Here is a 143,544-nt window from a genome sequence, read left to right on the forward strand (position 1 = left end):
TTATAGCTAATGTGAACTTTAAAAAAAAAAACAAAAAGAAGAAGAAGGTTTTGTTCTTCCAAAACTGACCTAGAATGGAAACTTAAGAAGATATCCCACATTACAAAACCGTAACCAGGTCTCACGTTAGACTTGAAAGGCTCAGGATATTCAATCTTGTTTACATTAAACAATGGAATTAAAAAAAAATCCAACAAAGCCCCGAGCGTTTTCAAAGATTGTTTTTGGAAATAAGAAAAGCTTAATTTAGGCAGTAAAGATAATTACTTAAAGAGTACGTAGTAGTGAGAATCACCAAGGGCCATTTTACTGTGAGTCACAATGCTGTGCGGTCAGAGGTATACTTTTTAAAAAAAAAGATATCCTTTGGTGGTTTTCTTCTGCCTCCCGACTTTTCACAAATTGCCATTACTTTCTGGGGCTGGGGCTTTCGTCTCTAGAAGATTCTCCACACCAGAGATATAACCCCTGTGGTCTACATGCTACACGGGGTTGATGGTACATGTATGTCAGTCCCCTGTCATGTGACCTTCTCAGTTCCTTTCCCCACTCCATCCTGTCTCTTGTGTAGACACATAAGATGTTCAGTACACAAACAGGATGGCCTGGTGTGAAAAGCAAGAAGACGAGGCAAACTGAACTTCTGTGAGGGAAGGTTGCCATATCCGGGCATGCTCCCTTTGACTAAAAAGTCAATACCGACTTCCCCACCACACAGCAAACGATGGCCCTTTGAGGATGGTCTGAAGACTCTTGCTCATTGCATTTGAGAGACAGCAGTGAATTAAAGTAGTGCTGTGACTAGGAAATGTTGAGTGGTCAGAACGTGTGCTTATAATACTTGACACTGCACGCAAGGTGCATTCACGGTTTGTCTCACTCGCACCTCGCAGAGCCCTTGTTAAGGGTCAGGCATTATTAGGTGGGCAAAGAAAGGGCAGAGTGACGAGATGACGGTGTTTTCCTTCAGTATCTCAGGGACGAAGCAGCAGCCTGTGGGAGCGTCTGTCAACTGGAGAGCATATCATTAGCTGTGGTCACTGTGGTGAGCAACAAACCAGTCCCAAGATTAGACTTACGCCAGCTTAGGGTTGGAATAATTAATGTAACAAGCCGCCTCTGTGTACATGTGGACAGAGTGGCGGGGACTGGATGTGATCAAAGCTTATAAATGAATATTATGTAAACAGTAAACATTTAACGAGGACCGACTTCTCTCCAGGCACTTTACTCGGCCCCTTCTCAGACGGTTTTCTGTTTTACAAATGAGGAAATAGAAGTTCCTAGTTACCGAGTGGCTTTTCTCAGGCCCCCATGGCAACACAGGAATTGCTCAAAAACTAGGATGAAAAAAAAAATCTTATCTCAAAGAGCTTGAAATGAGGAAAAGCCCAGAGCTCACCCAGCCATTCAGACGTTTGAACAGTATATGCAGTACAGTAAAGTTCTTATGGGAGTGGAGATCTTCAGATGACCTTTCCCAGGTAAGTAGCACAAGGGTGAACATGACATCATCGTAGAATTCTATGAGCCAGGGAAGAGTCTCACAGCCACTGAGGTCGGCCGTTTGCTGTAGTTAAGGGCATGAAGCTACGTCCTTCAGAAAAGCTGGAGAGACATCAACAGGAGGCCCAGGGGGTTAGAGGTACCCATAGAGGACTGTACTGGCTGATATAGGTTTCATGGAGACACCAAATCTCACACTCACTTGAATGGAATCTTAGAACTTAGGTAGGCAGAGAGGAAGAAAGATCAACCAGGTAAACCTCTATGACTCGATGGCATGGTTTAGCAGTCGACAGCGTCAACGTGATGCTTACAGACCAGCCAGGCTAAAATGTTTGAGTGTTTTAGAAAAACTGCTAAGAATTAGAATTTGGGGGAAATGGGCCAGGGATGTGGCTCGGTGGGAAAGGTATCTGACACCAAGTGTTAACACTGGATTCAATCCCCAGGAGTCGTGTAATGGAAAGAGAGACTTCTGTGAATGCTTGGGAAGTGATGGTTCAGTAATAATGATGCAGATCAGACGTTACAAAGTCAGCCACACGCCATTGACAAGGCCAAGGGAAGGAGAGAAGCATCAGCTAGGACTGGAAGAGGGAGGGTGTTGGAGAAACCAAGCTTTAAAAAGTATACGTTTGGCACAGGAAACAAAACAGGTCAGTGGAGAGATCTAGGACCTACAGGATATAGATGAAGGAGAATGACAAGGGAGGTGGCAAGACCTTAATGATGAAATTATGGGAGGGTATTATTGTTTTCCTGTCTACAAAAGAAGTCCACTGGTTTAGCCAGGGGACCTAAGAGAAAGTCATTGAGCACAGGGAGAGGAAGGGAGTGCATTCAACTGACCTGCCTAATGCCTATCTTCCATTTCCCATAAATTTTGTTTGTTTGATGTCTTGAGATTTCTAAAACTGGAGTGCAGCTTATTATCCTCAAGCCATTGGCAGTGACATAACAATCACGCTGCACTTGTCACTGCTAGCGTAAACATTAACTGGAATGGAATACGTTTACGTTGTGGCTGAGTCAATATCATTTACATACGTTTTTGATGGTGACGTGTGAAATATGAGATGACGTTTTAAAAATGTATGCTATGATTTAGCATTGAGATAAGTGAAAGTGTGCACGAAGAAGAAGAATATAACAACAGCAAAGAAAACACCCAATCTTGATTATATTTCTTTCCTTGGCTTGTGTAACAGATGTATACAAACTTGGTGGTTTAAGCCAGCACACGTTTATCACCATATATTTGTATAGATCAGAAGTCTGAGAGGCTTCACCAGGCTAACATTTAGGATGTTGGTATGTTGCATTCAGCTTCCCAAAGCCCTGACGTAGAACCTGTTTCTTCGACATTTGCAGCTTCTAGGCTTTGTCCATATTCCTTGGTTCACTGTCTCTTCCTCCACCTTTAAAACCCACAGTAGCAGACAGGCTATGGAAGTCACGTCTTTATAATCCTTCTGCTGTCTGCCATTCAAGCATCTTCCTCTGATTCTGACCTTAGCCTGAGAGGGTTCTCTGCTTTTAAGAACTCGCGTGATTGGGTTAAAAAAATCACCTAATAAAAAAAACAAAGGACAAAAGAAAGCCAACACCAAACAATAACTGACCGATGGACCGACAGACTAACCAACAAACAGCAACGAACCAATCAACAACCAACCAAAGAGTCAACCAGTGCCAACAGCCAACAGCCAACCAGCTAAACACACAAAGCCAACCAGCTAACCAACCCACAACCAAACAAACACCGACCAACCAACCAAACAAATGACAAAACAAAAACAAACACAGAAAGAAAAAAACAAAACAAAACAAAACAAAACCAGGACACTCTTCACATCTCAAAGGCAAAGTTCCCTTCCTCATGTCTTCTAACACTCAGAACTCAGGAACTGGACACCTGGAGAAGCTGTTTTCTGTTCAACATGTTGCAAAGCAATGTTCTTCTGAAGATGAACCGCGTCATGTTTTCTTTCAAAGCAATGACCAGCATCTTATGCAACCACAAATATGGATCATCACAAAGAACACACACACACACACACACACACACACACACACACACACACACACACACTTTACATTTTATTAGATTTTACTGAAAACCAAACAGTACACCAAGGTAAGGCAGGAATGCCGTCATCCTTGAGAAAGATATGGACAGTTACAAATCTGGAGGCTCTTGTCTTGGGGCACAGCCTATCACAGCATTGACAACTACCTGAGCACTGTCTCTTGTCAGCTGCAGTCTGAATTAGTTCATTGGCGGCCACTTCGTTATTGCTACATTTATATTTCACTTTCATGAAACTCTTCTTTTTGGCTCTTGACCTCTTTCTATTATAAGACTCAAATAACAAGTCCGGGTACGTGTTATTCCTGGGCCAGAGTACGTTAGTGACAATTTCCAGTGTGGGTGGATCTGAGGTTCTGAAGGTTGAATGAATATTTCCAGTTTGCTTTTTCTATCAACATCAAAGGCTCTCTTGTCACCAGTACCCCCACTTGCTTCTGCTTCATGGCTATTATGTAAGAGGTTCTCAACCTTAAGATCTTTCACAGAGTTCTTCTTTCATATACTTATGTCTTCAGTTAATTAAAGAAAGGCTTTCCCCCCACTAACTACCCATGTCAGACCTGCACAGGAGGCTTCAATGTGTGTTGACACATTGCATTTAATCCCCAGAGTACATCCTGGGGCCGCAAATGCCAGCCCTGCAAGCTGAGCTTCTTTTCTCTCAGTCATACCCTCCAGGGTATCACTCTCCACCCTGCAGATGAGGCTTAGCTGTGTTTAATATTGGTCATAATTAGCTATATCAAACCCTCTTCAATCGCCAAAGATCTGTCAATATGAAGATGCCTGCGCTTAGGTAGATGTAAGCAATATTGTAATGTTTTCAGAGCCCCCAAGACCACCACTGTAAGTCAATGACAGTCATTTACACAACTGGGCCTTCTTATTTTTACTTAAGACAGAAAAGGCTTTTAAAAGTAATATTGTGTAGAAATTGCAGCTAAAGATAACCATTCTTTATATCTTATTCTCTAGCCCCTTTTGATTTTCTCAATAAATCCAAGTGTTCCCTAAAGGATAGTACAAGCACATGTCTAAAAAGAAAATTGCTGGAATGCCAGGTTTTCTCTTTTTTTTTTTTCATTTTTTATTGAATATTTTATGTATTTACATTTCAAATGTTATCCCCTTTCCTGGTTACCCCTCTCCCATTCCCCCTGCCCCTGCTTCTGTGGGGATGCTCTCCTTTCCACCCACCCACCCACGCCCACCTCAACACCATGGCATTCCCCAACACTGGGGAAACGAGCCTTCGCAGGACCAAGGGCTTCTCCTCCTATTGATACCAGACAATGCCATCCTCTGCTACATATGCAGCTGGAGCCATGGGTCTGTCCATGTGTAGTCTTTGGGTAGTGGTTTAGTCCCCAGGAGCTCTGGGGTGTCTGGTTGGTTGGTATTGTTGTTCTTCCTATGGGGTTGCAAACCCCTTCTGCTCCTTCAGTCTTTCTCTAACTCCTCCATTGGGGTCCCTGTGCTCAGTCTGATAGTTAGTTGTAAGCATCCTCATCTGTATCAGGAATACCAATTTTTTTTTTGGTTCTTTTTTTCGGAGTTGGGGACCGAACCCAGGGCCTTGCGCTTCCTAGGCAAGCGCTGTACCACTGAGCTAAATCCCCAACCCAGGAATACCAATTTTTATAGAGACCTTAAAGTACTACTATGGTTTTAAAACAACCAAAGAACTGAACCTCTAGTGGAATATCAGGAACAGAGACTAGGGCAGAGACTTCCTGCTGGGTTGGGGGGTGGCTAGGTTGCGACTCAGGTAGGACACTTAACTGGCATGTGTGATATCCTGGGTTCCCTAAAGAGCACAAGCAAACAGAAAAGGAAAACAAATTCCTAGAATAAATCCTTTAAGAACAATTTATCAAGCCAACTTTTAGGTAATTATAGGCCTAGACAACAGGAGCAAACTATATTTTAAAATTTACTTTTATGTGCATGGGTCTCTCTCTCTCTCTCTCTCTCTCTCTCTCTCTCTCTCTCTCTCTCTCTCTCTGTGTGTGTGTGTGTGTGTGTGTGTGTGTGTGTGTAAAGCTACAGTATGCTAGTGCCTGCCAGTCCAGGCTATGAGAGCTGGTGGGAGCATTTCCTTCTAGTTCAGATTCAGGATACGGTGCTCATAGCGTGAGTTGGATTTGGTGAAAGTGTTTACTCCGTGGAATTTGAAAGACAACATAAATCAGAACTATCTCCCTAATTTATACCTCCCAGAGGGATAAATGCACACTCTATACTCAATTAACGTCTAGTTGTTATCTCAGCAGACTCTAAGCTGGATCCGCTCAGACACAACTCCAGAACCCATAAGACGGCACACAAAATGGGGTTCTGAATAATACCTTAGTGTGTTTCAGGAACTGTAAAGTCAGGGGAGATGCAGGGAGGCACAGCCCTTCAACTCCTGGCAGCTACAGCTCAGTAGGGAAGCCAGAGAGCCACCGAAGAACCCAGGTGAGGGAAACTCTAGCTGGTTAGGAGACATGGCTAGGAGAGCGTGGAGTAGGTAAAAGGAGGAATGGACTTGGGGAAGGACAGAAACGCTTTTCTAAGAAAGTGATCACAGGCAGAGGTGTTAGAGGCTCAGTGGTTAAGAGCACCTGCATGGCACACAGTAGGTGCTCAGGGGAAAAAGGTGGGGAGGTAAATCGTATCTGCTTCCGTACTGGAATCCTCAAAGAGCTTTGACAGCCGTGATCTGGAGAACGCAGGGTTCTTAGATTTCAAAACTGTTTTCTGCCGGAGATGTCTTTTTGACCCCTCTACGTTCTCTCTTAAAAGCTGGTTTCCAGGGACCGTTAGCACCTGCTGGCTGGAAGAGCTCCAGCTCTCTGTGAGATCACACACCGGAGAGCGGAGGCCTGTAGCTACACAGCAACCACGCAAGTCCCTGTGGTTTGCCCAGTTAAGGGGGGAGGGGGGCAGGGACGGTTCTACTTTAAAAGCCCAGAAACTGGCAGGCCACGGGGCTGTGACGCTGTCGACTTTCACGTCTGGATATTGTGTTCGTGCGTACTTGCGACTCGTGTTGCATCTTGTCCCTTTGCTCTGCAGTTGTCAACGGAAAAAATTTCTCAGTGAAAAAAAAGAACGCAGGCACAGGAGCAGGCTTAAAGTAGTAGGCACTGAGGATGGCTCAGTGGCTAAGAGGACTGGGGGCTCTTCCAGGGGACTTAGGTTCCGTTCCCAGCACTCACAGGCTCACGGACATCTTTAGCTTCCGTTTCAGGAGTTTTGATGCCCTCTTCCGGTTTCCTTGAGCGTTAGACATGCAAGGGACATATATGTAGGTCTTTGAATGCAATGTCAGCATATTTTGCTCTGAGCAATAAAACCTTACTCTAATACTAGTTAAAGGTGCTTCGGAGAGGTGCTGATAGGGAAGAGGCAAGGCAAAAACTGCGGGACACAAACGTACCTTTGTGAAATCTGCTATGGAAACACCTTCAGGGACCTGTTGTTGGAAATCCTAGTGGCCTCAAGCAAAAAGGCTCAAGGCACACACTAGGGGGCGCACTGGAGTAAATCTCTCGGTTGGAAAAGGATAAGAGGAAGGTTGTCACTCCTCTTCCGGCTGTGCTATCTAATCATCTCAACCTCCCCTCAACCTCCCTCGCTCTTCCCTTTTCACTGACTTTCACGACGGGAAAAGAATTTCACAGGTTAGTAGGGAGGAGGGTTGTGTGCTACACAACGAGACATTGTTGTAACCACAAACAAACAAGCGAAAAGAATTTCCCATTCCAAATTTGCATGATTATGCCATCCTTACGGAAAACAAAGCCCTGTGCATAATCTTGAATAGCCATCAAGGGGTCTGTATGTTACCGGTTTGACTCGAGCCTGTGGATCCACTGGGTGGATTTAGTAGAAGGAAAGTTGTCTCTGAAGCTACTAAGCAAAGGCGCTCTTAGGATCCGGGTGTTTTTGTAGTTGGAGGTTGTTTGTTTGTTTTGTTTGTTTGTTTGTTTGTTTGCTTTTTTGTTTTGTTTTTTGTTTTTTTCTTTGTTCCTGGAAGTCAGAGCCATGGAAAAGATCTGTCACAAGCCCAATTGTCACATGGCCAGGCAACCACGGAGGACTGGAACCACTTAATTAGTGAACTAAAATAAACTTTTTCTCGTTTGGAGTTTTTTTCTTTTAGGGATTTTTGTCCACAGACTAGAAAGTTGTTTAGCATGCCATCATAAATTCCTTGGTATGACCATGATCAAAAAGACCAACCACATAACAATCCCCCTTATACTGTTAGGTGCTCTTATATTGACCACATATCATTTATAAGTCTGCTAATTTGCCTATCATGATTGAATCCTCTCAGAATGCCCTAAGGGAGGTGCCTATTTTTGGTTTTGTGGGGTTTTTTTCCTTCTTTTTCTCGTCTTCGTCTAGCATTGTGAATAGGAAGTAACGGATGGCTACTTCATAGTACTTTTCTAAATCTCAGACTAATTTCCCATTTTCAACAAATTAATAAGCTTCCTTGTCTTCTTCCAAATGTGGCTAAAAATAAGTAAAGAGAAGTACTATTTTTTTTAAAAAAAAAGATTAGCTTATTTATTTCATGTATGTGAGTACACTGTCTCTGTCTTCAGACACACCAGAACAGGGCACTGGATCCCATTACAGATGGTTGTGAGCCACCATATGGTTACTGGGAATTGAACTCAGGACCTCTGGAACAGCAGTCAGGGCTCTTAACCTCTGAGCCATCTCTCCAGCCACAGTGCTATTCTTTAAAACGCATGGTTTACACTGGGCGTGGTTGCCCATGTATCTAATTGTCGCACTGTGTTTGGAAGGCAAGTGGATCTCAGTGAGTTCAAAGCCAGGCTGGTCAACATAGTGAGTCCCAGATCGTCAAGGCTTCATGGTGAGACACTGTCTCAAAATAAATGAAAAGCATTGCTTACATATAAAGCCGGCTTTATTTTATTTTATTTTTTAAAAGAAACTGGTATTTGTTTTCTACTAGTCTTATCTTCATTTTGCCAAATAGCTTAACACTGGAAGCTACCGACAATCTCTGGTAGCAAGTTGGACACCAAGCCATTAGGGAGATACTGAACAGGCAAAGATAGTTCCTATCTGCTTTCGGACCAGGCTGTGAGCTCAGGGACAAGGGCGCTCAGCATAGAGGAGTCCAGTCGCCCTGACATTCCTCTTTGGTACAGCCTGCTCTTCTTTTCTAAACTGTTCAAGATCTTTACAGATCAGGTATGACCTCCCCGCGTGCTCACAGGACATGGAGCCACGAATGTGCAGAAAACTTCCCAGACCAGCATCCACCGGCTGGAACCTGAGGAGGGCGCTCCCTTGCTGTTACTGGGGATGCCGATGGACATGGAGTGTGGAGGAGGCTGTTGCACAGAACGCTGGTTAAGTTGTTTGTCATAAGACACCACATGAAAGATCATCGGTCACCACCAGAAGTTATAGTTCCAGGAACATTACCCAGGATGCCTCAGCGAAGATTCCAGGAGTGAGCGCAGGCAGTAGGAGTGGCTCCGACGACAGCAGTCAAGTTCGGTACAGGTTGCTGGCCAGGATTCCCGTATGCTGATGCACGGACAGCGAAGGCTTCCTGGGTCCTCTTCAGGCTTATGATGTAGATTTTACTTCCTGCTCTCTTATAGATGTACAGTTGCAACAGAAAATCAAAGACGTTCCACACAAGTGGATTTCTGATACAAGAATGGTCTTCGTTTATGGGACACTAAGGACTTATTATTATGGAAGTTTCAAGTCAGAGGAATCCAGAACTCCAGCGTGGACCCCTCTCTAGGTTGCCTGGTGAAGTGGAAGTTATCCTTGCTGAGTTCTTGCTCGTGGGATATTTAAGCAGAATCTCCCACAACTACGGTAACCTGCGGGACCTTATAATTCAGACTGTATAAGCACAATAGCAGAAACTGTCCTATGGTCTGTAACACACACACACACACACACACACACACACACACACACACCACCTTTATACTTACAATAAGCCTTTAGCAGCAAAAGAACTGGGCAGATGTCTACTTTCCTATCGATAACACCGAGTTATTACTTACTGTGTTTCATCTGAGCCACTCTTAACTCCAGCTGACCAGCCCTCAGGGCCACATTCTTATGACTCACCTAACCCAAGGCGTCTCCTTCCTCCGTTCACCTTCTTCTCTCCCTTGTGGTTCTCTCATGATACCTGTCCCCTCTCCCCGCCAGGCCTGGGAACCCCAAAACCTGCCTATGTCTCTTCTACCCAGCTATTGGCTGATGGTCTCATACCATCACTTGGGTCTAACTTGCGGACTCTGTCGTCTCTGGGACAACCAGGTCTGGGGGCTAGCCTGGGCTACATAGTGAATTCCAGGCCAGTTAAGGCTACAAAGTGAGTTCCAGGATAGCCAGGTCTATATGGTGAGACCCCATTTTGGGGAAAAAAAATCCAAAACATTTGTATATAATTAGGGCCAAGAGATGTACGTCCCTGACAGTGTGTGCAGGTGATCTTAACCTTGGAGTAATCTCTCCAGCTCCATGAGCTACACTTTTTTTTTTTTTTTTTTTTTGGTTCTTTTTTTCGGAGCTGGGGACCGAACCCAGGGCCTTGCGCTTCCTAGGTAAGCGCTCTACCACTGAGCTAAATCCCCAGCCCCGAGCTACACTTTTTAATGATTTTCCTAAGGGTTATAAAAAATATCATCTACTTCTATTATTTATTTAAAACATTTCTTTAAAAATGCAAATTTAAAACAACCTAGTGACTTAATTTAAATAGTATGCAAATAGTTTGCTCCAATGAGACTCTGTTCCTTCTCTGTATTTGTCACTTTGTTTAGTTGTGAGCAAATGCCTGAGAGAAAGAACTTAAGGGGTAAGGATTTACTTTACTGTGGTATTTACTTATGGCTCATGTGTTCAGAAATTTCAGTCTTCAGTCCTTGGCTCTGTTGATTTGGAGTCCACGTTGAGGGAGAACACCCTGGAGGCTGAAACCTGTGGAGGAAGCCATTCCCTCCCAGCAGACACCAGGCAGAGAGAGAAATAAACAGGCTCTTAGATAGCCTGTAAGAAGACACCACCTGTGTCCCGTTTCCTCCAGCCAGCACCCAACTCCTAACACGTCCAGGACCTTCCAAAGCAGCACCATCAGTAGGGGACAAAGTGAACACAATGAGTTTGTTAGGGAACAGTTCCTATTTCACCCACCTGTAACACTCTTCCGTTGTGACATTTTTGTTATACATTCTTAGTGGCCATAAGCCTTGTCAGAAGTCCATCAGCACCATGTTTATTGTTATCATTGATGCCCTATAAGTTGGTCAGGACCTCCCTTCTTCCTCCCCTCCTCCCTCCTTCCCTTCCTCCCTCCCTTCCCCCTCCCTCCCTTCCTTCCTTTCATCTTTCATCCTCCCTCCCACCATCTCTATCCTTGTTCCCCTTTCATCTGCGACAGGAAGTATGTGAATGTGTGAAACAGGTTTCACTATGTAGCTCTGGTTGTCCAGGAACTCACTATGTAGGCCAGGCTGTCCTTGAACTTACAGTGGTCTACATGCCCCTGCCTCTTGGTCGGTGGCCCTTTATAACATTTCTGTTCCTCAGCTGCATATTCCCAAGTTAGTAAGTTCTCTCTTCTGCCTCTTTAAATTTGCTGTCCGTGCATACAGTGAAAATCTCATTGTTGTCCTTTTTGTCTTTAGAGGATAGGGCTTCTACATAGGGTTCTGTGGTTCTTGCTTGTTTATCTGCTTGCTTGTTTTTATTTGGAGACACGTGATACCCAATCTGGCCCTAAACGTATGGACTCAGGAAGTCTTTCTATCTCATCCCTTGAGCAACTGGTATAGGTATGAACCGCTGTGCCGTATATTTAGATCACCCCGAACCCACTTTAATCTCTATGTGGTGGTACATACCTCTAGTCCTAGAACTTTGGAGGCTAGGGTAGGAGGGAAATCATGATTTTGAGGCTAGCCTGGGTTAGCTAGAAATCGATGGCATACTATTCTTGTATTTCCCCCCTTCGTGTTATGCTATGCTGTGCTGTGCTATGCGATACAACGCTATGCTATACCATTCTATGTATTTATTTATTTTTAAAGAAATCACTCATCTCTCTGTTGCCCCGGGTGAGCTTTAACTCAGGGATCAAGCACTCTTCCTGACTCAGGAAGCTAGAACTGCAGGCACCCACCCTTATACCTTGCTTACCCTTTAGCCAGGATGTTTCTCAGCTTGTTGTGTACTGGCACTATAGCTGATTTGAAGGTTCTTTTTTTAAATAGTTTTATTTCTATGGATATTTCACCTGCATGTGTGTCAATGTTACTGCAGGTGCACCTGGTGCCTTTGGAGGCCAGAAGAGGACGTCAGAATTTCTGAAACTGGAGTTACAGATGGTCCTGGGCTACCACGTGGATGCAGGGAATTAAACTAAGGTCTCCTAGAAGAGCAGCTGGTGCTCTTAACTGCTGAGGCATCTCTCCGGCCTTGAGTTTTGATTTGTTCTTAAAGGACGTTTAAATTCTGTTTTTCCTCAGGGGCAACGTCTACTGGCTGTCGTTGTCCTGTAACAGTGGCCAAGCATCGTTTCTTTGTGTCCCTGGTACTTTTGGCTTTGCTGTTTGAAATCAGTTGTTGAAAATATTATAATGTAAGAGCTCCGGAAATCACATTATCCCCTTGCTCAGGGTGTCTTGCTGTGGCTGAAGTTGGCTTGCTTAATAAGTTTCCCATGTCATTCTGTAAAGTCTGAAAATTCTTGTTATACCTGTCTTAGTTGCTTAGCCCACTGGTCAGCTAATTACTGAGCAAGGCTTCCCTAAGTTCCTTGTACAGTTCTACCATTGCTGAATGACTCTCTCTCTCTCTCTCTCTCTCTCTCTCTCTCTCTCTCTCTCTCTCTCTCTGTGTGTGTGTGTGTGTGTGTGTGTGTCTGTGTCTATGTATCTGTATGACTCTGCCTGTCTGTCTGTTCTTCTGTCTCTCTCTCTGTCTCTGTCTCTCTCTGACTCTTTTCTCTGTCTCTGTGTGTGTGTCCATGTCCCTGCACCACACTTTCAACTCCCAGAGTATTTTTTCATGTAAAACTCAGTATTTCTTCTTTCTAGTTTTTGCAAACATTGTTTTCCAATTTAAAAATAACAGCTTAAATAAATATATATAGCCAGGGAGTGGCGGCTTTAATCCTACCACTCAGGAGGCCGAGGCAGGACAGGCTGATCTGAGTTTGAGGACAGCCTGGTCTACAGAGTTCAGGGACAGCCAGGGCTACACGGAGGAATCCTATCTCAAGAAACGCACCAAACAAACAAAGCCACCAGCCTCCCTTACCATGTCGCAAAGCTTACAAACTCTTCTCCACAGAAAACACTGCTGTTCATAGCAGACGTGCCATGCTTACATTGTACTTACTGTGTAAATAATTAAACAGACAGAAACATTGAACAGATGGGGCACTTAAGATATACATGATATATTGATATAAAACATGGCTACTGTGAATCAGAGTTGCAAGGATGTACTACCGTACTGCAGGGTGCCTGCAGCATATGCAGTGGTGGTTTTCAAGGCCTTTAAAAACACTCCTCTGCATTCGACATCATTTGTGTGCATCATGATTAGACAACTAGTATTCCTTAGTATCAATAAAACTGCTAAAGACTCTAACCATGAGGAGTATCCATAAAGTGATATTTAATCTAATTTAAGGTAAAAGGTTTCAAGTGAAATTTGTGGATAGAATCTGGTGACCCAATTTCTCTTCTTTTTTTAGACACCTCTTTTTTTTTTTTTTAAGTAACGAAACACAAGTTGAATTGCTGACTTTTAGTTCTATACTCAAGAGGTCAAGTGGGAGAATGATCTTAAAGGGATTCTGTGAATATAAACATCACCATCACATTAAATTACTTTCAATATTTGTGACTTGTGTTTTCCACATGTCACACAGCCAGCAATGCCTAGTTGAATCGGCACACAGTTTAAACAAACCAATTCTTCTTTTCAATCAGGGGTTATGTACCATTGTGCTATCCATGAGTACATACACATGTTTCAGGATCACACGCGAGGGTTTGTATTTTAATCAGAAAATATCAATAGCTAGTTAATGAGTAACCTCATGAAATCAAAATGTAACCTCTAGGTTAGGGCTAGAGAAATGGAGTAGTATTAAAGTGCCTGCTTTACACACACAAGAACAAGGCCCTAGTACAACAACAACAACAACAACAACAACAACATACACACACACACACACACACACACACACACACACACACACACGAACAATGAGGGAAGGATCTAATATTTGTGTAAAAACATGTTTTCTAAGCTATGCCTTTAACCCTGACACACTGGCTTTATCTCACTGGGTGGGAACTTTCACCACAGTGTGGTGACAATTTCTGTATCTCTGTGATAGCAAGGGTAATCTATTGTACAATTTATGATCCACCTGGACTTATGAGATCTAAGAGACGCCCCCAACACTCTGAACTCTATAACAATCCATATGGAAACGGTGTCTTAGCACTATTTAGAGTTTCTTTTCTTAGGCTAACAATTAAATATCAGGGGTTGTTTTTTTTTTCCTTTTCATTCTTTCTGGGTTGGTACTTGGTGGCTCATATCCTCTGTTTTGAGCATGTGGGGTTTGGGGAGGGAAATAGAGAGACAGAGACCAAGGCAGAGAAGGAGAGGGGAAAGGAGAGGGAAGGGGACTGGAGAGAAGAGGAAGGAAGGGGTTGGGGAGGAAAGTAAAGAGAGAAGGAGGAAAGGAGAGAGGAAGGACTCTGGCAGACCAGGAAGTGAATCATTACAACAATGACTGTATCCACGGATGAACGTGGATTTTCTTTGTCCTCTCACAAGCTCGGTAAACATGTTGTTTGTTTGTTTGTTTTTAGCTGTTTGAGTCCCAGCAGTAAACACAGTCAAAGAAGCTGAGCTCAGCATGCGCGTGCCCACCAGGGAGGCAGCGCTTCTTATGTCTGAGCTCCAGTCCCATGCTTTCCAGTGCCCTTGAGCTCCAGGGACCTGTACCAGCTAGGCAGGGCCTCTCCTCTGAGACTGAGCCCCAACCGTGCTAGGCTTCAAGGATTTGACCAGTCCAGCTTTTGGGTGTTGGTTTCCGGTTGCAGACTATTTGATCACCTTGTGAACCGTGCATTGGGAACTGGAAAAGTGTGTTTCTTGCTGTGGTGTGGCATAGCCCTAACATACCCATTTAAGCCCAAGAGCTTTCTGTAAACAAGACCTAAATGAAGTCAACTCTAGGTTAAGAGGCAGAGCAAGCAACCAGTTGACAGGGAGTGGATACAAGAAAACCCAGGAAAGAGAAAGGAGGGTCTTTGAGTCGAAGGGTATTTAAGTCAGCATGGAGAAGAAGCTTTTTCCTTCTGGGATGTAGGTGGAGGCAGAAAGTCAACTGGGTTTCTTTCTCTGCCTCTCTGAGCTAGCACACTTTCACCCCAGTCTGTAGTATTTGATAAGTTTCTTATCTACTATACTAATAGTTTTCAAAGATGGGCACCCTTGTTTTCCTCAGTGAGCTCTCATAGTGCCAATGTGGAGCCACCATGAAACTGGTTCCAGGAGGATTTGGAAAGGTAGGAAAAAAAATTCCTCTCTTCTAGGCTGAGGATTTGGTGGACATAGAAAAATAAGCAAGAGCTTGGTGGGGTCTTTCATTGTTTGCCTTCAAACTCAGTGCCCAGGAGGCAAAGACAGACGGAATTCTGTGAGTTTACATAGTGAGTTCCAGGCCAACCAGGGGTATGTAGTGTGACCCTGTCAAGGAAGGAAGGAAGGAAGGAAAAAGAAAGCATTATTTTTTTCAACCCTAGTCTTCTTATATCCTTCTAGCATCTTCTATTAATTGAGCTTTATCAGGAATCAGATAGTAAAGGAGCAAAGTGCTTCACAATCTCCATCCCAGCATCACAAAGGGCGACTTGGGACATGCGTCCTGAAAATGCCTATGGACGTCACACAGAGCACAGCCAAGTTCCATCACCACATCAGGTGTTCTCATGTTCCTATCTTCGTTTCAATGTATTCAACTAGAAAGTGCTTACGGGCACCTCCTAGGGCCTTGGCTTTATGTGGAAGGCATTAGAAATACGGCAGCAAATAAAAATCAAGACATTTCCTGCTCTCAAATCCCCCCAGGATGGGCATCGAGCAAAGTGTACAGAAACAGCACTGGGCGTTGTTATATGGAAACATTTTCAGATCATAGCGAAAGTATTATTCTAAGTGTCTGCAGCTAGAAAAAGTACTCCTGGGTCAACTTGCCATCACACATGACCAATCCCAGTAGAGATGACTGAAGTCTCCAAACGGCTGCAGTCACCTCCTGATCCGGGCAGCACAATGACATTCCATTGGAAGCCCTCCTACCACTGAGTGCTCAGTTCTTAGTTTTCCTAACAAACCTACCCTTGCTCTGCCTTCTCCTTTTGCCTATCCCCTTGTTTGTGGCGAGACAATGAATTTGAAAGCCACTGACTTGGTGTCTTTGGTGACCCAGCTCCTCAAGTTAAGCCCAGTAAGAGCTGAAAAAGACCCTGTTCATGCTCCAAGAACACACGTCACTAGAAACCAAAATAAAGTCAACTTTAATCTTTAAACTAAGTTGCTATGATATTTGTCTCCTAGTATACTAAAGAAAAAAGAAAAAATAATTCTACTTCTATATCTTACTCAAATGCAAGTTTGAAAGAAAAAATATAAATTGATGGACGATTGCATGTTACGAGTAAAGTTGCTAATTTATTCTATGTAACTCAGGACAAATTCAGGTTTCAGGAACAATAAAAGTCACTAAGCAATCTGTCAGATAACGGGATAGTCCTTTGTTTGGCCCTGTGTGCTTTCTAATGTAGGGGGATGTTACTGGTGTGTAGGCCGGTCTGAGGTAGGTTTTTCCAGGTTCTTGGCCTCTGGTCCAAAGAGTTGAAAACAAGGGTTCACAAGGCTTTGCAAAAGAAACAAAGTACTCACAGCAAAGGAATGGATTGCTGATAGATACACTGTGAAGGCTGAAAGTGTGCAACAAGAGGACCAGTATTTAAAAGCCCCAAGTATTGTTCAGGTCTTCTATTTATAAGGTTCAAAAGGAGGGATGGTTACTAAGGGAATAAAATAGTCTGGCTCAACCTCTGTTATGGTTAATGGACTAATTGTTTATTCATTTTTTTTCTACTGTACATTTCCCTCCCCACAATGCATCTGATTTTAATGATATGCACAACCAACTCTATGAATAAGCATAAGATGCTAAGTAGGGGTTCTCCCTAAAGTTTTACTAGAGGATGCAGTTTCACTTCGCTGCATGTGCACCCCAAACCAGTTCAGACTGGATTAGCCCTTCTGGTCTTCCTAAAGCATACAATGGAAATATGCTTAACTAGAAACTTTTCAATTTTGTTTCTTATTAGGGTAGGGGAAACTTATACTGTTCTTCAGAAATGGAAACATATGAAACCCACTGCGGGTGTGGGTGTTAAGAGTCTAAGGTTGGTGGGTGCATTGTTTGGGGAACCTGTGCAGACTGCCAAGTGTAAGGTGTGTGTGTGTGTGTGTGTGTGTGTGTGTGTGTGCATAAACAAAACAAAATAGCCAAGCTGAACTATCTCTTATGCTTGCATGCTTTAGAGGGAGGAAATACATACATACATACATATATATATATATATATATATATTTGAATAAGAATGGCCACCACAGGCTCCTCTATTTAAATGTTTGGGATGTTTGAATTATAAGGATTAGGAGGTGTGGACTTGCTGGAGTAAGTCACTGGTGGGTTTTGAGATTTCAAACGCCCATGCCAGCCAGACCCAGTCTCTCTCTTTTTCCCTTCTCTGTCTCTGTGTCTCTGTGTCTCTGTCTATCTCTGTCTGTCTGTCTGTCTGTCTGTCTGTCTATGACTTTGTCTCTATCTCTGTCTCCCCCGCCCCTCCTTCCCTCCCTCCGTCCATCCCTCCCTGTGTCTATAGATCAGGCTACAACTCTTAGCTACTGCTCCAGTGCCTGCCGCCATGTTCCCTTCTATGAAGATGGACTAAACAACTAAACAACTAACCCTCTGAAACTCTAAACGCCCCCGATTACAAGCTTTTGTCAGTTAAATAAGAGTTGTCGTGGCCATGGTGTCTCCTCACAGCAATAGAACAGTGACTAGGACAGGAGTTGGTGCGAAGGGTACCAAGTTGGGTATCAATACGAGAGTTTAGATGTTGCCAGGCTATGCGGCATGTTGACAGAATGTGGACTTTGGGACTTCGGATTAGGAAAGCAATTTAACACCTTTGTAGGCCTTAATGGGACATTAAGGAGTGTGGAAGACATTGATGTAAGTTATGACAGCCCAAGAAGTTTCAGAAGGGAAGAATATCAGTAAGTGACCTAGAGACTGTTCTTGTGGTATTTTGGGAAAGAACATGGCTGCCTTTTGCCCTTGTCCTAAAAATCCCAAGGCTAAATGGAGGAGTTGTCGGATTAACGGCATTGGCATTTCCACTTAGCATTGGAGATTTCAAGACAGCCTGGTACCTACTGCTGTGGTTATTAGAAAGCAGAGGGGATCAAACTCTAGTCCCATCAAGTGGCAGAACTTGGAAGATTTGGCCTTGTGGTTCTGTATTTAGAGTCAAGGATACGATACAGGGGTTGTGGAATCTTCCTCTGTGGCTAAGGAAAACCTCCAAGATCAGGCATGTGTCAGTGGTGTCCTTGCATGGAGGCCCAGAGAGGCCATTGCATACATACTATGAAGATGAAGCCTGAGTTGCCTTGGAGACCCCAACATGTTAGAGATGCCAGAGCCCATGGGATTCCTGCCAAGGAGAGCTTCTAACAGTGTGGAACCAGTTCAGGAAAGAGAAGAGTGTTGCAGTGAGCAAAACTGAAAGGAGTTGATGTGATGAGAAGTCCTTTGACATCAGACATGGAGATGTAGAATTTAGAGTTTGCTCTGCTGGTGTTAGGTCTCGATTTGGTCCAGTATTTCCTTTCTATGAGCCTTCCTTCCCCTTTGAAATGGTAATGGATGTGTTTTGCCATTGAACATTGAGTTTTAGTTTCAAGGGATTAAAACCAAGAGATTGTCTCAAATCTCAAAAGAGACCTCGGACTTTTAGACAGTGTTGAGATTGTGATAGACTATGGAACTTTTGAAGTTGAACCGAATGCATTGTTTTTCATTATGTTTTGGCTATAAGACTATGAGGGCCAGGGATGGAGTGTGGTTGTTTGAATGAGAATGGCCCCTATAGGCTCATGCATTTGAATGATTGGTTACCAAGGAGTGGGACTGTTTGAAAGGATTGGAAGGATTATGAGGTGTGGCCTTGTTGGAGGTGTGTCTTGGGGGTGGGCTTTGAGGCTCTCTCTCTCTCTCTCTCTCTCTCTCTCTCTCTCTCTCTCTCTCTCTCTCTGTCTGTCTGTCTTTCTCCAGATCAGAATATAGCTCTCAGCTACTGCAGCAGTGCCTTCCTCAATGCTCCCACGCTCTCCTTCATGATAATGAACTAAACTTCTGAAACTGTCATCAAGCACCCTGTTAAATGCTTGTCTTGGTATCTCTTCACAGCAGTAGAACAGTGACTAAGACAGAGGTGTCGGTTACGTTTTTTAAAATGAAATTTAATTTTTAAGACAGGATGGCCTAAAACTCACCGTATAGACCACCCAGCCAAGATATTTAGCCCTTCTGCTTCAACTTCCTGAATGCTAGGATTACATGTGTACTCTCAGTCAACAACTAGATAGTGTAATAAAATCTGGTTTCTTAAGGGCAGGACTTAATGAAATGTTCCAAATGTTCCTTCCTCAGTATTATTTAATTAGATTCAAAGGAAGTTTCTCCTATTGAAATGCACACAACCAAAGCATGTTAACAAATTACAAAAGAACGTGTAAATAGTGGCCATTGGCTTCAGTTTTAGTCTAGATAACCTGGATAATAGTTTATATAAGTAAAACCATATCACTCATAAGCTGTACTCACAAACAATGAAAGTAGCTGGGGCAAGAAAATAAGAAGAATCCAGGGAAAATGAGGAGGTGGACTATAATTTCTGAAGGTGCATTTAAGAATTGGCCCTCCCTTCCTACTGTTATATAAACTAAATATAGTACTTGAAACATGGGGAAGGTATAATTCCAATTTTAAAAATTTGTCTGTCCGCTGAAATTTAAGAATGTGGCAGGACAAAATGTGTAGCCTCAGTTTAAAACAATCACGATCACAGCCAGAGCAAAGGAAAGATTTAATAACACTCACTAATTTTTCAGGCAAGCTGACAGCTTGTCTTCTCGAGTTCATGCCATAGAGTCTTAAAAACACGGTTGTGTGGACTTTTAGGAAAGTTTTCATTTTTGCCAATGTCTTCCTATGATCAAGACTGAGCATGCTCTTAACAGCCACCTGCCCCCATCACGTTATTTATTTTCTTCGTCGACGTCTGAGTGACAAGCACATCGATGGAACTGAAACCTCTCTGCGGCCATGGCTTTCTTACCAGGTTGGTTCTCAAGTAGATTTGGGCATTTTAAAAGAGCATCCGTTGGACAAGATTAGTCTTTGTACGATATGACATCCATCCTCGCAATGGATGATGGGATTTTACATTCTCCACACATGAAGCTAGCTAGCTAGTGAGCGGACATGCCGCTAAGCAGTTCTTTTCTTCCTGGTTATCAGGTTAAGCCAGAATGAAGCTGAAAGAATATTACTGTGAGAGTTTACTGGACCAGGGCCAGAGTCCCACCTTCCCAGGATGCCAGGATTTCTGACAACGAAGCCAAGTTAGGTCTTGTCTTGATCGAGGGAGAAGTCAGAAAGCGCCTGGATTCTGAGAAGTAAAGACGCAGGTCGAGGCCGATATTCGTTCCTCCTCCGCGTTCCCTCCCTCCCCCACCTCCTTCCCTTTTTTCTTTCCTCTTTTGATTTTCTTCTTTCTTTGTATGTACATATGTATTTATTTATCTAATCCTTGCTGGTGACGGATTTCAAACACAGGGCTTCAGATACCAGAGCAGCAGTTCTCAACCTTCCTAATGGTGTGGCCTCTTAACACAGTTCCTTATGTTGTGGTGAACCCCCCCACACCATAAAATTATTTCTTAACTACTTCATAACTGTAATTTTATTACTGTTGTGAATTGTAATATAAATATTTGATGTGCAGGATGTCGGATATGTGACTCTTGTGAGAAAGTAGTCAGACTCCCGAAGGGGTTATGGCCCACCGGTTGAGGAACAGTGTGCAGACACACACTCCACTACCAACGATGTGTACATCCCAGCCGAGATGAGGTTCCATTGTATTACCCAGGCTGGCCTTGAACTCAGCTTCCAAGCATTGGGATGAGCCACTGTGATCCATAATGCTACTATTGTGAACCTAAATATTACTCCACAGAGAACCATACAAAACACCAGAAAATTTGGAAGGATATTTTTTACTAATCTATCTTTTTTCTCCATCTTTATTAAATTGGGTATTTCTTATTTACATTTCGTTGTTATTACCTTTCCCGGTTTCTGGGCCAACATCCCCCTAACCCTTTCCCCTCCCCTTCTAGATAGCTGTTCCCCTCCCCATCCTCCCCCCATTACCACCCTTCCCCCAACAATCCCATTCACTGGGGGTTCAGTCTTGGCAGGACCAAGGGCTTCCCCTTCCACTGGTGCCCTTACTACGCTATTCATTGCTACCTATGCAGTTGGAGTCCAGGGTCAGTCCATGTATAGTCTTTAGGTAGTGGCTTAGTTCCTGGAAGCTCTGGTTGCTTGGCATTGTTGTTCATATGGGGTCTTAAGCCCTTTCAAGCTCTTTCAGTCCTTTCTCTGATTCCTTCAACGGGGGTCCCATTCTCAGTTCAGTGGTTTGCTGCCGGCATTCGCCTATGTATTTGCTGTATTCTGGCTGTGTCTCTCAGGAGAGATCTACATTCGGTTCGTGTCAGTCTGTACTTCTTTGCTGTATATATATGGGCCACATGTGGGGCAGGCTCTGAATGGGTGTTCCTTCTGCCTCTGTTCTAACCTTTGTCCCCCTATTCCCTCCCAAGGGTATTCTTGTTCCCCTTTTAAAGAAGGAGTGAAGCATTCGCATTTTGGTCATCCTTCTTGAGTTTCATGTGTTCTGTGCATCAGAAACCATATTGCTATGTAAAATTAATTATATCTCCTAGTCATGATAATATATATATATGTATATATATATATACATATATATATATGTATATATATATATATATATATATATAGAGAGAGAGAGAGAGAGACTTTGTTATAGAGATGTAAGGAGTTCTGTATCTATTTTTAAGAATATCTAAGAATCATATTATCCTATGCACAGTAATTACATATACGACTCTAGACTTGTTTTATTAGGTTTTAAGGAAGTGAAGTCTGACTTGCTGTGGTCACACACAGAGAATTCGGGAAGTGGGATGTAACTGATTTGGAATTTAGCTGGGATGTGAGGATAGTATCAGCACACCATCTTCTTGAAATAGTCCGCAAACATTAATGTCTGCACGTGAGCGCCTGTTTTCGTTACTTGTCAGAGAGGGCCTCCCTTCGACCGACGTCTAGGAACACTGTGTGAATGAATACCTTACATGTAAACTACATGGAGTAGTTAGCTCCCCATCCGACTGATAGCCCCACACATCTCGTCTGCTTGTGTCTCCAGCTTCTCAGCTTCCTCCTTCTCTACCACACCTCCCACGGGCATAAATCCCAAAATTAACAAAAGAAAATGCCCAGTGATTTAGTCCATATCCAAGTCTTCTTTCATCTAAACTCCTATGGTGTCAGTCACTGACTGCTCGGTGCTGAGGTGGAGAACAGTGCGGTCCCCTGTGAGGATGGAGCACGGTGGATGTTGTTGTATAAATATAAAAATAAAAAAGTATAGTTGTCTTTTACCCCGCTAGGTGAGGCACCACAGTGCCCCAAGATATCTGCTAGATATCTTGGCGGAAACACATCCCAACTCCTCAGTGGCTCAGTGTCTCCAGCCGCCGCTCACTTTCCTACACTCAAACCATCACATAAAAGAACACACAATACAATAATCTTAGATCCAATTGATAAGATATAATTGCCTACTTAAACATACAAAACCCGGTACCATTCATCCCTGAGGAACATTGATAACAACCTTTGTAAATACACAGAGCAGAATCTTAACATCACCTGCCATGGCTTCTCACCCTCTCTCCCTCCGGTCTCTTCCTTTCTCTTTCCTAGTCTCCTCCTCCTCCTTCAAACTTCTCTCCTGCCCATCCCTCCTTCTCCTCCAATGATAGGCCTCCTTCTATCCTGTACCTGCCCCTCTCCTGTACTTTACAATTCAATGGGGAGGTGGTTCTGGTGAAGTCACCAAAGTTCTGATACTTGGCTAGGCAGCTGTCCTTGGGGCAGTGGAATTAGCATCAAAATATACAGATACCTTCAGGGCAAACCACAACAAGTGGAGTCTCATGTGCGGATGGAGCACGGTGGGGTCCGCTGTGAGGAGACTATCTGGCCAACTATCCTTACTGATCTTACCTTGCTCTATTACGTGTTTTCTGTTTACTCTTCTGAATACTCATTAACTCCTTCCACTCTCTCTGTTTTATACTTGAAGTGTCTTCCTGTCCTAGGTTATCATTTATGAAGGTTTGTTTTGTTTATCGTTATTTGTGCGTGTGCATAGGCATGTGTGTGCGTGTCTACCTGTCCCTGGAGACCAGAAAAAAGCTGTGGATTCCCTGGACCTGAAGTTACAGGTGGTTGTGAACCACCTAGTGTGAGTGCTAAATACCAAATTAGGGTCCTCCTGGAGAACAGGAAGCAATGGCTGCTGACGTCTCTCCAGCCCCTAGCTTGCTGTCTAAAGGTAAAACTCAAGACTGGCTAGAAGAGTTTCTCTTAAAAGGACTAGTTCAATCCTGACCCCAAATCCAAAATGCTTACTTTTTGTTTTATTTTTTTTTTAAACAGTTTTTCGCAATGGAAAATTCACTGTTTCCTAATTCCTTTATTTCGTTGCTGGGAAACCTTTTTACGCTATCCCCGTGTTTAAGAGAGACCATCCCCTAACAAAGGCCACTCTTCTGTAATAACACAAAATAAGCGATCTTTCAACCACGGAGCAGTTCTTACAGTACCTGCCCACTGCGTTCCTACCTGCACTGTCTTTCTCTTCTCTGGGCGAGCTAGCTTATGCTTGGTTCCTCACTCTCCGTGACGGTGCGTGATCACACAGGACCCAAGTCTTCATGCTTCGGTTCATTTGGGCTATTCTAACAGGAAGCAATGACTCAGGGTCAGGTGGGACCTATCTCTTAGTCTGTAGATGCCCCTCCTTTCCTGAGTCCTCATATCGAGAGTAGAGGGTGCCAGGCCTCGGTTCTATCGTTCTCAGTTAATTATCTTTCAAGGTCTCTACCTCTGAGATTAGACTCTCAGCATACCAATCTGAATGACACATAAGCATCCAATATGACGTTTTTCTTTCTTCACCTTCCTTATCTGGTTGTTTAGCTTTTAGATGTTTCAAAGTGTCCAAACCTGGACACACTGCTTGTAACAATTTGGTTACAGAAATTCCATTGCCCCTTAGGTCTCCTTCTTGAGTATACATTCCCGCATATGTGCATGTGTGCTGGCTACTTTTGTGTCTGCTTGACACAAGCTAGAGTCATCCAAGGGAAAGGAGATACCATCGTAAGGTTGGCTGCAGCCAAATGTGTAGGGCATTTCCTTAGTGATGAGTGGGGAGGGCCCAACCCTTTGTGAATGGTGCCATTCCTGAGCTGGTAGTCCTGTGTTCTACAAGAAAAAAAAGCCAGGAGGAGCAAACCAGTAAGCAGCACCCCTCCATGGTCTCTGCACCAGTTCCTGCCTTCAGGTTCCTGCCCAATTTGAGTTCCTGTTCTGGCTTCCTTCAATGATGTGGAAGGGTTAAGTTAAATCAACCTCTTTGTCCCTACTTGCTTTGTGGTCATGGGGTCTCATCGCAGCAGTAGAAGCCCTGACAGAGTGTCCATGTGTGTACGTGCATGTGTAGGCCAGGGCTCAACCTCATGAAATTTCTTAGGCACTGTCTACCTTGTCTTTTGAGACAATCTTACCGATCTGTCTGGATTGACAAGCCACTGAGCCTGAGGCTCAGTCTGCGTCCTTTCTTCCACCCCCACCCCTACCTCTACCCTGACCCCAGCACTGGAGGACTTACTGCTGGCCCAGCTTTTTCTGTGAATGCTGGCAGTCAAACCCAGGTCCGCATTGCTACTTAGAGAGCGCTTTTCCAAGTGAGCCGTTTTCCCAGGCTCCAGGCCTTACATCTCACAAACGTAACACATCAAAAGATGGAGAAGATTTGGGAAGCAGTTTCTTCTAAAATAATTATCAAGGTAGATGTCGAGACGGGGAATTTAAGGCAACTTTCTATGTGGAAAATTAGCATCTCTAATTGCCTATGTTTTGTTTGTTGTAACCTCTAAGGCTTTTTGGACAGACTGCGTGGTTAGTTTAAGCAGTGAAAGACTAGGAATGTATTTATATTTTCAGAGCTAGCGGAAAACTCTGTGTGTGCGTGTGCTGCTTCAGTTCTAGGAATGTGACGTGCAGGAAGGACCAACCTAAAGGGGAGGGGCTTATGTTGGGGCCTAGCTCTGACATCAGCCACCTCGGGAACTGAGATAAGACAAATGTGGTAGAGAAAGATATGATGGTGCTGGGGTGCTCACCTCTCGGTGGGGGTGGGGAGGGGCAGGGGATGTGACACACACTCCATGGTCACCCACAAGTGATCTCTTTCCTTTAAGTAGGTCACACATCCTAATTGTTTATTCGGCTATGACTGTACGAGTGGATTATTCACCAGTCGGTGAACTCAAGCCCCTCATGGTTCCGTCTCTGAATTGTCCTGACTTTCTCATCCTTATTAAGAAATCTCCAGCCACTGTTTACGGTTTACGCTGTCTACACTAGTAAGCGATGTGTAGTTTTATTTTAGGGTGCCTGGGACATACGTTGGACATTTGTCATGACTTGAGGGACACCGCAGTCTCACAGAAATGGATTCTTTCTAAATCTCTTGGTTTATTTTTTACCCACGGCTCTATATTGATTCCCACATCTGAAGAACGTTCCCAGGCTTCTTCTTCCTCTGAGACACTTCCTTTCTAAGCATTAGCACACCCTATCAACATTTGCCAAAGCAGGATGAGCTGGTGAGAATATTCAATCTCTTTATAAACCATTCCGACTTCATCAAGCTGACACTCCTAAATCCAGGGTGGAGAAGAGAGAGCGCAGGGATGATGGCGGTCTATGGCTGGCTCTTTCTGCCTTCTTGTCAATCGCAGTGCCTGGGGTCATAATGTCTAATATCATTTTCCTGATAAGCACACTACTGGTCTTGCTCAAACAGCAATAAGCTTTATAGCAGATAAGAGAGTTTGTTTCTATACATTGAAGCGCATCAACATGTACTAGTGTGTTTTGAGCATGGGAACAAGTTCGTCCTCTGTCTTTGCTTGTCCTAAAATACCTGGGAGGGAATAATTAATTCTTTGGAATTTTTCGGAACATTTGAAAACTCTCATGGAGAATGGCTGTGTTTATTAAATTTGATCAGGACGGCCCTGGTGACATGATGAGTCACCTGTTGTTTAATTTCCTGTTCTTTCTCAATTACTAATCAAAAGGTAGCCTAAGGAACAGGCAGTCCTTAAGGTAGATTGGAATCAATTATCAGCACAATCAGAATGAAGAAACCCCATAGTAATTAAAAAAAAAATAATAACCAGCGCTCACGTTCTATCCTGGGAAGGGAAAAGTTTATCAAAAGTTTCATTGTTGAGCTGTGGCTTTTTAAAAAAGAATAAAACTGTTTCTTGAACCTTTCAGGCAGTTGATGTGTTGGGTAATGTGAAAGGGCAGAGACTACAGAATTTCATAATGTGAGTTTCTGGTCAGAAAACCAAGTCTTTACTACACACTCACCTTCCTGGATCATTTTAGTCTTACATTTCCATAGGATAGAATAAAAAGCTCTTTTGTGAGTTCCCACGGTGTACCCAGGAGGCAGTTTTCAGACCTGTGGTCTGTGACTGAAGCAAATGTCATGGGAAACCCACTTCCTACTCTTTGATTCTTGCCCCACAAATGATCACAGCCAGCTGTATTCTTTTTAACCATTTACTCAATTGACATCTTTATAAATCATGAGTCTATAAGCAGAAACTTTTTATTAACACATGTAGATATTCATCACCTATGAATTTTTTGTATTAATAATTCGAGTTATATATTATCACACACCAAATCACTGTAGAAGCCGATTCTGTAGTCACAATTATACTGTTCCTAAGGCTTCACTGTGATGGGATTGATGAGGCTTGACTGCCTCTCTTCCGCTGAACAGCGGCTGAAAGACCGGTGACCATCTGAAGCCTTGTCAATGGGCACATCTGGTCATAGATGCTGAGTGTTACTTGGTCCTTAACTGAGGCGCTGCCAAAACACTGTAGAGAATCTTGCTATAGAGTGGCTGGTTTTTCCAGAGTGAGCTTTCCCAGGTGGAAGATGGACCATTTTTGTAGCTTAACCTTAGCAGGTAAGGTGCATGGCGTTGCTGCCACTGTAGTCATGGGATGTCCCAGGGTTGGCAGGAGGAGGCGTCTCTAGGTAAGTGAGTGTTCCCATCTTTCAGTGCAGGAGTACGAGCATCACGGGGTGGAAACATTCTGGATAGGATACGCTGAATGGTCAACATAGAAAGAGATTCTCCGCCACAGTGCCGATTGGAAATCGTAAGACTCATTGCTGCCAGAGTTCTGCGGCAGAAGGACTGGGGGCTCACTAGGTCTGTCTGTCTGTCTGTCTGACTGTCTATCATCTGTCTGTCTATCTATCTATCATCTATTATCTATCTTTCTATCTGTCATCTATATCTATCTATCAATCATCTATTTTTCTATCTTTCTATCTATCTATCATCTATCATCTATTTATCTATCTTCCTATCTATCTATCAATCAATCATCTATTTAACTATCTATCATCTGTCATCTATATTTATCTATTTCCACCTATAATCTCTCTTTCTTTTCATTACATTTTATTTTGTTATTTTTATTGTATCATATGTATTTATCTATATTTCTATTTCTATCTACTTATTTATATTTCGATGTGGATATAAACCTTTCATTTACCCCAGTGTAGTAATATATCTCTTAACTAGGTTCAGAAACAATTCTTCCCTGGCTAACTCTAAAATCAAAAGTTGTGAAATAAGGAGAGGTTTTTTTGTTGTTGTTGTTTTATTTTTATGAAAAAGGATAGAAAAGTCTAACTAGATTGGCTGCTTCCTCGAGAGAAATGGAAATGAAAAGCAAAGTCTTCGAAATGATTCCTCTCACACGCGTAACATCAGTACCGAGTGACCTCATTCTCCTGTGACTGTTTGGGGAGAGTTTGCCAAATCTCCGGTCAGTTCTGAGATCACACTGCCGTGCGAATGACCTATGACCTGATTTCAAGATGAGCACTACTGTCATCCCAGCACACATTTCACACCGCACTCCTCTTAGGACAATCGAGTCAGGGACCTGTGCAGAGGCGGAGAGGTTTCTCACGGACACGATCTTCCTCTTGCCTTTTCAGAGTTCCTCCAGGTTTCACGACACATTGACAGTACACGCCATCTGACTTTCAAAAGACGCAGAGCAAGACTGGGCAAGGAGGGGAAATTCCTCCAACAGCTCCCTGTTTTAAATGACTTCTCACAAGAGCGGAGGCCCTTTTACGCCTTTTAAACCCTACCTTTTATGTGTTAAATTTTTTGTTCACAAATTTTCTTTACTTTGTATTTTTTTTTCATGGGGTTTAAAAATGCCTTTTCCTTTGATTTTTTTCCCCCACTAATATTCTGTTGGTGACTTGAAATATTCTGCCCTGTGGATATAATTCTTTCTCATCGCTAAAGGACCTTGTGGGACCCTAAGTGATGTGTACACAGAAGGTGTTCACAATGACACCCACAAGTAGGCGGATTAGACACCTAGAATTTGGGTATACACTAACAAGGGGATATGCACCCGGTATGGATTCTGACCAGGACAGAACACAAATTTACATTCCAGCTTTCACTGAAGTACTCTTTTTAGAAAGAATATCACATTTGTGTAGAGAAGATCTCTTTACCCCGAGTAGCAGCAGCTGAGCTTTCCAGATGGAGAAGGCTAGTGTGGCAAACTTGTAGTTCAGGAGCATGTGTCAAGAGATGACTTGCGCCTAGAAGTGTGAGACCAGTAAAGGTCACACAGCAAGATGGAGAGAGAGAGAGAGAGAGAGAGAGAGAGAGAGAGAGAGAGAGAGAGAGAGAGTTGATAGAATCGAGATGGATTAGATACATCCTGGAGCTCTTGGAAGTGGTTTTGTCTTGCCTTAACCTCCTTTGTCCAAGGTTCCTTACCAAATCCCTCACTTGCTATGGCACGGAAGTGATGTTGAGCGCTAGGCAGGAGGCGGTGTGGTCCCTGGCTGTGGACTGATTATCGGTGATGGAGGAAGGTTCTCTGAGTGTCACACACTGCCTCAGAGAGCTGAGAAAGCAACGAGAACCATCATTATACCTACAGAAACAGCATATAGCTCAAGGGCCTTGGAGGGGACTTCAGCACCAAGCACCAGCCCAGAACTGACAAGGTTTATCTTACCACCATGGAAATCAGGGAGGCAGGGAACAGGGAACATGTACATTGCTGGGACACTCTTATGAGTGTCATTAGCGATGACGTCATTAGCCAAGGAAGGCATCCTAGCTCCCACCCTTTCATCCTGAGGGATGATAACAAAGACAAGTGATGGAGACTGGCACACAGCCCTATGGTTGGCAAAGGGAAGCATGGGCTGTGTGACTTAGATGGCCCATAACCACTTCAGTCAATGGTCACTGTGCAGGGCAGGTCCCCTCTGCTCCAAGTTACAGAAACTACTCATTTCACTTATGCCCGTAGCAGACACTGTACCTTCAAATGGACTGAGTAATCATTACGCTTTCTTGAAAAGGACTTTAAATTTTTTTTTTAAAAAAAAAAGTGTTAATAACTAACCAACACACCCAAGTTACTCAGTTAAGTATGCAGTTTTAAAAGTAATTTTTGTTATATGTATAGGGCTGTGTAACCTCTACTGCGACACTTTTAGAATGTTTCCATCAGCCCTGGAACAGCCTCTACTGCTTTAGCTGTCTCTCTCTATCCCTGCCCACCCTTGAATGCCACCCTTGCCCGGTCTCTCCAGCCCTGAATTGGGCTGGTGTACTTTGTATCATGTAAGAAACAAAGTCTCGATGGAACCAAGCAATGTGTGGTCTTTGTTAACCCACTTCCTTCTCTTAGTGTATTGGTTTTGAGGTTCATCCACATTACAACGTATCCTCATAACTTTACTCCTTTTCCCTACCCAATGCTAGAGTCTACTGTATGAATAGCCACCATTTTATGTATTTAGTGGTCAGATAATGGAGGTTTTAAACCTGCTTTTTGACTCCTGTGAATAAAGCTTCTATGGATATTGGTGTGAAACTTCTATGTGGACATACATTTTCATTTCTTGAGGATGTACATGTAAAACTCTTTTCCCCACTAAGTCCAGCCCACTTGATTTGAAAATTTTCACATGCCACAGATTTATGTGAAAGCATCCCTCAGGGTGGATCTTGTTAGTGCCAACCTGGAATTCCAGCACATTACCGTGAGACACTAACAGTGGAATAGCCTCTATTCACTTTCTTATTCTTTTCAAATAGTTTCTTTTCCCAGAGTCCTGTTTATATTAATGTTTCTAGGTTCTAATTTTAATATTTTACAAAGCATACTTATTTACATGTCATACACACTTTCAAGAGTCACTACTCAGAGCGTTTTAGTTAATTTAGTCCAGTTTTGTATCAGTCATTGTGATAGCTGCTAGAGGGACAATGATCTGATGACTGTCCCTGTCTCTGAGGAACTCTTGTCCAGCGAGGAGGTTGACTGGGGCAAAGGCAGAGTTAGAGTATCTCTCATATGCACTCTAACGCAATCGGAGAGTATTTGGAGGGCATAGAAGGGATGTTCTTATTCTCAAGGCACATGTTACACTATGCATGACCCTGGTGACATTACCCCGAGTAATAAAAGAGGACATGATAAGTCTAGCCTGAAGGAACAATATGTCCTACTGCCCTGGGGCAGAGGACATAACCAGACTTGAAACCTTAAAAGTAGGATCTGCGACCTGCAGTGCCACTGACTGGGTAACAGAGCAGGTGAGGTGAGAAGCCAGGCAGGGTTGAAATCATCGTGGAAATCCTGTCTTTGTAGGGGTTTGGGCTTGAAATGCTTCCACTGAAAGATTTTAATCGGGAGGATTAAAATTCTTACTAGAGCATTTAGAACGACACGAACTTTTGAAAAGTGAGTCTTGTAAAGAACTTGTGAAGTAGCTTTACTATTATGTTTCCTGATAACATGATTGACAGCTAGACAGCATGGGCGGGGTCTTGAAAGAGGGACCGTAGAAGGCTGCGCGCAGGTGCTAACTGCTGTGCTGGCATTCCCCTGCAAACGCCCGTCTGCGTGTCTCCGTATGGAACTCGGAGTTCTGTTTTGTCCTTGCGGGGATCATACCGCTTGATAAGTCCATGACTCACACTGTCCCCCTTCCACCCTCTTACTACATTCTGTATTTGCTCCACAATACCACAAAGAAATGAGAAAAAACCCCCGGAGTCTTCTTTGAAGAGATCCACACATCGCTGTGTTTGTTTAGGTGTGCGGTCAGCGCTTCTGTCAAACGCAGATCCCCTGCGTGGTCTTTTGGGGGTGAGAACTGCACCTTTTGAAGATCTATTCACAGACTCTTGCAACATTCTGCCTTTTAAAAATATAAAAGGAAAAGAGAAAACGTTGTTAGAAAACCAGTAGCATAAGGAACAGGAGGAGAAATTCCACGGAGGATAAAAATATCATTAGCTTTACAGGCGTTTGTCAACCATAGCAAAGATGAATGGATTTTAGTTACTGTGTAATTACAAGTCCTAAAATAATCTGCAATGGACAATAAAAGACTTGAAGGATGTAGGCCAGTGTCTCTGTCTCTGTCTCAGTCTCTCTCTCTCTCGGTGTGTGTGTGTGTGTGTGTGTGTGTGTGTGTGTGTGTGTGTGTGATATGTGCATATGTGTGTCTGGGTGTCTGAATTCAGGTGTATACATGTGAGTATCTGTTCACACTGGGGAGTCAGAGGCTGGATTTGGGTGTCTTTTTCAATTGCTCTCCACCCTATTTCTGAGACAGGAGCTCTCAAGGAATCTGGAACTTACCAATTTAGTTAGACTAACTGGCCAGGCTGCTCCAGGGGTCCTCTCTCCACCTGCCCAATGCTGGGATCATAGATACCTGTCTCACCAGACTTTTAATGTGGGTGCAGGGCGCCTGAACTCAGGTCCTCCTGGTTGCACAGCAAGTCCTTTACAGACTTAGGCTAACTCCCTAGGCCCAAGACTCAGGGCATTTGATAGTTTGTAGTGCAGGCTAAACATCCCTACACGTTTGATTATAAATCTCTAGAACTCTTGAGATCTATCATGTTCAATGTCACAGTTATTAATTACCGTCCCTCCACTTCCTTTCCAATAATCAAAATCAATCCCATCTCACTGTAATAATTACAGATAACAGAAATCACTGTAATTCATGAAAAAGCATAAGGGTATTTAAGTGCCTGGCAAGCGTAGGATTATTTCAGCCATAACAAAGCCATTTTAATTTAAATAATGGATAATGGCTGCTCACCTCAGAGCAGAAAAAAGCAGCACACTGTAATATGATGTAGGCTGTTACTTGACTTAAGGTTTATTTGCATATCCAAAATTGTATGCTAGGAGTCACAAGCAAAGTATTTAAAATAAATGCATACTTGAAATAGGTAAAAAACACATGTATGCATAATTCATCAGACGGGAAAATTTTACTTAGGTTTTTTTTTTTTTTTTACATTTTCTTTAGTTTTTGCACTCTACACTTATGAACTTACCTTGGGTATAACTTATGTGACACAGGGTTCATAAGCCTTAGATGTCTAGCATAATACAATTTACAGACCTGTAAGACCATTTAACTCACTCATAGTCGTGTACAGAGCACGTCAGACTCCAATATAACTAACTATACATTTATGTATTTATTGTTGAGACTGCTTCCAAGTTGTAATCCCCCTGCTTGAGCTTCCTGAGTGCTGGGGTTGCAAGAGTGTGTGACCACACACGACTCCACAGAGCTCTGTTTAGTTCTTTCTCCCCAGCTTTATTCACATTGATCTGAAATATTCCAATAATCTGTTTCCTGCCTCAGTAAAAGAGTTTGGCTTGTTCTGCAAGGCTCTACAGGGATCCAATGCCTGGGTCCTTGTTCATAACGTCTCTGAGACTTGTTCAGTGTCGCCCTGTTTGTATATGTACAGACTCTGTGTAGACAATGTAACTCATCCAGCGCCATTCTTTGTTGTAGGTTGATGTCCATTTGCAGGTGAGGGCTGGCACAGGTTAGGCCAAGGTCGTGATTGGACAGTAAAAAAAATGAGGCAGGGATGAAATTTTTGTAAGGCAGGAGAGAAGGGAAAGGAAGGAGAATCAAGATGGAGACAGAGAAGGACGATCCAGATCTGGGTGGTCTTGAATTGCCAAGGTAGTTGGGTTGGATCTCTGTAGGCAAAATTATCTTATCCTCATCAATTGGTTGTGAGTTCATTGTGAGGATGTACTGTGGATTGAGAACTTAACATATAAATCTGATTGATTAATTACAGTTTATTGAGTCATGATTTCACTCGATTGTTGGGAATGTGTATGTGTGTGCATACAGGCCAAAGCTGAGATCTATGTCGTGTGTATTCTTTAGTTGCTTTTTGTCTTAGTTTTTGTGACAGGGACTCTCACTGAAGCTGGAGCTTGCCTGCTGAGCTGGCTGGGCTCCAAGGATTGCCCCCCTCTCCCCAATCTCTGTCTTCAGTCCTGAGAGTACAGATGCACATTGCAGCTGCTGTCTGGGTTTTTATGTGTGTTCTGGGGCTCCAAATACTTTGTTTTGGGTCATCTTCCCGGCCCCAGAAATTACATTTAAATCACAAAACTTAAGTTACAGGAATCTGATTGTTAACCTTCCCAGGTGGAAGCTGAATGGTAGAGTGTACTTACCCAAAATGCTCAAGACCCTGAGTTCAATCCCCGTCACAGAACCGAACAAACATATTCAGAATACGATTCGTAATTTCCATCACAATTGTTGGCATTTTGTCTGCCCCACAGTTACCTGGCAACAGCCAGGTATACCTGACTCACTGTAAAAGGGGCTGCTGGCCTCCTTCCCACTCTCTTGCTTTGTCTTCTCACTCCTTCCCCTTCTCTACCCATTCCCCTCCCCCCTCTCCACATGTTCATGGCCAGCCTCTACTCCACCCCCCCTCGTCTCTCCTACCCTCTTAACTCCCCTCCCCTAAATAAACTCTATTCTATACTATACCATCACGTTGTTAGTTCCTCAGGAGGAAGAGATGCCTCATCATGGGCTCTCGGAGGCACCCTGTCCCCCAAACATATTCCTTCTCCCCTTATCTTTTTCTAAAACACAACATTTGGTGCTGTAAACAGCCATGTTTCAAGAAATGGACTGTGCTCTAAATCTTCACTATACACAAAGTGAAAGACCCCTGGAGCCGGGAGACTCTCACTCAAGTCTTGGGATGATGCGACCCCCCAAGAACTCACGAGAAACCGTCTTTGCTGTAATCATATGAGGTTTATTGATAGGAACCAGTGCACTGGGGTTGAGACTCGTATCCCACGCAGGAGTAGAGGAGTTCGACCCCGAGTAGCTGGGAGAAGGGGTATTTAAAGGAAGAAACCACAACCCAAGCGGGTAGGGATGGCGTCATTGGAAAATGTCGAGAATACCAGTGAAAGATCACACGGAGAAGCATTTTGTTTCTCAAGATTGTTTTCAAGATTGTAATCTAACTTTATGGTCAGCTAGTTCCTGGGAGAAGCTTTCTATTATCTTACTAGGTCGGGATCACGTACTTAAGGGCCGATCTTGCCTTTACACCTAGTTCCTTATAGAGAGCAGGCTCAAGAAATGTGACTTTTTACCTATTGACTGACAGAGAGCAGGGTCTGGAATTTGAGATATTTAGGGCTTCCTAGGGGTGAGATAGCATTTTAGCATTTCTAAACTTCTGACTTCTTGGCTGCATTTTTTCATTCTTTCAAAAGCTCAACTGAAAATGCATCAGGAGCCTAAATTTAACACCTGACATGGTAAACCGTAAAAGCTGGAAGAAAACGTGTGTGACTTTTGTTCTGGTAAAGATTTCTTAGATGGGAAATCATTAGCATCATTCATGAAAGCCCAAAAATGAATAAACGGGATTTCGACAAAACAAAAAAAATGTTAAAAAAGACACTATTAAAAGAATAAAAATGGTTGAAGATGCTCAGTGGTACAGTGCTTGTCTAGAACCCTCAAGACCCCACGTTTCATCTCCTACCCTACAAGAAGAACTGCAGCCATCAGTCACACACTGGGAGAAATGTTGCCAAATTATACATCGCAATTATACAAAGGAATTGTATTATGAATATCAAAAATATTGAGGTAAGAAGGCAAACGCCTCATTAGGAAGCACTGAACAAGTCAGACACTTTCTGAGAGCTCATCAGAAAATCAAGTGTCTTCAGACAGTGAGACGTTTTGGAAGGCTGATGCAGGACCACCACTCAGGGATGTGTAGAACTGTTCAACCGCTTTGCCAACTGCCGGGCACTTCCTGTCTTTTTCCTTTTATGGTGCTGGGCACAGTCACAGTGCTTTTGTGCACATGAGGCAAGGGTTCTACCATTGAACTATATCCTCAGCACTGCTAAAAGGTAAATGACAATCACCCTGTCTAATCATTTCGTGGTCTAGTATTTATTCAGGGAATAGAGAGGTTATTTTCACAGAAGAATTTGTAATGAGTACTCATAGCAGTAATTTGTAGTAGTCAACACTGGAAATAACCAATGTGGGTTTCAATAGATTAATGGAAGTAATCCAAATCATGGTGTCTCCATGCTTTTTTTCCTGGGGCATCCCTCGACAAGACAGCTAAAGGGCGTGGAGATAAACCACTTTGGGGACAGTTTCAGGGAACACATCTGCTTTGAGCATGAGCAGAAGCCTGTGGCCTGTGACTGGCTGGCACATTACCTTGGACTGAATAGTGAGCGCTCACACCCCCAGGGTCTCTATGCAGAAGACACACACAAAGGAGACATGGAGAGTTCAGGCTCTTCAAGGACAGCTACCAGCTTCTTCATGCTACTTGAGAGCCCCATGTTCTGACTTCGGGAGTGTGGTGCGTCATGCTTCTTATTTAGAATTGCAGTCCGCCAAGTAGGCTGGCCGTCAGGTCATGCTGGCATTTCCTCCAACGTTCCTACATGGAATTCTTTCTGAGAGAAAAAGGAATGAGCTGTTGATTCAAGGACCAATGTGGCTGAACCTCAAAATAGTTGAGTAAATGAAGATATAAGAAAGAACACACACTGTCATGTTTTGTCTACGTGAAGGTTTAAAAAAATACAAATGGAGTTTTAGTGACAGAAAGCTGATCTGCTGTTGCGGAAGGCCGTGTTAGGGAGCCACAGAGAGCAGGAGGATGCCAGGACCTTTTCACATTCTTATATTCTGCATATAAATGCTTGAGAGTCTGCATATGTTGCCTTCGTTGGGTTGGAGGCGTTGCTGGTGTTTACATATGTGCAAACATCCCAGATTGTAGACTTAGAGCATGTCCCGTTGTGGTTTTCAAAGTCACTCCAGTATCACTATCAATAGGTACTTTTCGAGTTTCATCTTTTGCTGTGTGTCTTAGTTAGGGTTTTATAGCTGCAGCAAAAAACCAGGACCAAAAAGCAAGTTGGGGAAAAAGGGTGATTCAGCTTACACTCCCACGTTGCTGATCATCACCAAAAGAGAGTCAGGAGCTGATGCAGAGGCCATGGAGGGTGCCTCTTTCTGACTTGTTTTCCCTGACTTGCTCAGCTTGCCCAGGGATAGCACCACCCACAATGGGCTGGACTCTCACCATAGTTGAGAAAATGTCTTATAGCTGGATCTCATGGAGACATTTCCTCAACTGAGGATCCTTTCTCTTTGATGACTCTGATATGAAACCAGCCAGTACAGTGACTGATAAAAAGCAACTGGTAGGAGGAAAGGGTTTATTGGGCTTACACTTCCAAGTTATAATCCATCACTGAGGGACGTCAGGGCAGAAAGCAAAGCAGAAATGGAAGCCGAGACCGTAGAAGAAACGGCTTACAGGCCCACTCTTCTGCTCATGCTCGGCTAGCTTTCCCTTGCAGGCCCACTCTTCCGCTCATGCTCGGCTAGCTTTCCCTTACAGGCCCACTCTTCTGCTCATGCTCGGCTAGCTTTCCCTTGCAGGCCCACTCTTCCGCTCATGCTCTTACGTCCCAGGCCTGCCTACTAAGGAGGCTATAGAGTAGCCTGGAACCTCTTGTGTCAATTGTCAATCAAGACAGTGCCTCATAGGACAATCTGATAAGGCGACTTCCAGGTGACTCTGTTATGTCAACTTGCCACTGAAACTAGCACGTGTAAATAATAGACTATTTTCATGAGTCAATACAAAATGAACTGGTGCACAGACCCAAATTATGCATCATGTCTGAGGCAGGATTGTTTTCTTGTTCACCAAACTCGTTAAGTGGTCGATTTATAACTCATTTACTGCAAGAGCAGCGTCAGTGACTTTTAATTAGCAGCGTTCACGATTACAGTGGGATAGAAGCTGCCCTTTGTTTTTAAGTTTTATGTATATGAAGCTGAGACAGGGGCTCAAATAGTGCTGGTTGGCTGTCTGGTCCCTGTGTAGCCAAGGGTGACCTTGAACTCCTGATCCACCTGCCTCTATCTACCAGGATTAAAGGAGTGAGCCACCAGGTGGAGCACATTTGATATGTTTTAGCACTTAATGTTCAGTGCTAAGTCCTCTTACATGGGCAAATATTATTTATGAGTTTGATAATGTGTAAGATAATATCTTCACTTACAAACAGATAGGCTGCAATGTGGAAATTACTTAAAAGTGTAAAACAAAACACTTAAAAATCATATAAAATTAGCATCTACTTTTTTTTGTCCATAAAATTTTGCCTTGGAGTCATAGGAAACAAAGATAGTTAAGAACAACCATTGGGTAATCAGAACTCAAATCTGAGCCATTTACAAATATGAATTTAATGTGTTATTTTTCATTGTTGTGGATAAGAAAAGCTGAGTAAGGCAGAATTTGACACTTACCTTTGATACAAGGTCTTGGCATTGAAAACACAAGCTACAACAAAGTGGTTTGCTCAGTATGATAATAAGGTTGATGTTTTCTTTTACACAGCATTATTAGCCTTATGTTGTACAAAACGAGGATGTTTAATAACAGGTTATAGATTTATGTGTTACTATTACATCATAAGCACCCAAGGCTAGTTCTGTGTCTGAAAAACTGTACTAAACACCCTTAGCAAGTTCACATGTTTGTGTATTCAATCAATGCCTAAGGCTTCCTTCTTAATTAATCCGTGCTAATGAAATATTTTACAAAGCTAAGGTCAGACAGTTGCTTACCAGAGCTGTTAATGAATTTAATATGGAGCCCATACCTGAACCCATGAGTTACATGCAAAGAATATTGACCCAGTATGGCTACATTTCCAACTTAAAATTACTCGTTTAAAAAGTCTCCCTCTCCAGCTTGGACTAATTATTATGCCAAAGTTACACGTTTGTTGACTGCCTATCGTGTTCACTAAGGCTTAAAAGCTGAAATAAAGTCCTTGCTTTAATGAGCGAAATAGGCAGCTTTTCTGATGATCAAAAACCAAAGTTGGGAAATAATTCTAAAAACCGGTGTAGGTCAAAGATTCCAGTTCAACAGCGCGGTGGTTTCTAGATTTCTGGCCGGTTAAGTCCACGTCAGTCAACTCGTTGTGGGCGGGACCTCACGCCACCGGGCAGCTCGCGAGAGCGCATGCGTCCCCGGGGCGCTGGCCGAGACACGGAGAGCAAGCCGTCGCGCAGTGCGCAGGTATGACGTTGCGCATGCGCGGACGCTCGGCGCAGAGGCCTGGCGGAAGGCAAGATGGCGCGGCAGAGGTTTCCCTCCTGCGGTCCGCGTCTCGTCGGTGTCTGAGCGGAGTTCTTCTGGAAGGGACGGCGGCAGACGCCCTCAATGCGCGATGGCCCGGCATCGGAACGTCCGGGGCTATAACTATGATGAAGGTGGGTGGCAGGGCCGCGCTGGCCGTCATCTTAGATCTTCCAGCTGCCGCCCTGGCCGCTCTTACGTCCGCCTGGATTCGAGCTTGGATCCCGGAGTCACGTTCGCATTGGTGTCTACGGTTTGGGGGGACCAGGCGGAGGATAGGACCTGCGAGCCCCGGGGAGGAAGCCGGCGTGTTGTCTGTCTTCTGACTGAGCAGGTTTACGGACGGGGCAAGAGTGTAGCATCTCCAGGGCCCACTGGTGTGGCGAGGTCGGGATCCGATGTTGTTCGCATCCGAGCATCACCTCCTCTTTCCTTGTTTCATTCAGGGACCCCCCACTTCTGTTTCTGACTTCTGTTTCATAAGCCCTCCTTCAGACGTAACCATAAGGCGTTACTTAGTTATTAAAACAGGCTGGCTTAGCGCTTACCTGCAGCCGGCCTGCTACAAACGTCAGATTCATTTAGGGTTTGTTTTTTTTTTCCCCCCGCGTCCGTGCGTTTTGACTGCAGAACTTAACCCCTTCCGAATTTTTCAAAGAATTTCAAAACTGGCGACGTGAGAAACAGAAAAGAGTCTTGTTTAAAAGGGTCAAGAAATTAGGTCGATTTGCTGGTCTTCAGGTGTATACACACTCAGTTATTGGCTGATAATGCTTAATGTACATTTATTTTTAAAAGGAAATGGAAAACAACACTAGCGGGGAGGTCGTGAGAAAGGGACTCGCAATTTGCTTTTTTTTTTTTTAATGAAAAATGTATATGAATGCACTCTACGAGTTGAAGTGGTTTTAGGAAAAATACATCATGCACTGAGTGGATAATAATAAGCATTATTAAGCATCATAGAAACTAAAAATAAACACAAATGTAAACTAATGCAAAAATCCTAGACCTGCTGCTTTTTAAAACGGAGAATATGTAATGTTTTAAGAAGATGGTTGTTATTAACCCCCTTTGGCAGGAGTGCGGGTGGTGGTGGGTGGGGTGGTGGGGTAGGGTTGTGAGTTTCAACATCTGCAACAGGTTTTGGCATCTAACACTCTGGGCTGCATTTGCAGACTTGGACCCAGTCTGCCTGGAATATCTTCCTTGGCAGACATTCATTGTAAGAATATGTAGTGACTGTATAAAATGCCCCGGTGGACCACTACCACAAAGAAATGACTTTAGACTGGAAGACGTTTTGTAGCTGTGAATTAAGGAACGTTTGTTAATTTCTTTCCTTATCCAGTGATGATTGTCAACTTAAGGGGTTGGGGATTTAGCTCAGTGGTAGAGCACTTGCCTAACAAGCGCAAGGCCCTGGGTTCGGTCCCCAGCTCCAGGAAAAAAAAAAAAAATTAAGAGTACTCCTTAACATATTGACTGTTTTAAAGTAACAGCTGGTTAAAGCCTGAGAGCTTCCACACAGTGTCATGACAGTAACATAGGAAGGGTGTGAAAGAGAGGGTGTAAATTAGAAGGGCTTGGGATTCCTTGTGTCCTCTGAGCCCTTCTTACCTCGGCCAGCTGAGGTCAGGTTTTATTTCTTTGTAACAATCGGTGACATCATAACGGAGCCTAGCCTGTCCTGGGATGGTCCTCCCTTCCTGTTTACAAAAGTTCAATTTATTTTCAGTTTTCTTCTTCCCAGTTAGGCTTCCCCTTAGGCTTTCAATAATTAAAACTTCACCGAAGTATTCTAATCATTATAGTTGGTCTATGGGCAAACACCTGTTGGTTCCTCTGTGTAACCCTGTGTTACTGTACTTTTCATGACTGCTTCCACCACTAGGTTTTTGTTTTGAGACAATTTCATGTAGCCCCTGTTGGACTTGTATTCAAGGTGTAGCCAAGGATGATGAATGAATGATCCTCCTGCCTCTGATCAGGTGACAGGCATGGACTGGCAGGCCCGGTTTATACAGTACTGGCGTTGGGACCTAGGACTGTGCACAGTAGTTCAGTAAATAGTTCAGCCTTAGGTGTAGTAAATCCCTCCAATGTTTTGTTGAATAAGTGAAGCACTTTTAGGGAAACATCAGGAAGAGTTCTCTTCATATTTATATTTTGTCTTGCTTGAAGCCAACCAAACTAGCAGAAGTGATTTGTAATGTCTAAAGATTGTGAGTGAAATTTTAAATTTGAGGTTACATTCTGATTTCACTTAATCTTACTTTTTTTTTTAATCCAGTTTTAAAGCAGTCATACAACTTTCCTTTGCCACAGCATTAGGTCTTGGCCTTTAAGCATGGTTTTCCTGATGCCTGCTTGCCCTAGAAAACTGGCCTCCTCCCTCCTTTAGAATTGGTTTGAATGTTTTCTTCCTGGGGAATTTCACGTTTCGCTCACATGTGTTCCCAGCTTGCTCAGTATTTCCTCATGCTGCCTAATTGTCATGGAATTTGTCATCACTCTATTCTGGTTTGTTAGAGCTCTGGCATTAAGAGAGCTGGGAATGTATGCACACTTCCAATGTCTAAAAAATGTCTCCATAGTAGGCCCTGGTATAAAATTATATGTGTTCCTTGCAGTTTTAAAGCAGTTTGATTTGTTAACCTGTAAACACACTAATTTAGTGGCCTATGTATGCCAGAAAGGAACTGTTATTTCTCATTTATTGAAACCTGTTGTACTTGGAAGACAAGAAATTAGAGGTGGCTGTTGGAAGGTTAAGGTGGCAGGAAGACTTCAGGGAGCTTACCTAGAAAAAGAAGCAACCTTAGGAAAAATCTCAACAAAGAACATATTCATTGAGGTCAGTTAGTGATCACCAAAGTTAGGCATCCTGGTTCCCCACAAAGAATGTCCGTATGGTTGATGTATTTACCCTGTGCTTACTGGTTCTATAAAGATGCGTGGCTGGAGGGGAGGAGGGAGGTAATGTGAGAAAATTAAATAAAGCCCACTTAACTTAAAAGCATAAGACATAGGTATGTCTTTTAAGTATAAATTGTCAGTGACGTAGACTGTTAATGCATGCCTTCTCTGTGGGAAGAGCTCTTAGAATTTATGGAAAGGTGGACATTTCAGCATCCTTCAAAGTTGGTATGTTAACTTACTTTGTAGGTAATTCAGATGTTTCTTCACTAATACACAAGGCTGATTGGGCTTGTAACAGAGTTTTTCCTTTTTAGATTTTGAAGATGATGACTTGTACGGCCAGTCTGTGGAGGATGACTATTGCATCTCACCATCAACAGGTAAGTGTTAAAAAATGGTTTCTTTGATTTCGCTGTCTACAATGTCAACAAAGTATAATTGTCATCCTGGACCAGAATGTTCATGAGACTGTAATATGTAATGTTGAAAAAGATATGTATATGTGTGTATGTCTTTATATATGCACATGTTAATATTTAAAGTTTTTATAATGGATTATTTGAAAACAAAAAATAGATGTTATATAGGCCAGGGTGGCCTTGAACTCCTGGTGGTCCTCCAGCTTTAGTCATACTTGGATGGACTGTAAGTAAATATGCCCCACCAAGTTCACCTGCAAGACTTTCTTTACTCATGAATAGTTTTTGTTTTCTGCGAGCGTATGCGTGCGTGTGCGTGTGTGTGCGTGTGTGTGAGGGAGGGAGGGAGGGAGAGAGAGAGAGAGAGAGAGAGAGAGAGCGCGAGCGTGAGCGAGCGCTCACACCTGTGTGCATATGTCTTGTTTGCCTTTGTTTAGGTGTATGCTTCTTCTGCACATACATGGGAGTGCACAGGGACCTCGGGAATCTTGTACCATTCTCCCTCTTAGTTCTTTATGCCAGGATTTCTCACTGAACTGTGATCTAAGATGGTGACCAGCAAGCTTCAGAGACCCTGTGTCTCTGCCATTCAAAGTGCTGTGGTTACAGACATGTACATGACTACACCTGATTTTGATGGGTATTAGGGATTGAATTCAGGCCTTCATGCTTTGTGCAGTAAGAGCTGAGATGTGTTAAGGAAAAATGAAGCAGTTTAAGAAAAGCCTTGGTGCCTTTGTTTTTCTAATAATCTCTGTAACATGTAGTTATATAAATTCACTAAAATACTTGATGATTAGTGAAATTCTTAGACCTCTGAAGGCAGGTAGTAATAAATTTTATATCAGGAATATTTTGAATATTAGACTGGCATCTGGGAACAATTTATTTAGGGAAAGAATAGTAATATTTAGACAGATTAGGGAGGCTCACAAGAGTTGAGGTCTACTAGGTGTGGTGGTATATGCCTTTCCTCCCAGGACTCAGGGGATCAGTCTGAAGCAGGCTGATCTCAGTGAGTTTAAGGCCACTTTGGTATATGTATATACAAATCAGGCCAGCCACAGCCACAGAGACCCTGTCTGTGTATACGTGCCCCCCCCCCCCCCCCCCGTGTGTGTGTGTGTGTGTGTGTGTGTGTGTGTTTTGAGATCTTCAGGGTTTGCTGAATATAGTTTGAAGTGGATTGTTCATACAGCAGAGTTTGCTCACAAATAGTACAAATTCAAGGTCTCTCTCTAGATAGGCAGCATTTACCTGGTGTGCTAACAGCACAAGTTATTCTTTCAGAAGTTGTTCTCCTGAGGGTTACACGTGTGGCCTGACTTACTTGATGGTTGGTCACAGACTTCCGTGTCTCTCTCATGGCTTGACTTCCATCTTGTATTGTTCACGTTCCTGACATCCTAGCTATGAGTTACTGTTGAACTTTTTGAAAATCTGTTGACATCACCACCCAGGAGGTAGTTAAATGCTTTCCCCTTTTTGATAAACTTACTTTTAACAAAAGCATGTAAATTTGAATTGTTTATTTTCTAGAACGTTTTCAGGGTGCTTAGTAGGCATGCGAGAGATCCAGGGTGTGACCACCATCGTCACCCTGACAGCAGTGACAAAAAGACCACTACCAAAAGCAATCTAGGGAAGGAAAGTGTGTGGCCCAGCCGTCGCACCAGAGTGGAAACTAGCCTGGCTTGAACTTCACTTGTACCACAGGCTAGCCTACAGTCTGGGAGTCCCTGCTTCAGTGTCCCTGATGTTGGGATCACTGGCCCGTGTGCCCTGTGCTTGGCCTAGGTTATTTTCTTCGTGTGCACTGTCAGGAAACTGGCAATGAGAAGTGAGAGCTTTGGACTAGTTCTGTTACTTAGAGCAGTAGCCTGCCGTGGCAGGGCAGCAGAATAGCTGCTGGGCCTTTCTGGCTGCTTTGTGAAGCAGACTCATCCTTGTTACTGGGTCATTGTTGGTATCTGTCCTATTTTTTTCCTTCATTGAAATTAATCAAATATCATGACCAAAAGCAACTTGGTAGGACAGGTTTGTGTAACAGAAATGCCCCAAGAGACATGCTCATGGGTCACTGTGCTGGTGACAGTTCCTCAGCTGGGGTTCCGTCTTCACAGCAGGATCAGGCACCACACTGTCCGCACACCCTTCAGAAGATACTTCTCCTTTGAGGATGAATGAACACATGATGTCGTGAGGAGCTCAGGGAATAACAGTCTCCCTTTTGATTCATTCAGGAGGTGAACATACTCTACTCATGGGCTAATGAAGCCTGTAATTGAGCTGCTTTACCAATCAATAGAGACCTCTCAACTTTAGCCATGGATGCATGCTTTTTTTTTTTTTTTATTGATTAAAAATTGTTTTTCTTTAAATGTAGCGCTTTAAAAATGTTCTTTACAAAGATTTTTTTCATACTGATTATTGAGTGAATGTCAGGACACTAACAGCAAAAGAACCAGGAAAAGCAACTTGAATAGTCTATTTTGTTCAATTAAAGTGAGTGGACGTAGCTTTTTGATATATTTGTTCTGAACCTTTACTCATCATTAATTTATGTGTAAGAAAAGCCCTATTTTTTTCTTTCACTATACAGTAGCTGTGTAAGGTCCTGTTCTCAGAGTTTGCTGCTGTAGTCTGATGGGTAGAGCATGATCCTGACTTAGGTCTGAGCATGCTTGCCAGGAAGGGTGAGTAGGGCTGGTACGCTGGGGCGTATGTAGGTAGAGCAATGGCTACTGAGTGATGTTGGTTTTGGGAGACTCACGGAATTCATGCACGTCACAGCATGAAATAATGGGTGGGACACAGGAACCAGTTATGAAAAGTCTTTGTCATTTGTGTCTGTGTCAGGTTTAACTGGAGATATCTGAGCAGGGAGGGGAGGTGACTGATGAGGTACAAACTAGACTGGCTGTCCTGGAACTCACTCTGTAGACCAGGCTGGTCTTGAGCTTGCCCCCCCCCCCCCCCCCCAAGCTGGCATTACCGATGTGCACTACTACTCCGAGCAGGACAGTGTCTTCAGCTCTCCTGCAGTAGGGAACAGCAGAGTGGCTGCTCAGTGCAGGTTTCTTTTTTAATTTGGACTTTGAGTTCAGCTTTGAGGTTTGGACTGCCCCTCGTCTTCTGCCACCTCTGTCCCCTTCCTAACCTCAGCCTCTATGGTCCCTTAATCTATTGACCTACGTGGTCAAACCACTAGCAAGGACTTCTGTAACTACGACCATAGTACAAGTCTGCAAGTGGACTTTGTTTTCTTTCCTTTTCTTTTGGTTTGGGAAGTAGGGACTATCCCCAGAAACAGAAGCTTCTAGTAGATGGTACAGGCACTTATAAGCTTTAACTTCCGCTTTGCTCTCTCTAGTGAAATTTGTTGAGGGAAGTGTCTAATTTTTCACCTCAGTCAGCATTGACCAGTCTTCAGTTTCTCGGGTTGCAGTACTAGTAGACACTTGGAGAATATACACAGTTAACGTTGAGCTAAGCAAAATACAGTTCACGAAAACCTGGAAAACTGTTGGAAATCTCTAGGTAGAAAACAGCACCATTTGTATTTTTAGGCTGACAGAGTGAATCTAAAATGCCAGGATTTTAAAGATTTACAGATCACTAGAAATAGACTGTCAATCTAAGTATTACTTGATGGGTCTAAGACATCTCTGGTCTGTGATTTTAACTGTGGAAAATTTATTCTTGGAGAATCTGAAACAGAATGTTTCTTCTGTAATAATTTTATTTCCTTGCCATAAGATGGGGAAGAATACACATATATGTCAATAATATGTGCATCCTTGAAATACTTTGTGGTGTTCAAAAATAAAATTAAGAATAATTACAGGGAAAATAAGATTAGGACATGTCTTTCAACCTGTGGATCACTCACAGAACCAGTAACCATCTTACTGGAAATGCTTGCACATTTGGAGAGGGATATTCGTCTCTAATAAAGAATATGGGTTCAGGACTTTTTACCTCTAAAGGGCAAATGCTTGATTGGAAGAGGTGTAAGGATGATGACTAATGGGTAATGTTGCAAAGGCAGCATTATATTAATGTGCATATTAAATATTCCTGGAACAAGGCTGTAGCTAAACTGAGAAAGAAGGCGTTGGTCAGTGTACCTACAGGTGCAGTAGAAATCAGACTTCCAAAGAACACTGACGTGTTGGGTGGCATTGTCTAGACTAAAGCATCTCTGCTGTGACACCCTCTTCACACCCTTTTCTACTAATTACTACACTTGCTTTTAGTTCTCAGTTTCCTTGCTTGTATTGACTTCTTGTTCAATCTTCCAATTTTTCTATGCTCTGACCTCCTTTATTGGAACTGCTTCAGTCTCCAGTGAGTACTTTGTTTCTCCAGTACTCATATGTTACTCATTTGGACTTTAAAACACAACAGTACAATTTTCTTCCGTCTTTCCTGCTAATCTATATGGTCATTGACTTATGGCCTTCTGATTTCTGGATATAGATATTACATATGAGCTGTAACTTCATATTTTCTGCATTATTAGTACATTTTGGAGGTAATTTCTCCTTCAGTTAATACCTCCCTGGGAGCTGCACACAAGTCCAATGTAGGAATTCTGTTCAGTGGGCTTAATATGTTCTTAGGAAAGTGAAATACTGTGAGGACCCTGTTCTGCGGTGCTGCGTTTGTGTTTCTGTCTTTAATGAATGGCTTAAGCCATGTATTAGAGTAACAAGTTTGTGTGTGTGCATGTGTCTGTGTGACTGACTGGTTTATTGTGCCTTTGTATGATTGAAAAATGAGTTGTTCAAAGTCTGAGGCCTGTTGAGGCGTGGAGAGATGATGGCTCAGCGGTTAAGCACACTACTATGGGGCACCACCCATCACCTCAGTTCCAGAGGATCCAATGCCCCTGCTGATGTGCAAGGGCACCTGCGAGGGCACGTAGCATGCTTGTGCTGCACAGATGCATACTGGAGCAGCATATTCATACATTCATAGTAAATAAAAACACGAACTGAATTTAATGCTTTCAGTAACTTTTTGGATTCTGTCAAAATTAGTGTTTCTTAGGTAGTAGAAGTTAAATGTTTGCTTCCCTGTGGAAATAATTGGAGTGCTTTCTTAAGTAAATGAGTTTGATGTGTGCTTTAAAATCTCAGTACCAAGAAAATAAAGGAGCATGATTGTGGGCAAGGATGAAACTAGATGAATGGAATGGTCTTGGAGATTAGGGGAAAGGAGGAGACCAGCAGGAGATTAGTAGATCCTTAGTCTGAGGATTTGGGTAGAATTTGGGTGGATTTATACCATCCTGGGACATGGCTAATTCATCACTCTTGCCAGACGTGGACAGCTGGCTGTGTGTGTGTATTTATTCATGCGAGTTTGTGCATGTCTGTCCATGTGCATGTTTGCCTGTGTGTGTATGTGAGGTGCACGCATGTGAATATGCAGATACTTGCACCCTATGTATGAGCATAAACAGGCCAGAGCAGGACATCCTGGTATTTTCCTGTTTCTCTCTTTAGAGCCTTTAGACAGGATTTCTCACTGGGCTGGAAACTTGCTGTTTAGGCTAGGCCACTGGCCGGCTAGCTGCTGGACTTTGTCCCTGTAGCATAGGGATACAGGCATGTGTAGCCTGTCGCTTTTCTCCGTGGGTCCTGGGTATTCCCAGCTGATTTACTGTGGTTGCAGAACAAGCACTCTACGCCCCAAGGCAGCTTCTTAGCCACAGGGTTTTTAATTTTTAGCTTTTTTGTTTTCAGTACTGAGAGGCAAACCTCTAGGACCTTGCATATACTAGGGAAGCACTTTACCAGTGAGCTATAACCACATCTCCTTTATCTTCGCTTGTGTTAGGAAAAACTAAGAAAATATTGGGAATTGGCTATATTACAGCATTTTTCATTTTCTATTCTAGCTGCTCAGTTCATTTACTCACGACGTGACAACCCTGAAGAAGAATATGGTTATGAAGATCTGAAAGAGTCTTCTAATTCTCTTTTGAATCACCAATTAAGTGAAATCGACCAAGGTATGGCTTTTTAAAAAATAGCATGTCTTCATTGGCTGAAGTGATTAATCACTGAGTAAGAATTTGTAAATTTTATGGAAGTTCTTCATGGTAATGTTTATAGACATTAATAATAAAAGCACATCCATTTTATTTGCTGTATTTTTGAGAGTCTGTTTAATTGTGTGTCAAGAAATCGATTCCATCGAGCACCGCAGCTACTCAGTCACAGGGCTGTGGACTGTGAGTTTCTCTTCCTCTTACCCTTTTTATGGAGGAGAGCGTCCAATGATTGGTTAGAAGAACATGGAAAGAATTAGCGCTCGTGAGCTTTCATGGGGCAGATGATGAAATGACAAGAGCATGGCTTGCAGGAGGTCTACGGAAGAAAGCACTGAAGAGCAGAGTAGCAGGCTGCCGCTGCTCTGCTGCCTGCCTGACAGGAACTTCCCGGAGATCCAGGAAGCAGCAGCAGCGGCCGACTGCTTGTTTCAGCCCTTAAACATTTGAAAAGGGCTGACTGTGTTTTGGCTTCCTTTTACAAGTATATTTCTCATTGCCACTGCTTCAGTGTCACCCAAGCCACAGACTGAAGGAGCACTGAGCTGGCCAGGGGCATGCGTGGTGCTGTCTGTGGGAAGGAGGGGGGGGGCTGAGATGCTCACTCTTCCCTTGGGGTGGATTCCTCTCTGTTCATGTTTCTAACTTGTGAGTTCATGATCCATCTGGAAGTAGGGAGCGAGGGTGAGTCTGTAAGCTGATCTTTGAATAAAACAGCAACTGCTGGGCTGGGAGACGGCTCAGTGCTTAAGAGCACTTGCTGCTCTTCTAGGAGACCTGGGGCCTGCTCTCAGTACCCACATGGTGCCTCACATGCACCCATCAACCCAGTTCTCTCTTCTGCCTCTGTGCCACCAGGCCTGGACTTGGTGCACGCAGGCACGCATGTACGTACGTACGTACGTACATACATACATACATACATACATACATACATTACAGGCAAAACACTCATCACATACAAAGTTTATAAATAAATTAATATACTTTTAATGCCAGGTGCTAACAAAATCAGGATAAATGGAAAGAAGACAAAAGTATATAAAATTAGAGATTAGGAACAATAAAGACATAAGAAATTAAATTTTTTTTGGTAGACTCACTTGACCATCTGGTGGAATGCCGAGCTGGTCTGTGCGCTCTGCAGTTCTCTTTGTACTCTCTTCGTTTTTTTTTTTTTTTTTTTTTTTTTCTTTTCTTTTTTTTTTTTTTTTTCCCGGAGCTGGGGACCGAACCCAGGGCTTTGCGATTGCTAGGCAAGCGCTCTACCACTGAGCTAAATCCCCAACCCCCTCTTTGTACTCTCAGCAGAGTCTTGAGGGCTAAGACGGTAGAAGTCTGCTACAAGTCTGCTACGCCTGCTTCCTGGTTGGTAGTTAGGGACTTACAAAAGTCCAGTCATGTCTGAGAAGGAAGGCTGGTTCTCCGGCCGGGCATGCGGCTGTCTGTATACAGTCATGTATTTACCAGGTGCTTTGCTGGCACTGTACCAACACCCTGAACATGATTGGCTTACCCGTCAGTCTTATTGCATAGGGACACAAGTAGGATATGGATCAGTTAGACCAGTCTACCCAGATGGTCTCCACTTTTTACCCATTACCACAGTTGCTCTTTATGAGTGGTTAGGGATGTAGATCCTGTAGGATCTTAGAGACTTTCATGCTCTCTCTGCTGACTGCTGACTTCCAGTTTCAGTGGTTCATGTATTAATCCACCACATTGCTTCCCTAGTCACGGGGAAGCCGCACACCTTTTAAAGCAAACCTTACACAGATAGAAAGCAGACTTGTGCTGGTGTTTAAGGAGATTCTTGTAACAATCAAAACTGCAGTTAGGCGTGTAATGCAGCATTTACACAGGGAGTCTGGACAGGAGACGCCTCCTAGTAGATGTTGGGCACAGCAGCCTCTGGGGTGCATGAAGACTGCGTTCCAAGGTGTCTGGCATACAGAGTTCCTGTGAGGATGGGTATGATCAGTGTGGAACAGCCACATGCTGCAGTGTGCAAATGTGTGTTCGTTCTATTCGTAAGCCCTAGGTTCTTAGCTCTTAAGGTTATGAAAACTCAGATGAGTGTAATACTGACTTTATATTATAAGAATACTGAAAATCTTTAAACATTGCAATCTCAGGATTAAATATAGTTTTAAAAATGAGTGTTCCCTTCTGTCTTAGTTTTATGGACTTCATTATTTTATGCTAAATTGTTTTGATAACTTTATGTTGGCTGTGGAGAGCTCATTAGTTTGAAAAAAACCCTTAAAAGTAGTAATTTATAATACGTAAGAGATATAGTTAGTGATTAACTGGGTTCACCAAGTTCAGAGTAGTTCACAGTCCCTTTCCCTTTTGAGGCATACTAAAAGTATTGTGCTTGGGAGTAAACTGTTCTGTAGGAACAGTGCTGCTCTTACCCTCTGAACCGTCTCTCCAGCTCCGTCCACTGGTATTTTTAAAGCAAAAGGCAGTATTGCTCTGGAGACATAGAACATCGTCTTGTATTGAGAACGGGCATTGTTATGTACATGTTGTCTGTATTTTCCAGGTGTTATTCAGAAACATTGATTTCTTCACTAAGGAGACTTATGGAGACAGGTGCATAGTAGAAAAATGTAACTGTTATAACTTCTACCAAAGAGAAGGAAGGTTTGAGTATTCTAGTGTTTCAGATTCTCAAATGTGACGATGTAGAGCTCTTTCAAGACACTGCATAGTTCAGCTTTCTGCTCTGTTGTGTGTTCTAGCTCGCCTTTATTCATGCCTTGATCACATGAGAGAGGTACTGGGGGACGCCGTGCCTGATGACATACTGACTGAGGCAATTCTGAAACATAAGTTTGATGTGCAGAAGGCGTTGTCGGTGGTTCTGGAACAAGATGGTGTGCAGACTTTGAAGGAGAAGAGTGAGCGAGCAGTGTGTGCAGGACAGCCTTCAAAAGGTATGCCTTCACCTGCTCTGTCTGCCTCCTGGGGTGCCCAGACGCTGGGCTTGGCTCACGTTGGTCAGCTGCTAGCTTGCAGCCTTATGATTTTATGTGCACGAGTGTTTGCCTGCACCCGTGTGTAATGCTGCAGGAGGTCAGAAGAGGCTGTGCAGGCCCTGGGACTGGAGGGAAGGACGGTTGTGAGCGTGCTGCTGGGAACCAGACCCTGACTGTCTGCCAGAGTAGAGGGATTAATGCTCTTAACCACTGAGCCGCCTCTTCAACTTGAGCACTATGTTCCCTTCCTGTTAAAGTGTATGCATAACACTAGCACAAAGACAATAAAGTCAGATAAAAGAAATCCTTTTCCTTCTTGTTAGTTTCTTACTGAACTATTGCATTTAAAAATCCTAGTGAGACGAGATACAAATGAGAACCTAGCTATTAATGTTAAAATATTCCTCTGTTTATAGCGTTCGTGGATGATTGTAATTTCATGTTATTTAAGTATCATTAGCTAATATTAAATACTGGAATTGTACTTGTCACATTTTCATTTTTAGCTTTCATTTTTAGCTAACGTAAGAAAATGGTAGATCTTTAATGCTAAAATTACAGGGTTTGGGGTATAGAGTTTTGTGGACTTGGAGAATTGTGGTGCACATGTATTAATTGTTATGATTCCTGTTAGTGGGAGCGTGATCGTTTGTTAACGGTATTGATGTCCTTTAATCTTTGGATTAGACGTCTGCAAAATTGCCTAGCCTACTTCTTTGAAATCAGTATTTTTCTGGTGGGGGGAGGGGGCTGAAACATGTACTTTGAATTGACCATGATGATAATGCCTTCCGTATTAATAATGTGCCCTTAGAACACAAAAAGGTAATCCTGATAATTTTACTGTGATAGACCTTCACATTCATGAACTTTGATTCAGTAAATTCATGACAATTAGAACCTTGGTACTTACCGTTACATACACAGTGAACAGAGTAAGAAGGCCACGCCAGGTTGTTAGGGGTAGTAATTTTGTTTTGTTTTCCTCATGGTCCCTATTACTAAATAAGGAACAAGTATCATTTTATTTAGATCATGATCAATAGAAGCACTTAGTAATTAAATGCCTCATTTCATGTTTCCTTTTGGTTGCTGTGACTGTCTCCTGCAAATGTCAACTCATGCATCTGAATATTAATGGCTCCTGTAAGGTAAGGAGTCTTATTTTCTTCCTTTGAAGTTTCACCCAAAACTGTGCAGCCTTCTTATGCTCAGTCAGACAGTCGCTTGGGTAGCAGTAGCACAACTTGTGACTGTTGTAGCTCAGTGGCAGGGTATGGATCCCATAGCTCTTCCCTTGAGCCACGTCACTATTTACTTCACAGCAGAGAGAAACCTGTCAGACCCCAAAGGGAAAAGGAACTAGGATCATGTAAGTTAACGAAAGAACTGGCTCTAGCTCACCTGATCCGTGACGCGCCACGGGATTCCTGTGCAGGCCAGTCGTCGGCCAGGCTGCCGCCCTCACACAGTGGGCACAGTGGGCTCCTTAGGAGTCTGGATGCTGCTGTGATGGGAGCTGCTGCATCTGTGTGTGCGCCTGGAGAGGACTTTACCCTCAAAGGAATACCAGACTTAGAGTCCCTAATGAGGGGGGACACCGCAGCTAGTGGTCCTGTGGGTGTTCAGAGCAGCTCGCTACCTGATTTGCAAAGCATTCCAGTGCAGCTCGGCTTGGGAAGCTTAAATAATCCATTGCACATGTGTAGCCCAGTGGAAAAGAATCCCAGGATAAACACTGAAGTTGAGCAAAGTGCCACGAATAACATCGTAAAGAATAACAGTTTACCATTTTCCCAGCATCAAAGTCCATCCCTAGCTGAACTGTTTGAGCAACACAGAGAAAACAGCCCTGGCCAGTGCTTTACTTTGTCTGACCTGTGTAACCAGTCATCTGCCAGCTTGGGCTCCCTTTCCCTGTCACAACTGGCCAGCCGCTCTCAGTCTGCTAACGGAGTGTCAGAATTAACAGGGTCTCTGTCATCTTTGGCATTTTGTAAAACTGCTCCCACGAGAGACCTGGAGAATTTATCCCTTTCTGATTTGATTGCAAAAACGATTGAACTAGACAATTCTCAGATTAAGAAAGATTCCTTTGAGCTTAGTTTATCTGAAATGAGGAGTCCTGAAGTTGATTCAAATATTGATCTTAGTGTCTTGATAAAAACTCCAGAGTTTGTCCCAAAGCCTGTAGTTGACCCATCAGTTGCTTTAACACCAGACACTAAAGTTCTGAGTTCTAAGTTAGGGAAACCTTGCAATCCTACTCAGGGTAGTAAGAAAGCCAAAAGAGCCTGCCTTGCCAGGGAAGCTCCTCTCTCTCTGCCGTGGACCAAGGCCCTTGCTGCTAGGCCTTCAGCCTTCGCCTCAACGCTGTGTCTTCGTTACCCACTGAGAAGCTGCAAGAGGCGCACTCTTGAGCTCTACAAGACGTTCCTTTATAGCAGACAAGTTCAAGATGTATCGGACAAGGAAATAAGTCCTCTTGTGGCAATAACGCCGTTTGACTTCAAATCGGCGTCTCCCGATGACATTGTCAAAGCTAATCAAAAGAGAGCATTTACTAGAGAATAGGAACAGAAGGAAAACTTGGCTACTGTTGTAAGCTTTTTATCTCAATGTAAAGTTTTTGTAGGATCATTTTATATTATGGGATTCAAATTGTGATTTTTATTAAAATTGTCTTAAGTTCATTATAACAACTTAAGGATTTTTGCACTGAGAATTTTTTTTAACGATGTCTTGGAGTAGTGACTTCATTTAAGTTGCTAGCTCATAAGAGTGTATGTTTACAATGCATATGGAAAACACGATATTGTGACTTGGACCTCAGATATTTCATTTGATATCCAACTTTCTTAAGTTTTCTCTATGAAATATTTTTGTCTTTTTTTCTTAAATGAAAGTCATCTCCTTGGATTGTCACAGTTTGAAGACTGTCCTGAGGACATGTGGCATAGCTGAGGCAAGCTTATATTTTCAGCTAGTATTGAATCATTCCTTGTTTATTATTTTATTTAGGTGACCACTAAAACTTTCCTACTAGACAAACGTAAAGTTCTTGATTTTTGCAAGTACTATGAAATCTGGTTAGGTGAATTTTTGATGATGTAATGAAAATCTTTGAAGGGACCATGTATATACTGGAATTGGATTAACATATAATTATTTTTATACATTATATATTTTATAGGTTTTAAGGCATCCTCTTTAAAAATAAACATATAGAACGTATTTGGAAGTATGTTTGCATGTTATTTAAATAGTTTTACCAGCTCTCTGACAGTTGCTGTAGAGTGAGTAATGAGATGTGGATCCTTTCCATTTTGTTCCTGATGGCTGTGTGCCCAGCAGTCCCAGAGTTCCACAGTGGCCACGCCCTGAGTGTGCTTATGGTCAGCGGAGTAAAGGCACTTCCACAACATGGGTAGCTAGAATTGGGAGTCACCAGAGAATGTTTTCTAAACATAGTCACTGGTACTGCTTTTCAAGACTGGCTGAGGAGGTTTCTGTGGAAGGCCCTTGGGAATGTATTTTCTAGATGATACTTACGTGATACATATGTCTGCTTTTCCTGGAGGATTGTGGCATAAAAATTTTAATGCCAAATATATTAGACCAAGTTAATTTCTAATAATCAGTGATATCAAGGACAAGTTATTTCTTTTTAAGTATTGACTAGCTGCCCACTAAGTGTTTTTTTTCCCTGTCAGCTGCTTCACTATTCTTTGATGTGTGTGTGTGTGTGTGTGTGTGTATTCAGATTGATTTTTTTAATAGTTTCAGCTGTACGTGATACTGCCATATTCAGTATTTTACTGAGCCACAATACAAGTCCCATAATATGTTTGTAAGTGAATATTTCATAAATGTTTAGGAGATTATAAAAACCACAACATGCATTTTAGGACTAGCATTAAAGTTTGGGTTATCCTTAGCTACTGTCTTTGATTTTCTAGTCTTTACCTCTTGCAGTTTAGTAGCCCAATGGTTTAGACGATTTACCAACTAGATTTATGTGCAGATTTATGTGAGAGTTTGTAATGTGGAATTCCTCCTCATAGCTTAAGCTCTATGTGATTCTCTTTCCACAGAAAGCCAGGTATTCATACTTGATCCATACTGAAGAGCATGAAAGTATTATTCACCCTTTGTCACGGAGAAGAGAAACAGTGCTTTGTGAGCTACACTTAGTTAGGTGGGCTGTGTGCCCTTGTTGGCTGAGGAACATCGAAACTACCACTTAGATTTTTTTTTTTTCTTGTGCAGAAAAGGTTCTTGTGTGTGTGTGTGTGTGTGTGTGTGTGTGTAATTACATTTACATGATATATAGGATACATGTATTTATATGTACATATATAACATTTCTTTTAAAAATTAACTTCCTAGCCTTCCTTCCTGTTTCTCTTGACTTGCTCCTGGTCTGTCTGTCTGGCTTACCAAGGTCTTGTCCCTCTGACTGGGAATGTCACAGTTTTTGAGTCTCAGAGTGAGGCTGAGAGTCTGCTGTCACCCTTACTGAGGTCCTTGGTGAAGAACAGGGTGTGTTCATGGGTAACAGGCCGTTGTATGTGTACAGTAAGTGTGCTGTGTACCAGCTGCTGCTGTCTGAGTAGCTCAGGGATGCTGACTGTGTTAGGTTTACTTTATTTCCGATTTCAAACATCCATGTTGACACACAAAGCCATCTTTGTGCTATGATCAAATGCCTCCATTTACATAGGAATACAATAAAATTAGTTCGTAGTGATGTAAAAGGTGTTCAGAATGATCCCTTTGGTTCTTTGTTCTCTTCGAGCTTTACAGGATCTGTTGTGCCTATGGGCATTTTGTCATTCTCCTTGTAAAGGACATGCTTCTCAGAATTGTCTAGAATCCCCAACCCTGTCAGTACAGAGCACTGATGTTGTGTCCTGCTTTCCCACCTGCATTTTCACCTGTGTGCCCTCTGCTTTGAACCGTCCTTTCTTTTACTCTTTCTCAAAGAAATAGGAATAGCTATTGTAGTTGATATTGGTAGGGGCTATCGTGATGACACCACGGAAGGGCTTTGACTATAAAAGGAAGCACTTCAGATAGTACAGTGCAGAGAAAAAGAACACATTTGTAAAATGGCTGCTGTCTTCTAGGTTGGCCTGGAACAACATGTATTTGGATCGTTACATAGTGAATACGAATTATGTATTGTCAACTTTTTATGTACACAAATGTATATATATATATGTATACATATATTTGTTTATAAAATGAGTTCTATAGTAGCTTAGAAATTGTTTTCTGTATTTTAATAATGGAATGTGTATAAGCAAAGATAATTGTGGATAGAATGGGAAGAGTCAATAGGAATTTCTATGATTGTTTCTTAAATATTTATACTTGTAATTATATAAGACTGTAATTGTATAACTAATTTTCAGACTGGAAACTTGTCACATTTTGAGTGTGTATATATACATTTTTATAAAAGCTACATTGAAAGAAATTACAATTCTGAGGTTTTCTTAAATATGAAAACTTTGTTTACTCATTAGAAGTTTCTAGAGAAATTTGGTACTTCAGAATGGTATTTTGATAATTTATCCAGAAAGTTCTACTCTTTTATCTTTCTATAGACAAATTAGATACAATCCACTTGGGTGTTGAAGAATTTCTTCCAATGTATTCATCATTTATAGTTTTCTCCACCATGGGATTGTGTGTGTGTGTGTGTGTGTGTGTGTGTGTGTGTGTGTGTGTGTGTGTGTGATTTAATAATTTATGCCTCATATAGAAACATAAGCATTCATACAGGTTACTGAATGTTGGTTTCTGAGGCAGTGGTGGGCGGAGAAAGACTTGAGTACACACTTCCTATCTTGCTGTGCATGACTTGTATTTTGCTGTTTAAGCAGAATGTTTCAGATGCAGGCTACACCGAAGTGAACAGCCTGAGGATTCTTCAAAGAGGAAGGTGGATATAGGCATCTCCTTACAAGTTGCAACACTTGTAACTCAAAAGTTGATCTCTTTCTGTTCCTCATCTGAACTGCTACTTCTTGCTTTTTTCCTATCTTTAGTATTAACCTCTTGCTTAGGTCAGAAACCCAGCATCACCTTTGACGCCTCTCTTCCTCACCTGCTACTTAATAATAGATTGCCACTCTTATGTCTAACGTAGGAGTGAGCATTTGTTTATAAGTGCATGTGTGCAGGTAACTAGTTCTTATTCTTTGGGTTAATTACATTGCATAAAGTGACTGAAATACTGAACCAGGATGTACTGAGACACTCTTTGTATGGGACATACATGATCATTGTGCATGATTACTGTAACCGATGAGCTACTGGTTGCGTGCATGCCAGCCACTCAGGTGTAGCTTGGTTTTACACATGCATCTGTTGCAGAGTGACTGCTTACTATGTGTCATTGTGTCTCATTATGTACGGCCTTGGCATTGAGCCCACAGGTGGTAGTTTAGCATAACACCTCTTCTGCTGTGCACCGTATCCACAGCGCTCCTCATGGTTGTCTGGTGCTCGGGACTGTAGGCATGTCAGCATTCTGCTTCTAAGAAGTCAAACAGAAAACCATGACACCAGATCAGCCATCAGAAGCACGTGTTTACATTATGAGAGCTGACACAAAAAAATACTGTTGCTGTGTATGGCCTTGCCTGGGAGTTTATTTGTTGATTACTCAAATTGTCCAATGTTCTGTGTAGGTCTCTAAGTGATGGCCACAGTGCCCTGAGAAATGTGATGTGGGAGTTACAAATGCATGTTAATGAACATTGGTATACCCAGGTTTTGGTCCATGAATCAAGGTGATTTGACACACATCGTGTGGCCCACTAGTTCCCATCTTTACTGTTCTCTTTAAAGCTGTTAGCTTTAGCAAGAACTGTAGAAACATTAAGGAGTTTCTCGATTGAGTGCATTTCCTCTTAAAATATTCCATATAGCAGACCCAGTGTAATTCTTCTGAGATGGTCATAGAATTTCTTCTTTTTGGCCTAATTGTTCAGCCTTTATTTTCTAAGTCTCTGTAGCTATGTGTTTACTTCATCCATTGTGCAGTTTCATGGCCACATGTCCTTGAGCTTCCTCTTCTCCCTTCCCTTCTCCTCTTGTACCTGGTTCCACTCTCTTCAGATTGGAGCCATTGTGTTTTCCCGTGTCCGAGGCTGGCTGTTTTCCTAGTCCCACCGCATAAGAGTTGTTAGTACATCTGCAGACACAAATAGTTTTTATTTCCACCTCACAGGAGGAACTCTTACTACTCCTGCAGACTTTTTCCCTTGCCTTTTCATATTTAAAATTATCCCTGTTCTTAGAAGTTTTAATTCTTTCCTTTTGTCTACTTTTTTTTTCTGTTTTAAGTTCAGCAAGTTTTAGCAATATGTGTGTGTGTATTTATCTATCAGCAGAATTATATGTGCATTTATAGGCTATAGAAATTAGTCCTTATAGTAATTGTTGTTCCTGATTCCTATTTTGCCGTTTCTTAAATTTTGGCTTAGTTTGGAGAGTCTTTCTTCTGTCACCCTCGTTGGCCCACCATTCACTGTGTAGCCCGTGCTGACTGTGGCTTGTACCGTCCTCCTCGCTGGCCCAGTTGCTGGGTTGACAAGGTGCGCACCACTGCTCTCAGCTCTTGGGTTATATTTTAGAATTTTCAGTTTTTAAATCAAGTTTGTAAGTCTTTTCAAGATACTTTGTTCGAAAGTTCTGATTCATTATATTAATTAATATGAAGTAATTTATTCTAATTCAGCCAGATTTTTAGCTTTATGTCTTTGATGAGTGACACTAAGTGCTAACATAATAAATTTGGTCTCCCCACCAACATCTTTACCTTTTATAGAAAGGTAGGTTTATTATTAGCCCTGTTAGGACATAAACTAAATTGTTCTTTATCTTGGGGCTCTACTAATACTTTTGAATTTCTTTTAGGTTTTAATATTTTTGCAGACTTTGTTTTTCTGAATTATTTTCAAGTAGCTTTCTTCCCCTCTTTAAGTTTAGAGAATGGATGTTTCGTGATTATAAAGTATCTTTGGAGTCAAGAAAACAGTTTCCATGGATACAGAAGGCTTTGATAGTGTATTAGTGTTCTCATAGGTTTTTAGTAGTAGTTTAGTGTGATGTGCAGCCCCTTGAATCCTGTCTGCCATGCTGGATTCTGTTTGCCATCGTTGTAAGATGCTATCCACACATAACATTAGTTTATATTGTTGGTTTAGAACTTGCTCTGAATCCAGGACTGGTTCAAACTTAGGATCCTCCTGCCTGAGCCTTCTCAGTGCTGGACTTACAGGTCTGTGCCACTATTTCCAGGTCTCAGCTATTTTATACGCATTGTCGGTTTGTGATTAGACCCCTTGTTGTGTTCTTTTTACTGAGTACTTCATCTTCTCTTTTTTCAGAACATCACAGACTAGTGTTTGAGTTATTAGTACGATTGTGACTTTTGTACCGTGTACTGTCATGGCTGATAGCAGGTTGGATCCCCCCCCCCTTGTTTGCTGGAGTGCCTTCCGTGTCTTCTGCTCTTGTGTGTTACTAGTCTAGTCCTTACTGACTTTGCTGCTGTGATGAGCCTGCTTAGCACCTTGGGGAGCATTTGGGCTCATTGTTTGGGGGTAAAGCCCATGAGGCCAGGAGCACAGGGTCAAGTTATAAAAGCCTGCTCCTGTCTCTGCGGGCCACTCTTTCATTGAGGCTGCACCTTGTGAAAGGAGCCCCATCACCAGCTGGGGACCGTCTGTTTACACAGAGGAGTCTGGGGTTATCTCAAGTCTACACAGCTGGGTAGTCTGAGTCTCCTCTTTGCCTAGGAGCTTTCCTCCTGATCTTTTTCTCTGTCCTGTTGACTTTGTCTTCCTTTTCACGTTTGAGTATGTTTGCTCTGTGTGTGGGCTGCCTGGTCCCTTGCTGAGGTCAGGGGAAGATCTGGAACAAGCCACCATGTGGGTGCTGGGGCTCAGACCTAGGTCCTCCAGAAGAGCAAACGTGTTCATTCACTGCGGAGACATTTCTCCAGCCCCCCTCTCTGTCCTTTAAGCTCTTCTCACTGTCGTTCTTTACTGCTGTCCACGTGCTAAATATACAAGTAGTTCTTGGGGGTTGGAGAGATGGCTCAGTGATTATAATCAAGTCACCAATGTACATAAAATGAAAATAAATTAGACTTAAGTATTTTCTTTTCTTATTTATATTCTGTATTCTTCATCTGCTGTTAAGTTTTCTATATTTTTTCTCAGAGGATCTCCCTGTAACCTCTGTTTTGGCCCATTTGAATACTTTTTATTTGAGGAAGAGGGAAATCTATTTAGCTTAAAAAATATATTTCATATTTTAAATTCCATATGTGTGTGGGGTTGTATGTATACATGAATACAGCTGCCCACAGGGGCCAGAAGATGGCATCAAAATCCCCTGGAGCTAAAGTGGTTTCTGCAGTGTGTGTGCTCACAACAGAGCTTGCGTCCATACAAGGGCAGGGCACTCTTACTGCTGAGCCTCTCTGCAGCTGCTGGAAGCTCACTTTCCGCAGCACCATTGAAGAGTGTCGGAGTGCAGGGCTGAACTCAGACCATCTTGTATTCTTGACCTTGCTATATTCTACTCTGGGTTCATGTTCAGCACGGTGTTATAAATATTTCATTTTCTTCCTTGGAGACGTAGCATAAACCCCTTACCTTTAATAGTAATTTGTGTAATTTCTAAAATAGTATATTAAATGTTATCTTTTTAATTTTGAGAGCTGTTAACATGTGTATTAAAACATGCTGGTAGAGAATATGCATAGCCTAAGAATGGGTTATCCATCCAGTTTGTAGGAGTGAGCTGTTAAAAGAGCATATGAGAGAAGATTTCGGTCAGGATAATCTGTCAGTTTTCTGACAGTTGTCCCATCTGGGGTGGCTCACACCTTCAATCACAGCACTCTGGAGGCCAGAGGCGGGCAGATCTCTGAATTCTAAGCCAGCCTGGTCTACATAGTGAGTTCCATCCAGGATAGTCAGGGCTATACATACAGGGACCTTGTTTCAAAAAAAAAAAAAAAAAAAAAAGCATGTATTGACAGTGGCTTTGTTTATTTATTATGCAGACCCCATGTAGTGTATCTGTAACAAGTGTGCCTGCCTAGACGGTGTTGTTTAAAAGTATCCTTAGCCCAGGGCTGAGTTGAGGTGTTTCCTATGAGCGTCGAGCTCCTGTCTGAGATCCCTTGCTTCTCCGTGTGCTCTGCTCCCTTAGATGTGGAGATGGGACGTGGGCTGTTGGTAGGAGCTGCAGCCTCTCCTCTCTCTCAGTGTCCTGTAAGTATCCTGTGATTGGTGGGAAGACTACTATACTGATGGGCTAAGATGAGGAGTCTGACTACTTCTCAGTTTATGTGGCCATAGTAATGCAAGAAATATATTTCATTTTACTGAAGTTTTGTTTTTTGCAGGCTGTTAATATTGACATAAGTAACTTTTCTAGTTGTCCATTGTAGATGAATTTTCTTGGAAAATTTTCACTGATTTATCTATTACTGCTTATTTTTATTCAAACAGTAAGAATTTGTACATCTTATAAAGATAACTAAGAATGAATTGGCTTTGTGCTTAATAATATGTGGGAGTTTTTGAGAGGAAGTGGTTGAATTCAGTGAAGAAGCTTAAGTACTCTGTCATGTTCTCAGATTCTCTTCATGTATACACCTACACTGGAAAAATTGAGACACGAATTGCTTAATTTAAAAGTAATTTACTTTAGCCTTAAAGCTAAAAAAAGCTAAAACTAATAAAAAGCCTTAAAGCTTTTTATTTAATATAGCATATGAGTTGTTGAATATTACATAGATTTTTCCTTTTAACCCTAATAATTTTGTTTTTAAAAATTATCAAGATTAAAATTAGATCATATATTTACATACAGTTATTTCATTCTGTGGCAATGATAAGTTTTAGTAGAGTAGCTTGAATACGTGCTACTTACACTAAGTACTTCAGTGAGGGACACAGTGGAAGGAATGGAGAAATCTATTCGGTTAAGCTGGCATTTAATTACTTTGTATTCCTTTTATAGAAAGATTTCAGAAAAATGCGTTGGTGTTAGGATCATATAAAACGTGAAAACACAGCCTCTCTTTCCCTTTGAGTTTTGAGAGCCGTGGTGGGAAGTCTGGGATGGCTGGCTGCTCACTCCTGTCTCTGCCTCACAGATGCAGGAATTGGAGGCACGTACCACTCCATCTAGCCTCCTTAGAATGAATAGAATAGAATCCTAAGATTATATTAGTAATTATGTGTGTCTGCATGCACACACGTGTGAATGTGATTTACAGAGGCCAGAAGGAGCATCGGGGCCTCTGTGATTGGAGTTTCACGAAGTTATGAGCCACTTTTCTTAAGTGGGTGCTGGGACCTGAACTCAAGACCTGAGAGGGCTGTGTGGGGGCTTTGCCCCTGAGAGCTTTGTAGTTTCCCACAGGAGGTGTCTGGTGATTTTATTTAACCGAATACCCCATGAATTTAAGTTGCTAGTATAAGAATGTATAGTTGTACAGTCTTAGCTGTTTCACGGAAGGCGTGAGAGGTGGCAGTGCGTCATTGTAAGGTGTGTAAACTGATCTCCCTCTTCCGTGGAGTTCTGAGTCCCAGTGGCATCGGTGCGCTCTGAGGAGGGCTTCATGTCACTCTGACGGGCGCTGATTTGTATGGATGTTGTTACCTGGGAGGGGGCTGCTAGGTGCAGGGACAGATATGTGGCCCGTCGTGGGCAGTTGTGACACCAGCTGTCAGTGTGCCTCAGAACTGTGTACCTGGGGTGGTTTGCTGTATTAGCATCGTCACAGTGCCATTATCTGAGAGGACAGCATCTGCTTCACAAGTGTCTGAGAAGTAAGCGCCCTGGATACTGTGATACAGCATCTCAGAGGGAAAGCGCCCAAGACGAGGCCGCCTCACTCGCTTCTCAGAGTCCACTTTAGTGAACTGAGGTACTTGCTGGACCCAGCTGACCACCTCAGAATTTAGTCATGAATGATCCGCTAACTTCCCTCACTTGCCCATCTTTTAGCAGTCTAAACTGTGTTCTTTAACATACTCAGAAATATACAGGGCTGTTTTTACCCCTCAGGGAAATGGTTGGGAGCTACCTACTGTGTGGCTGCTGGGCACGGAACTCAGATCCTGCAGCTCGGTGCTGTTAACCATGCAGTCGTTTCTTCAGTCCCAAGCTCACTTTAGTTTTGAAAGCAGTCTGCGCACACACAGTTCGTAGGGTAGTTGTGATATTAGATCAGTGTGAAGTGTTAGCTACTCAAAGCAGGAGATTCATGGGCCATGTGAGAAACCTGGAGTTGAAAATAAATGAAATAACAGCCAGGCTAGAGGGCTGATGAGGAGGAACAGTGTGGTCACCAAGAGGGCTTCCCGGGAGGGCGAGGGTGAGGGAGAGAGTTTAAACTGTTTGATGTGCAACCTAAGAAACGCTTTTCTTTTCAGGCTGTTGTAATTTATGTACAAACAAACAAAGTTTTGGTCACAGCAATAGTATTAATAAATGTTTTCTGTTTAGATAAGTGAGTTTATTTGTGCGTGTGTGTGTTTTCTTTGTACATATTCACATATGGAGGCCAAAGGTCGGTCTTCGGTGTCATCTCAGGTGTTGCCCACCCTCTGATTTGGAATGTGCCTCACTCAGGTGCAGGGGCTGCCTGACCACTTAGCTAGGGTCTGCCCTCTCCTCCTCGGCTTGGCTTCTTATGTGGATCCTGAGGGTTAAAACCTGGTCTCCCTGCTTTGCAGTAAGCACCTTACCAACTCCTGTCTCCCCAAGCCCAAATGTAGTGACGTAAGGAATAATTTATGCAGCACAGTACCAGTTACTTCCCAAGAGACCAGAAGTTGTTACTGTTCTAATGGCTACATTAATGGCTTGTACTCTGTGTACTACATCGTTATTTTATGTCAAGGTATGTAGCACACATTGAAATCTACTTACTGTATGTATGAATGCATGTGTGTACAGTATGCCTGCATGTGTCCATGTTATGCATGTGTGTATGTATACAAAGTAGGTGAACATCTACCTATGTGCTGTGCATGTGGATGCCCAGGGTTGATTCTTCCCCTGTCTTTCTGACCCTATAATTACATGTGGGCTGTCATATCCACGGACATGTTAATGGTTTCTGGGGATCTGAACTCTGGTCCTTAAGCTTGTGCAGCAAGCAGTTCAACCTCTGAGCTTGAAGTTTCTGTTTTCTCAAGTTAATGGAGTCGGTGTTATTTCCATAAGGTTGAAACCTGGTCCCAGTGATTCTGTCTTGTGGTTCCCTTCTCACTATTGGAGATGGGTGCTGAGTGGTGGGTTTGATGGGGAATTGTTCAGACCAGAGCAGCCGTACTGCTGAAGGAAGTGGTCTAGTCTAGCCTCAAAGATGTACTTTGTCAGTGTACATCTGATAACTAGAATTTTAATGTTGGGTTCGATTCAGCGAAGTGATTTATTTGAAGTTTTTCTTTTGAAAATTAACACCGGTTTCTTGAAATTTTGAACATGTTAATGTGTATGAAAGTGTTTGGACTTTATGGTATGTTGAAATGTACTTACAGGAACATGATTGGTGTCGGAACATGGACTCGGCTGGAAAGCCCTGATTTTTTTTTTTTTTAATCTTAAATGTTTTTAAATTTATAGTGTGTTTTGTTATGAATGATTTGACGTTGAGAATTTGTTTCACATGAAAGGAGTTTATTGTGAATTTAGCTTGAAGCGTCCCTCCTTTTGAAATTCTCACTGTCTGTGATGGGAAAGCAGTGTAGTTTTAATGTAGACTGAGGTGAGAGTGCTCACAGTCCTGGAGGAGGAGTCTGCAAACAGAAGCGGGAGATGTTGACCTCTCAGTCCCTTAGTGAGACCCTGCCTCAGGTGAAGAACAAGGCAGGCTGGGTTGGGGGAGGCTGTCTGCGTTTTTTGTGTGTTCTTTCAGGTATAATGTCACGCTTGCTTGACAGTTTTGTATCCTATTTTCTTTTTTGATATGTGTTTTAAATAAGAAAATGAACTGTTAGACCCTAATTACTGTACTTTTAAACCATTAGGGAAACATAGCTGCATTTTAACCCCCTTTTTCTGTAGTTATTGATGTGGGGGGCTGGGTGCTACATTGAGGTCAGCTTGCTTTTCTTTAAAGATCTGCATAAGATTGGCCACTAATAACCATGTGACACAGTCAATGCTGGACTTCTGAAACCTCCACTATTCCACAATCTCCGATTTAATCTCTGTCTTTTTTGACAAAGAGAAAAGCAGCTACCTTCTTTGCCACAATATGGCCCAGTGACCTCTAGGCCCTGACTAATATTCTTCCTCTGTGCCAGGCCTCATGATCTCCATTCTCCACAGCAGTGCTCTCTCCATTGCTTCTGTCAGCGGCTCGTTAATCCCCCATGAAAACAATTGCTTTCCTAGGTCCAAAGTCCACATTCCAGCAACGGTCCTGGGGGTGGAACTTAGCAACAGGTGCCTTTTCTGGCAAAGTCATTTTTAGTTTGAAGCAAAAATTAGTGTTATTTATAGTGTCTTCTCATCTTCTGTGAACGCTTCACATTTGAATACATCAATCTCTGCCCCCACCCCGTGTCGTCCCCCCCCCCCCCTTCCTGGTGATGCTGGTAGTAAATCCAGGGCTCTCACTCATGCATGGCAGCTGGTCTAAGTTAAAATTCCTCTGATAACTACAGGCTTGTATTTAGAAATTGTCCCTTGCATTTTAGTTGTGGGATCGGGGGGAGGGTCCCTGGTTTTTCAGTTCGGTTTAGTAAGATTTTTCTCACAGATAACAGTTTTTATTTGTTTAGTACTTTGTAGTGATAGTGAATGTTCAGGCATTTTTGCAGTCATGTTGAAGATTAATGTCTGTGGCAAGAAGAGAGATTCCTAATGAGCAGGCTAAGTAGTTATTTTTAAATTTAAAACCCTAAGGGAACAAACCTTTCTTTCTTGGGTGGAATTGCATATACCTGTGATGAACCAGAAACCACAAACTGACATGGTGGGTGCTTGCTTATACTGGCAAAAGGTGTTAGTCTGTGGGTTAGCTTCTCCGAGGCCCGCTTCGCTGTGTGTAGAGTTGGTTTTATACTAGGTCACAGATGTGGTGCTTCTCAATTACTTTTTCTTTCCTTAGAGAAAGGTGCCGGTCAGCATCAGCATCTCCTGGTGAGAACATTTTCAGAGCGGGGGGGGGGGGGGAGCAGGAGTGCAGTGTTTTCCTTCTGTCTTCTGGTATATGTTTGTGTATGAAATGTGTGTGTGTGTCTGTGAAGCTTGTGTATGTATGTGAGGAGAAGGGTGTATGCATGTGTGTGAAGTTTGTGTCTGTATCAGGGTTGTGTATGTTTGTGTATCTTAGGTGTGAGGTGTGCATGTCTGTGTGTGTCTGTGAGGTGTGTATGTCTTGTGTGCCTGTGTGTCTGTGTCAGCTGTGTCTGAAATGTGCATGTGTCTGTGAGGGGCGTGTATCTGCGAGTATGTGTGACATCCATGTGCATGTGTCTGTGTGTGTGTGTATGTATGAGATATTCATGTGCATGTTTGTGATCTGTGTGCATGCAGGTGTACTTCCTGTGTAGGCACTGTGGAGGCCAAAGGCTGGTGTTTAGGTTGCCGTCCTCAGTTGCTTTTCCTCCTTGCCTTTTAAGAGGGATCTCTCGTTGAACCTAGGCTGCTCGTTACTGGATGTCAGTGCTTCCCCAGGGTGCCCCATCTACAACCACAGTACTGAGTTAAAAACACATGTGCTCACACGTAGTGCTTAGGATCCACACTTGGGTCTGCATGCTTGCAATGTACCCACATAAGCATTTTCTTATGTCTGTTATTCTGTCCGTCCACATCTCCTGATGTGAGCACCACTAGGTCAGAGTTTGTGCTTCATTCCATATACAGAATTATACAGTTTCATTAAACACTTGAATGCCTATGGGATTTCATTCACTGGACTGTGTATTGTGTAGGATAGTCTTTCTTAAAAAAGCAACTGGGACTAATACAGACCAGTTTGAAAGGGCACATTCTATATTTTAATATTTTACTATAGTACATATGAAACACACACACACACACACACACACACACACACACACACACACACACACACAGAGAGAGAGAGAATAAAGGCCTTTCAAATCTAACCCATAAATTGCTCAGATAGTTTTTTTATCTGCGGTCTAAAAGCGTCTCACTAGAATGTATGCCTTTTTCTAACCTCCTAAAAATCGGCATGAACAGAAGCCTGCCCAGGTATTAGCCCTGCTGGATGTCCTTGAGCTTGCTTTGCAGACAGGCTGGCCTCAGACTGAGTAACTACCTCTGCCTCCCCAGTGCTGGATTAAAGGCATGCACTACCCTGCCTGGCAGAAGGTCTGACTTGAGCATTATTTCCTTCTCAGAAGTGTCTCAGATAGTAATTCATCATCTGCCTCAATGAACTTACAGAATCAGATATGGGCAACACATGTTCAGTTCCTAGAGGTACTCGACTCGAGGCTTTTTACTTCAGAAAGACCCTGATTCAGTTGTCTTGGGAACACGGCTGTCGTTTTGAGGAGGTGCAGTCTGGATGCAGTGGGACTGGAGAGATGGTGCCTTGAGAAAAGCCTGGAGAAGATGAGCACGGTTTTGAGTAGCCATGTAATATTCGTCTATAAAATGTTGGGTTTGACCACATCAAAGTTCATGATATGTGAAGCTCGGGTTCCATATTTGAGTTGGGTCTCAGTTGGTCTGCAAGGAAAGTGAGTGTGTGTTCCCTGCTGAGTATTCTTCACTTGCCTGCTTCCTTGCCCTTCACTGTGTATTAGATATGTGTGTCTTAGCGACTTTAATGACTTGTGCACTAATTCTGTTGTGCAGCCTATAGTCTGGTGTTTGATGTGGAGTCTCAGCCCGTCAGCCTACGCATCTGTCTTCATTACCAGCAGGTTGTTTAATCATCACCATAGTCTGTTAATTAATGTATCTGGTTAGAGTCTCAGCAGTCACAGGTCCCTGCTTTCATGGCTCCCCTCCCCACACTCAGTTCACCCGTATTCTAATAGTGCATCTGGTTAGCCTTAGTGACCACCGCAGTTCCTGTTTTCCTGCAGGCCACGGTGCTCGTCCATTTCTCCGAACGCTAACTGCTCTACTTCTTCCCATCTTGTTTGTCTTGGTGTCAGACACATCTCTCAGAATCAGTCTGTCTACAACTACTGCCCTGCTGGTGTTCCCAGTGTCAGGATGACGTCATAATCTAGCCTGCCAAGCTCTGAAACTCCGGTGTGCAGGTAGGGTGTAGTGAGGGACGCTGTTGGTGTGCAGGTAGGGTGTGGTGAGGGACGCTGTTGGCATCACCTGTTGAGGGGGGCTCCTCCATGGACTGCTGTCATGCTTCCCGATCTCCTTTTATTATTTCTCTTTTACTCCTTTCGCTGAGCTCCTTTTGCATTGAATCATGGCCTTCCTCTGTGACCTATTTTTATCCAGTTCCTACCACAGTGTCACACAGTTGGAGTTTGTCTTCCCATCATGAGTGCCGAGTGTCTGATTCCGGTTGTCTCCGTTCTGTTGGTAGAATGCCTTGTTATGGCATTGGAGGTATCTGGATTCTTTTGGTTCCTCAGAGATTCCCACTATGTAGACCACATACTGTTTTACCGATAAGAAAGCTAGGCACGGAGATAACCTCCCAGAGATCGGTTGGAGTCTTCGACGTGCGGCAGCAGAAGTGCATGCAGGGTTACATGCTGTGTCCTGTTCCTTGTCACTTAGAGCAGACAGTCTGTAGTCTTTATAGCATAACATCAGCAGAGCTGTGAGTGTAGAAGTCAACTGCCTTGATTTCATATTCATATATTGAAAGGATAATGTAGTTTTCATGAAAGGACATTTGTATGGAATGTTGACATGGTGTGAGCCATTGCTATACAAATGAGGAAACCAGTTGTTGATGCTGAAGAACCGGGTCTGCAGACAGGAGTACCAGCTAGAAGGTGGGTTTTGAAAGATACACTGGGGCCATGTTGCAAAGGCCTGTGTATAATAGTGGGTTCTTGGTCTCTGTTTCGCTTTTTCCTTATATGGAGACACTGACTATATTTTAGTGTGAACATGGGGGTAAAAGACTCCGGTGACAAAGGAAAGAGATGGTTTGTTGAACAAGGGCTAGACGATAAGACACTATCAGACACTGCAGACATCTGGTCCTCAGTAGTTAGGAAGGAAGGAACAAATCTCAGTGGGATTCCTGAGAAGAAAAGGAAAGGAAGTGTTGTTAGTTGGATAGAAAATAAACTGAAGAACGGAACCAGCAGTAAATGTCTGAAGTCATGGTTGGCTGATAGGAAAAGATTATTAGAATTGCTGGTTTGAGGGGAAGCGGTTTTATATAAAGTATGGCTGTGCACTTAATTCCTTTGCTAATTATTCTCAATGGCTGGGGTTCTCCACTGAAGGAATTCTGTTCCACTGTCTGCAGAAATTTGGGCGGTGGCGCCAAATACCTGATAACGAAGGCTGAGGACAGTCTCTTCTTCACATCCACAATGTCCGGAACACTGAACAATCCTTTCTGAGAACTGGATGAGTCCAGAATAGATTTTACCCTGATTTTATACTGCTCTGTAAGAGGGAACACTTCCCTCAGCCTTCACTCCTTCAGCAGAGTATCAGAACCGTGAAAGCTGTCAGGAAATGTCTGACCGCTGTACGTTCCTGTTTCTGTATGCTCACTTCTTCTTGGCTTCTGTGTGTAACACATATAGGAATGCATCCCTCCTGGTTGGAGTAATTCTGATTCTCTAATTTATTGAGCTAGTCTAGTGACATTTCCTGATTTTTAATTTACTCCGGGTATTGTACAGAGAGTCTTGATTGATAGCTGTACATTCCGGTTTCCCGTCCTTGTTCAGATTTACATATGCTATTGCTCCTTCCCTCACTGATGTCCCAGCATAGTCTCCTGGATTCATACCATCGGGTTTATACTATTCTTGTTTTGTATTCTAGAGACTTAATTGCATTATTCTTAAGCAAATAAAGCTGGGTTCAAGAGAAGGTAAACGTACTTTTGAGTTCCTGTCTTGTGGCATGGTTCCTGTTTGTTCTTGTATTTCTTGATCCTGTCATTGTAGTTATAAGAACTGAAGAAGCTAAACGGGCATAGAAATGTCCACATCGGATTCTATACTTCAATAATTATTTTCAAATCACAGTTATTCTAAAATACGGCTCAATGGTAATCTATCTACATAATGAAAATCTGATTTCTTAGCTTTATTTGGGAATTTTGCTTTTTTGTGTTCTTGCAAAAAACTTGCATTTGACCTTCATCCTGAAGCGGATACTCATTTTGTGGGTGTGACAACAGCTGTGCCCTGTATAGTTTCTGGTAGCATGTTAGATTTCTTTTCATATGAAACTTGTTTAAATTGATAGCCACTGTGAGGAAACTATGTATCTATGGAGTATAAGTGAGATCCTAAGGCAGAGACTTGAAAATTCCTTTATAATGGTGTAGAGAAAGTAAAGGAAGTGTAAACATTGACATACGGGTTTTCAGGACTATTGTTTTTCTTAGTTTTTAGTAATTTCTAATGCTACTTATTTTACTCTATATTTAGTAAATGGAAAAGTCCTTCCAAAGCGTGCGTGCGTGCGCGCTCTCTCTCTCTCTCTCTCTCTGTGTGTGTGTGTGTGTGTGTGTGTGTGAGATGAGGGAGGGAGACAAAGACCAGATGCATAAACACATTTCTTCAAGGTTTTGATTCATGGGGGCTGGAGAGATGGCTGAGAGGTTGAGCGCTGTCTGCTATTGCAGAGGTCCTGAGTTCAATTTCCAGCAACCACATGGTGGCTCACAACCATCTATAATGAGATCTGGTGCCCTCTTCTGGCAGGCAGACATACATAGAGGCTGAGGGCTGTATGCATAATAAATAAAATAAATAAATATGAAGTTTATTGGTTGGTTAGAGTTTTAGTTCTGTTGTGCTTCCCCCATCCCCCAGTTTGGGGCCAGATTAAAAGTGAAGCCTTATGTTCTCAGGCACATACTTTTATCACATATATTCTGTCCATTTCACAGTTTTGTAGTTTGTGTCTCAGAGTGGTTTCTATGTTTTTGAGAAGACCCACTATTAAATCCAACAGGAGTCTGGAACACTCCCATGATGCCACAGTGCTCTCCGTTTGCGTCCTTTTCGAAAGTACTCACTGAGAGAGTCTGTGCTTAGGTCCCACAGTAGCTAACCAGGATGCAGGCAGTTCTGGAGGAGGCATGAATCAGGGTGACTGGAAGGGACAGGAGGTGTCATTTTCCAAGAGTGCTTTATTGCAGATGGAACTGGAGCATGGAGGTGAACTGGGGATGCGTGCAGGTGATCGGCTTAGGGCACAGGCTCTACATCACTGTGAAATTTAGCTATGTCCTTACGTATCTATAAAATGGGAAAACCAGGTTTGATGAACTAAGTCAGTTAGTTTCACTGAAGCACAGAGCACATGTGCAGTTCTTCCTGTTCTTCCAGGGACTCAGTGCTACCATTGCATATGCACCTTCAGGATGCGCACCTTTGCACGGCCCCAAGTGGGCGCTGGAGCGTGGGGCTTGATGCTCTTTTAGAATGAATGACACATTTGACTTTGACCTCCTAGTGGCCTGCTGGAAGTGAGGAACTTGTTAGTGTTCGGAGGTGATCTATACACAGCTACCAAGCGAGCTGGGGACCGTTTATGTCACCTCACTGTGTGAGTAGAAACTAGACACACTTCCTTTACCAGGCTGCTGAGGAGAAGGGCCAGCTGGAAGGCATGTCACAGGAAGGGCTAATTCCCCAGTGGTGCAGCCTGTGACCACCGATAAAAGATTGAGAGGAGAGTTATAAAGGTGCAAGGCACCAGCTAGTTAGCAGAAGGGTGGGGCTGGGCAACAGGCCTGTTCTCTCTATTCAATGCTCCTTTCCTGCTGCTGCACTGAGATTTACGGACATGTTTGCACACTGAATGGATTTCCATTTACTTGGTCTCTCTCTCTCTCTCTCTCTCTCTCTCTCTCTCTCTCTCTCTCTCTCTCTCTCTCTCTCTGTGTGTGTGTGTGTGTGTGTGTAGGATTTGTTTCCCATCCAGCCAGGATGGGGATGAGCATGAACTCTCTGAATGCTTTCGTTAGGAGCGACCTTGGGTTTGTTAGTGTCCTAAGGACTTAGAAGGAAGGAAGACAGGAAGCTAGTGCTGTGCTTTCAGTGTGTTCTTGCGCACAATACTGGCATCTTTGTGTTTATTTTCAATTAATCAAAAAGTTGAAATATAAACACATACCAAAGTAATTTGCTGCATCCCTAAAAATAGTGTAAGATTATCACATTGACTTCTCTATGCTTACTCAACCTTTGTTATTTTGATGTAGTAAATAGTGTAGTGTAATAATCGATGTTTTTCATGAAACTGGAAGGTATTAGTCTTGTGGGCCTCGGAGTGAGACTTTCACCCTGTATTTTTTCTTGTTCTTAGAAGTCCAAGTCTACCTTGTCTCCTTTTGTTTCACCCAGTCAGGTGTCTCCTCCCTCCTTACCTACCACTATTATAGCATCATCCCCATCATCACTACCATTGGCATCATCATCACAAGGTCATCCTGACCACAGTCACCATCACCAGCTGCAGCAGCACCACCACCATCACCCTCACCCTCACCCTCACACCATCACCCTCAGCAGCACCAGCGGCAGCAGCAGCACCAGCGGCAGCGGCAGCAGCACCAGCACCAGCGGCGGCAGCGCCATTACAGTCACTGTCGTCATCACTGTCCATCTTCCCTCACTCTTCACTCTGGGAACTCTAGATCTTGCTTTCCTCACAAATGCCAGCCCCTCCATAGCACTGCCCCGGTCTTTCCTGGGATGTATCCGCTTGTTTCACTTCATTCTTACCCTCAGGACTGAGGAAACCACCCCTTCCTTTCCTGCCTGCCCAGCCTCCTTGCTGGAACTCTTTCCTCTGTCTGCTCGGTGGTGGTTTCCTTTTGCCTGTGTTGGTTAGGCCTCTGCAGGTTCTTGTGCACCTGGCTGCTGTACAGCCTCACAGCTCCTTTCCTTGTCATTAAAGACCTTGGCCGTTGGCCTTCAGTTGTCTTCTGCCTCCTGAGATCTTGATGACCGTGCCCTGCGATGGTGCTTCACCAAGTCCAGGATCCACTTTAGCAGCCACTGACTCCCATTGCCTCCATGGCCTTTGCTTGACCCTCAGACTCATCATTCGGCATTCTCCATTTCTCATGTCCAGCTGAGAGGTCCTGTCTCTAAGCACATCAGTGTTCAGAGGGTAATGTCTTAAGGTTTTACTTTGTCCTGGCGCCTGCTGGGTAGAACCTTGACCTCGCATGCAGCAGGCAGTGCCTTTTCTGTTAGTGTCTCATGGATAACCACAAAGCGTAAAAAGGCTGTAATACCTCCTGATTCTTTGTTTTAAATGTTTTTAATTGAAAGAGAATCAGATCAGTTTCCCCATCCCTTCCCTCCAGCCTGTCCCCATATTGTCTCTTGAACTATGAATCCTGAGTTGGAAACTCCTTTTTATAATTGTTATGTACATGTACATGTATGTGCATATGTGTATGTGCAAATATATGAACCTACTGCTTTTGCTGTGCCTTTGATGAGTGTGCCCTTGCTGTTGTGTGTGCATATAGTTTCCAGGCCGGCCACTCTACTAAACAGCCAAAGGGGGACTTATCCCGGGAGAGGCCCATTCTTCTCTCAGCAGCCGTGGTTGCCTGTAGATGTGTGTTTAGGTGTTAGACCCTGAGAGATTCCCCCTCTCACATTAACATACAAGTTACAGTATTGTTCATGTAGCCATTTTAGGAGAGGCTGTTTCAGGGACTCTTACAGTCTTTCCTCTCCTCCTCCACAGTGTTCCCTGGACTGTAGTGTGTACCATAGGATGCAGGAGCTGCCGTATACACATATCTGCTGCTGCTGATCCCTGATCTCTGCATTGTGTCCAGTTGTGGTTTCCTGTCATGTCTCCATTTGCTGTAAAAAGGGGCTTCTGTGAAGAGGGTATACGGATGAGATTTAGAATTAGTAAGGAATTAAACTAGTCTAGTAAAATGGTAAGAATAGATTTGCTTTTTTATGGTTTTGGTTCATGACTTCCTAAGCCCTGGGAAACTGACTAGGTTTTCAGTGCAGACATGATTTCCCTCTTGTTGAGTGGGCTGTAAGTCTATTAAGGCAGATTTTGATCGCCACCAGGATATGGATGCCAGCAGCTACTGCAGCTTCATGAATATCTAGCATATCTAGCCGAGTTTGTAACTGCGTGCTCCATAGGGCTTGGAGCCGCGCTTTGTGAGTGAGTGCTCCACAGGGCTTGGAGCCGGGTAGGACTGCTGTGGCCCTGCCCACAGGGGTTGGAGCTGGGTCTAGTTGCTCTCCTCTGCTCTTGGTCAGCTTGCTTAGGACTTTCTGGAACCATGGAAGCTAGGTCAAAGGACAGAGGCTTTTGGGTCAGACCCAGCTCCTATCAGCTGAGCCTGTGTCCACAGTGTGTGCTATCTTTGTCAAGAGAGCCACCCAGATCCCTGAGAAACAGCCGAGAGCTACATTTATAGTCTGTGTTATCTTGGGGTCATTTGGGTTCCCCAACCAACCATTTCAGAAGTTTTTCAGATTGGTACCAGTGTTTTTGTTAGTCTGTGGGTCTTTAAGGGGAACATAGTTCAAGTGACTTAACTTTAAGGTGTGTGTGTGTGTGTGTGTGTGTGTGTGTGTGTGTGTGTGTGTGTGTGTGTGTGTCTGAGTGTAATTTAAATGACTCCTTTTGGCTTGGTGTTCACCTGCCCTCATCTCTCCTTCACTGACCTCTCACCTTCTCCTTGACTGTTTCCTACCTCACAGTCTCCTGTGTTGGCTGCCCCCGTCTCCTGTGTTGGCTGCCCCCGCCTCTGTGGGCCTTTGGACTCTTGGTTTCCAGCATTGTTGTGTGCTCCATGTTAGATATTGACGTTTGAGGACATGGAGCTGAAAGTCTCCTTACAGCTAATGAAACAATGAGTAAGAAGTCTTCACCAGACAATCAAAGAAGATTAATATCCAGAATATACAAAGAATTTTAAAAAAGATTTAAGGGAAACAAATAATCCAATTTAAAAATGGGCTAGGAATCGAAACGGTTGTTGATAGAGAAAATAAAAGTGGTTAGTAAACACCTAAAGATGTAAATGCAAACTAAAACTGTTGGAGATTCCATCTCATCCCAGTCAGAATAGCTAAGATGAACAAAACGACTGGACAGCACCTGCTGGGAATGGGGGAGGAAGAGGACACTTGCTCCTTAGTACTGGGAATGCGGACGGTGCAGTCACTCTACGAATCAGTCTGGAGAATCTTCAACCACATGATCCAGCTACACCACTCTGCAAAGCGCACTGCTCAGACCCATGCTCGGCCACACTCATAATGCCCTATCTACATCTGCATGTCCTGTCACGACGGACAGTGAACAGTGAAAATGTCCAACATAGTCACAGTGGAATAGTATTAGTACTAATACTGTTAAAAAGAACATGGCATTTGTAGGTAAATGGACCTAGAAAAGAGTGTACTGTGTGAGGTAAGGCAGACCCAGAAAGGCAAATGCTGCACGTTCTGTCTCATCGTGGCTCTGAGCACCTGTCTTTTGTTTATTTTTTTGAAACGGTCTCTACATAGCTCTGGCTGTTCTGGAACTCACTATATAGACCAGGCTGGCCTCAAATTCAGAACTCCTCCTGATTCTGCTGGGATTAAAATTGTGTGCCACCATACCCAGATGCATTTCTGTTTATGTGTAACACTATTCCTTTGTTACTAAAAATTCTTTTTATTTCTCATTTTCTCCTGTGTCACCAGGGAAGTAGCTATTATACTAAAACAAACAAAAAAGGAAGTTATCCAGGAGAAAGGCTAATTGTTTAGTTCCTAGACATCCATGTCTGCCTGCTGCACTGTTAGCCCTTTTAGCTCTACCTCACTCGGTGTCTGCCGTGCTTTGCACCCTGCTCTTCCTGCCCTCTTAGATGTGTCAGTGCTGGCAGTGTGTCCAGGGAGCCGTTTCCTTTCCAGTGGGATCCTGGACGCCTGTCCAGGCTCTGACACCTCCCTTTTCTGCCATGCAGTCTCGTCACTGCGCACCTGGGATCCTCATCTCAGGTTTTTATGGCCAGGTTGGCTTCAGAATATCAAACTCGTGGGTTTACAGAAACATCAATGTGCACAGCTTGGCCTGCCCTGCTAGCCTGGCCTGCCCTGCCAGCCTGCGGATGAGTAACAGACAGACTGTCCTCAAGCTCATTGCTCCTCCCACCCTGGAATGGAGCTGTCTGAAAGAAAGGCTGTTGGTAAATACCCTCGTGTTCCTTCATGCCAGATTCTGCTTCCAGATGAATTACTAAACTTGAAAGATGTCCTAGTCACAGATGAAGAGATAGGGACTCATGTCTCTGCTTTCTCAGAGGCCTTCTGCTGTTGGGTTCATTCTGGCTTTTACTTCTTTTGCTTTTAATGCTCTTGTAAACGACCAGTGACCCTTATATAAAGTCACCTTGTTCTGAGTTTTCAGCCTCTTATCACCTGATTGGTCAGCAGCCTTGGGTCCTGGGGTGCTGCAGGCCCCTCTCTTCCTTTCTTGCTGTCACCTTTCCCTGGCTTCCCCTGGCTCCAGTGGAAAGTACTTTGAGGGCTTTGTAATGGGGCCACTCTGGTCTGTTCCCTCATCTCTTTTTTTCAGATGCTCTTCTAGTGCAGGGCTTTACATGTCCCTCTTGGGTTTTAATAATAAAGGCGCGGAGATGTGGTAAAAGGCTGTTGGCCTGTCTGCTGGGCAGCCTCTCATGTAGCCCACCTAAGGAAAGCTACTTAAGTCTCCGCCCTTGTGTCTCCTCATGGGGCTCTGTCTGCTCAGCCTCCCTGCCTTTCTCATGTTCTTTCTTCTGTCCTCCCTGCCCCTGTAGATAGTGGCCCTTCTAACCCAGCCTCATCTATCAGCTCTATGCTACAGACCCTCTTCCTTACTCATCCAGTCAGGCCAGCAAGGCAGTGCCTGGTCCAAATGTGTTACCTTTTGGCCTGAATTGAGTTTAACATGCGAATCTCAGAGAATCTTCTTTTTGGGCAGGTGAGGTAGGACAAGCATTTTCATATAGAAAGCAGGTGATGGGCCTAGGAAATGACAATACAAACTATCCTGCCAGCACTTAGCTCTGTCAGCATCGCAGTTAACAATTGAAAATACAAAGGCACACACACCTACAGGCCATTTGAGACAGTGTGTGTGCCTAGGGGATAGGTCACTCCTGCACGCTCACCGTGGTGTGCTCACAAAGGCAGGCGTGCTCCAGTCCAAGCCTGGCCATTTGAAGCTGTCGGATGATCAGGTTTCTGACTGTGATGTCATCATTTTCCTTATCCTCAGGTGGTTGTCTTTACGTATTGCTACTGTATTGTCTCTCTTGTCTCCGTGCTGTCCACTTGTAGAACAGGAAGGAGTAGGGGCTGGTGGCTGGCCCAGTGGTCCTGTGTCGTTGGTATCTTCAGCTTCACATGGTGCTCTTTCTGCACTCAGACAGCTTTCTCCTACAGCGCGGTCAATGACCAGCCGCCTTCCAGGGTGTGCTTTGGTTTCTGCTGTAGGCTCCTGTTCTCCATTGACTGACCAGTGATTGATTGTCATGGAGCTCAACTCTCGCTTGTGTAGGGAGGCTCTCTCTCATTCACGGGTGCTGCCAACACACCTTACACATATGAGCTCCTCCTAGCAGTGACAATGGTTTGACTTGACATTTTGTGTTTCCTGTCTGGACTCACTGAGTACTTTTCTTCTTGTTCCCCTTTGCATTTCAAGCAAGCCTGGCTTTCAGTGAGCACATCCATGTTTCATCATCATGTACATTAATGATCTTTCCTGATTAAAGTGGCACTTTCTGGGTGTGTGTTTACTAGGGTAACTCCATGTTTTTGTGAACCCAGTCCTGTTGGTACTCCTTGAAGATTAATTTTGAAAACTAGAGAGTTATGTATAAAGAGTCAAATGCACACACTTTACTCTGGCTCATGGCTTATCCTCCATGCTTTTAATTTTTCTGCATTGTCCTTGTCTCCTGTATTTCTGGATAGCATAGACCTTACAGTATCTAATGTTCTGTGCACCAAACACCAGCAAATTTTAGCAGACTTTCGACTTGTTCATCAGTTGATAAATCTCAGGGGATCAAAAATAGTTTAGCCATCTGCTAACTGACCAGACAGTTTTAGTGTTGTGAAAGGGTGTGGTCACAGAGGTAGGGAGAGGATCTAGGTAGAATGTCAGAATAAGGCTCAGAGCAGAAACCACCTTGTTTCTTAATACTGAAACTTAACAGTCAGCTCAAAATTTGAAAGCGATCTGGTGGGGTTGAATATGGGTGTCCAGACGGCTGGGGATTTCCCAGAACAGGTTTTAGTTTTTTGGAGTCTTTATCTCACTGTTTAAAGAGAAGATATATCTATAAGACATGAATTCTTTGTAAGTTAATCACAGTCTCTATAATATGCCATATGTTTCTGGAAATTAATTGTCCTTTTATATTTTACTCCTTAACTAGGAAAATCAGTTATATCTCGGTCATCCCAGAGTGAATCTGAAATTGTGCCAAAAGTTGCAAAGATGACTGTGTCCGGGAAGAAGCAGACCATGGGATTTGAAGTGCCCGGGTAAGACTTTCCAGCTCCACCCCTTACAAAGTACCCGTGGACATGGATTGAGTAGAGCACTGTTTTCATTTTTTTTGCATAATAAAGCATTGGAATTCAGCTATCTCATGGATTTTGTATGTAGCAAAGGACAGACAGGGCTGAGAAATTAGTTTTGATTCTAGCCTTGTCTTTATATGACTCACTAATTAAAATACTGCTTTGGGGGTGGAGAAATGGCTCAGTGGTTAACCACACTCACTGGCTGTTTTAGCAGAGTAGTCATGTTCAAATCCCAGCACCCAAATGATGGCTCCCAACCTGTGTAACTCCAGTTCTAGGAGATCTGGCACCCTCTTCTGGTCTTTGCAGGCATTGCACACACTCAAAGCACATAAATGTGCCCGTACATTAACGGAAAAAAATTAAAAATAAAGTAAAAATACTGCCTTGAAGTTTTTGTACTTCTAAGTGTTTGTGTGTTTGCACATTTGTGTGTGTAGATGTAGTAAGTATAAGAATGTTTGTGTGTGCTTGCAAAGTTTTGTGTATGGATGTAGTATGTGTACATACTTGTGTGTCTGGTTGTAGTGTGTGTTTGTGTATGTGCACTCACCAGTGTAAACATATGGCCAGAGATTAGATGGCTGCCTTCTTTGCTTACTCCTCACCTATTTTTATTATAAAGATTTACGTTTTTTTAACTTTGTGTAAATGTGCCTGTGTGGGTTATGTGCACACAGATGTGCCTGTGGAGGTCAGAAGAGGAAGCTGGAGGAGGCTGCCCTGGTTGATGCTGGGAAGTGGACTCGGGTCCTCTGAAGAGTTGTGCGTGCTCTCAGTTGCTGTCTCTGTGGAGACGAGACTGCTGTTAGCAAGCCATGGGGTGGAGTGTTGCACCCCAGCAGCAAGATTACTAATGGACCACCATGCCTAGCTTTTACCTCAGTGCTGGGGATCTGAACTCAGGCCCTCGAGTTTATACAGCAAGCGCTTTGTACACCAAAAGCTATGTCTCTTGTCAAATAAAATGGTTCATTGTATCAGTCACTCATGTAATTCAAAACTCCTAGAATTTGGGATATCTACAAGTACAAGTTAATCAAAACATATACTGTATTCTTGTTGCTGTTGTTGTTCTCCTCCTCCTCTTCCTCCTCTTCCTCTTCCTCCTCCTCTTCCTCTTCCTCCTTCTTCTAGATAATACCTGTTCTTTTAAAATCAATCTCTAGAATTTTTCTAGTAGTTTTTAGTAGAGAAGGGAAATGAATTATGTGTATCTCAATTTATAAAATATTTAACCTCTTTAAAGTTGTTCACAATTTTTATTCTCTAAATAACCACTTTTGCTGGGCTTGTGGCATGAACCTGCTGTTAGATAACACTTGGGAGGTAGAAACTGGAGGACCAGGAGTTCAGGGTCATCCTTGGCTACAGAGGTCTGGGCCAGCCTAGGCTATACGGGTCTGTTATAAAAGAGCAAGCAAATGAAAAGTGCTACTTATAAGGTGTGTGTGCTTCATTTATCAGAGCGTAGAAGGAAGACTTCCTCAGATGTCAGGAGCCATCGTAGGTCAGGCTGATAACCAGCAGGTGCTCACGGATGGATTTCGTTTTTAGCCATATGAAGTTCAGTCTCAGAACTTAACTTGTTATATAAAAACCTGTGGTAATGGGGATCTATGTCCTCTTGTTTAATGGCCTCCCAGCTCAGAGTTTGGATTTAAAAGTGAGACTTTATTCACTTGATTTCAAGTTGAGCATGAGAATAACTCAGGTCTAGGAGACAGAATTCCTCCAGTACAGATTAATGATGGGCGAGATAATCTTTGTCATGTGACTTTAAGATAGTCAGATAATTTTAAGTTCTGATTCAATTTTAAAAGTTGTCCTTTTCTCTCATAGAGTTGAATTAACACGAATACCCTTTTTATCCTTAATGTGTTGAGTTATACTTAATTCTGTTTTGGAAGTCTCTTGTTTTGTTTTGTTTGAAACAGGGTGTGGAACTCACTACATATACCAAGCTGGCCATGAATTCACAAAGGTCCACCTGCCTCTACCCTGAGTGCTGGGATTAAAGGTGTGCACCATTGTGTCCAGCTAGGGGGACTTTTATTGACCAAATAAAACACACAACTCTTATGTTAAGGGGACCACAGTCATGATATGGAGAGTATCTGAAGCCTTAACAGCTCGCAGATAAGCTTTAAGTAATGCATTGTATTGGGAATACACGCAGAGTGCCTGTGAGACAGTGGGCAGAATGACAAGGGTGAAGGGTTCAGTACACAGTAACCACAGAAGCTGTGTCCAAGGACAGCTTGTATAAGACCCAGACACTGGCCGGGAGCTCCACAGTGCTTGTTAGATGCGTCATGAAGATGGCTTGCTCATGCCCATCATAGGCAATAATAGGATCCTTGGGAACACAGAGGATTTAAAATACATTCCCAAATGTAGTAAAGCCCCCCCCCCCTTTTTTTTTAAGTCTTTGAGTCAACATTTTGACAAGGCCTAGTGGGAAAAGTCATTAGAGTATGAAATATCCAATAAAAGATGGAGACAGATGGGCTACTTTGTAGGACTCATAATCTGGATAAAGTCTTGGCCTGCCTAGTTTAGACTCCAAAACAAAATAACAAACCATAGAAACAAGGAGACTCTCACATTAATTTCAGCTGTGTGAGGCTTGATTCCTAATGGTGTCTATAAGGAAAGTACAGAGTAAATCATTCTGCTGAAACAGTAGCCTTTAAATGACCACCTATGCTAAGCTCTCTATTCACCTGTCACGGTCCATAGCTCTAACATTGACAACTCGTTTCTCTGTAGGGCTTGAGATAGCATGTGCCACCATGTCCTAACGCTCTGTCTTAGACTATTCTAGTAGATGTATGCTTTCAAGTTTCATGTCTCAGCACTATGTCTAGACACTGGGGTCCCAGCCTTTGAGAGCGGTTGAACATTTGTGTACAAGCTAATCAAAACATACACTGTATTCTTGTTGTTGTCCTCCTCCTCCTCCTCCTCTTCTTCCTCTTCCTCTTCTTCCTCTTCCTCCTCCTCCTCCTTTTTCTCCTTCTGGCTTTTAGATAATAAAAACAATATAATATAGTGTTTCTGATTGACAGAATCTCCTCAGGTCAAACGGTTTGAAGTATCATCTAACAAAGAGCTAGTTTATTGGAGTGCTTTTGGTAGTCAGACAGCTGACAGTATATTCTACTGAAGCCAGGCATTCTACACAGTTGCAGTCCTAATATTCTAGAGGTCGTAGCAGGGGATCCTGGATTTAGACCAGCTTTGGCTGCATGATTAGACTGCCTTCAGAACATAGACAGATGTGGACACACAAAAAATACTGGACAAATGTTTCTTGAAAAACGGAACATGAAAAATTTAAACCATATAGGTTGTTTAACTTGAGTTCCATCTTTTTGTGACTTTTAAGTGAGCAAATTACTTTCCATATTAAGTCAGGTGTGAGGCCAGCCGGAGCAGGCGCACCTCATCGACGCCAGTGTTTCAGAGGAGGAGGCAGTCTCCATACGCTCTGGACAGGCTGACTGTCAGTGTCAGGTCAGCACGGGACTGAACAGATTCTGTCTCAGAACAACTCCAAGTAAATGCAGCAGAGAAAAGCATATAACATTTATACTTTCTCAAAAGTATAGAGCCTAAAACCATGAAGATGGCCTAGGGGGAAGATAACACTGTTTGCTCCTAATAAGCCTCGCTGCCTATAATTCCCAGTAACCAACAACACCCGTTAGCTGTTCTCTGACCTACACACACACACACACACACACACACACACACACACACACAAATGTGAAAAAAAAAGTTACCAAGAATTTAAGGAATCTCATTCATAATGTATTGAATTTTCTTGGAAGCCCAGTTGATCCAGAAATTTTTTTTGGCTGTACCATTGCATTATATACCCAGGCCTGGCCCTAACATCACACATATACATTCCTGATTCTGACTGATCATGGAAGCCAAACAAAGCTAGAACTTGGATGAGAGAACGTAAAGTGCACGTGTAAGAGGTAGCTCACTGCTTGGAGCACAGTTTATTAGCACTGAGAACTGTAACTATCTATACCTCTAAACACAGGGGAGGAGAAGCGATTCAGACGTCGAATGCAGGACAGATACTCTATACTCAGTCTGGTAAGAATTAGTTAGTGGTAAGTGCCCAAGTCAAGATGAATCCTTTAGATTTCTAAGTGGATGGACTCACTTTTGGAAAGGTCATTTAGAAATAAGAAATCAAGTTAATTAAGATCATAAAGTGATATGAAAAAGTGAAATATTGTTACCAATTTATACTTTCAGTGTTAGCTGTGGGTATAAGCCTGGGCCAAGAGTGGACGTTTTCAGATCCTAGAGACACTTGAAAGTTTAAAACAGCAGCGTTTACCTCATCGGGTGCAGGAGCTTTGCGACAGTGCACACCACTCCCGGCGCGTCGTCATGTTCAGTAGGCGCCTAGGATTCCAAGTCTTCATTGCGTGGATTGCCTTTGGTCCTTTTCCTTTCCAGGCGAGACCCAAAATGTAAAGGGATGCGAAGAGACCGCTACCTTCTGCTTCAGCTGGGCAGCATCTCAGTGGCTTTCTCACAGTTTTTCTGATCTACTTTCTGCAGCTTACCTTCTGAGGAAAATGGACACAATGTGCGCGCTCCTTACAAAGGGCCTCCTGGAGATGATGTGAGCATTGCCTCTCCTAATGTTCCTGAGACCGGCACTCCGAAATCCACCGCCCACCCTCCCTCCCTTCAGACGTCAGAAGAGCTGGGCTGCACTCCGACACCACTGAGGAAGTCTGGCAAGCTGAGGCAGCAGATAGACGTGAAAGCGGGATTGGAGAAGCGGCAGGGCGGGAAGCAGCTCCTCAACTTAGTGGTCATTGGTATGCGCTTGCTCTGCCGGGTCAGCAGGAGCAGGTCAGGAGGTTCACAGCCTCTTGGAGCAGCATAGACTTAAAGCAAAGAGGCATTGCATCATAATGCATTCCAGTCACCCGGGGTGAAGTGGTACCACGTTACCAAGGAGGGCATCATCAGACTTGGCTTGTGGCAGTTTCATTTGGTGAACATTTTTAAAATGGGGTGCATTTCCCAAAAAGTGGGAAAACTTGCCCTCCTTAAAACAATGCGAAATCCTTACCCCCTCCCCCATTTATGTGTTTAACCTTGATAAAAATTGGTATTTATTACACTAAATATTGACACAAGCTATTGAATTAGTGTTGCAATGCCTCAATGTGAACCACATCTGAAATGTACCTAGTATTAATCCTGAATCAATTTTCCTTAGGTCATGTTGATGCTGGGAAAAGTACTCTGATGGGCCATATGCTTTATCTTCTGGGTAATGTAAACAAAAGAACTATGCATAAGTATGAGCAAGAATCTAAAAAGGCTGGCAAGGCTTCATTTGCATATGCATGGGTCTTGGATGAAACTGGAGAAGAAAGGGAAAGGTAGTCGCTATATTTCAAAATTTTCAGTTTGAAATGATAGAGTCCTTTAAAATAAGTTGCAATGTATGTTGATATGTGAAACAGCTAAAATGCATCAGCAGAGGAGACTTAAAAATCCTTTTGATTGTATACTGGGCATGCGTTATTCTGTGAGAAGATTAAGAGAATACTTGTCCCTAACCAGACAAGGACAGCATGGCCAGACAAGCAGTGGTGGCTTGGAGGGAGGGGTCTTGGTCTCGCTGTGAGCGGAGTGGGCCGTTGTTGCTCCCTCAGCATATCCTGCTGTGTGGACTTTGAGTTAAAGTTGGATCTGACTCAGTCTTGCACCAGGTTATAAAGGAGCAGCAAAGGGTAAACTGTCTGCTGCCCAGCGGGTACAGACTATGGCCTTCCCAATCCCATTGTCCTGAGACACAGTCCAGAAAGAGATGACTGAATTATCTTGTCAGTTGTTCCTTCTGTGTCTCTCAGGACTTAGTGCTGATTTGGGTGGATTCTAGCAGAAGGATGAAGAGGTATTTTAAAGTATAAGCATGTAATTTAAGGCTCTCAGAAGCAAGGTCTATCTACATAAGGTGGTATGGCAGAAACAGAATGACTAAGTCTAAGTCGTAAGTTAACAGGCCAGAACATCTCTCAAGTCTTTAATCTGATTGTGATTAGAGAGTGCACCTGGGTTTGCAGTCCTTGTCTCTGTTATATGTAAGCTGGTTCTCTAAGGCAGGCTGCACGAGTCTTTAGTGCTTCTGGTAGCTGGGTATTTGCATCTCCATGGTATTTCTCCCTTATATATCTTTTTCTCTATATTATTGTGAACCTGCTTTCTACCCTCACACAAAAGCTTAACCTGTGAGTTCACTGAGAAACAGTAGAGCCCAAAGTAATTCCCACATGTATAACAAACAGACTATCAAATATACAGCTTTTATTTTCTTTGTGTAGCCTGATGGTGGAGATTAATAGACTGAGAAGAATGTGGTCTAAGCTGTAAGGGCATAGGCAAATTTACTTACTTCTGTGAGTTGAGCTGCTAGCGAGCTAAATGCACCAGTTCCTCAATGCCACGTGTTTGAGCTTCCAGCTTAACACCTGCTGATTGTGGTGATACTGTGGTCGCTGGTCTGTCTTTTTCACCACCATAGAATTTAGACTTCTGTAGACAGCTTGAACACGTTACAAGCTTATAGCTCACTCCACAGTATACTACAGAATGGTATTTTTGTGTTCTTTAAATATATTTGAAATGTTAAATATTGGCAAATCTATGTTGAAGAATAGATGTTAATAGACTGGGAGACATTTTCGTATCCTCACAGAAGGATACAAAAGGTTCAATACAGACAAGTGCTGAGTCAGCACTGCACTGGCTCAAGGACTTCAGGGAGGAGCTGAGAATAAGTCTTGACCCCTAAGTGTTGTAAAGTTGCCTGTGGCCACTGGGTGTTGGAGAACATTAAGCAGGATTGGGCATCACTGTGGCAAGCTCAAATGGCTCGACTAAGGAACCCACTTTCCTGACTGCCTTGGCAAACTGTAGTTGACGGTCGTGGTGGTAGCACTGTTGCTCCTTAAAGGCAGGCCGAGTTTCTTCATTTGAATGGTCTAGAGCAGGAGTTGTCAACCTTCCTAACACCGTGACCCCTTACTTCCTCGTGTTGTGGTGACCCCCAGCTATGAAGTTATTTTGCTACTGTTAATTATTCCTAATGTAAATATCTGATATTTAACCCCTGTGGGGGTCACCACCCATAAGTTGAGAACCACTAGAACAAACCTGTGGTCTACCTGTTTCTCCTTTTAAATTTTCAAGGTCACATGACTTAGGCTCTTGTAGCTATTCCTAGGGAGTTCTTATCATTGGAATCCTTGTTTTGACTGAAAAGAGGTCCTGACTTGGTCTCTAAGAAGGATGGAATGAAATTTAAAATTGGATATCTGTCATACCCCTTTTTTTCAAATTGTAACTGTTGACCAGCTTTGCAAGGGAAAGTTTTATGTGTTTCTTTCTATAATTAGTGAAGCACAATGGAACTTTAGAAAAGCCAATTCTTGAAAGTAACCATTTGTTATCTTTTCTTCATGTGTAGTATTTATTTCTCTCATCTAAAGATATGTGTATATAGCTTTCTTTGTTCATAAATTATAGTTTCTTACAAACATTAAGGGAATGGGAAATCCCTATCATTTTGATAGAGCTTACTGTCTATGCGACCTTGTTTCAAAGCATACAGGGATATTGAGTTATAGCTGATATTTCCATCCCAAACCTTTGATTCGTTATTGTGACGGATTTAGGTTGCCACTTAGCCTACTACTAAGAGATGTAGCCCACAGCAGTGGTTATGTACTTATACAGTAGGCTTTAACCTCTTTGTGTTTTGTTCAAGGGGAGTAACAATGGATGTTGGCATGACGAAGTTTGAAACCACAACCAAAGTTGTTACCTTAATGGATGCTCCAGGCCATAAGGATTTCATTCCAAACATGATCACAGGAGCAGCCCAGGTACCTGCTACTCTAGCTGACTGTGGCACACTGGTTGTGTCGTCAGTCCTTGAAACCTACCCAGCTTGCAATTCTAGGCTTTAAACTCATAAAATGTTTTAAAATGGAGTAGTTAGACCCCGCTTACTTGTCTAAGGATCCTGATGTGACAGCTGTGGACTCATCAGGCAGGAGTGTGTTAGGTGTTAAAATGATGGCACAGGTGTGGATTTCTTGCCCCTTTTCCCTCCTTTTTTCCCTCACTGCTAAAATTAAAGTCTGGCATGATAGCAAACACTTTAAAGTAGAACGAAGCTGAAAGAGTATTTGAGTCAAGTAAGAATAAAAGAAGAAAGCCATGTGAGCTGTCCCCCACGGTACCTGAAGACCACTTTTGTTGTTGACTGGGGTTTTTGAGACTGGAATTTGCAGTGAGTTCAAACTCACCTAGAGTTTCTAAGCAGCCGAGTTCTCATTCACCACGTGGCCGCAAACTGTCTTCGTTTTACTCCCGTGTGCTGCGAGTGCAGGTGCCTGGTACTACCTCGCCAAGCTTAGGGGTGCAGCTGTAATCCACACGATGACGTTCTGTACGGAATGTTCTATTTTATCACCATTTTATCTCCTTTTATGTATGGTAAGGATTACATGATTAACTTTGTAAAATGCTCTATAAACCAGACAGGACAGAAAACAACAAAACTGTCAAACAGCTAAAACAGAGTGGTGGACTCAGGATTGAGAGCCCAGTGCACGTAAAGTCATGAGTGGTCATCAGCAGCCCCTGGAGAGACAGTCTCCGCAGTCTCAGGTGGTTCTGGAGGGACACAAGGCATTCAGTCCCATTACCCGGGTGTCTCCGAGGACAGTTATACCGCTAAGACTGTGTATGGGGGAATGAATGGCATCCTTTGGACATATCCAGACAGGGCATTGACAGAAAAAGTTGATAAAAATGAATTTGGAAGAACAGCTGTGCTGCAGAGTCTTTTGCAAACTTTTGTAAATCCTTTCCTCAAGATGGAGTAGAATCCCATAAAGAATGGTCAGCCCAAGGCGCAGGGGCCTGAGGCCTTCAGTGATCGTGCCCAGCCAGAGCTGCTTTTTCTGGTGTTTTGTGGATTTGAGGATGAAAGGAGAAATGTGAGACGCTTGTGTTACTAGGATCTCTGTTAGTAGTTGCAGCAGACAAATGTGTGATTTGTGTCACACTTTTTCTCACTATAGATAACATTCTGACAGTTTTGTATCATAACTGTTTTTGTAAGATAAATTCCAAGATGTGGAATTGATAGAAAGTAATATATGCATAATTTAGGACTCCTGATAGTTACTTTCAGAATGCCCTTCTGGAGGTTATGTCCTCCAGCAACATCCGAGAAATCATTGTGTCTCTTAGATCACCTGTGACATCTAAAAGTAGGGTCTGGGAATATGCACTTTGATTTTTTTTTTAAAGTGGGGGTCATTAATAAATTTAAATTTTGCCTATTTGCATTTATTGAGAAAAATCCGTGAATTTTATCTTAACTAATAGTCTGTTTTGGGAAAAATGACCTGTGAGAATATTGGCCAACTTTGACTTTTACCATCCCCTCCGCCTGTAGCCAGGCGTTTACTATCATGGACAGCTTTTTATCATGCTTGTTTATGTGTGTATCAGTGTGGCTGTTTTCGAGTGACAACACATGTGGAGCAGCTCCTGGAAGTCAGTTCTCGCCTGCCGCCATGTGTGTCCAGGAGACTGACCTCATCTACTCAGGCTGTGCAGGAAGTACTTTTACCTGCTGAGCCGACTTGCTGAGTAGCTTCCAGTTCTGTGTCATAACCATTATTGAGAGTTATAACCTGCCGTGGTATTCTTCATGTGCGCTGGTGTGTGCTCATGTTATGGCCTGCCTTAACTCTGAGCACGCTGTGAACTGTGTGAGCTGTCCTTTGAATGGAGGAGGCATGGCCTCACTTCTAGCTGTGATTCTTCTTCCTCAGGCTGACGTGGCAGTCTTGGTCGTTGATGCCAGCAGGGGAGAATTTGAAGCTGGATTTGAGACGGGAGGACAGACCCGAGAGCATGGCCTTTTGGTCCGATCTCTTGGAGTGACGCAGCTTGCTGTGGCTGTCAATAAGATGGACCAGGTACTGAGGGGCTGGGGGTTGGTGAGGGTGATGTCTGGGAGCAGGAGAGATGGCGCAGGGCTAGAGCACTTGTGCTTTCGGGGGGCCGGGTTTGTTTCTCAGCACACACGGCAGCTCACAGCCATTCAGAACCGCAGTTCCAGAGATTCCACACTGTCTCCTGGCTTCTGCAAGCACTAGACACTCATGTGGTGCACGTACATACGTGAGACAAAATATTCATGCACACAGAATAAACAAACCTAAGTCATTTTAAAGTAGATTGTGTTCAGCCCACATAGAGGCCCACAGACGGAACTACTCTATGTTCTATTAGTCTAGTTGCCATATCAAGAAAAATAAATTTGCTATCTACTGATTAACTGAACATGGTAATAGTAATTTTAAAGCAGGAATATCTTATTTTGAAATGGCTTTTTAGAACTTAAAACATCTCAGTTATAAAATAATATGCACCACTGTAAAATGAAAGTATAATAGCCATTTCGTTGTACATTGACCAGTTTTATTTTTATAGAAATGGTTTCTATTTTTCTTTCCATCACAGCCAGTGGATTACGATGTATGATCCTCTCCAAAAAGTTGGCAGTACTCTTATGCATGCTTACTTGGGTAAAAAAAAAAAATTAGTGGCTTTATATTAGCCTATGTTATTAATATAACATATTCAAACATTGTTTTGTGAACAGTAACAATATTTAAGTGTATTTTCCTGGCAATTCTTTGTATAGTTTACTCGTTATCCGTTTTGGTTATTTGGTCATATACAAATAGGCATTCTACTTAATTTTACATTTACATATTTCTTCACCCTAGCATCTGATAAATATTCACCAATATTCTCTGTTGGTTCCTCTGTAGTTTATTATTACATGTGTAGCTTTAAATTTTCTCTAGCATTTTTGCATGAAATATTTCAAATGTAGAGAAAATGGAGAAACTTTTTGGAAAACGCTCATATTGGAGCCGTTGCCTAAGACTGTATGTAGACTCTATGCTCATACATTTCCCCTTTTACCATGTGCATGTGTGCATACTCTGTAGACACGGCTGTACGTAGACCTAGGCTCTGCCCTTTGCCTAGAGCTGGTGTTACATGCTCGCTTACTGTGGGGGCTGAGGTGCGTGTCGGTGCCCTTACTGTGGTCCAGTGTGTGGTCGCAGCACAACCGAACAAACTGCTCTCTCCTCACCGAGTTCGAAGTCACCTTTAGCATATCTAGTGGGCTCTAACTGTGAGGGGTTCTCTGTTGGCTTCCTAGTCTAGGAACAGATCAGCTTACCACATTAGTGGTAAAGTTTTTTTTTCCCTGAGTTTTAATTTTAATTTATATTTGATATAATTTTGGCTATGTACATTTTACTGTGGAAATTCTGACTTTATGTCTTCTCAAGTATAATTCTATGTGTAAATTGGATCTTTATCAGGTAAATTGGCAACAAGAAAGATTTCAAGAGATTACTGGAAAACTTGGGCACTTTCTCAAGCAAGCAGGTTTTAAGGTATGATAATTTTAAATAAAATTAGTTTGTTTATTTTTCTATATCATTTTACTTATAGTAGAAAAAAAGCTAATTATATTAATATTCTTCTTTAAAGTTATTATAGTTTTTAACGTTAAAACGTAATTATTGTCATGTCCTCATCCTCTGTCCCTTCCAGCTTCTCCATAACCACTCTGTCTTAGTTAGGGTCTTATCGCTGTGAGCAGACACCATGACCAAGGCAAGTCTTATAAAGGACAATATTTGATTGAGGCTGGCTTACAGGTTCAGAGGTTCAGTCCATTATCATCAAGGTGGGAGCTTGGCAGCGTCCAGGCAGGCATGGTGCAGGAGGAGCTGAGAGGTCTACACCTTCATCCTAAGGAAGCCAGGAACAGACTGAGCATCCTCAGGCAGCTAGGAGGAGGGTCTCCAAGCCCATCCTCACAGTAACACACTTCCTCCAACAAGGACACACCTCTAATAGTGCACTCCCTGGGCCAACCTATGCAAACCATCACACACTCCTTTGCTTGCTCTCATATTCATGGCCTCTTTTTCTTGGACTGCTGTTGTTTTGACGACTGTGTGTAGATATGTGAGTTCAGCCTGCGGAGTCTCTGTGGTGCTGCTTCCGTGTGTAGGATACCAGGGCTGACCATTTGGTAGTGGTTAATCCACTAGGAGGCTCACCCTTGGGGAAGACCTCTTCTCAGCATCACTCAGCTGCATGCTCTTGTCAGGGTAGCCCTCAGCACCCCAAGCATCGCCTCCCGTCCCTGTTACTGTATCTGTCATTGCCCGGGTCCTTTGAAGGCTTCAGCATTCTCACCAAGTGCTGTAGCCAGCAAGGGGCAGGGCCAGCTCTGTTGCTTTTGTGCCCGTGGGGCTAGCTCACACACGCTCATGCCACCAGGGCTGGTCTACTGTGCTGCCTAGGCAAGGTGTGGGCTGCTCTCCAGAGGGCCGGAGCTAGCAAGGGGACAGGGCCAGCTCTCCCATTCCCATGACCTGGGGTGGGGTGGGAGGGTTGGCCATCTGTCCTGCCCGTCAAAGGTGGCATCTGGCTCTGACTTAAGGTCTTTGTCCCTCTCTTCCCTCATGTCCCTTCAGCGTCTGTTGGGGGTAGCTGACCATAATTGACTGTCCTCTGCACTTTCATCAGTTGTGAGTTTCTGTCCTGGGCTCTGTTTACATCAGTGAGAAGCTTCTAGGGTGAGGGATGAGAAGCTACACTTAGCTCTAAATCAAACCATAAATACTTAGAACGCTCTTAGGAAATAGACCAATTTAGTAAGTGGCAGAGGTCATTTCTCCTCTAAGTCCATGACTTCACGGTTTTCCAGTGCTGGGCGTGGTTTCTCTCCGGGTAAGCTGGCTGAGTGAGGCCATACAGCCGTCGGTTACTGCCAGGACACACGTGCTGCTGTTGCACCTTTGGGACTCTCTTCCCGCGCTGCTCATTGCTGTGGGTCAGAGGTGTCACCTGGGAAGGACTGTTGTTGATGGTGTCCCTCCCTTGGTAGCTTGTTAGTCCTCAGGGAGGAGGCTTTCAGGACAATCCAGCTCAATTCCACTTAGTCTTGTGTTTAAAATGTGTGGTGTCTTTAGCAAAGGGTCATATTTGCAACTTCTGGGAGACAACCAGGGGCAACAGAAGTACTGTGTGTTGTTTTGGGGATCTCTTGGACTTTTCCCTCACAAGGACTTTGAGAGGAGCTTTCTCATATCTAGTACTGGAGCTTTTGTTAGACGGCCTGTGTCTCCTGAGAGAGTTATCGCCCCAAGTGGTATGACTTCATTGAAGCTCTGTGCATGTGCATGTACTTACCTGTGTTACATGTGATTTCATGTGCATGTACTTACCTGTATTACATGTGATTTCAGAGAACTATAGATTGTGCAGAGGTCTTCAGTCTGCTGTTCATTTTGCAGGCTTGTTTGAGCTGCTGGGTCTTTGCAGTTGTGACTAAGTCTGTCCTCTGTCTTCTCACAGGAGAGTGATGTAGCTTTTATCCCAACCAGCGGTCTGAGTGGCGAGAATTTAACTTCAAGGTCACAGTCCAGTGACCTCACGAAGTGGTACAAAGGGCTCTGCTTATTGGAGCAGATTGGTATGTATGCTGCGACCACTCTGTTAATGTGCTGTAGACGCAATATTTGTTATCTAGAGTTCTTCAAAAGAGACAGAGTGCATGTGAAAAAGCGTAGGATTTGTAATCAGATAAACTAGGTACTCAGTTTTGAAATTATGTGGACTTATTAAAGTAATACTCAGTTTTTCTGAAGCCACATTGAGTTTAGAACTTTCCCTACCTGACTTGACTAGTTGAAATTAAATGAAGCAATGTGGGAAATAGTTTATAAATGTGTAGAATCTGGTAGTTGTTAATTGTTAGTATGTACAAAATAAACTCTTTTTTTACAAGAAGAGAGAGTGATGGGCACAGTGGAGGTGGTGGAAAAGTCCTGTTCGGGTTTGAGGGTGCAGGAATGGAGAACAGCCCTGAGCTCTGCGTGTGCTCCTCTGTGGAGCAGTATTCGCAGCCCATCACTGAAACTGAACCTTGCTCTTTGCCTTTTTTTACCAGATTCCTTCAAGCCCCCTCAGCGTTCCATTGACAAACCTTTCAGGTTATGTGTGTCTGATGTCTTCAAAGGTGAGTGCTGCTCTGTATGGTGCGCCTGTCCGCTCTGTGTCTTGCTTTCTCGGACTGTTATGTTGGGACACTGTGGACGGTGGAATGTCTGTGGGAATGTAAGGATGGACAGCAGGATGGACAGCAGGCACTTGGTCACCACATACCCAGACCCAGGCTCCTGAACACCCTTCAGTTCACAACCACCTCCCACTTTAGTTACCTGTCAGGGGCAGAGACCCCTAAGCTTCATCTTTCTGACCTTAGATAAATTGGATCATTCACCATTTCTTAACATCCAGAGTAATGAGCTGGCGAGGTGGCTCACTAGGTAAAGGCAATTGCCACCAAGCCTTAACAGCTTGAGTTTGATCCCTGGTCCTTCCCATGTGGCAGAAGGAGAGGATCAACCCCTGACGGTTTTCTTCTGGTGTTCACACATTTGCGCTGTGGTGAGTGACCGGCCGCACACAGAGAAACTACATAAATGTACTCTTAAAAATAATGAAACATGTATGTATGAGATATTTATGTACACACATGTGCACGTACACACACCTTTTGAGATCCCGATCGGCACTGTGTTTACCCGTGTTTCTGTGCTTAAGTGTTCCTTCCTATCCTTGCCTGTTTCCACCCATCTGTGTCAGTCTGGGTAGGACATGGTATCACGTAGACGTCAGTGGGAAATTTAATGTGAACAATCAGAACCATTAAGTATGATGAAAGATTAGTGACTAAGGTACCAGGAAGCCCGTGCCTTAGCGCTGAGGAAGGCAAAGGTTCCGAGTGACATAGAGAAGGTGTTGTGCAGATACCCGAGAACACATCTAAAACCGTGTAGAAGGCCTGTCTAGAACCATAGAAGGGCACTAGGGCAAAAGATAGAAACTAAAGTATATCGATACCTTAGAATAATTGATTTTATAAAGATGTCCGTCGTCTCCTAAGTCTCCGCTATCTCAGGGAAGATAAGGAGTGCGTTTGCGCTGTGCAGGTCTTACTCTGATGGTGCTGTGCCCGCCCAGCACACAGCACCCATGCATCCCTTCCTCCCTCTGCACTGTTGCTCTGTACAGTGGTTTCTTTCCCATCTCTGTCATGAGCCCTCAAGGGCAAGCAGAGTCTTTGGTATCCGATTTTGGAGAATCTAGTCCAGTACCTGGCACAGTGTACATTTAATGCAGAGTAGGAAGTGATTGTGAGTGGGAAAGGAAGTGACGGAATTGAAGTCCCATCACCGTGACTGGCTTCCAGAGGGGTGGAGGTAGGGGTAAAGCAGTGCTTTTGACATGCCTGTTATCTGTTAGAAACAGCAAGCAGGCGGTGTCCCTAACTGGGGTCTTGACCTCCTGCTCTGTCTCTGGGCAGCTTCCTGGCTGGCTTCTGCCTCTGCTGGTTCCCTCAGCTGTCCTGCTGAGGCAGCGCTCTCTGGGTCTGACTCCTGGGCACTGACATTTGCATTTTGATGACAGTATCATCATACCCATTCTGACAGTTTTCTCCCTGGTTTTCTGTGGCCCACTTTCTCCTGCCACCTCATTTTTGTGGCCTGTCCCTGGCTGTGTGGGCTTCCTTTCCAGGCTCTGAAAGATCGTTCTCACGCCTCATTGCTCTCGCTCTGCCTGCTTTCACGTCCTGCTCACGTCCTGATGCTTCTTCCCAAGTGTCACCTCTGCCTCAGAATAGTGGCTGTGGGTGTAGTCACGTCCTGATGCTTCTTCCCAAGTGTCACCTCTGCCTCAGAATAGTGGCTGTAGGGTGTCCGGCCACCTGAGTCTCAGACACGAAGTTAGCTGAGGCTGTCAGCATCTCTCCTTAGTTCTCTGTCTCCCACCGTCCCTCACCCAGAGCCTTGCGTGTGTCGGGCCAGCGACCTTACCCCAGCGTGCCGCTGTGGATTCTTGGCTGCATACTTGTGGCCCTGGGGGGCACTGCTCTTGTCTGTCTCTTTACTGGCCCATGTTTCTTAATAAATGACTCTGTTTCCCTCTCTTACCCCTAAGCTTATAGAATCCCTGGTCTTTACTAGTCAGTCAATATCTGGAAAGAAATGAACCTTCAGTTTTTGTAATCTGAGTAATTTTATTTGCTAGAAAAACTGGATATGGAGTGCCGTGTTTAGTAGAGGTATTGAAACTTCTGACCTTACCACTGCTTGTGTTCATTTGACTCCTGGCCTTTCATAAATTATGTAGGAAACAAATGCCGCAGTATTAACTACCAGAGAATGTTACTATGTGTTTCATATATGATGTTGGTATGTTTTACAGATCAAGGATCTGGCTTTTGTGTGACTGGTAAGATTGAAGCCGGCTATGTCCAGACTGGTGACCGACTGTTAGCCATGCCGCCCAATGAAACCTGTACTGCCAAAGGTACTGAGCCGCCTGCCGCCTGCTTTTGCTAACAGGTCGGGACAGCGGGTGGGCCTGAGACAGCGGGCAGGCAGGGACAGCGGGCAGGCCTAGACAGCGGGTTTCTTCTTCAGCAGTCCACTGAGAGCTCTAGAGTAAATGTCTCTTACTGAAATCGTAACTAACTGTCAAAATGATACTAACTGTTGAACACTAAATATAAAAACATAAACGATTTTTCCTGTTGTGGTATACGTCTATGTGTACATGAAACATTCTAACGCTGACAACATTCTCTTTTGTGCACTGAGTCATAAAATCTGGTTTAAGACCGAACCTGCCATATACATACCAGACATAGTCTTATAAAATTATAATTTGTAGAGGAGAGTCAAGAATCCAGCCCAATAGTAGCTAGTCAGTAGCGGGCAACTTGTCACCACAGAATCTGCATTTCAGAACCCGTTAGCAGCTTTGATGATGTTTATATGTATATGTGATACCTTTGGTTGTCTCTCTGTCTCTGTCTCTGTCTCTGTCTCTGTCTCTCTGTCTGTGTGTGTGTGTGTGTGTGTGTGTGTGTGTGTGTGTGTGTGGTAAATAGAGGAAGACCTAAGTAAGAGCCCAGCGTGAAAGGCGTACCGTTGAAGCCGGTTAAGGTGCCCCCTCCACTGCTTTTCCAGAGGCGCCGTGCTGGCTGATGATAACCATTCCATTCCCAGCCCAGGTTTAGCCTTTCCTGTGTGTAGGCTCTTGTCTAAATGTGGCTTAAAAAGCTCTCAGTTCTGCTTAGCCTTAGTCTGGCTTTCTGAGTTCAGGGTGAGATGGAGGGTGTTTCATGGTGGAGTAATGCTGTTTCTAACAAGTGTGAGCAGATGTGCAGCTATGGAAATGCTGACACCTCCCTTGACTGCTCTTACCTTAGTGTGTGCTCAGTCTTACATTTGAGTGTCCTTTAAGACTTCGCTGCTGTTGTTTGCTCTTCTCTTCCTGACTCCACGCCCTTAGGTGGTGGACGCTGATTCTGAATTCCTGTTAGGGAAGTGCCGAGATCCGTGTGTGAGCTACCGTAGGGAGCTTAAGAAATGAGTCAATGTGTGTTTAGGTAATACGCTGAAGCTGTATTTAAAGATCCTATGGTAATGGAAATATATTGTTTCCATTTGACTCCTCTCTTCTTGCCTGACAGAGACCATGGCATGTGTGTTTTAAGAAGACCCACTTTCTATTGCTCTGTTGTTTACAGAGGTGGCTCAGCTGGTCAGATTCTACCTCGCCAGCAGGGAGAGCTCGACTCAGCCTCCAGAGCCCACATAGCAACAGTCCTAGAGCTGGAGAAGCAGGCAGGCAGCTTCTGGGTTTCACTAGCAGCCAGACTAGCCCTACTTGGCAAAGCCCTGCCTTAGAACAAGCAGCAGCACAGAATGAGATGATTGGTACCTGAGGACCAATACCTGAGGTGGACTTCTGTCCTCACACGCATGTGCACACACACACACACACACACACACACACACACACACACACGGGGGGGGGGGAGAACTGGGACACTTGGAAATACTAATAATCGCAGTTGTTAGTTAAGAGCGTGGAACTAAACTTCCATTTCCTTTGAAAGCCCGCGTTTCTTACTTACTCCATATGGAGACTGAGCATTTCCTCTTATTGGCACTTGTTCAGAGACGTTTCCGCTCTGAGGGGCTTGCCTGGGCTCATAGCAGTCCCAGCCCATGGCTCTGACCACTGTTTTCACTAGGTTCACGTGAGGATCTGTGTGTTCTTTGTTGGAATACGTGAAGTGCATGTATGATGTCCTTCAAGAAGGGAGGCTTGACGGCCATTAAGTAGCAACTCAGAGTCACTCGTTCACTTTACTGACATCAGACTTTAGTGAATGGCGTGGGCCTCAATCCCAGCATTGGAGAAGCTGAGGCGAGAGGGCTGCTGTTACTTCTGGGCCATTTTAGACTACACTGTGGCTTACATGGTGGCCAGCCGGGGCTGTCTGACAAAACTTAGCAAGTGTCTGGAGTGTTAGAAGGAAAAGGAAGCCCCTTGTTGTAATTATTGGCCATGGAGAGAGCCTGGAAAGAGTAGGTGTGAAATAGGAAGATGCTCGGGAGGAAACCATGGTAACCACTTTAGGAAACTTGTCAATAGAAAGGAAAAGCTCTTAAAAAAGATTGTTCAAAGACAATTTTTACTTTATTAAATTAACTACCTTGTATTTTTCAAATCCCTGTTTCCTAGTAAATATAGGTATGGCCATTTTCAGTTGCATTTAAAAGTTAAATTTAACTAGTTGATGTTTGACTAATATTTAAATTTGTCAATTTTATATCTAATTTTTTTTGAAGCTAAGAATATTGTCTTAAAATAACATGTCACAAGATGGGGAAGTATGGTTTCATAAGAAAATGAGAGGATTATGATTTATTAAAAACATGTCTGGGGTTGGGGATTTAGCTCAGTGGTAGAGCGCTTACCTAGGAAGCGCAAGGCCCTGGGTTCGGTCCCCAGCTCCGAAAAAAAGAACCAAAAAAAAAAAAACCATGTCAGTCTAGAGCAGTCCTCCCATGGCTGGTCTGTTCACTGTCTTCACCACAAGCCCACCTCCAGGGAAAAGTCATTTAACCCCTAAGTGTAACCTATCCCGTGAAGCCATGTAACAAGGAAGCGAGCACTGCCACAGGAGCTGCTCTTCGGGACTGTCGGAATGAGTGGGTGTGCAGTTTACAGGTTTACAGGGCGTGGTGCTGCCCCACACTATTTTCAGGTTAGATTTTACTGCTGTTTCTTTACTTCTCCCTCCTGTAATGAGAGTGGGATGCAGACTCTGGGAAGAAGGCGTCTTTGAGCAAGAATGGTAAGGGCTTGCTGAGTGGGCCTTCGACTGAACACCAGTGCTCCACAGACCCTACCCAGCTCCGTTAGGTCACTCTCTAGATGAAACCCGCTTGTCCAGGATAGGGTATACTCTAGGAGCCCAGAACCCAGGGCTTCAGGGAAGCGCAGGGAAGCCCAGGGGAATAAACCAGTGCCAACACCGTTGCCAGTCCTGTCTTCCTGCCATTACGAATAATTTAATAATATCAGTTGTTTGGACCATATGCCTTACCTGCCTGTGCCTGTTAATAACAGTGTTTAAACAAAGCCCACTGAGAGACTAGCTTCATTGTGTCAATGAGTAAAATATTTGATTAACTGGGGCACCCAGCCTCCTGTGGGCATTCACCATTGTGTTTAAGGAGAAGCTCTAGAGCCTGAGCTGTGAAGAGTGGTGCTCCGTCCACGCTAGGTTCCACTTCTCACGCTGACCACTCAGAGCAAATGTGACCTAGTGAGGGGGCTCTGTGGTGAACGGCTCTGCAGAGAGGTTTCACCATAGGCTTCGGCTTTTACTCATTTCCAGGAATCACTCTGCACGACGAACCTGTCGATTGGGCAGCAGCAGGAGATCACGTTAGTCTTACTTTGGTTGGGATGGATATCATCAAAATCAAGTGAGTAAGAAAACAGGTTTAAGCAGTCTTCCTATCAGATACACGGTGTCAGAGCGCATGGGTTTGCAATCCATAGTTGGCTTAGTTGTTGTTCTTTCTCTACGGGGACTTTGTCATCTCGGCTCACTCTCACCTCTGTCTCTGTTGTCACAGTGTTGGCTGCATATTTTGTGGACCCAAAGAACCCATTAAAGCTTGCACTCGCTTCAGAGCCCGGATTCTCATCTTCAATATTGAAGTTCCCATCACTAAAGGCTTTCCTGTAAGTGTCCAGTGCTTTGCCCTTGCTTCTGTGGACTCAGGGAAGTCCTAACTCACCCCAAAAGGTGCTGCTTGTTTCACCCGAATGACTTTTCTAAGTTAGGAAAAGAAGTTAGGATTCGAAAGTAATTTTTTGGTTCTTTAATATATATATGTATGTGTATGTGTATGTGTATATGTATATGTATATATGCATGCATGCACTATTCTCTATATATTTTATATATAGTATGTATATTATAATTCTATAGATACATTCTATACATCTATCTATATATTATCTATATCACTTATTTTCTATGTGTGGGTGCGTGTTCTCATGTATGTTGGTATACCATGTGTGTGCCCACAGAGGTAAGAAGAGCATGAGGTCCCTGGCACTGGAGTTGCAGGAAGTTGTGGGAATCAAATCTGTTAATGAAATATTTGTTCTAGCTAGCCCATGTAAAAGACACAGAAACGCAGCGTTTTATTTACTAGCTGTGAGTCTAGATTGGGCAGGCTCTATGCTCTTCTCACCTGGATCCAAACCATGGCCCTTGTCACCTTGTGTGTGAGTGTCACCTGGGCCACTCTTGCTCTATCAGCCTGTCCTCAGGATGCACTTCCGACCACACGCTCCTGGTCCAGCGGCCTCCTCCCTTCTCCACCTGCTCTTTCCTTCTCCCCTGTGGGCTCTCAAGATCCCTCACTTGCTTCTCGGGTCCTGCATTTCTCTCTGCCCAGTCACGGGCCTTTTACTAACCAGTCAATTTCTCTCTGCCCAGTCACAGGCCTTTTACTAACCAGTCAATTTCTCTCTGCCCAGTCACGGGCCTTTTACTAACCAGTCACTTTCTCTCTGCCCAGTCACGGGCCTTTTACTAACTAGTCACTTTAAACTGGGAGCAAGGTTTGCACAGCAAAGGCCAGGCAGTGTACATGGGCATGCACTGGTCTGGATGGCAACCTGATTTGAGGTTCAGAATTTAGCATTTTATACATAGAAACAGGGCCACCCCAGTAGAACCCCAGTCCTCTGGAAGAGCAGCCAGTGCTTTTAACCCTGAAGACATTTCATTCTTGAGTTTGAGAACTTTTTCAAGGGAAGGTATTTTTTCATAATAAGTTGATTCAAACTGCTGATAATATAGTTTTTTGGGGCTGGGGGATGATAGACTTTTTATGGGATAGTAAGGCTTACTAGTATTTTTAAATTCTGGTTTGTTTAATATGTCTTCAGTATTTTTGATTACAAAAGTGATAGATTAACAGTTACAAAGCCACAGAAATATAGAAAATAGTAATTGCATAATCTATAGATACCTTCTGTTAATATGTAGATAGCCTGTTTCATGCTCACATGCTATCGACCCAGCATGTGTTTGGTCTTTGCGACCAGCCCCTCCCAGCTTCCCTTGAATCCACAGATAAAAGGCACACACACACACACACACACACACACACACACACACACTCACACAGAGTTTGTTCCTTTTCAACTTGCCTTAGGGCACAATTGCTGAGCATTGCTATCTCCTTCCTAGAAAAGCATGCCCTTAATGAAATTCTTGTCTCTGCTCCTCCCACCTGCCCTAAACTTCAGTGGCTATTCACACCTAGCCTGTCCTGGGACCCCTCGCCTGTCTGTACCTTCCACTCAGCATTTGGCCTCTGGCTTTCTTTACTGACAGATCAAAAACCACTTGGGGAGCAGGCCCTTAGCATCAGAACCACCCCCTGCATGTGTGCACAGATTTCAGGTGTGCCCAGAGGGAGCTCTCTCCACAGCTGTGAGCTCCAGCTGTGCTAAAGCAGCTCCTTCAGACCCTGCGTGAGGTGACTGGTCTGCAAGGTATTACTGACCAATCACTTGCAGTATGTCCTCATGGACTTAAGACCGCACTCTCATGCCGTTCTCTGCATTTGTAGCTTAACAGTCAGGCAGTTCCTTCCCCGTCAGGTCAGTGTGCAGATGCTCCGTGACAGCAGAGAGGGCTTCTCAGAGGGTTTGTCCCCAGCCTTGACGGCACTGCACAGAGCCCTTGTTTTTATAAATCCAGAAAAGTTATTACTTATGTAAGTATGTACTATTGTGTGTCAGACTGACACCTTATTCCAATCTAGAAAGACGTGCAGCCCAAATTTACTAATCATTCTAATTTTACTTTTTATTTTGATCTTGAGCCTGGGAACTCTCAAGAGAAGTGAAGTAAAGTAGGAATAGGAATTGCTTTCAACTTGCTAAAGCTTTGATGGTGTTTGAGGAACCAGAAGAAACTTACTTAAGCATTGATTCACTTACGTATGATTCTTATTTCTGTATAAATACTCATTGTGTTTATTAAACATTTACGTACTTTAATAAGCATATTGTATTTTTTTCACCTTTTAAAGAGTTTCACCAAAAGAGTTGTTTTAATTGAGTATTCTGTGGTTAGCCATTTAGGACTTATGAATGAAGCAGATTCCTGGACAGCGAGGTCATTGGGTCTGTGCTTGCCCATGGAGTAGTTAGTGTTCACCAGTGGAGGCAGGGCAAGATGGCAGCATTTACTTTGAAGAGTAACACTGTCTTCCTGCCTATACAGCAGTGCTTCTCACCTTCCTAACACTGAGACCCTTAATACAGTTCCTCCTGCTGTGGGGACCCCAACCTAGAATTATTTTTGTTGCTACTTCATAACTATAATTTTGCTGCTGTTATCAATCATAATGTAAGTATCTGATATACAGGACATCTGATATGGGACGCTAGTCAAAGGGGCACTCCATTCCAGAGGGGTCACGACCCACAGGTTGAGAACCACTGTGGTACTGCCTATCAGGATCAAATTGGAATGGGAAAAGTGCTCATATCTACTTGCAGCAGTAGAAGAAAATTAAGATAACCCTTCTTAAACAATTAAAGTTCTTTTAGTTAGCACTTAATTTTTTAAAGAGGAAATTATAAGATACATTAAACTTAATTTATATTTTCGTTGTTACTACATCTAAGAAAATTTGCTTTGGTAAGTGTGTGCTTCTGTATACTCTGTATTGTTTAACCATTACTGCTGTCCATCTCAAGACCTTTATAACCCCAAACCAAAGCCCTTGTTCTGACTATAATTTTTTTTATGTTGAACAAAAGCATATATTTAGAATTAGCCAACTGGACTCACTTTAAATGAGTCCAGTTTTTTTTTTCTCCATCTTTATTAACTTGAGTATTTCTTATTTACATTTCAAATGTTATTCCTTTCCCGCTTTCCTGGCCAACATCCCCCTAACCACTTCCCCTCCCCATCCTTCCCCCATTACCGCCTCCCCCCAACAATCACGTTCACTGGAGGTTCAGTCTTAGCAGGACCCAGGGCTTCCCCTTCCACTGGTGCTCTTACTAGGATATTCATTGCTACCTATGAGGTCAGAGTCCAGGGTCAGTCCATGTATAGTCTTTAGGTAGTGGCTTAGTCCCTGGAAGCTCTGGTTGGTTGGCATTGTTGTTCATGTGGGGTCTCGAGCCCCTTCAAGCTCTTCCAGTTCTTTCTCTGATTCCTTCAGCGGGGGCCCCGTTCTCAGTTCAATGGTTTGCTGCTGGCATTCGCCTACGTATTTGCTGTATTCTGGCTGTGTCTCTCAGGAGAGATCTACATCCGGTTCCTGTCAGCCTGCACTTCTTTGCTTCATCCATCTTATCTAGTTTGGTGGCTGTATATGTATGGGCCACTTGTGGGGCAGGCTCTGAATGGGTGTTCCTTCTGCCTCTGTTCTAAACTTTGCTTCCCTATTCCCTCCCGAGGGTATTCTTGTTCCCCTTTTAAAGAAGGAGTGAAGCATTCGCATTTTGGTCATCCTTCTTGAGTTTCATGTGTTCTGTGCATCTAGGGTAATTCGAGCATTTGGGCTAATATCCACTTATCAATGAGTGCATACCATGTGTGTTTTTCTGTGATTGGGTTACCTCACTCAGGATGATATTTTCCAGTTCCGTCCATTTGCCTATGGATTTCATAAAGTCATTGTTTTTGATAGCTGAGTAATATTCCATTGTGTAGATGTACCACATTTTCTGTATCCATTCCTCTATTGAAGGGCATCTGGGTTCTTTCCAGCTTCTGGCTATTATAAATAAGGCTGCTATGAACATAGTGGAGCATGTGTCTTTGTTATATGTTGGAGCATCTTTTGGGTATATGCCCAAGAGAGGTATAGCTGGGTCCTCAGGTAGTGCAATGTCCAATTTTCTGAGCAACCTCCAGATTGATTTCCAGAATGGTTGTACCAGTCTGCAATCCTACCAACAATGGAGGAGTGTTCCTCTTTCTCCGCATCCTCGCCAGCATCTGCTGACACTGGAGTTTTTGATCTTAGCCATTCTCACTGGTGTAAGGTGGGATCTCAGTGATTTGCATTTCCCTTATGACTAAAGATGTTGAACATTTCTTTAGGTGCTTCTCAGCCATTCGGCATTCCTCAGCTATGAATTCTTTGTTTAGCTCTGAACCCCATTTTTAATAGGATTATTTGTCTCCCTGCAGTCTAACTTTGTGAGTTCTTTGTATATTTTGGATATAAGCCCTCTATCAGTTATAGGATAGATCGTTTCCCAATCTGTTGGTTGTCATTTTGTCCTAACAACAGTGTCCTTTGCCTTACAGAAGCTTTTCAGTTTTATGAGATCCCATTTGTCGATTCTTGATCTTAGAGCATAAGCCATTGGTGTTTTGTTCAGGAAATTTTTTCCAGTGCCCATGTGTTCCAGATGCTTCCCTAGTTTTTCTTCTATTAGTTTGAGTGTATCTGGTTTGATGTGGAGGTCCTTGATCCACTTGGACTTAAGCTTTGTACAGGGTGATAAGCATGATCTGCATTCTTCTACATGTTGACCTCCAGTTGAACCAGCACCATTTGCTGAAAATGCTGTCTTTTTTCCATTGGATGGTTTTGGCTCCTTTGTCAAAAATCAAGTGACCATAGGTGTGTGGGTTCATTTCTGGGTCTTCAATTCTATTCCATTGGTCTATCTGTCTGTCTCTGTACCAATACTATGCAGTTTTTATCACTATTGCTCTGTAACACTGCTTGAGTTCAGGGATAGTGATTCCCCCTGAAGTCCTTTTATTGTTGAGGATAGTTATAGCTATCCTGGGTTTTTTGTTATTCCAGATGAATTTGGAAATTGTTCTAACTCTGGAGAATTGGATTGGAATTTTGATGGGGATTGCCTTGAATCTGTAGAATGCTTTTGGTAAAATGGCCATTTTTACTATATTAATCCTGCCAATCCATGAGCATCTTTCCATCTTCTGAGATCTTCAATTTCTTTCCTCAGAGGCTGGAAGTTCTTTTTTTTTTTTTTTTTTTTTTTAAAGATTTATTCATTTATTATATACAAGTACACTGTAGCTGTCTTCAGATACACCTGAAGAGGGCATCGGATCGCTTTACAGATGGTTGTGAGCCACCATGTGGTTGATGGGAATTGAACTCAGGACCTTTGGAAGAGCAGTCGGTGCTCTTAACCACTGAGCCATCTCTCCAGCCCCAGGCTTGAAGTTCTTATCATACAGATATTTCATTTGCTTGGTTAAAGTCACACCGAGGTACTTTATATTATTTGGGTCTATTATGAAGGGTGTCGTTTCCCTAATTTCTTTCTCTGCTTGTTTCTCTTTTGTGTAGAGGAAGGCTACTGATTTATTTGAGCTAATTTTATACCTAGCCACTTTGCTGGCTGTTTATCAGGTTTAGGAGTTCTCTGGTGGAACTTTTGAAATCACTTAAATATATTATCATATCATCTGCAAATAGTGATTGACTTCTTCCATTACAATGTGTATTCCCTTGACCTCCTTTTGTTGTTTGATTGCTCTGACTAGGACTTTGAGAACTATATTGAATAAGTAGGGAGAGAGTGGGCAGCCTTGTCTAGTCCCTGATTTTAGTGGCATTGCTTCAAGTTTCTCTCCATTTAGTTTAATATTAGCTACTGGTTTGCTGTATATTGCTTTTACTATGTTTAGGTATGGGCCTTGAATTCCTGTTCTTTCCAGGACTTTTATCATGAAGAGGTGTTGAATTTTGTCAAATGCTTTCTCAGCATCTAATGAAATGATCATGTGGTTTTTATATTTCAGTTTGTTTATATAGTGGTATACATTGATGGTTTTCCGTATATTAAACCATCCCTGCATACCTGGGATGAAGCCTACTTGATCATAGTGGATAATTGTTTTGATGTGTTCTTGGATTTGGTTTGCAAGAATTTAATCAGTATTTTTGCGTCGATATTCATAAGGGAAATTGGTCTGAAGTTCTCTTTCTTTGTTGGGTCATTGTGTGGTTTAGGTATAAGAGTAATTGTGACTTCATAGAAGGAATTCGGTAATGCTTCATCTGTTTCAATTTCGTCTGGATAGTATTGGTATGAGGTCTTCTATGAAGGTCTGATAGAATTCTGCACTAAACCCGTCTGGACCTGGGCTCTTTTTGGTTGGGAGACCTTTAATGACTGCTTCTATTTCCTTAGGAGTTATGGGGTTGTTTAACTGGTTTATCTGTTCCTGATTTAACTTCGGTACCTGGTATCTGTCTAGGAAATTGTCCATTTCCTCCAGATTTTCAAGTTTTGTTGAATATAGGTTTTTATAGTAAGATCTGATGATTTTTTGAATTTCCTCTGAATCTGTAGTTATGTCTCCCTTTTCATTTCTGATTTTGTTAATTTGGACACACTCTGTGTCCTCTCGTTAGTCTGGCTAAGGGTTTATCTATCTTTTTGATTTTCTCAAAGAACCAACTTTTGGTTCTGTTGATTCTTTCTATGGTCCTTTTTGTTTCTACTTGGTTGATTTCAGCTCTGAGTTTGATTATTTCCTGCCTTCTACTCCTCCTGGGTGTATTTGCTTATTTTTGTTCTAGAGCTTTTAGGTGTGCTGTCAAGCTGCTGACATATGCTCTCTCCTGTTTCTTTCTGCAGGCACTCAGAGGTATGAGTTTTCCTCTTAGCACAGCTTTCATTGTGTCCCATAAGTTTGAGTATGTTGTACCTTCATTTTCATTAAATTCTAAGAAGTCTTTAATTTCTTTCTTTATTTCTTTCTTGACCAGGTTATCATTGAGTAGAGCATTGTTCAATTTCCACGTATATGTGGGCATTCTTCCCTTATTGTTATTGAAGACCAGTTTTAGGCCGTGGTGGTCCGATAGCACGCATGGGATTATTTCTATCTTTCTGTACCTGTTGAGGCCTGTTTTATGACCAATTATATGGTCAGTTTTGGAGAAAATACCATGAGGTGGTGAGAAGAAGGTATATCCTTTTGTTTTAGGATAGAATGTTCTATAAATATCTGTTAAGTCCATTTGTTTCATAACTTCTCTTAGTCTGTCTATCTCTCTGTTTAATTTCTGTTTCCATGATCTGCCATTGATGAAAGAGGGCTGTTGAAATCTCCTACTATTATTGTGTAAGGTGCAATGTGTGCTTTGAGCTTTAGTAAGGTTTCTTTTATGCCCTTGTATTTAGAGCATAGATATTTAGGATTGAGATTTCATCTTGGTGGATGATTTTTTCCTTTAATGGGTATGAAGTATCCTTCCTTATCTTTTTTGATGAGTTTTGATTGAAAATCGATTTTATTCAATATTAGATTGGCTACTCCAGCTTGCTTTTTCAGACCATTTGCTTGGAAAGTTGTTTTCCAGCCTTTTACTCTGAGGTAGTATCTGTCTTTGTCTTTGAGGTGTGTTTCCTGTAGGCAGCAAAATGCTGGGTCCTCATTACGTATCCAGTTTGTTAATCTGTGTCTTCTTATTGGGGAATCAAGTCCATTGATGTTGAGAGATATTAAGAAATAGTGATTGTTACTTCCTGTTATCTTCATATTTGGAGGTGATATTATGTTCGTGCGTTTGTTTTCTCTTTGTTTTGTTGCCAAGACAATTAGTTTCTTGCTTTTTCTAGGGTGTAGCTTGCCTCCTTGTTTTGGGTTTTACCATTTATTATCCTTTGTAGGGCTGGGTTTGTAGAAAGATATTGTGTAAATTTGTTTTGGTCATGGAGTATCTTGGTTTCTCCATCTATGTTAATTGAGAGTTTTGCTGGATACAGTAACCTAGGCTGGCATTTATTTGTGTTCTCTTAGGGTCTGTATGACATCTGTCCGGGATCTTCTGGCTTTCATAGTCTCTGGTGAGAAGTCTGCTGTAATTCTGATAAGTCTGCCTTTATATGTTATTTGACCCTTTTCCCTTACTGCTTTTAATATTCTTTCTTTGTTTTGTGCATTTGGTGTTTTGACTATTATGTGACAGGAGGAGTTACTTTTCCGGTCCAATCTATTTGGAGTTCTGTAGGCTTCTTGTATGCCTATGGGTATCTCTTTCTTTAGGTTAGGGAAGTTTCCTTCTATGATTTTGTTGAAGATATTTACTGGACCTTTGAGCTGGGAATCTTCACTTTCTTGTATACCTATCATCCTTAGGTTTGATCTTCTCATTGAGTCCTGGATTTCCTGTATGTTTTGGGCCAGGAGATTTTTCTGTTTTACATTATATTTGACAGTTGTGTCGATGATTACTATGGAATCTTCTGCTCCTGAGATTCTCTCTTCTATCCCTTGTATTCTGTTGGTGAGTCTTGTATCTACAGTTCCTTGTGTCTTCCTTTGGTTCTCTATATCCAGGGTTGTCTCCCTTTGTGCTTTCTTCATTGTTTCTATTTCCATTTTCATTTTCTTTACCTGTTTGATTGTGTTTTCCTGTGATTGTTTTTGGGATTTTTGTGTTTCCTCTCTAAGGACTTCTACTTGTTTACTTGTGTATTCCTGTATTTCTCTAAGGGAGTTCTTTATGTCCTTCTTAAAGTCCTCCATCATTATGATCAAATATGATTTTAAATCTAGATCTTGCTTTTCTGGTGTTTTTGGATATTCAGTGTTTCCTTTGGTGGGAGAATTGGGCTCCGATGATGCCATGTAGTCTTGGTTTCTGTTGCTTGGGTTCCTGCGTTTGCCTCTCGCCATCAGGTTATCTCTGGTGTTACCTTGTTCTGTTATTTTGACAGTGGCTAGACTGTCCTATAGGCCTGTGTGTCAGGAGTGCTGTAGACCTGTTTTCCTGTTTTCTTTCAGCCAGTTATGGGAACAGAGTGTTCTGCTTTCAGGCGTGTACTCGTTCCTGTTTACTGGTCTTCAGGTGTTCCTGTGGCCGTGTGTCCTGAGTCCACCAGGCAGGTCAATTGGAGCAGAAGAGTTGTTTTTACCTCTGGTCTCAGGCCTGATGTCGCTCCTCAGGGTTCGGTTTCAGCTCTCTGTGAGGGCAGCAACCAGAGAGTCCTGCCCCTACTTCTGGGTCCCTGTGCGCAGCAGCCCCTGATGGCGTTAGGTGTTTTCCTCTAGAGTCAGATATGTGGTCAGAGAGTAGTCTCCTCTGGTTTCCCAGGTGTGTCTGACCTTCTGAAGGTCTAGCTCTCCCTCCCACGGGAGTTGGGTGCAGGGAGCTGTTTGACTGGGTCCGTTCAGATCCAGTCCCTGTCTGGATCACAGGGCTCTTGCAGCTTGACTGCTCCTATATTCCTGTTCCCAGAGGCCCTATATAGTTTCCTCTTGGGCCTAGAATGTGGGCAAAGGTGGGTAGAAGTGGCGGTCTCTCCTGCCCTGCAGTCTGAGGATTGCCTACACGTTTAGATGATGAGCTCTCTCTCCCACAGGGTTTGGGAGCAGGGAGCTGTGGGCTAGGATCAGCGAGGTTCGGGCGTCAGCTAGAAACCAGAAGTGTCTGGTCCCAGAGGAATTTCGCCTTTGTGTGTCCTAAGTCCACCAGGCAGGTCACTTTGAGCAGAAAAGTTGGTCTTACCTGTGGTCTCGGGCCTGAAGTCTCTCCTTGGGGCTGGGTATCAGCTCTCCGTGAGGGCAGCAACCAGAAGGCCTGTATTCTCCAGTTGGGGAAGAGAAGGCCAGCGGCGGAGTCATGCATCTCAGGTACTGGGAGGCCCTCTGACTGGCTTGATCGATTCCAGTCTTATTAGCACCATGTAGAGCATCATAACCAGGAGTCAAGTGAACATGCGCCTCCTTCTCTCTGTCAGGCCTTATCAGGGTGTTGACTTTGGCCACATCAATGTCAGAGTTTCTTCACGGCCTGTGTGATCTGGTGTTTGTTGGCCTTGACATCCATAATGAGCACAAGCCTGTTGTGCTCTGTCTTCAAGGCTGACTTGGTGGTCAGGGGGAATTTGATGACAGCATGGTGGTCAAGCTTGTTTCTCCTGGGTGCACTCTTTCAAGGATATTTTGGCTGCCTCTGAGCCGCAGGGTCTTGGGCCACTGGAAGGTGGGTGACGTTCAGATCTTATTTTTGTGGCTGTGGACGTCTTTCAGCTCTGCTTTCTTAGCTTTCAAGGCCTTCGCTTTGGCTTTGGCTTCGGGAGGGGCAGGAGCTTCCTTCCTCCATTTTGGCACCATCTTGGTGCAAAGCCTGAGCATAGTTCTGGAGGATATTCTAGTAAGCAGTTGTCTTCTCACTCTTTTAGTGTCTGCAGTGTGATACACTTTTAGTTTTGAAGAAATCCAGTTTCTTTTTCTTAGCTGTGCCCTTTGGTGGCAAGTCCATGAGCTCAGTGTCAAAGCCACCATCACGAAGGCAGCATCACGAAGCCTTTGCCTGGGTTTTCTTTTCCAGCGCTGTGGTTTGTCTTGTGCGTTAGGCCAAGGTCCCTTTGTGGTTGGTTGTGTGCTGCTGAGCAGAGCTGCACTGCCACTCAGTTCTTTGAGTTCGCTCATCCAGTTTCCTAGCAGCATCTGTTCAAAGAAAAAGAAAAGAAAACAACTTGTTAGTTCCCCAGTGAATAATGTCCGCACCTTTGTGCAATCTCAGATGATCATATATTTGCTGATTTTTTTTTTTAAAGGCTACTTGAGGAAGATTATTTTGTTGCCTAACATAAAAACGTAGTAAAGCACTAGATGGTTTGGGTCTCATAATCACCGATGAAGCAAAGGTCAATCCCTGACGCTCTCAAGCCAGTGTCTTTCAGAATTCAGAAATACTAAGGATTTTATCAGAACACTGAATGCACACATGCTGTTTAGAACTCTTCATAGGAAGAGACAACATGAAGCAACACCCACCACTGTGTCTGAAACATACTGCTTCTGTTGTAACTTACTAATGTCAGTTACACATGAAACACCCTGCACCTAATTGCATGAATAGGTTTGTAGTAGATTTAGGAGAAGGACTTTTCAGTTTTCAGATTTGGGGGCTCTGAGAATTGGGTAGAGGTTCTGCACCTGTGTTAGCATTGTCCATATTTACAGACAAAGTAGAGACTCTTGTTTGGTTGTTACTGGGTGACCAGGACCCAGGCTATCGTCACTTTCACCATGAGACATGATGCACTTTCCCATTAACACAGTGCTGCAGATTGTGAACTCCTGCATTATGAATGAGTTTGCTCTTATATATGATATTTATACATCAGGGTGATATACAGTAAATTCTCTTGTTTGCGAATAGATATCTCAGCTATGTCTGACAAATTTCCGTCTTAGATAATACACGATGCTGTAGAGAAAGACGGAAACATGGAACCCAATCCCGTCTGTTCACAGCCCATTGGTCAGTCCTGGGGTTACTCTAGGACCCACATACAGCTCAGCAAGTGGTGGGAGGGAGGTCACATGTGTCTTTTCTCTGCTGTTTGGGAGGCCATGAAGACATAGTCCTGTGTGAGGCTAGTGGGGACTCTGGTCCTGAAGCGATGTCTCTTAGATCTTGCACTTACCTCTCAGTGTACATGTTAAGACCTATAGCCATTGAATACTTGGAATTGGCCTCCTCTTTGCAGCATGTGGCTGCCATCTGCCTGCTGAGGAATTACTTCCTTTGAAGTCTTTGCACCTCACATCATGCAGTACCATTAAAGAAGAAAGGTGTTTTACCTTTTTGGAGTACTAGAGTTTCGGTGCCATTACTGCTCTTGATATGACTTATAGAAGGTTCCCAAAGTCTAGGCCTGACATTCACACCCCTCACAATTGTTATCTCCTTTATTCACTCTTCTTCCAGGATGGGGGATAGGACCCAATGCCTAGTGTGCAAGCCCTCTACCGCCAGCTGCGTCTCTTTTCCACAAGTGCACACCATTGTGGTTCGGAAATTCCAGATGTAACACGTCTGCTTCCACAAACCGAATGGCCCCGAATGATGCTCAGAAAGCATTGAAAGTGTGGTGGCCTTGCTGTTCTCTGAGAATGTGGTCTTGCACTGTTCTCAGACGTTAGGCAGGCTGCTAACACTCAAAGCAGGTTATTTGAGGAAGGATAGTCACCTGTGTTTTGACTTTGACTGCCAAAGCTTCCCCTTTTTTCCTTTGTAAAAGTTTCTTGGGGTTGGGGATTTAGCTCAGTGGTAGAGCACTTGCCTAGCAAGCGCAAGGCCCTGGGTTCGGTCCCCAGCTCCGAAAAAAAGAAAAAAAAAAGTTTCTTTATAAAATAGAGAATTGTGCCCATGTTATTTCTGTAGGACTCTCAGTAAGCCAACATGGGAAGAGCCAGGGACTCGTAGTTTCAACTGTTTCAGGCGACATAAGTTCCATAGCCAAATAACTGACCAGGTTCTGCTGTTTCCCTTCATGTTAAAACGCAGTCCCAATAGTCAGTGTATGATGTCATCATCTAAGGTCAGCTGACAGGGCGGGTGGTCAGAGATGGTCTCCTGGATGTGGGCATTCCCCTGTGCTGGCTGCTGTTGATGCCACGTGACGTCTGAGCGTCTTCATTTCAGTGTGTGGAACCTTAAGTGGATAAGCTAAGGAACTTTGTCCAGGTGAAAGTGATTGAACCCTCGTTTGTTACACTTTAAACCCTGTCTAATCTCCTATATAAATAAAACCTTTGCCTATACATTCTGTCCCACGGTGCTTGGTACTCAGGGATGCTTATAAATGTTGTTCTCCGTCATTGTGTCTGCACATGGGATATTTTATTCTTGTTGCCCAAGAATGGTGTAGTGATCACTGCTGAACATGATGGCTCCTCCTCCCTCCCTCGGTGCCCGTGATGAAGCAGTTCAGTTGCTAAACATCTGTGCTTCTTTCTAAGCCCCTTCTCTCACCCTGTCCCAGTGCTGTGAAAGATGGGAAGGAGACAGATGGGAAGGAAAGCTTAGCCTCTTAGAGCCTTTACCTGCGGCTCCTTGTGATGCCGCCATGGTGGTGAGTGTTAGAAACAGCAGCCGCTCTTCACCTTTCCCATGTTCCCCAGGTCCTGTCCTCTTCAGCTATCCCAAGGGAAGGGGGCAGCAAGGCTGTCTATATAGCCCACTGAAGTTCACTCTGGGTGCAGGCTAGAGATGGGAAGGAGCCCCTCACTAGCGTAGGACTTGACGGAGCTGTGGTGACTGGTGAGTTCCAAAGGCTGGAACTGCTATAGCAAGTCTTCAGTATTCCCATTCTGTCTGTCTGTCTGTTTTAGGTGCTGTTACACTACCAAACCGTCAGTGAGCCTGCTGTTATTAAGCGATTGATTAGTGTCCTAAACAAAAGTACCGGTGAAGTCACAAAGAAGAAGCCCAAGTGAGTGTTCCAATGCAGAAACTGTAGATAGACACTAACGTGTAAGCACTTCCTTACAGGGAAGCTCAAGTGTGTGCTGGGATAAGTGGGATCCAAATTACCTTTTCTACTGATCACTTTTTAGTGACTGATTAAAAAATAATACATAAATAACTCTTTAAGGGACCAGTGATGGCTCAGCTGATGTACTGTGTGCTTGCTGTGTAAGGACGGGGACCCAAGTCTGGTCCTTAACCACTGAGCCGTCTCTGCACCCCCAAGTCCTACGTTCTTAAAGATGAATTTCACTTTGTTGGCCTTGTTTTAGATTTCAGTCTTGTGCTTCCCTTGCCTCTGTCATCTGTGCTGTGAGCTTGTCCCTAGTCTAAGAGAAGGGTCTCTGCATGTCCCTAGCACCTTCCTTTTCCACCCTGGGAGGAAGTTTGCCCCCGTCCACATACCCTTCCACTGCAGTGATCACCTCCATGTCGGTTTTCAGATTATTGCCTAGTGTCTAGTCTGAGGCTGCACAGTTCTTTGACTGACACAGGAAGTACTTTCTGAGAAACTAAGCCAACTGTAATAAAAATAAAATAATGCAAGTACATATTGCAAAATACAGACTCTTACTTGGTACAAGTTCAGGCCATCCCAGTTTGCTTGGCTGCCTGCAATTTGGAGTTTCCCTCATCTTGAGCCCATGGGGAATCCCACCCAAAATCCCCTTCCTCTCTCACCTTCTGCACCTGTGCAAGGCCTGGTACTGTGCTGACCGCCTGTGAAGACAGTCTCCACACTCAGGAGCAGAGGGAAGGGCTGCTCTGCCTCTCTCTTGAAGGAGTCCTTAGCTTCTCACGCCAGTGACCTGGGAAGCACTACACTAGAAGATCCATGTTTTCTAGGCTGTCGTGTGTGTCTTCCTGCGTGTTAGATCCTCAGCAACCACACGAAGCAGGGAAGTGACACGCCTTACAAGGCACAGAGACAGGATTCTTTCCTTTTTCCTTTTTCTTTTTTCTTTTAATGGCAACTGTGCCATATTTTCTTTTTCATTTTCTTTTTATTCACTTTATATCCTGCTCACTGCTCCTCCTCCCAGTCTCCCCCTCCAACAATCCTTCCTTTCCTCCTCCCTCCCCTTGTCCTCTGAGGGTGGAGGCCCCCTGGGTATCCTCCCCTGACCCTCCCACATCAGGTCTCTGCAGGGCTAGGCACTTCCTCTCCCACTGAGAGCAGACAAGGCAGCACGGCAGGAAGCACATATCTCACAGACAGGCAATAACTTTAGGGACAGCTCTCACTCCAGTTGTTCAGGACTCTCATGAAAACCAGAGTACATGTCTGCTATGTGCAGGGAGGCCAAGGTCCAGCTTGGGTATGTTCTTTGGTTGGTGGTTCAGTCTCTGAGAGCCCCAAGGGTCCAGGTTAGTTGACTCTGTCCGTCTTCCTGTGGAGTTCCTATGTCCCCCCTCAGGGCCTGCAGTCCTTCCCCCTGGTCTTCCATAAGAGTCCCACGCTCCTTGCACTGTTTGGCTGTGAGTCTCTGCAGTCCTCTGAGTCAGCTGTTGGGAAGAGCCCCTAAAGGACAGCCATGCTGGGCTCTGAAGTAGGATTCTTATCTGACGTAGTGATACATAGGCTCTTGCATGTGGGGTTGTGTCTGGCCTGTGTGACCCAGACAAGTATGTGGAGGTCTTTTCAGTTGATGTTGGCTCATGTGTCTACTCTTGAGTTTCCCCCCTGTATCTGCTACAAGGTCTAGTACAATACACTTAGCACGTGTGAAGCCCATGGGTGAATCCCCAAACTGCAAAATTAAATAGTACATTTATAAAAAGGATTAAGTGTTAGCATCCTGATATTAAACTGGTATCATTTACTTTATTAAACAGCTAAACTTCTAGACTTCCCCAGGGAATGGTAACGTAGCTTGGATTGAGATGGGTGTTTGAGCATTATGGGGATAGGATGTAGTGGGCCTGAAGAGGGGAGAGAGGTGTATTTTAAGATTGGCTTACACACACACACACCCCTGAGATCTACCTAATGGTTCTTAAATCTAGAATTACTTTAGTTTCTTTTAGCCCAGAAAAATTCAAAGGCATATGCTTGCCTTTTAAAACATACACGTATGCAACTTTTTCTCCTGGATTTGGAAGACTGAGTGTGAACCGCTCACCTTTCCAGTGGTCATCTGTCCCTTCTTTTCCCCTGTACTCCTAACAGGTTGTTGACCAAGGGCCAGAATGCCTTGGTAGAGCTGCAGACACAAAGACCAGTGGCTCTCGAGCTCTACAAAGACTTCAAGGAGCTGGGGCGGTTTATGCTGCGTTATGGTGGCTCCACGGTAGCTGCTGGCGTTGTCACTGAGGTATCTGCTGTGTCCAGTTATCTCTGTCTGTCTGTTTCACCTGGCAAAGGTCATTGCTGAGGTGTTTTATGGCTTAAGGGAATATATGATATTGGAACAAGGAATTAAAATTTATACTAAAATAGTTTTTAAATGATAAGAGGAGAAAAGTATCAAATGCTTTTCTCATTACAGGCAGATGAATGGAGTCCCGATTTTACTTAGTAGAAGCCATATTTCTTTAAATTAATGGCTTCCAGTGATTTTAAATAATTCATCCAAAAAATTGAATTAATGTAGCTATAAACATTTTCTGAAACATGTCTCTTGTATATGACAAATGCAGTGACATTTGAAGTCGATAGCCAGAACAGAACTACTGAAGTTTCAGTAGTTGGAATTTTTTCTACATTCTCATAAGCAATATGAATATTTTATCTTAAAATAAAAAAGCCTAAGTATCAGGCCAGCGGTGGGGAGAACTCGTGAGGGGAGGAATGGCTCACGCAGTTGTTGTAAAGAGTCAAATGCTAGCGGCATCATCTTCTTCTTCTTCATTTTACAGATAAAAGAGTGACGGTCCAGTCCTCCCCACGTTTCCAGATGAGACAGCCCCTGAAGCACTCAGTGGTGCAGCTAAGGAAACGGCATGCAGTCATGATTGTGTAGATGAGAGAAACTAAAGTTCAGGTAGCTGCCCACCAGTATTAACGATCACTCCCGCACGGCTTCCAGGCTGCCGGCTTCCAGGCTGCCAGCATTGGACTCTCGTTCCTTCCTTTTGCGGTGGCAGTAAATGCATTTGTTGTGCTGAGACTGTGAAGATCAGAAGACACTTAACTCAGTGGACTCAACCTCCAGCCAAGCCAAAACCAGAAGCCTCTGTTTTCACTCTCCTGCTGTGTGTGTTCTAAGGAAGCCTATCTTACTGGGGCTGGGAGAGTCCATCTGTGACCTGGTGCTTTTTTTGGTTAACACTAAGAAAAGATTTAGTGAAGGTAACAGAGTAAAGCTATTTTGTGCTGAAAATGAAACCGTCCATCTAGTCTGCCTTCTGGAGTGTGATGGGAAGTGACGGACACCTGTTCTTAGGTCACAAAGATACTATTTAAGTTGAAAAGCCAGCTAATAAAATGCCTTAGTTTGAATGCCTTGCAAAAATGGATCTCATTTCTTAAACATCTATGAGGGGGTCTCTGCCCCATCAGCAGATGAGCCTTGGACACTGGGGGATCTTTTCACCCAAGAGTTTTCTCAGTAGTGAGAATTGTTTTGCTTTTTATGCTAATGGTGAGCCAAGTTTAGTCTTAGCCGCTTCTAACCGCACCTTGGGTTTTCATTCTTTTGGAATTGATTACTGACCATGTCTTCTATACAGACAGGCTGTACTCTTTTATGAATAAGACTCCAATTTCCTTCAAAGTGTCAACAACAAACTTGAAAGGGTTATTGATTTAATGGTGATTCGTTGGGCCATTTCTCAAGTCAAAGACATTTAGGTTATCTGATGCCTTAGCCGAGCTGGGACTTCAGGACTTCAGACATTTTAGAAGTTAGAAAAGGCAGGACTTCCCACATTTCATAGACCCTCTTTTCTGGCTCTTTTCCTTGATTCATTTTTTAGGGTTTCGCTGTATAGCTGAGGCTGGCCTTGAACTTGCCGTGTAGCAAAGTCCTCCAGACCCCGGGGATGGCAGGTGCGCACCTCCTACCCTGCTGCCCTGCTGAAGAATCCCAGCCTCGCAGTCTGCTGTATAGACCCTGAATATTCTGTGGGGTGCACGGCCCCGTGATGGCTCTCATACCGTGATCCTTTAATCAGAAGCATTGTGTGGCTGTCGGCTGAGGTGAAACTTGCTAAGAACATTCTATTCCTAGGTTACTCAGAAACTTTATAGATCTGATAGAAAACAACCTTAAGTTGACTTACCTATCAAAACATTTTGACTCAGTCGAAGCTGAGTTTATCCGACCTTTGAGTTAGTCCATGAGGGAAAAACGTTCATGACCTTTGCTCTGATTGTAACCACAGCCTTTTCCACCCATGTACCAGCTTTAGTCTGTGGTGATCTGACAGGATGGGTGGGGTTATTTCAGTCTTCTTGTACCTGTCGAGGCCTGTTTTATGACCAGTTAGGTGCCATGAGGTGCTGAGAAGAAGATAGTAGTGTTTTCTTTTAGGATGAAATGTTCTATAGATATCTGTTAAGTCCATTTGGTTCATAACTTCTGCTAGTCTCACTGTGTCTCTGTTCAGTTCTGTTTCCATGATCTGTCCATTGCTGAGACTGGGGTGTTGAGGTCTCCCACTATTATTGTGTGAGGTGCAATATGTGCTTTGAGCTTTAGTAAAGTGTCTTTAATGAATGTGGGTGCCCTTATCTTGGTAGATTTTTTTCTTTTGATGAATATGAAGTGTCCTTCCTTATCTTTTTTGATAACTTTTGGTTGAAAGTCAATTTTATTCTACATTAGAATGGCTCCTCTAGCTTGTTTCTTGGGACCAATTGCTCCGGAAAAAATTTTTTTTCCAGCTTTTTACTTTGAGGTCTTTGTCTCTGAGCTGTCTTTCCTGCATGCAGCAAAGTGCTGGGTCCTTTTTACGTATCTAGGCTGTCAGTCTATGTCTTTTTATTGGGGAATTGAGTCCATTGATGTTGAGAGATACTAAGGAACAGTGACTGTTGCTTCCTGTTATCTTTGTTGTTAGAGGTGGAGTTAAGTTTGTGTGACTCTCTTCCTTTGCATTAGTTGACAGAAGATTATTTTCTTGCTTTTTTCCAGGGTGTAGTTTCCCTTGTTGTGTTGGAGTTTTTCATCTATTATCCTTTTGTAGGCCTGGATTTGTGGAAAAATACGTGTTAATTTGGTCTTCTCATGGAGTATCTTGGTTTCTCCATCTATGTTAATTGAGAGTTTTGCAGGATACAGTAACCTGGGCTGGCATTTGTGTTCTCTTAGGGTCTGTATGACATCTGTCCAGGATCTTCTGGCCTTCATAGTTTCTGGCGAGAAGTCTGGTGTGATTCTGATAGGTCTGCCTTTATATGTTACTTGACCTTTTTCCCTTACTGCTTTTAATATTCTTTCTTTATTTTGTGCATTTGGTGTTTTGACTATTATGTGACGGGAGGTGTTTCTTTTCTGGTCCAATCTGTTTGCAGTTCTGTAGGCTTCTTGTATGCCTATGGGTATCTCTTTCTTTAGGTTAGGGAAGTTTTCTGCTATAATTTTGTTGAAGATATTTACTGGCCCTTTAAGTTGGGAATCTTCTCTCTCTTCTATACCTATTATCCTTAGGTTTGATCTTCTCATTGTGTCCTGGATTTCTTGCATGTTTCGGGTTAGGAGCTTTTTCCGTTTTACATTATCTTTGATGATTTTGTCAATGTTTTCTATAGAATCTTCTGCTTCTGAGATTCTCTCTTATATCTCTTGTATTCTGTTGGTGATGCTCACATCTATGACTCCTGATCTCTTTCCTAGGTTTTCTATCTCCAGGGTTGTCTCCCTTTGTGCTTTCTTTATTGTTTCTATTTCCAATTTTAAATCCTGGATGGTTCAATTCCTTCACCTGTTTGCTTGTGTTTTCCTGTAACTTTTTTTTTTCTCATGTAACTCTTTAAGGGATTTTTGTGTTTCCTCTTTAAGGGCTTCTACTTGTTTGCCTGTGTTCTCCTGTATTCCTTTAAGTGAGTTATCTATGTCCTTCCTAAAGTCCTCTGTCATCATAAGGTGTTATTTTAAATCTGAATATTGCTTTTCCGGTGCGTTTGGGCATCCAGGATTTGCTGTGGTGGGAGAACTGGGTTCTGATGAGGCCAAGTGGCCTTGGTTTCTGTTGCTTGTGTTCTTGGGCTTTGCCTTTTGACATTTGATTCTGTCTAGTGCTCCTGCCCTGGCTGTCACTGATTGGAGCCTGTCCCTCCTGGGATCCTAGTTGTGTCAGAACTTCTCAGAGTCCAGCTGTCTCTGTGATCCTGTGATTCTGAGAGCCTGGGTATGTTAGAGCTCCTGGGAGTCAAGCTACCACTGGATGATGCAGGAGTGGATGGGGGGCCTGAGCTCTGGGTTTGCTCCAGGCACAGCTACAAGCTGGAAGGAACCTGTGCCTCTGGCTGGCAGGGGTTGTGTTCACATGGTTCCTGTGGGGGTCACAGGGTCATTGTTGGGAAACATGTTGTGGCCTCAATTGTTATCTTGAGTGTGTCAGAGCTCCAGTGCTCCTGGGTATGTCCAATCTCCTGAGCTTCCTCTGTGATCGTCTGGTCCTGTTATCCTGGGCGTTTCAGAACACCTGGCAGTCAGGCTTCCTCTGGGTGTTTAAGAGTGGATGCAGAGCCAGCACCCCAGGTCTACTCCAGGTGCAGGTTCAAACTGTGGTCCTGGGCGTCTTAGAGCACCTGGGAGTTGGTCTTCCTTGTGGGATTGTAGGGCTGGTTGTAGAGCCAACGGCCATGGTCCACTCAGGGCACAGGTTCAGACCGGAAGGATCCCATGTCACTGGCTGAGCAAGGGGTTCCTGCATCTCTGGATCCTTGGGGCAGATGTTGTGGCCTCTCCTGTGATCCTGGGTATTTACCAATGTAAAATTATTTGGCTTGATTTTGTTCTTTGGTCTAAATGTAGATCTCAGTAATCTACTCTTTTATCCTATTATGCCTATATCATTCCTACACCCCCCTTTTTCCTTTTATCCTTTCTCCCTTCTTTCCCTGTAATACAGATAGGAAAGAAAGAAGGATAGAGAAAAGAAAAAGCAAGAGAAAAAGAGATCCCTGAATCTAAGCCCCTCACTTTGTTTCCTCCCTGACAAAGGTGGTTAACACCTTGTTCCCTTACCAACCCCCCAGATCACAACAACCATCCATTACCACGTCCTGGCAACGGGGTGTTGCCTAAGGTTACTTCCTCCTGTCTGGGACGTCATTCTCTTTTGGGGACCCTGAGAAAGCTAGGTGAGTGCCTCATTTGTTCCCTAGCCTCTGTGTCATGGGAAGGTGCAGGGCTAGCCTGATGTCCTGGCTGGAGCTGTGATGTTGGATGACTTGGTCATCCATATAGAAGTTTTCCTGGAAGTAGATATCATCAGTTGTTTCAGTTGGAGGCTTGGTCAGCCATATAGAAGCTTTCCCGGATGTAGAGAGCATCAGTTGTTTCAGTTGGAGGCTTGGTCAGCCGTATAGAAGCTTTCCCGGAAGTAGCGAGCATAATTATTTCATGCAAGAAGCAGTGATTGAGGCGGTCTGTGAGTTTGAATCACAGGGCCGCCTCTCTTTCAGTGTCCTTTACTTTCTAAGCGTGTAAGCGTTCATAGGTAATATGCATCTCTGCGTTAGCATGTACATGCTGCGTGCAGTGTGCACGACTCACAGAAAGATGATTCTCTGCTCTAGTTCCAGCAGGATCAATTTATAAGTTCGCTTGGACCGTACGACCAAACAGCAATATAGATTTCCATCCGTGCTGTTTGAAATGATGGCATTAAGTCTCGAAGATTCTGTAGCGAACATGATTTATTGGCTGTGAACAGGGAAAACGAAAATGTCTCAGCCGCTCTCAGAGCTGTTCTCATGTAGGGGATCAGCAATGTAAGTTACCTGCTTTGTTGATCTTCTGGATTTCATTCTTCCTGTCTGTAGTCAGAGTTTTCAGGAGTTCTCCCCTGGTCAAATCTCATTTTTATTGATTTTGATGAATCCATAGTTTGTCTTCTCCTGCTAAAACAAGAGAGTATTCTCTTCCCCAACACAGTACATCTCCTGCCTTCCGTTCTGAGGTTAAGACATTCTCAATATAGACAAGTTGATTTTTAGTTGAGCAGTTTTCCCATAATCCAGTGTTTCTCATCAGCAGTTGGTTTTTATTGTTAGCATTCAAAAAACTTAAAGTTAATAAAACACTATGTAAACTATTTCTCAGGGTCTTTGCTACCCTGTTCTGTTTGTTAAGCCTCTCCTTTAAAGTGTGATTAGATCTTGCTACAACTGTCCTGTAGCATCGTGTGGTATACCTGTAACATGCAGAAATGTTTAATTTTGCTAGACACACTCTGGAGCACTGCCAGGTTTAATCTCAAGGCATCTCCAAGATAGCCATCACCTCTAATAAGTGTACAGTCTCAGAATCAGCCTTTTCAGAACTCATGGCAGAAATATTGAAATCTTGAGTATCGATTGATGGTGTATTAACATATGTACATATCTTAATTCTCCAAACTCCATAAAATAGAACACAGGCTACTGAGTGACATTGCTCTAAGGTAGCATTGAGCAGATCTGGATTTGTAACTTGGAATATACCATCCCTACAGATTGCCATTCTAATTCCTCAAGCCTTCGTGGATTTTCTCATCTGCCATTTGGTTTCAGATTGGATTCTTCTGAAGATTGTTCATTCTGATTAAAATAATCCTCTAAGGTCTGTTCTGTGACCTGTAAGCTAGGATCCATCTTTAAATCCTGCCCTTATCTCAGTCTGCTTTATTCCAATCTTAGAGAGGGTCTATAACATCATAATCATTACTGAATATATAATTGCTTTTATATTGATGGTCAAAACCAAACTCTGGGCTCCAAATGCCTTGTATAATTTTTCCATTCCGCTCGAGTGCCCTCTCCTTTGGAGACTTATTTTCCTACCCTCCTTTGGAGGCTGTGGGGGTTCGTATACTCTTGGCCCATGGAAAGTGGCAGTATTAGGAGGTGTGGCCTTGTTGGAGGAAGTGCGTCACTGTGTAGACAAGCTTCGAGGTCTCCTGTGCTCAAGCTCTACCCAGTGTGGAAGAGCGAGCCTCCTCCTGGCTGCCTCAGATGAAGGTGTAGAACTCTCAGCTCCTTTTACACCATGCCTGCTTGGATGCTGCCATGTTCCCACCATGATGATAAAGGACTGAGCCTCTGAAACTGTAAGCCAGTCCCAGGTAAATGTTGACCTTTATAAGAGTTGCCTTGGTCATGGTGTCTCTTCACAAAAATGGAAAAATATGACAGAGGCTTTATTTTTTTTTTCTCCTTTCTTTGGAGACTCTGTTTGCTATGTGTATTTATTTCTCTTTTAATGTTTTCTAAATTTAATATTTTTTGTATATTAATTTCTTCTATATTCTTTCCTCTGGGGAATTCTCTTTAATATTATTTAATTCTCTATGGACTTCATTTTATTTTTTTTTTTGAAACTAAATATTTGTTTCTCTCTTACCGTTTTCAAACTCATACATTACCAATTTATAAGTCTGGAGCCCCTCAGTCATAAGGCAGCACCACGAAAATGTCTTTCCAGCTGTTCTTCTGTGCGTCTGCAGGCTCCTCAGGCCACATGTTGCCCTGGCTGTGCCCCTCTTGGGTTGGTCCCCTTCTCTGGGTGAAGCTGAATTGGGCTGCAGTTTTCCCGTGGGACGCCTAGCTCTCTCTAGCTCCCTTTCCAACCCTTTTCTGGAACCATGCTGTTGGGAGAAGCCACAGCTACTGTGCCTCGAGGCCCTGGTAGAAGAAGAGCCAGCTTTTCTATTCAGCGGGGGCTTTAAGAAAACCAAACCAAACCAAACCAAACCAAACCAAACCAAACAACCAAACCAAACCAAACCAAACCAAACCAAACCAAACCAAACCACCAAACCAAACCAAACCAAACCAAACCAAACAACCAAACCGCTGCCTTTTGCATTGCCTCTCCGCGCTTTTCTGCTTCTTAGCTAAGAAACCATCTTCCACCTGGGAGCTCTCAGGCTCTAAGCTTGGATTTCTAGTCAACATTCAGTGAGCCATTTGTAACCAAGTCTTTTCTACCCACATTCCAGTTCCCTCTGAGACTTATTTATGAATAAATGAGTGTGCCATAAGCTTAGGCTTGTTCCCTGACCAACCGTAGCTTACAGTTACTTATTCCGTGTGTGCCACACGGCTGGTTACGTCTCAGTTTCATGTTTGTCTCCTCAGTTCCAGGGGAAATCTTCCCACTTTAACTCCCAGAGTTCCAACCAATACCGGATGTCCCACCTTCTAATCCTGCCTGATCTCATTGGTCATCAGCTTTTTATTGACAGGTGGTGCTTCTACACACTGCATAAGAGGTTATCCCTACGCTGCCTGCCTTGCTCGTCCTGCCTGCCCTGCTCTAGTGATTGATCATTCGCCTCTGAGATCTGTAGACTCTTCTGTAGTGACAGGCTGCAGACAGAACATGGTGGTTGTAGGCTGTATCCTCAGCAGGGACAGAAGAGGAGGGCGTATGGGGGAATCCCCAAACCCATCCACTCACTGCCAGTGATTGGGGTTTTCCCTGGGTCATGTTCATAGCAGTGTGAAGTGAATATAGCTAAGGGCAGAGCTGAGAATTGTAGGGTGCTGAAATTCAGGGTTCTACTAAATAGTGGTTAACATTTTAAATTAAGAATTTAGCATAAGTAGCAAAATGAAGGGGCCTAATGACTTTCCTTTTTTTGAGAATTCTAAGTGTTCACCAAAACTCCAGTCTGGCAGGCACCAGGCCAGCTCTTACCTGTAAGATGCTTCATCCTCTCCTAGGGAGACTACCTTAAAATATGATTAGTGATGTAATCATAGTTGTAAAATACAACTTAAAAGGCCATAACTAAAATGAGTAAGCTGATTCCAGATGGGGAACATTGTGACCACAGGACTAAGTTTATTCTGACACCCATAGCATGATGATTTGGGGTAATCTCTAATTGAATTAATTAATCAAAAAGCAATCAAATTTAGTGAGACTCACAAAAGATCATGAATTCAAGACTGGTTTAAATTATAGCCCAACGCTTATTTCCCCCTCAAAAATACATAATGAAAAATTATTAAGTAATATAATTAAGGCTGCTTAAGTTCTCATACTGCCTTACAAATCATGTAAACAAAGTTTGTAGAGGAATCCCTTACCCAAGTAGAAAGCACACCGATAAAAGCAAAAACCTGGTTCTGGTGAGTCAGAACCAGGAGTAGCAAGGAGTTAAATGCTACAGTGCCAATTCTGGTCCGGTAGACTTGCAAGAAAAATTAAGCTTTGAAATGCCTCCAGTAGGTTTTAGGCCTCCTCACTTACTACAGATGTGGAATTGTTGGCTGAAGAGTTAGGTAGCTGGTCAAAATGCCATAAGCCTGTATTCATTCACAAGGCAGAGCTACAAGCAAGAAGCTATTAAAATAAGGCCAGGCGGGATTTACAAAGTTATTTTCTGGAGCAGCAGTTCTCAGCTTTCCTACTGCTCATATCCTTTAATCCTGTGGTGGTGACCCCAAACCACAGAATTACTTCATTGCTACTTCAAACAGTAAGTTTGCTACTGTTGTGAATTGTAATGTAAGTATGTTTTTCGATGGTCTTATGTGACCCCCATGAAAGGACCATTTGAACTCCAAAGGTAGGGCGACCCACAGGTTGAAAACTGCTCTTCTAGAGGGCTAAGTTACATAATTAAAACTACAATATTGCTGTTTAAACAGGTTAGGTGGACACGGACATCAGAACCTTAAATAGAGATCAGAAAACCTACCCAGGCAGGTCCGTGCGAGAGAGAGTGAGAGAGAGAGAGAGAGAGAGAGAGAGAGAGAGAGAGAGAGAGAGAGAGAGAGAGAGAGAGAGAAAATAGAGACAGACAGAGACAGAGAGGGTGGGGGGATGCATGGTCAGTATGAAATTGAAGAAGTTCTGTTTACATTTTAAATGGTCTAGGAAGAATGGTCACAGGAATACAGAGTTAGAGCAGCCAAGCATCCCCACAGCAGGTGAAGGACCCAAGTCAGTAGTGGAAGGCAGCCTGTCCCAAATCCTTACCAGATGCACTGTGGCAGAACCAGGACACCAAGGAGAACAGCCTTCAGTTGGGCAGAGACACGAAGTACATGAAGGGACGGGAGGTAGCAATGTGGAGAACAGAATGTCTTCAGAGGGTTAACTTACAAACAAAAGCCGTGATGCACAAGAGAGTTTGGCTATCACAGAGCCTCTGCAGAGTGAACCGTGGCATGTCCTGTCCACTCGGGCGCTGTGCTGGTCTGTTCAGCTGCGACAGAATAACTGAAGTTAGATCACTTGAAAGAACAGAATTCTTGCTGTAGAGTCCGGGAAGACCACGATGTCGGTGCCAGGAGATGGTGTATGGTAAATAATCCCTGCCTCCAGTTGTCTCTTGCCACCTCCATACCAGGCCGAGCAACTGTGCTCTGGTGGCAGAAGGCACAGACAACATTACAAGGGCATTGGCGAGGCCAGGAGCAGCACCTTACTCAGCTCCAGGAGCGCCCACTTAATACCGCCACTGGAGCGTTAAACTTGAACCTGAATTCTGAACCACATTCGAACCACAGCATCTCCAGGTAGAGAAGAACAGCTCCCATGGCCTGTCCCTACAAGGGCACCCATGTGTCCTGCTGAGATGGACTCAGATGCTGTTAGGTATTAATGTAGCTCAGGTCTCTTCTTGTTCGCTGTCAGTGTTTCAGTGTTTTGTTATCTCTGAGCTTCCTGTGTTGTTCTACCTAAAGTGAGACCAAAAGTGCCAGTATGGAAACTTTGCATATTTACTCTCCAAGTTTAATGTCATAAGTATAACTTGGTCAGATAAGGGAGCGTTCCAGGCTGAGATTCCTAATTCTCATATCTCATAAGCAGATAGGGAAATTAACATTAAAATAGCTATTTCACATACTTGTTAAATAGGCCTGTTGGTGCACTGATAGTATCAGATCTCTGTGCAAATAAGGTGGTTAAGCTCAACAGAATGAGTAACCCTGGGGCACATTATGGATGCCTTATGGGTGACCCACACACCAACATTGTCATCTGAGATTAGGTTTATCTTCTGAAACACCTAAACGTGTGTTTGTAAAGGAGCAATATATTATTAGTGATGAAGGAAACCTTGGGTTATAGACAGCTTAATCTCTATGTAACAGAAGAATGGTTACCGTAACCATGCAAACTCTGAAATAACTGAGCGCCGTGGGCTGAGCAGGGGCTTAGAGGAGTTGGGGGTGCAGATTGAAGAGGAGCATCCCATGGAAGCACTGTTCACTCTCCATTTGCAGTCAGCTCCTGTTCTGGGGATCTCATCCAGCCCATGCCTGCCTCCTGCTTCCACACAGCCATCCTGCCGCAGCTCCACTCTCCAGGTTGGGATGCAAGTTCCTGACCAGCGTTGTCTTCTGGGACATTGACACAGCAGTCGAGTTTCCTGGTGCTGGAACCTCCATAGCTGCTGTGATGACAACGGGGTCTGGCATTAGAATTGTGTTTGCTTACTCGATTATGACTGCCAGGAACCCACTGTCTGTGAAGCCCCATGGGAGGCCCTGGGGCTCTTCTGTTTGTGAGGCTTTACAAGGTCAAGCAGCCAAGCCAGCTGTGTTGCCTCTGCCGGACTTAGTGTTAGGTGAGATAAGTCAGGTTGGCCATTAGAACATTTCTCTGTAATAGAACATTTAGGTAGAAACAGGCTCCCCTAGCACCTGCTACAACTGATGGCTTCTTGGGCTGCTCACGCCAAATTCGTATGCTCAGCTCTCAAACCAGAATTTTACAAATGACTACTCTCTGATTTTCTCTTGTTTGCCTTTTATATTCTGTTCCATATCCTTACCACTTACAACTTGCTGTGTTTGTGCTTTGCACTAAAAATGTTACCCCAGGTTACTTGTGGAATGCAAAAGTATAAACCATCAGAACATGCATGTAGCAATACACGTATGTTGCCTGTATTATATATTTAAATTGTGTAACAGACATATAGTGTACATGCATGTGTGTATGACATTTGTCTATAGTAGAAAGTATAGCCTTAAATGTGACAAAAAGAAAAAAAATCAGCTAAATAAACATTTCCTCTTAAAAATTAGAAAAGAAAATCACTTTCTCTGGAAACAGCATCCTGTGTCCTGCTATAGAGACAGGCTGAGGGGCAAAGCCGGGCAGGGTGGGAAGCAGCACCCCAAGTCATTAGTGTTGGTGTTCTTCCCTCAAGGAGCCTAGAGCATGGCTCTTCCCTTTTCTGTGTGTGTACAGGTGCATGTGAAGGCCGGAGGTTGGTGTCATCTGTCCTTACTCTCCTCTTCCTTATTTGAGGCATCTCCTTTAGTAAGGGCTCCCTGATTTGGTTAGCCTGGTAGGCTTCCAGGCACCGGGGGTCCTGTGTTTGTCTTCAGGCACACAGTGTGTGCTCTGAGTTTTCTGTAGGCTCTGGGTATCCAAACTCAGGCTAGCATTTTACCAATGAGACATCTCCTCAGTCCTCACCACTGTATTCCGGCTAAGCTTGCAACGGTTTTCTAATGAATACATTTTTGGAAAGTGGTTTAAAAATAATACTTCTGGCTGGAGAAACCTGTTAAGTCCTACGTTATCCAGGTGGTCACGGTCAACACCCATGAAATGTTTAGGTTTAGTGAAATCACGGGTACCACTGCATGTGATGATGACCACTGTGGTCTTCCCCTCAGAAAGCCATGATACTAGTCTAATCTTGAGGAAAACATCAAGTTCTGTTAGAAGGCTGTTGTATGAAATCCTTGACACCAAAACTGAGGTCATCGGACGAGAAAAATCAAACTCATTGCCAAACACAGCAAATGTCACATGGGGTCAGGAATGGTATCCTGCAGGAAAAGGAAGGAGGTTAGAAACTAAGGAAGTATGAGTGCACTGGGTTTTGTTAATAAGGTCTCAGTGTTGGCAAACCTATACTATGTAAGCTGTTAGTGGTAGACTCGAACTGCAGTGAGATACTACTTACAATGATAACATAATAATAATGCCTGAAATAAAGCTGTAGATGGGACAACTGGAAAACAAAAATAACACTCTCAGGACACATAGCATGTCTCAGTGGAAAAAGTACTTCCCACCAAGCCTCCTGACCTGCATTAGATCCCCAGAAAGAAGAGTGGATTTGGGGATACCAGGGATGCAGTTTCTATGCTGTGATAAAACACCACCCCCATAAGCAACTTGGGGAGGAAAGGGCTTATTTCAATCTTACAGCTCCACGTGGGTACCCCATCATCAAAGGAGGTCAGGGCAGGAACCCTGAGGCAGGAACTGGGGCCACTCCATGGAGGAGTGCTGCTTACTGGTTTGTTCCCCACAGTTTGCTCAGCTGCTTTCTTACAGCACCCAGGGCCCTCACACATCCACTGCTAACTTAGAAAATGCCCTTTAGTCTTGCCTACATCCCAATCTTGTGGGCACATTTTCCCAATTGAGGTTTCCTCCCCTCAGGTCATTCTAGCTGTGTCAAGTTGACATAAGACTAGCCAGCACAACTGACCCCTTGTTCAACTTGATGCACAGCACCACTTTTCAGCTAGAAACTTTCCTATCTCATTTGTCCCCAAGGCGACACTAATATCAATATAAAACATTACAAATATCCAAATCTGTAAAATATCCAGTTTCTCTAAAATCACCAACATCTCTCTACAACTCCAAAGTCCCTTTAAAAGTGCTAAGTGTCAACTGTGGGCTTCTATAAAACCAACAAGTAATTTATTCCCCAGAGGGAAGAACCAAAGTTCAACTGTATGAAGTTCAGTGCTTGACAGAGGATCCAACACCGGCCTCCAGATGCCAAAGGGCCTGGACAGCCAGCTCCACTTCGACCTGTGCCATTTACAACACACATAGATTGTCTCGTAGGTTCACGCTGGTTCCACTTCATGACCACTGTTGTGCTTGGTAATCAAATAGAATGTCCTTGAGATCCATCCAAATTAGCGTGTTTCCTGATTTTGCTGCATGGTATCCCATGCATGTGTTTGTCTAATTATTTATGGGACATTCTACATACTCTTCTTACAGATAAGATGTTTTTGACTACCATGCCACACATAAAACAGACCAAGAAATCATAGTAGCAGTCTGGGAGCCCTTTCTGATCTCCAATGCCTGTGCAACTGTGCAGACACTTCCTTGTCTTCAACCTTGAGAAGCCTGATGTGGCTTCCATGGGCTGGATGGATACAGAGTGTGCCCTTAGCTTCAGTATTCAGTATTATAATAATGTCATGGAATTCATCTTCCTGTCCATGAACAAATGTCTCTTAAAGGAGAGATCTGTGGAAGGGAAATCACTAGACCCAAAGTAGGCGTGTTAATGTGTTGACACTGACAAGTTGCTTCAAGAAGTGTTTTGTGTATCTTGCCAGCTTAGGACATGTTTTCTTTTCACATTCCCAGACCGATATTAAAGTGTAAAATACTCTCTTGTCCAGTGAGCCAATGCAGAATCTTTCTGTGAGCCCCTTTTCTTGATTTACAATTAGCCCAACATCTGTGAATGCATTCACGGCCAACTGTCCTCTCGGATACATGGCTCTCGTTACAGACCCATCCCTCCTGCCAGATTCATTTATCAGTTTGCAGAACTGAGAAGGGTCTAGGTTTTGCTATACATGTCAGGTGCATTTTGGTTTGCATCTTCATTTTCATGGCATATCTACAACAGGGAAGTTATCATTGCAGCCCTCATCTGGAGACGGAGGACACATTTCAGGGAGGAGGCCGCCGAGATGAAGGCAGACAGATGAGCAGAATCTCTCTGTCCTCTATCTGCCCCGGGTTCAAGGCGGTGAGGCACTGATGAGAATGTCAATCCCTTGCTCATGTGACCTTAAACACATTGCCTTCCCTCCCAGAGGCTCAATTCCTTCTCTAGAAAGGGAAGTAAGGATACTTGCTTCCTGGGAAATTATTCTGTGGAACCAACTTTATGCTTTGCGCTTTGTTTAAACAGTGGGCATGTACGTTGTGTCACTGATGAAATCATCTGCACACATGGTTGATATGAAAGGGCAACCTGAAGATGTTGTGTGTACGTAACGATGCTAGTCTAACACAGGACCCATTTCTCAGAATGGGCCAACAGTTGCCTTCAAGAACTGTGGAGAGTTTGGAATCAGGAACGTTCTGGACAGCATCAGGTCTCCTCTCAGTGCCTGATATGCAAATGAGGACACTGGGCCTGAGAAGGAGGTGACGGTGTCTGAACAAAGTCCTGAGGGCAGTCACAGTGAGCTGAGTACAGGCTGAGAGCATTCTCCTAACATGGCCGGAAAAAGGGAACTTTTGATGTTGGAGAACTTTATAGGTGGAAAATTTTTACCCTGTAACTCGTATATAGATTCTTATGATCCGTCGACAGGGGAAGTGTACTGCAAAGTACCAAACAGTGGGAAGGAGGAGGTGAGTCTATTCACTTGGGATGCTAAAACGGATTTACTGTGTTGACAAACTGTAGACAACTATTTTCTAAAAATAAAGGGGTGGGCTGAAGGGAAACGCAGCATTTTATAAGGCAATGTATCCTAGGACTGGACAGGCGTGAGCCAGGACAGCTCTCAGCTCACTATGTTCAGGAGGAAGCCATTAGCCGAGGACACAGTGCTTTTAATGTTTGAGGTTCTCAGACAGACTATAATAGTTATATAGGACAAAGTATTCAAAAGAATTCTTACTATATGAAGTTCATCCTTCTCTCTACAGAGTGCCTACTGGCTCTATGGATTTATAAAAATACGTTTTGAAAACTTCAACTGAGAACAAAACAAAAACATAGCACACAACACTCTATTTTAGACCATTATCGGATAGTTCCTCGTATTTCCAAAAATACCCAGTGAAACAAAACCAGTCATTTGGGTGATAAAGCTGAAAAATTAAATTCTCATATTTTTTCATTATACTTAACAACTTAAAAAAGGATTGTTCACGTTCCTTTCTCTTTCCTTTTTCTTTCTTTTTTAGTTATGAAGAAGTAAGTCACTTGGGGAATTTTGTAAAATGCCTGAAATATATTTGACTGAGAATAAAAATTGGTGTGCTAAGAGTGACTGATGTGTACGGTTACCAAATACATGTTGCTTATTGTTTATTCTTAGCACGAAGAACTCAATTATAATATAATTTCAATATTCCTATATAAATATAAATGGAAAGTTTTTTTTCTTCAAAATTCAGCTTTTTTCTTCACTGTTAAACTTTAAATCTGTCTTCCAGAGGGGGGAAAAAACCTTTAGACTCTGTACTAAAGTTTACAAATATTGGATAACTTGTTAGTTACATTGTAACCAGCAATTTTGTTTGCTTCCAATGACTCAAACTGTATGAGACCAAGGCTTCTCTCCTCCATCTCCTGGTGTTTCCAAAGTGAGGAGATACAGGTGGAGTGTGGTAACTTATGGCTGCCACTTCTTCAGGAAATAGAATAAAACATTTGCTTTTGCTTTTACAGTAGTACTATGTATGTTTTATTTTCTCAGCAATCCAGTTTGCAATTATTCTGTGTATTCCTCAAAAACTGTGTCTTTGTTGGCTTTACAGGATATGCGCCAAATTTTGTGTGTGTGTGTGTGTGTGTGTGTAGCAAACTGAGATATTACAGCCTGTGGACTTAGTCTGAACCATAGAGAAAGGCACAAAAGCACTCAGATGCATTCTGAGTGCATCACGTTTTGGCCACAAGAGGGCATCTGTTTTATCCTGGGAGCTCCACACTTTCTTTCCAACAAAGGCCTCTATCATGGGCGGGGCAAGGAAGCAAAGGAAGCACACTCTAACAGTGAGGGGTTCAGTACTTGGGGAGAGGAGTTAGGAGAAGGGTTAAGTGCCTTGTGATTTTGGTTATATTCCCTCAGATACACAGATGAGTCTGTGAGTAACTGATGAGTCAGTCACTCCAAGTGCCAGTGGCAGCCGTAGGACATGATCACACAGCGGACACTTGACTTTATAAACCGTCGACTCTGAACTAAGAGCCTTAGAGGTTCGACATATTTAGATAATTTTCCTATCCCGCACTAGATCAAAACAGTCCATCCTCGGAAATGATTGAGAATGCTCATCTTTTAAAATTAAAATCACTCTTTACAAATTACTTGACGGCTGCACTTTAGATACCTTGGTAGAGAGGATGCATGCTCCTCCTCCTGACCCTATCTCAGTTCCTGTCTATGCCTTTGACTCTGAATTTGGAGATCGAGCATCTGATCTACCTGCTGCTGGGGCGGCAGTGTGTGTGTGAGTGTGTGTGTGTGAGTGTGTGTGCGTGTGTGTGCATGTGTGTGCAAGTGTGTGTGCGTGTGTGTGCACGTGTGTGTGCATGTGTGTGTGCATGCGTGTGTATGTGTGTGTGTGTGTGTGTGTGTGTGTGTGTGTGTGTGTGTGGTGGCTGCCTTTCAATCAGTCCCTTTTGAGATGCAGCCTTGTCCCCTCCTCGATCCCCATTCAGCCCAACTGGCTTAGTCTTTTGGGCCATGGTTGCTTTATCTGTAAAAGGAAAAGCTGCCCAGGTGAAGGCAGAGAGCTGCCCTTCTGTCAGCTCTGCAGACCCCTCCGTGGTAGGGCTGCAGCTTGCTCCGTTTAGTGCAGAGAAGGCTGCAGCTAGCATGTGTCTGCCACAGTGGCTACCCCTTACCCAGCAAAGGAGAGCTGGTCCCTTGCAGTCTGAGGCTCTAACTATCGCTGCTGCAAACGCCGGAGGGAGGGGAGGGGAGGGGAGGGGAAAGAAGGGGAAGGGAGAGGCGTGAAAATAAACACTCCTTTCTCTGGGAGACGTTCCCAGGAGGGTGTGACTGACTTGAGGGGTGGCTGCCTGACTGAGGTTCGGCACTGAATACCCGAATACCTGTTCAGGTATTTCCCCTAGGTCCAGTCATTCCGCCTATCCACCTTTAGGGGAGCCAGGTGAGCAGTTGTTCTGACGTCCCTGAGAGCTTCCATTCCATCTCTGGCACCACGACTGGCTCGCTCACAGGAACTGGCGTCATTCTCCGGCTTGCCTTGCACTGATGGACGTTCATGATAGAGCTTAGTCCAATCTCTCAGTACAGTGGCATGTGAGCCAGCCTGCTACTAGCTCTGAGATTAAATTCCTGAGGGAATCAGCGGAAAGGAAGAAAGGCTTTGGAAGAAAAGCTGACCAATCACTTAGAGCCCATGGTGCCTATGACTCGGAACTCGGATGACTGGATTTGCCTGAGGACAGTGGGAGGCAGACAGCAAGCACTCCTTCCTTCCTTTGTTTTAAGTCCTATTTTTGTTGGTTACGTGAACACTGTGTCGTCTATTCTGTGTGTAGTTCGGTACCAGGACCTGTGGAATCCCTGAAACTGGGCAGAATGGTCATCAGGTTTGAAGGGAACCATGGGCTCTGAGTGCTGCCAGCCCCTCAGGAACAATGGTGCTAACGTGACCATCTCTGGTTTGCTCCTCAAAGATCGAAGTTGCTGTGCAGGCTGCCAGAGAGGCCTTCCCGGCCTGGTCATCCCGGAGTCCCCAGGAACGTTCTCTCATCCTGAACAGGGTGGCTGATGTGCTGGAGCAGTCCCTGGAGGAGTTAGCCCAGGCAGAATCTAAAGACCAAGGTGATGGGTGTCTCTGGCAGGATCTGTCTGCCGTCCAAGATCTTTTGCCAACAGGGGTACAGACACGTGTGTCTCACCAGATGCTTCTGGAAACTGCAATACGCTACTTAGCTATTGGCTCTCAGAATCCCCCAACCCCCACCCTGTTCTAGTTTGTCAAATAATCTGCCTTTTAGTAAAATGGATCATACCAGTGGCAGGCTAGTCATGCCATCCTGTCTGAGGTGTCAAGGCGGCCTACACACTTGCTTCTCAAGGCAACCGGTAGCGATGGAGGCAAAAGCATGAGGGGTGCGGAAGGCCTTGTGGCTGACATGCTCTGCCCCACGGCAGCAAGTCAGTAGCTGAACCCAAAGCTAAATGGTGGGGGCTTCACTCTGTCTGTTCAACGTAAGGAGCTGCGAGGGTCTACAGCACAGCTTGGGCTGGGGAGACAGGAGGAACTAGGGCTGGCCATGCTATTGGCCTGTTCTAGTCAGAGGGCTCCCAAGGAAAGACAACAGGAAGGCCTGCTTGTTTTCTGACATATTCACCCCGCGTTTCCTCTCCCTCCCAAAGGGCAGAGGAATAGGTGGATATCTATACTTTTCATAATGTCTCTTAGGAAGGGTCATGCACTGTTGAAATATACCTGTCATGAGCCAACCTAAAGTTAGGAATCTGGTGACAGGCCCCTAGAGCAGATTTCTTCAAAGTCAACGTGGTAGTGCTTGCCTGAGATCACAGCGCTGGGGTCGGTCGCTGAGGCAGGGGGATTGTAAGTTCCTGGTAGCCTGACTCCCCTTCCCACTCTCCCCATACTGGGCACGCACAAAGAAGAAAGGAAGGGAGGAGAGGAGAGGGGGGAGGGGAGAGAAGGGGAAGGGAAGGGAGGAGAAGGACAATTTTTCTTTTGCTCTTGCTCTTGCGTCGGGGGTTACACTTCATCACTGAGGGGCACCTGAGAGAAGTTCAGGTCCCCACCCCCTGCTCCATGCAGAAACCCCAGCGTCCTGTGCTAAGGCTTCTCACGGGGAGTCTCCTCCGTGTGTTTGGAGGATGTTTAAGGACACACACAGTGATCTTAACACTCATTATTCCAACCCCGTCATTTCAAAGCTGTTAATGCCTCTGTGTGTGTGTGTGTGTGTGTGTGTGTGTGTGTGTGAGTGTGTGTGTGTCCCCATCCTCCACCTCATTCTACAACCTCACGCCTAAATAGTTCACTTGATCCACGCACGCGCGGTGAAGTGCCTCGGGCGGGCTGGAATTGAGCGAGCGTGGTGTCAGATGACTCCATTTTCTGCTGTTCATTTTCCACAGGGAAAACCCTCACGCTGGCAAGGACCATGGACATTCCTCGGTCTGTCCTGAACTTCCGGTTCTTCGCTTCCTCCATCCAGCACCACGTATCGGATTGCACAGAGATGAGCCACCTGGGCTGTATGCACTACACCGTTCGTACCCCCGTGGGAATTGGTAGGTGGCGTCCAGGGAGAACCTCGATCAGAAAGTTCAGAAAATTCTAGACACGGACTACTAGGGACAAAATAAGGAAACACAAGGGGTTGGTTTTTTCTACTTTGGCTGAAAATTCGTTGGCTTTAAAAATTTCTAGTTCGTTTTCGTCATGTCAAGTTCTTCCCCCTATGCAGAAACTCTGTCCCGGAAGATCACAGAGGGAGGGCATGTCGGGAGGGCTTTGTTGCTTGTAAATAGAGTAAGAAAACATCAAAACCAGACAGTGCCATTGCTTAGGCCTCAGGGTAGCATCCTCTGCACACTTCAGTACTCTGAAAAGCTGGGAAATTAGTTCCCCTTCATCTTTATATGATTCAATAAGGTAAGAAATTTGAGCAAATTAGTAAGCGTATAGTTCAGCGGTAGGGGAGGCAGGAAGAGAAGAAGAACGAGGTTATTCTTGGCTACACGGTGAGTTTGGAGTCAGCCTGGACGACACACAAGACCCTGTCTTTAAAAAAAATAAACAAGTATGTGGCCCTTCAAGTAACGTCAGTTGTCTAGTAAATAAGCATTAACCGACAGTTATTTTATCTGCCTCTTGTCCTTTAAGCGTCTGAAATGACTATAATCAGTAGATGTCGCTGTTGTCCTTTAAGCGCCTGAAATGACTAGGTATAACCAGTAGATGTCGCTGTTTCCCCCGAGAAGAGCAAAAAAAACATTTCACTCCTGATTCCCTGAACCCTGTAGAAATTATTTCCCAAGGAACTGTGGGAAGTTTTAATTTCCTAAGAAGCATCTGAACATTTTTTTTTTTTGTCGTGAATACATTCTGTTACTCTTAAAGACCAGATTTTTCTACGGGAAATTTAGTACAATAAAATATACTTCCTTCCACAGGGCAAATATATAAAATAAAATAAATCTATCTTTCAATTCATAAGGGAGACCTAATCCTTGTGTAGGCAGAGGATGGAAACTGAACAGTTTAAGAATACTTCAAAATTGGGGCTGGGGAGATGGCTCAGTGGTTAAGAGCACTGACTGCTCTTCCAGAGGTCCTGAGTTCAAATCCCAGCAACCACATGGTGGCTCACGACCATCTGTGATGGGATCTGACGCCCTCTTCTGGCACGCAGGTGTACATGCAGATAGAGCGCTCATACACATAAAATAAAAACATGGTCTGTCTCTGAGGCTTTTCTTCTTATCCTACAGCTGGTTTGATCAGCCCTTGGAATTTACCGCTCTACCTGTTGACCTGGAAAATAGCTCCGGCCATCGCTGCTGGGAATACCGTGATAGCCAAGCCCAGCGAGCTGACTTCTGTGACTGCTTGGATGTTTTGTAAACTCCTAGATAAAGCAGGTAACAGGATGTGGGGGCAGGGAGGAGACGTGGAACTAGGGCAAAACTGTTAGAAGCATTCCTCGCCCAAAGCTAAACTGGTTCTAGCGCTGTCTTGCCATTTTGTAAGCCCGATACTTCCTAGCCATGCCTTCATCAACAGTAGGGTTCTCCTTTACTGACCCGCTTGTCTCTTTAACCCCATATGGGTGTCATTGAAGAACAGCCTCACCCCATAGACTGAGAGCACTGTAGTAAATAATGCAGGCTTAGGGAGACATGGTCACATCAAAGGCGCCAACTACTTCAAGATAGTACCATCGACAGTCACTTTAAATTTAAGTTTGAGCTACTGGTCAGTCTTGGAAGTTGGGTATTCCTAGAGTTTGTATAGCCAAACCATGCCTAATAGAGTCTGCCATTTTCAAGGGATTTAAATATACACACTCCAGTTTCTCCCTGTTTTGGAACCCCACAAAAGTGGATGGGACATTACTTCTTATCAACATCCACCCATTTGTCTCTCATCCACTTTCAGCTGTCCACGCCTAGGTGGACTTCCTGGTTTCACGTGGGATATAACTCTGCATTGAGAAGCCTGACGTTGCCCTGGTGTTTAAACCCCGGCGAGCGACTTTTCTATTAGGATCCTCAGCTTATGAACCTCCTAGAGCTAGGATGGGAAAGATGACTAAGTTGTGGGGAAAGCGCTATCTCCCCCCTGTCTGTGTCAGCATGTGGCGTGCCTACCGCCTTTTGGCACAGAGAAGGCACTGTTGGGTGCTCCTGCCTCTGCTAGAATACGCAGGTAGAAGTCTATTTCTCCCTCTCTCCTGACGCTCTGCTTCTTGATGCCTCAGAAGCAAAAGGATGCATGTTGGCTTCTAGTGAGCCAGCTGTTCAGGATGGTGATGAAAGGTTAAATTCCAGCTTGTTTCGAGAGTGGCAGTGGTCCTTATAGGCTTGGGAGTAAGGCCTCCCAACTGCAGTCTTTGAGGTGACCTATACAGATACCCTAGGCCTCGAGGAGCTGGGGACTACGTTATCTCTTCCATTTCCTACGATGTTCCCTTCCTTCCTTATAACACACGATGTTAATTCCATTCTTTGCAAAGCCAAGACTCTGGTGTGCACACGGGCCTTTTCTCGCCAGCTTGGTGACTGCAGGTTCCTAGAGTAGGTGAGGAGAGGAGCTGTGCCTGTCTGCTTCCTGTCATCACAGCACGCACCCGAGACAGGTTGGCCTCTGTTGATGTCCTCTCGCTTCTGCAAGTTTCATGGTCAGCTGACCCCATCATATCTCGGTCTGCTGTGAGGAAGCACGCCATGGTAGGAACATGTCTTGGAGGAAGATGCTTATGTCATGACAGGAAGGACAGAGAAGGAAGAAGCGCCAGCTGGGGCCACCAGATCCCTTCTGGGTCATGCATTTCTTCTAAATCCTTGCTGTTAAATGTTCCATCGAGCACAGCAGCACAATGTCTCAAGGACCAAGCCTTCAACCGTGGGCCTTTGAGTCTCTCAGATCCAAGCCGAGCAGGGCTTCACTCTGTTTGAATCCTAGGTAGGAACAGGGCCATGTTGGATATGTGTGTTCCTGTGCAGCTTTAGACGCACAGATCTTGATTTGTGATGGTTTTTCCTTCCTAATCTCCCCCTCTCCCCTTCTCTCCCTTCCTGTGTGTGTGTCTGCTGTCTGTCTCTCTCTCTCTCTTTGTGTCTGTGTGTCTGTGTCTGTTTGTTTTTCTCTCTGTGCCCATCTCTGTCTCTGTATGTATCTCTCTCTCTGCCTCTCTGTCTCTGCCTGTCTCTTTCTGTGTATGTGTCTGTCTGTCTTTCTCTCCATGTGTGTCTGTGTGTCCATCTGTCTCTCTCTCAGTGCCTGTCTGTCTCTGTCTCTGTGTATGTCTGTCTCTCTGTCTCTGTCTCTCCATCTCTGTCTCTCTGTGTGTGTCTGTCTCTCCATCTCTGTCTCTGTCTCTCTCTGTCTCTGTCTCTCTCTGTCTCTGTCTCTGTCTCTCTGTCTCTGTCTGTCTCTCCATCTCTGTCTCTCTCTGTGTGTCTGTCTGTCTCTCTCTGTGTGTCTGTCTCTCCATCTCTGTCTCTGTCTCTGTCTCTCTTTGTCTCTTTATCTCTCTCTGTCTCTCTGTCTCTGTCTGTCTCTCCATCTCTGTCTCTCTCTGTGTGTCTGTCTCTCCATCTCTGTCTCTGTCTCTGTCTCTCTGTCTCTGTCTCTCTGTCTCTGTCTCTGTCTCTCTCTCTCTCCCTCTTGTCATGAGCTGTTTCCATTTTCTGTGGTTTGCTTACGATTGCTCTCACTTCCTGGGAGCTCATGAGCCATCGCTGCATGGCAGCCTCCTCTCTCCTCGCTGTGCCGCTGTCACCAGTCTCCCCGATGAACCCTGTGCTGAATTGCAGCCTCTCAGCCCTTGGTCTCACGCTGGGATTGGACTGATGTGTGGGTCGAAGGGTGTTAGAGTGAGGGGTAGAGCGTGTTTTCTTGTTTACTCATGAGAGCTTCTACCAACATGATCAATCATCATCCTGTAGAATAAAGCCATGGAGGAACACGCAGCAAAGATCTCTCTGGGAATTCTGAAACATTCCTTATTTTCTTGAGGCACTAAACCTTATTTCTGGAGAGGTTTTACGGCCCTTCCCACCGGTTTTAACCTGCTCCATTAAGTTTAAATTTCTTCGCCTCTGCATCAAGCCTCAGTTCTTAAAAAGTTTCGTTCTGGTGGGTTCCAGTGTTCCTGGCTTATCTGCTAGTCAGTCATTTACCCGTTTTATTTTGCAATTTCTGGGTTCCAACTAAACTGTTTGCTCTTCTTCTCTTGTGACCAGAGTCTCACAAGCTTAGAGGGCAGATGCCTGTGCAGATATTTTGTTTCTGCTGCCTCTTGCCACAGTAACATCAGACTTCAAGCAGAGTCAGAATGAGAATGTGTGTGGAAAGCAGTTGTCTGACAGAATGAACTCACTGTCCCGTGCTGGCATATACAGTGTTCCTGTGTTTTCTCTCAGCTTCTGTTAAAATATCACAGTAAACGTTAGACACAACTCAGTTCATTTTACCATTCAGGATTTACTAATATTAACAGACTTCCCTTATACCTTTAATCGCCTGTCCACCCAAAGATATGTCCCGTCTTTAGAGCTGCAGGGCCTCAAGCAGGGATGGTGGGAAACACCACCTTGCTTTTGTCCCGTCAGTGATTGTCCTTCTAGACTCTTCTTCCACATAGCACATGGAGTTCTGTGACGCTGTGACTATGAACCAATATTAACCTAGACTCAAAATATATGTACACTGAATATGGGCAGAGTGCTTAGATGTGTCAGTCTGACAGATTCATCACAATATTGACTTCCCAGCCGTCTCCTTTAGGGATCTGCCTGGTGATGGTGGGGAGGGAGAGGGGGCCACCCCCTCAAAGTGACCCATTCCTTTCACCATCCCCTCAAAGTGACCAGGCTTATGTTGTGGCTCCGTGGAAGTGAGTTCTGGATAATACTGGGTCATTAATGTGAAAGTATCATTTATACTTTAAGATCATATTCTTGAAGATTTGATTTGATTTGAAGAGAGATGTCTAACTGGGGAAGGGGAGGAGACAGGAGCTGCCAGGCTGTTCTGAAGGCTTCTCACGCAGGATTTCTGTACCTGCTGTAGTCACCTGAGGACACAGAGGGACCTTCTAGATACAAACACAGTGTGAACGTGTAAAGCTTCTTTACTTCTCAAACTTATTTCTGTGTGGATTCTGACTGCTAAGCATGGGTGAGTTCACTCCTCTGCTAACACTTGTTAACTTGCTCTGACCAGATTTCCTGATTATCATTGAATTTTACTTTGCCAAATTTCTCACCAGAAAAGCGAGCTAATAATAAATACTGAGTACCTTAAAGGGTTGTGAGGTCAAAACCCTGTAATCTCCCCTTGCAAGGGAGGGATGCTTTTCCAGATTGTGAACAAACACCTGAAACTGTGGATGACTTTGATCTCTCTATGTACACACACACACACACACACACACACACACACACACACACACACACACACAGAGTCTACCTGTGGTAAAGTTTAATTCATGAATTAGGCAAAATGAGAAGGTAATAATAAAATAGAAAAGGCATAGCAATATACTGCAATAAAATATGATGTCAGAGTGGTCTTTTTCTCCAAATGAAAAGACAAATACTTCAGACTTAAGTGACTTTGGGTAACAGAAACCATGAAAACAGAGAATGCCCACAGATTACAAACAACAACTAATGCTCACTAAACCGCCAATGTGTCACTTACTGGTGGCCCTGGGCACACAATGGAGAACAAACTTCAGAGTGTTCTTCTGCTTTTAGCCTGCAACTTGGTGCCCAGGCATAGAGAAGTACATTCATAGGTCGAGAGGTATCTTAGTGAGTTAAGTGCCTGTCACATAGTGAGAGGATCTGAATTCAATCTGTACAGCCCAGGGAACAGGGCCAGGCGTGGAGGTACACACACGGGATATCTCGGTGCTGGGGACAGGGGAACAGTGAGTGCATGAATGCATGTTGATCTCAGATTCTCAGAGGCAATCAGTGTAACCCCCCCACATGTGTATGCACATGGACGCACACTCAGACACATTTGCATTCACATGAACACACACTCAGACACATGTGCACGCACGTGTATCCACTTGCATTCCCAAGAATATACACTCAGACACAAGTATACACACATGTGCACTCACATGAATACACACTCAGACACATGCACATACATGTGCCCACATGCATTCACGTGAATACACAGACACATGAAAACAACACATACACACACACACACACACCCTAAAGAATTTAATCCTGAAAACAGGTAAATGTATACATATAAATTTGGGTCCAAAGGGTCTAGCAGTAGAAAAGATTGAGGCACCGAGGTTTGTATGCGCTTGGTGTTTGTCACGTGATCTTCAGTTGCGTCATCGCCCCCTCTGGGAAGCCTACCCTTGCTTCTCACCTACGAGAGTCGATCTCTTCACATTTCTGCAGGTTCAAACATCCGCTTCCATAACGCGGTCACCTTGGTCTGCCCTTCTGGGTGTTAAGTTGGAGCCTGCCCCTGCTCCACATGGAGTTTGATCTGCTCAATCTACATCAGCCCCAAAAGCTTAGTCAACGTCGTAGAGTTTCCTAGGATGTTCCCCACCCTGCATCTTTCTAGGCCAAAGCACCCAGAGAAACCCCGGCAGGTGGACTTTATAAACAGAGGTGACTTTGTGGATTGGCTTTGTTATCAACTGAGCTTGTCATAAGGTCTCCAGGTGGTCACACCAGCCTTGCCCATCCCCTCATGCCAGCTTTTGGACTCCCAGAGGAGAGTCTGCGTGTCCCCTTCAGGTGTCCTCGGTAACCCCGGGAGAATTACTACCACTGGTTTTACTTCCCGTCCAGGTGTGCCACCAGGTGTGATCAATGTTGTGTTCGGAACAGGGCCGAGGGTTGGTGAGGCCCTCGTGTCCCACCCAGAGGTCCCCGTGATCTCCTTCACGGGGAGCCAGCCCACAGCTGAACGGATTACCCAGCTAAGTGCCCCCCACTGCAAGAAGCTCTCCCTGGAGCTAGGAGGCAAGAACCCTGCCATCATTTTTGAGGATGCCAACCTGGAGGAGTGCATCCCAGCAACCGTGAGATCCAGCTTCGCCAACCAGGTATGAGTCCCGCTCACTCAGGCCCCGTCCGGTTGGATCTATTTTTATCATAATGCAGAGTCCAGGGGGTTGGCAATGGTCTGTCATTTTCCTGAAAATGGAATCAATTAAAGAGCTGTTCTAGCAGCGGGGAGTGCCTGGTACGGTCACAGATTCTTTCTGTCAAGTTCCTCCTCTTAAGTCACACAACTTTTCTCCGGTGCCAGCCACGGTAGAACCTTCAGCTTTGTTACTCTCAGTCACCGCTTTTATTTATTTGCACGGCTGCCTGTCTCTTCCATGCAGCCAGGCGTCTGATTGACAGTAAATTTCTTCTCTCCGGGAACGGGCCCTGGAGCCTACACAGGCCGAGTTCCCATTCCCGGTGACAAAGTGAGTTCCTGAGCCCGCAGTGACAGAACTTCAGGACATCTCTGCAGCTCCTGATATTAGTACCTCAGGGATGCTTCTGTGGGCTCTATCTTGTTTTCTCAGGGTCTTCAAAGGCACAGCCTCCCTCCTAGAGGATTAAGAACACTAGACCGGATGAACTAGAACTAGAACCAGATGAACACCTGCTCACAGATGGGAACGATGTCTCTCTTTATAATCATTTGAACAATGCCGTGTTCCAAAGGGAGTCTGTGAATGTTTAATGTGAGAAACACGGCTTTCAGTATTCTCATGATAATTGGAATGATGCTTATTTCCTTTACCATCGTTCCAAAGGAAGATGGCTAAAAATTGATGGTTTGGGTTTTGAAAGGCAAGTTCACATTATATCACAACTGATTTAATCATCAAACCGAGCAGCTATCAAGCAAACCACTGAAATAACTGTACCAAGGGTTTCAGGACGAGAGGGACAGACCCTCTGAGAATTGAAATGAATGAACGGACAGGTTGACACATTGTATAAGGTAGCCATGTGCTAAGCAAGAAGACAGAGAGACTGTACGCTCTTCATCTACCAGGATTCTTTTCGGATTTGGGTTGGCCCATCAAACCTTCCTTTGGGAGGTGATGTTTTAAGGTATCAGTAAAAGAAAGGGTATGTTCAAGCCAAGGTAGCAGATGGATTTTAAGCAAACTGTCATGTCTCTCTGTATTTGCTTAGCTGATTGATGAGTCCCAGGCAGAACATATTTCTCTCCTAATTGAAGATACTTGGTTTCACGGGAGGTAGGGGTATACTCTCAGGATGGCCTTGAGCATGTATGAATTCGAAGCTCTATTTCCTGAGCATGCACTGAGAATACGAACCCAGCACAGAGCTATCATGGAGAAAATATCCAAATCAGTGCCTGTCATGGCATGGAGATTCAGTGAATGAGGCTTTCTTTGGAGTTCTCGTTTCTGGGCTCTCAGTGGGACTTGTCTTCTCCTAGCACCAGCGATGGGAAGCTTGTTAAAACCTTCCTGTCTGTCCACCATGCCCTTCTATGGCCTAAGGAACGTATGCAAATGAACACAACAGGTGTT

The 143,544-nt window shown here is 43.7% G+C and overlaps 2 protein-coding genes, 3 long non-coding RNA genes and 1 pseudogene across 14 annotated transcripts in view; 3 read left to right on the forward strand and 3 right to left on the reverse strand.

Moving 5' to 3' along the window:
- Positions 1 to 6,507: 6,507 nt before the first annotated feature.
- LOC134484958 (uncharacterized) lies at positions 6,508 to 13,261 on the forward strand. Its single transcript, XR_010062789.1, has 2 exons — positions 6,508 to 9,466; positions 11,927 to 13,261. It is a non-coding gene; the product is annotated as an uncharacterized LOC134484958 (long non-coding RNA).
- A 21,179-nt stretch (positions 13,262 to 34,440) lies between these two features.
- On the reverse strand, positions 34,441 to 38,682 carry LOC134484960 (uncharacterized). Its single transcript, XR_010062791.1, has 2 exons — positions 38,031 to 38,682; positions 34,441 to 36,154 (listed from the first exon to the last, which is right to left on the reverse strand). It is a non-coding gene; the product is annotated as an uncharacterized LOC134484960 (long non-coding RNA).
- A 189-nt stretch (positions 38,683 to 38,871) lies between these two features.
- On the forward strand, positions 38,872 to 116,384 carry Hbs1l (HBS1-like translational GTPase). Of its 8 annotated transcripts, none has more exons than XM_039106903.2 (18): positions 38,872 to 39,005; positions 42,108 to 42,173; positions 48,121 to 48,234; positions 51,021 to 51,215; positions 78,901 to 79,009; positions 83,645 to 83,910; positions 84,318 to 84,483; positions 86,874 to 86,991; positions 88,960 to 89,106; positions 90,535 to 90,609; positions 92,588 to 92,705; positions 93,183 to 93,251; positions 95,504 to 95,608; positions 99,000 to 99,090; positions 99,244 to 99,352; positions 112,794 to 112,894; positions 115,100 to 115,244; positions 115,789 to 116,384. In XM_039106903.2, the coding sequence occupies exons 1-18, from the start codon at positions 38,963 to 38,965 to the stop codon at positions 115,798 to 115,800; spliced, it is 2,049 nt and encodes a 682-aa protein (XP_038962831.1). In that variant the 5' UTR covers positions 38,872 to 38,962; the 3' UTR covers positions 115,801 to 116,384. The 8 variants fall into 8 exon arrangements, with proteins under 8 accessions (XP_038962831.1, XP_063141843.1, XP_038962837.1 ...); NM_001011934.1 differs by having other exon boundaries at positions 38,884 to 39,005; positions 78,910 to 79,009; positions 115,789 to 116,371; XM_063285773.1 differs by having other exon boundaries at positions 115,100 to 116,384.
- Positions 66,208 to 83,645, reverse strand: LOC134484961 (uncharacterized). Of its 3 annotated transcripts, XR_010062793.1 has the most exons (3): positions 83,418 to 83,645; positions 81,984 to 82,076; positions 66,208 to 69,525 (listed from the first exon to the last, which is right to left on the reverse strand). It is a non-coding gene; the product is annotated as an uncharacterized LOC134484961 (long non-coding RNA). The 3 variants fall into 3 exon arrangements; XR_010062792.1 differs by lacking the exon at positions 81,984 to 82,076; XR_010062794.1 differs by lacking the exon at positions 66,208 to 69,525 and having other exon boundaries at positions 81,936 to 82,076.
- Positions 109,170 to 109,781, reverse strand: Rpl23a-ps3 (ribosomal protein L23a, pseudogene 3; annotated as a pseudogene).
- A 13,855-nt stretch (positions 116,385 to 130,239) lies between the features above and the next one.
- The window catches only part of Aldh8a1 (aldehyde dehydrogenase 8 family, member A1), a 19,446-nt gene continuing 6,141 nt past the window's right edge, over positions 130,240 to 143,544 (forward strand). The window contains exons 1-5 of the mRNA NM_001191088.2: positions 130,240 to 130,412; positions 133,444 to 133,591; positions 134,894 to 135,049; positions 136,253 to 136,402; positions 141,827 to 142,083. Of these exons, the coding sequence (NP_001178017.2) occupies positions 130,275 to 130,412; positions 133,444 to 133,591; positions 134,894 to 135,049; positions 136,253 to 136,402; positions 141,827 to 142,083 (849 nt within the window). The 5' untranslated portion in view covers positions 130,240 to 130,274. The remainder of the gene's footprint in view (positions 130,413 to 133,443; positions 133,592 to 134,893; positions 135,050 to 136,252; positions 136,403 to 141,826; positions 142,084 to 143,544) is intronic.

The sequence above is a fragment of the Rattus norvegicus genome, chromosome 1 (assembly GCF_036323735.1).
Source record: "Rattus norvegicus strain BN/NHsdMcwi chromosome 1, GRCr8, whole genome shotgun sequence".
Taxonomy (NCBI): Eukaryota; Metazoa; Chordata; class Mammalia; order Rodentia; family Muridae; genus Rattus; species Rattus norvegicus.

Excerpts from the sequence above, each read along its gene's own strand:
- Hbs1l (XM_063285773.1), top strand. The coding sequence starts at position 38,963 with ATGGCCCGGCATCGGAACGTCCGGGGCTATAACTATGATGAAG. Across the intron at positions 86,992-88,959 it reads TGATCACAGGAGCAGCCCAG|GCTGACGTGGCAGTCTTGGT; the intron begins GTACCTGCTACT and ends CTTCTTCCTCAG. Across the intron at positions 90,610-92,587 it reads TCAAGCAAGCAGGTTTTAAG|GAGAGTGATGTAGCTTTTAT; the intron begins GTATGATAATTT and ends GTCTTCTCACAG.